We start from the raw sequence: 121,896 nt of genomic DNA, 5'->3' as shown, positions 1-121,896 counted from the left end.
TTAGTGCCTTTTAAAGAGAAAGATTCACGTCTTTGTAGCTCTCTGTGAAGACATGCTGTTATAGAAACAATGGCTAGTCTTATATGCGTAATACTACCGGTTCAGCCATTAGTGCTAGTTCTGTGCATTGAGTTGTGTGCAGTGAGTTGAGCTCTATTTCTATTCTTATTACGCAAATGCGGCAGACACTCTGGGCTTCCTGCTCCCCTGCCATTGTCCCTAGCCTTGTTTCTTGCTAGCAGAACCCTAATTTTTCTCACATATTCATGGCCGGTGTGCTTTAAGGGAAGTTGGAGTTTCACTTAGCCTTGAGGTGAAGTGAATCTCAAGTAGTCCAAACATTCTAATGCTGATTATTCCCCTTCCAGTGATTGCTTTAGGCATGGGTAAGTGCCATATTTTTGGCCAATGAGAACTGAGAGATAGTGTTTGAGGAGGAAGGTGCTTTCGCATAAAATTTATGTGTGTAAGGAAACACTTCTGTCTCTGCCTGTTGTCATCCTTATATGTTGCCTGGAATTGCAGAAGCCAGTCTTAGCACCTTGAGGAGGTGCTTGCCTCAGGGGAGAGGCCAGCATGCTTATATTTGCAGAGTAGACAGATGGAAAACACCTGGGTCCTTCATGATGTCTGTGAATTACCAGGTGACTCACCCTGAAGCTACTCTACCTCTGGGCCTCTTATTCTGTAATATAAGAAAAGACGTTATTTAAACCAATTTTATTTAGCTTTCATATTTTCAATAGAAATGCTCTAGCTGATGCAATGTAAAATCATGCAATTATAATGCTGGTCTCTTTGTATTCTTTGATTGTAGTTGCCAAAATAAGCTGAAGTCTGACAATTGCTCAGTAGGACCAGACACGGGCCTGCTCACTTGGTTTCACTTGCCAATGACCACTCTCTTGATACATGTAAGTACTTAAACTTCTCTTAACCAGGAAAATTTCTTTATACCTTAAATTAGTGTTTTAGGTACAATCATATAAATGTTAAATGATATAGTTTATTAATCTCACAGGGTTCCATTTTTGTTGCAGTTTCTTTTTCCTCCTTAAAGTTCTTTGGTTATCCTCATTCTGGGACCCAGTACACTGAAGGAGGCCAACAGGAATGGGGAACCACCTCAGTTAGCGCAAGGAATGCTGTAGACCTTTCGTTACCTTAGCATAGCCGTCTCCTTTGAGCTGACATACTGTTTTCCTAATAAAAATGCTTAATTTAGATGTCTTGAAAATTAAGTTTCCTCCTTTTTTTAAAGTCATGAGCCTATACCGAATCATGTAATAGCAGCTGAACTTTAGAAGGCCGAACATATGTGAATTGGGATTAGTGTTGTGATAAATGAAACAAAAAGTTAATTTGACATGTATTTCAGATATATTTAATTTTTCTGCTGGGTGATTACTAGACATGGATGTTAATTAATTCGTATAAATCACCAGGGTTAAAGTTTATAGTCACCTTATAAAATGAATGCATTTGGATAATGATCAAGCCTACAGGGAGGTCTTACCACCTTTAGAAAATCTTCCTCAATTAATTTCACTCTTTAATAAGTTGCTCCATTTTTGCTGCTATCCCTTGACATGCCTTTACCATGTAGTCACTGACACTATAGTATCTCCCTTTACCGTGTGAGTAACTCTTCTTTGAATGTCATGGTTTCATCAGGAGTTTCGTCAATGGATCCATCAGGGGATCAAACCATGAAAGCAGAGGATGGGGACTCAGTTAAGGGTGATACTGTGCAGTCAAGTATTCCTATCTAAGCAAAGCAAACTGTGAATGAGAGTTCAGAGAGACTCTTAGGAAAGTCGCCAGCTGGGGCCTGAGCCTTTGGCATCGTCAACAGTGATTTCTTCTTCTCTTGGTAATAACTAAACTAATAAGACTGTGATCAGTGTTCTTAATCAAAGAACAAAGTCCTATTCCCTTTTCTGGCAGACAGGCTACAGTACATCTATAGTGAGGAGGAAAATAAGAAATATCTACAGAAAACTTTAAAAATACCTGTTTAAAGCCTATTAATTTAGAAAACCTGCCTGCCTTTTCAATGGGTATGTCTATAGAGAGAGATTGGGAAGAAACTTGTTCTTTTCTGTCCCATATAAGGCAGAACAAAGAGTAACTTGATGGTACTATATGTTTCTGATTTCTGCCCATAAACAAGTAAAACCTTTCTCAGGATTCTATCTACTTACTGGGAAATCTTCCTCTAACTCATTCTTACAGAAACTCACCAGTAGGGGGTGAAACTCCTTTCCACTCACAACTCCCTAATTGAGCAGTGCTAGCTTTGGTTGATAAAAATTTTCTCCTTTAGGCAGAATTCTGGAAGTCTGTGAGTTATACTGAAATATTGGTTGGCATTGCATTTGATAGGTGGTGACAAGTGCTTAATATTCTTTTATGAGTCTTTATCTTCTGGCATCCTGAAATTTCCTACCCATCATAATATAAAGAATTGAAGTACAGTCTGTGTTGAAGCTGACAGACATCCCTAATTTTGGAGAATCCTAGGACAAGACCTACAAATTCTGTCTTGAATGGCATGCAAGAGGCCTACAGCCCCAGATTAGCGTTGAATCACTAGCTCCTTTCGTGAATAAGAATGAATATTTGTGGGGGCCAAGAGGGTCATGTAGTTATTGTGCCAGACTCTATAAGCCTGATTGCTTTTATGCATCTTATGAAAAGTGAAATAATAAAGTCTTAAAGATTTTAATATGTCTTATTTGCAGTAGGGAGTACCAAGAAAATTGTGTGTGTGTGTGTGTGTGTGTGTGTGTGTGTGTGTGTGTGTGAGAAATCACAGGGCAGAGCTACGATCACTTGCTCAGCCTGCCAGTCCCTCAGGAGCAGCTCCTTCAAGTGCCGAAAGCTTTTAAGTCCTGTTTATTTTAATAAGGGTGGTGAAATTCCCCTGTAGTAAATACACACAGCCTTATCTAATTATATAAAGATCACATTTGTTTTCACATGTCAGGTATTCCAAATATGTTTTGCAAGCATTTTTGTCCAGTTTCTACCATATATTGTAAGCCCTTTGCATGACCAGATTTTCGGAATTCCAATTCTTTTCTGTTCTTATAGGTGACACCCACTGCGAAGTACAGGGATTAAGTAAATCCTGATAACTTGCCAGTTTTATCTAATAGATAAGATAGTGCTTTAAAGGTTACAGAAAACTTAAGCAATTAACAGCAGGAGTTGTCTTAAGCTCTTTTCTTTTCTATTTTAATGAAGAAATTTTATAGGGGTATTACAGACAACATTATATTAGTTTTAGGCATTTAACATAATGATTTGATATTTGTATATATTGCAAAATGACCATCACTGTAAGACTAATTAACATCTATCACCATATGTAATTATGGTTTTTTTTGGTTTGGTTTGGTTTGGTTTTTGGTTATGGGAACTTTTAAGATTCACTCTTTTAGCAGTTTCAAATATGTAATACAGTATGAACTATAGTCACCATTTAAGCTCCTGAGGAATACATTTAGGGAAGGATGTGTAAACATTTTAGTTCCCTTAGTAGCATTCTTTCTATGATTTCTACTTCCTTTTTTTTAAATTTAAAGATTTTTATTTCATTTATTTGACATACAGAGATCACAAGTAGGCAGAGAGGCAGGCAGAGAGAGAGGAGGAAGCAGGCTCCCCACTGAGCAGAAAGCCCGATGCGGGAATCGATCCCAGGACCCTGAGATCATGACCTGAGCCGAAGGCAAAGACTTTAACTCACTGAGCCACCCAGGTTCCCTTGATTTCTACTTCTTAAAGAAAGTGACAGTAGAAAGTAACAGTAGATATAACAGTAGATATAAAGTAACAGTAGATATGATGAAATACTTTGGCTACTTTCATGTCAAATCTTTAACACGTAATTGTCCAGTATATGTTTTTTTGGGTATACATTCCCTTTAACCGTACCCTCCTTGTTGTTTCCTTTTTCAGCATCTTTTCTTTCTTAGTTTCACTGTTAATTTTCCTGTCTAATCAAGTAAGATGTTAAGTACATGGAGGAGGCGGGGACTCTGGAGTGTCAAGATTTCCCTTGACTCATGTGACCCATTAGTTGCCTTCTATCTCCACTGTAACCGGCTGACTCACAGTCAGCACTTCATGGCGACCATGGGGCCCATAGTTCCAGAGATGCACAGGGACCCAAGGCTGCCCCTGAAGCAAGAAGGAAACACACCAAAATAGATGGATCTGCCTTGGATAATGAAGATCACAGATGGAAGTACTACCCCCATCCCCTATCCCCGCCCCCCCCCCCCAACATGTGGGATTCTTTAGAACTAATGCTATTAATCAATCTGTCCTAAAACAGAAACAGTTGCAAATATGTAATATCCAGTACCCGTGGCATAGAAAACAAACCTTTAACTCAGCCTGGTTTTTTTGAAGTTGGAAAATGTTGCCAGCCTGTTTTTTTATGTAATTGAAAATGTTTAGAAGCTTTCCTGAAGAGTTGATTAATATATCAAAATCAAAAAAAGGCAATTTTGAGCCTAATTTTGTTTGTTTACCGTGTAATGCAGGATTCTTGGCTTTGAAATTCTGCCATGCAGGGTGAAAAATGACTGTCAGTGTGAAACAAAGTAGTCTATTGAAAAGAACATTGTGTCTAATACAGAACAGCTGATACCTGCCTGATGCTTGCTATCTGGAATTACAATATCTCAATCAGTCTGATTGATTCCTGTGGATAAAGGAGAGTCCAGATTTGGCCAAGGGTGGCAACAGTGAGTGCAGGGAGAGAGTCTTTCACCCCACCCACCTCTTGGTGTAAGAATCCTAAAATGGGGCGTTGATTGGAAGGCACTCTGGTGTAGGCTGGAGGAACTAGGGTAGCTGGGGCCTTGATAAACTCCACAGACTGCAGTTTCCCCATAGAGGTAGCAGTGACATTGTGAGGGAAGGGTTACATAGCTTCTCTGAGAGGGCCTGGAATTTTACTGTGCTCCCAGAAGCTTTTCCAAGGGCTTCTTGATTTTTTAAATCTGAATGAACAAAAATAAATAGTTACATTTTGGTACTGAGCTTTTGGAAGAAGACACCATGGTTCAAGAAAACTTAACCCTGGGGGGTGGGGAGCTTGCTGGCTTAGTCTGTAGAGCATGCAACTCTTGATCTTGGGGTTGTGAGTTTGAGCCCCATGCCGGATGTAGAGATTACTTAAGAAAATTAAGAATCTTTCAAAAAATAAAAACCTGTGCTAGAAAAAAAAAAAAAAAGAGTGAACTCCAACCAAGAGTTTCTGCCTATTTAGTTAAAACAGGAGTACCCAAAGAGAGGAAAATTCCTGTCCTGGAATGATTTTACGTCTTCCCTTTCTCAGGAAAGTCCCAATTTCAAATGTTTTCTCATTGTTTCAATCATTGACATCTCCTGGAAACTCAATACTTTGGTGACTAATAGCACTAAATCTGCTAGATAGATGGTCTTTCAAATCCAGAAGCAACATAGTCTTTTTATAGGACCACAGATCTTGGTTTGGGGTTCAGAAAATAAGATCACTGTATGTAGAATGAGGTTGGACTGAAAAACGATCTTCAGATCAACCTAGGTTCTCACCCCTTTGGGTAGAGCCTAAAGTATCTGGGCCAAGTTACCTTGTAGCCTCTGCTTGAGTATCTCTGCTGGTGGACTGGGAGCTCATAGCTCAGAGGGCATCTAATTATGACTAAGCTTTGCATCTGTTGTCAGACCTGTTTCCCATAGCTTTACTCATCAGGGGCAGCAGAGAAAGTCCTCTTATTTTGTTGTGATGGTACTTCAGTTATACAAGGGCTACCCTGTCCAGCCTCCTCTTCCTTCCCTCAAGTCAGTGCTCTCTCAGGCCGAGCTTCACCACACCCTCATGGAGCTGACATTCAAAAGGACAAGGCTACCACACAATATAGGGACATCATTCACATAGAATTTGTTGGCTCTGCAAGACATACATACAGCAGCAGACACACACACACACACACACACACACACACACACACACACACGTATCATAGTATATATAATATTAGATAGTGGTAAGAGCTAGAGTATATCGTATGGTATCCTAATGTCAAGGACTATGCAGAAAGATAAAACAAGACACTCAGAGTATGAGAGGGGGCAAATACTATCTTACATCAGGCAGGTTGGAGAAAACCTCTCTAAGGAAGCGACACTGGGGAGAGTCCTGATGGAGGGAGGAAATGATCTATGCATGCAGGAAAAGGTTCTAGTCCGAGGGGCATTGATTCATAAATTCAAGCATTTTTGGTATGAATGCTCAACGAGGCATTTATTTCCTTAAAAATACTGTCTTCTCTATCAGGTCCCAAGAAAATGAAGAGACTTTCTAAATATGCTTGCCCCAATTAGTATAAAGCACAGATGGATGTGAGCTTGTTTGGGACTTTGGGGAGGCATGGAATTTGTCTTTTTGTTTCTTAGTGGGTTTTTGTTTTTTCTTTACTATTAAAAAAAACCTTATATTTAATTAATTAACATATGGTGTATTGTTAGTTTCAGAGGTAGAGTTCAGTCATTTATCAGTCTTATATAACACCCAGTACTCAGGGGCACCTGGGTCACTCAGGGGTTAAGTATCTCCCTTTGATTCACGTCTGGGATCAAGCCCAGGCTCCCAGCTCAGTGAAGAGCTGCCTCTTTCTCTCCCTCTGCCCCTCTCCCTTGCCACTCCCCCCCTCTTCCTCCTCTGATCCCTCACCTCCCCCATTGCTCATGCTTGCTCTTGTTGTGCCCGAGTTTTCCTGTCTGAGAGACCACCAAAGAGCCAAGCACCAATGCAATCACACGGGGGTTTATTTGACAAGCTTAAGCTTGGGCCCAAATATAACCTACATAGGGGAGTAGGGACTTGGACCCAGGGCTTAGTTAAGGCAGGGGTGTTTATGGGTTCCTGTTACTAAAGCAAGGTGGGGCTTCCTGGAACTAAAGTAGGGTGGGGGTCTTTAGAACTAAAGTAGGGTGGGGCTTCCTGGAACTAAAGTAAGTAAGAAAAGTTCAGCCCTTGGGCATAGGGGTCTGAGATGGCTGTACTTATGCTAAGGCTAAACCTGAGGTGGGGTGGCCTTGATTTTTCTCAGCCTTCACAGCTCTCACTTTCTATATCTCAAATAGATAAATACAAACTTTAAGAGAACCCAAACACCCAATGCTCATCACATCACCCAGTTACCCCATCACCCGCACCCCCTCCAGTAACCCTCAGTTTGTTTCCTATGATTAAGTCTCTTATGCTTTGTCTCCCTGTCTGATTCTGTCTTGTTTTATTTTTCTCTACCTTCCACTATGCTCTTCTATTTTGTTTCTTAAATTCCACATATGAGTGAAATCATATAATTGTCTTTCTCTAACTGACTTATTTTGCTTAAATAATACTCTCTAGTTCCATCCACATCATCGCAAATAGGCAAGATTTCATTTTTTTGGTGGCTGAGAGGTATTCCATTGTATATATATCATATCTTTATCCATTCAACTGTCTGTGGACATTGGGGCTCTTTCTGTAGTTGGCTATTGTGGACATGGCTGCTGTAAACATTGGGGTACAGGGAGGCACAGAATTTGTATCTCTTGTCCATATGAAGGCCTTTCTCCCTCTGGTGTTTTTCTCTGAGTAAATGTGCCTTCATGGAGTGTTAAGCAAAAGGACCCCTTAGCCAGTCCAGTCCTCTGCATCCACGCCAGTGAGGCACAGGGTGCTAGGAACCCCAGCCGTCTGCTCTCACATGTCTGCCTGTGGGCATGGCACCCCACTCTCACCTGTCCTTAGACCTGTGAAAAAGAGGCACGTAGGATCTTTATGTTTCCTCCAGTGCATCTGTCCTGGTTCCTAGTGCTCACCATGTCCTTTTCTGAGGACTCGCAAATCATCTGTGTCACCACTTTAGAGTATTACTGTGTTTCAAAACCAAGCTTGTACATCCGTAGATCCATGGGATGCACGTCTCCCCAGCCCATGCTGAGAAACTGGCATACTGTTTTTCTGGCTGCATTGCCCCAGTACCTTTTCTATTCTCTCTGATTCCTTAAAGATTACTGACATGGGGCTCTTAGATTACATCTACAAAGTCTCTCCATACTCCGGATGTAATTTGTTTAGGCCTGGAGATTCCAACTCATTTAAAACAGCGAGATAGTCTCCGGCTATCACCTTACTATCTCACACTTCCATTTCTTCTAAACTACATTTATTCAGCCCTCCTGAGTCTAAAGATCATTCTCCTTGATACAGAAGATGGAAATACAATAGAAGTTGTGATATACGCCTTTCTCTTTGTTGCTTGTTAATGTTGTATCATCTGCCCCAAGCAGTGAAGTGTGTTTCTGAGGTTCATCTTTTTCACTTTGACTGTAGCTGGTAAGGCGTGGGTGTGTTTCTGAGTTTGTGGATGAAAGGGTTAAGCGTATTTCGCATAAGCATATTTCGCAATGGCACATTGAGGGATTAACCCTCCTATCATTTTCTTTCAGTTCAATATTCCTGTGCACAGTTTATCTTGTTTGAGTGTGCAGTTATGAGTGAGGGCTCTGGAACCATACAACCAGGGGCAAATCCTGGCTGTTCCACTTTCTCTAGCAGGAAGACCATGGGCAGATCAGTTTACCTGTCCACATAGGAGTTGCTTGTAGAATAGTGGTAATATTTACCTTGTAGAATTTGAGAGTGAACAAGTTAAAATTCTTCAAGCATTCCTGGCATTAACTTTGTAGTTCACTAGAGTTCTTCCTGGTTCTTCACCTTGAAAACTAGAATTTCGGGGCGCTGGGGTGACTCAGTGGGTTAAGCCTCTGCCTTTGGTTCAGGTCATGATCCCAGGGTCCTGGGATCAAGCCCCGTGTCGGGCTCTCTGCTCAGTGGGGAGCCTGCCTCCCCCCACACCTCTCTCTGCTTGCCTCTCTGCCTACTTGTGATCTCTGTCAAATAAATAAATAAAATATTTTTTAGAAAAAGTAAACTGTAATTTCTCCTCTGCTCATTTCCTTCTACTCCTGGAAGGAAGGTTCTGCCTAGCACATCCAGGGTCTTCTCTCCTGGTCAGTCTGTTTCAATCATGCTCATTAGTTTTTGTTTGTTTGTTGTTGTTGTTTGGTCTTTTAAAAGATTTTATTTGTTTGAGAGAGAGAGAGAGAGAGAGACAGTGAGAGAGAGCATGGTGGGGGTGGGGTGGGGAGGGAGAATGTGGACCTCAATCCCAGGGTCCCAGGATCATGACCTGAGCCTAAGGCAGGCGTCTAACAGACTGAGACACCTAGGCACCCCAGGCTCTTTAGTTTTTAAACCTGGTGCAGCTTTTTTCAGTTCTCAGCATCTGTATCCCATCTTTGGGATTCAGATGGAAGATTGGTTTTCGTAGGGGACAAATACCAGACTAGAATCTAAATCCAAAATTCATGAAATCCTTGTTGATCGACTGCTCCATGCCTATCATTGTACGGGGCACTGGTGAATAAATGGTAAGCCAATATGACCTACTCTTGCTCACATGGGACTTACAACCCATTGTGGGGTGGGGTGGAGAGCCAATTAAAAAAAAGGATTGCAAGTGCTATGTGTGGTACAGGGTACCATGGGAACACAGAGGCTGTACCTGACCTAGGAGCTGGGAGATAGGTTTGGGAAATCTTTATGGAGAAAGTTCCTTCTAAGTTGAGACCTGAAGGACAAGTCAGAGTTAGGCAATCAAGGAAGAACATTCCGAGCAAAATGAGTAGGACTGGACAGGGCATGGGGGATGGGCAAGAAAGAATCAGGCATTCAGAAACCTACAAATGTGTTGATAATACACCCCATGTACTTTTTCTGTAGGTAATCACTTTGTCTGAAGTTTGAGTCTGAAGAAAAAATGAAAATGGGCCTTAGCAAGGTCACGAGGTAGAGAAGGTCCCTTGGTGTCTGTCCCTTACACTTGGGGTGTAAGGGATGGAGCCATAAAAAAATGGCATTAAGGGGGGCTCCAGGTGAATGGAATGGGTATTGTGAAATGTTCTGAGTGCTGAGGCAATGGGCGGAGAGACAGTGTGCTGCCAAGTCCAGAAGAAAAGAACAATACTGCGTAGGAAAGTGGACCTGTGCATAGCCGGGAGGAAAAAAAAAAAAGACAATTTAGTTTTATATGTTACATTTTAATAATAGTCATTTGTAACTGCATAATGAAATTTGTGAACAAAAGTTCATTTCCAGAAGAATAATCTCGAACTGATATGCAATGCCTCAGTAGGATTTGGCCAGGTTTTAATTTTAGCTTGAATAAATAATGGAAGATACTAGGCTGGGCGAGATAAAAGGAAATCTCTATACTTTCATCTCTCCATGATGGAAATAATAACTACTTTATTTCAAAACAAGTTTCCAATTAGTTTCTGTGAAATATTATTATCCCCTTTTTCCAGATACCGTAGCTCATTTTGAAACTTAATTTTGATAATATATAAACATTTTGAAAACTTACTCTACAGGAATGACAGTTATATTTGGAGAGAGGAATGCCATTGGGCTATAACTGTATTATTTGGGACTGTTCTAAGTAATAGTAAAAATAATGAAAAAGAATTAGTCAAAATGTTATCTCTTTCATGGCTATTCATGACCTGGCATGGACTTATCTTTAGGTCATTTCCTTTAAAATTGTTCAGTGGACTTTTTCTTCTTCAAGACTAGCAATGCTTCACTTAAGGCTATAAGCTTTCTTACCCCCATTTAAAGAGTTGATATTATTTAAACAATCAATGAGCCCATTCAGTAAACACTTGAATACTTGATCCCCCTCTTCGTATTTATTGGGGCAGGAGGTACAGGAGCAGCACTATACGTCTTGCGCCTGGCATTGTTCAATCCAGATGTCAGTTGGGATAGGAAGAATAACCCAGAACCCTGGAACAAACTGGGTCCCAATGATCAGTATAAGTTCTACTCCGTGAATGTAGATTACAGCAAACTGAAGAAAGAAGGTCCAGACTTTTAAATGAAATGTTTCGCTATAAAGCTGCTTAAAATGAAGGTCTTCCAGAAGCCATCCGCACACTAGGCTGGGTGCTGGGGCTTGTGTAGTGAATCAGGTAGATATGACATTTGCTTTTGAGGTGCTTAGTTTAGGGGTAGCTGAGAAAGTCTGAGGACTTTTTAAGGGAGAGGTCTTATAGAAATAAAGACCCACATTTTAATTTGTATTTTGAGTCAGGACTTGGCCCTTATCTATAAATCATATCAGACGGATAAACTGAGGCACAGATTACTCAGTCTCAACCCATTTGTAATGAAGTGGTGATTTCAGTGGAAAAGTTGGTCCCCTGAGGGGTTCTTTACTCCCCAGACCCCATAAGCTCACTTTCCTATAATTGCAGTGTTCTGTTCGCTCTGTTTTTCTTCCCTCAATGCAGAAAGACTGGGGATGCTGTTTTTCAGATGAAGAAAACAAGGCAGGGGAGTTTACCCAAGGCCACTTATCACTTTTATGGAGGAGCTGGCATCACAACTCCTACCCTTTGAGTTTCCAGGCCGTTGCCTAGCTACCAGACCTCCCTGCCTCTTCCACTGCACAGAAGCCGAGCAGGCACTTAATAATCATAATTGATGGTGCTGGCTAAAAAGGAGAGCTCAGAGTGGTTCTGGGGAGTTTGTTTTCACATACCAATGAATTTTATTCTTCTTGTGGTCAATAACCTATACCCATTTGTTTAAGATAGCATCCCTGTCTTGGTCCACAATGAAGCTTTCTTATCTACATTAACGATTTCTCTTTTCTCTTTTTCTCAACTGTTCTTTCTGGGGGAATCCGGTTGCTGTTTACAGGTATCACACACTTTTAAAAAAAATCTTTCTTAAAAAAAACAATGGTTTCCCCCAGAAGAGCCTCCCTCTAACAGTTTTAAGGAATAGAATGCAGTTCAGTGAAAGTTAAATAAATTACATCGGAAAGTAACATTTCTTTTTAAAGTGTTAGCTCCATTAATTATTTAACTATGTTAAAAATATTTGAGCACCTATTTGTCCCAGATACTGGTGGGAATAAAAAGATAAATTTGTTTATCCTTTCAATTGTGATTTATTGAGTGCCTGACACATGTGAAAGACCACCCTAATGCTGCAGATTCTGTAGTTTTCCTTGGGTTATGAATATTCCAGCGGTGGGGGGGGGGCTCAGACAATTTGAAATAATCACATAAGTAGACAACTGCAACTTTCATATGTGCCTCAAAGGAGAAGCACATGATCCTGAGAATGCCGCTTATGGTAGCTTTAACACTCCGGGGAAGGGATGCTTGAGTTCAGTGCTGATGAATAATAGAGGGAACTAAACAAGTCAGAAGGAAGGAGTGTTTCAGTCAGAGGCAACAATATGTTCAAAGGCCCTGTGGTGGGTGGAAACATGTGCAGTCCAGGAGCCATAAGACTAGTATGGTTGGAATGAAATAAGATGTCAAGAGGAAGCTGGAAAGGCAGGTAGAGGCCAGACTGTGCCTGGTACCAGACACCTGTACTATATTCTCTTATGGTCTCGGTCTGATTTCAGGCAAGGCTATGGTGGACAGTGCCATCAGCATCCACCAAGTCTGTGCTGACCTCATTCCAAGTGTTCCTGGGCTTTTCTGGTCCCCGGGTCTGGGGCCCTCATAGGAGACCACTGGCAGTCACATGTGAGCAGCTCACAAGTGCCAGTGAGTTCGCATCCCCAGGCAACCCCAGTTATTGGCGGATGAAAGTCAATGGGTGAATGCTTCTCCTCTTTGTCTCTGGCAGTTTTTGAAATGCATTCCCCACAGTCCCTCAGAAGTTCCCATTGGATTGATCACAGTTGCTCCCCGAGGTCAGCTTGCTCAGCCATTTCCTCCTTCCCTGTTTCGCTCACTCTCCCTAATCCATGACTCCTGATCCCTGGAGTCACTTCCCAAATGAAACAGCACAAGCAAGCTTTTGTATTCTGCTGTTTGGGGGGAAGCCAGATGGAATTACCATGTTAAGGAGCTTGGAATTTTGTCTTGTCTTAGAAGCAATGGGAGATGATTGTTTTAAACAGGGCGGTGAATTGGGACTTTCCTACTTCAAAGAGATCATTTTGGCTGCGGTGTGGAAAATGGATCTGAGCAAGGCAAAGGTACCTGAGAGCAGAGTAGTTCATGGGTTGTAGCAGTCTAGGCAACCATAGTTGGAGCAATAAAGATGGAAAGAAATAGATCTGAAATATATTCAGGGGCTCTCATTGACAGGACTTGGTGATAGATTGGCTATGGCAAGTGAGGGGCAAGGAAATACTTGAAAAGACTCCTCGGTGTCTGACTTTCTTAGATGAATGGATGATGGTGCTGTTCACTGAGTTGGGGGGACTCTGGAAGGTCAGGTGTAGGGCAAGGAGTATCAGTTAACATTCTTCACAAACCTAACCCAAACTGGCTTAAACAAAAGTGGGATTAGTTGACTAACAGAAATGAGAGAAAAAAAAAAAGTCTCTTGGGGCGCCTGGGTGGCTCAGTGGGTTAAGCCACTGTCTTTGGCTCAGGTCATGATCTTAGGGTCCTGGGATGGAGTCCTGCATCGGGCTCTCTGCTCAGCAGGGGGCCTGCTTCCCTTTCTCTCTCTCTGCCTGGCTCTCTGCCTACTAGTGATCTCTCTCTTTCAAATAAATAAATAAAATTAAAAAAAAAAAGTCTCAACTGGCTTTAGGCATGACTTGTTCAGGGGCCAAGCAGTGTGACGAAGCTCTGCTTCTCTTGGGCACCTTTGGCTGCTTAGGGAAGCAGGACGACCACATTCTCAGACCACAGAGTACGGGAAGGGGGCTTTTCTCTGCAGGAGCCTGGCTAAGGCAGCACAGGGGCTCATTTGATCTGATCTCGTCACGTGCCCACGGGCCAGGAGACACACTGCTTAGGGAGATGGGATGTGTGGATTGGTTTAGGTTAATTACTGCTTGCTCCTGGTTGTGCGTGAAGGTGGGGTTGTTCTCTCGGAGACTAGGTTGGCCAGGAATGGGAGGGGTAAAGTTCTTGAGGGAAGTCTGAAGTTGCTGCTATAGGAAGGGGAAAATGGATGCCGAGAAGGTGACACAAAGTTCTCATTCCCAGGGAGAACGTTCCTGAGTTTTGTTCTAGGTGTTTGAGGTTCCTTTAAGACCATGGCAAATGGCAAGGCAATGGCAAATGGCAAAGACTTAATTCAGAGGAGAGTTCTGGGTGGACTCTACCTTGGGAGTAATTTGCATAAAAATAGCCATTGAAACTGAGGAAAGGGATACATTTAACTGGGAGAGGAGTATAGGCTGAATGGAGAAGAGGACCAAGGAGCAAATGTTGAAGATCTCCAACACTGAGTTGGAATTCTTCTAGTAAAGGGGAATGGATCTGAAAATAGAAGAAGGAATAAACAAAGAGGCAGGAAGAAATCTTGGAGGACGGACTCACTGAATAAACAATGAATGTGACACACAACAGCTGCCTTCTTGGGATTCACAGTCTGGTGACCAAACTCGAGTTCCAAACTGATGCAGAGAGAACTTCAATTTCCCCAAGTTAACTGTTGTAGCTGAGGCATGAATCCCAGGTGCATCTGGTGGGAACACAGAGAAGAGAATGGCTAATTATTCTTAGTGGGGAAAGGGATCATGTGAGAAGAGTGAGAAGAGTCTTTTTTTTTTTTTTTTTTTTAAAGATTTTTTCTTTATTTATCTGACAGAGATCACAAGTAGGCAGAGAGGCAGGCAGAGAGAGAGGAGGAAGCAGGCTCCCTGCAGAGCAGAGAGCCCGATGTGGGGCTCGATCCCAGGACCCTGGGATCATGACCTGAGCCGAAGGCAGAGGCTTAACCCACTGAGCCACCCAGGCGCCCCGTGAGAAGAGTCTTGAAGGATGAACAAGATTTTGCCATTTGGAGAGTAAAAAAAGCTCGGGTCCAAGTTCAGCTTGCATAAAGGAGTCCGGAAGGAATCAGAACTAAGGGATGACAACCTGAACTGGAAGAACTTTAGGAAATAAGCAAGGACCAAGTAAAAGTATGATGGCTAAGGAGGAAAAGCTGGAGGGCTCATACAGGTCCTGTTGGTGGATGGTTATTTATCCTAGGGTTTGACTGTATCACTCCATCACTTCAAAAACCAACCCGACTGGCCTTTATCTTAGATTGGCTGGGTGGTTGACACCTCATGTTGGTTTTTTGTTTGTATGGCATTAGAAGGACTCTAAATCTAAAAGGTTTTTACGGTAGATATTGACTAGTTGCTTTCTGTTACTTCCACAGTGAGGATAGGAATAAATGATTACATTTCAGCAAAGGCAATTTAAGTTAGAATTTGGAAGTGTTTTCTTATCAGTGACATTTATTTTACTTGTCTGCATCAGCCTTACAATTTATAGACTCAGACAATGATAATAACAGCCAAAGAAAGCAAGTCTGTACAATAAACAAGCAAACAAACAAAACAAATAAGTAAAATCATTAAGTTTATTGGGGATGGGAGTGTTAAGGAAATTACATCTGGAGCAATCACCATCACATTTCCAGCTAGCTAAGGACATGTTTCTGAAGGGATCATGATTTAGGGATCTGATTAGCCAGATGGCTTTATGGCACACTTTCCAAGCATTCCAAGGAAGAGGGTAGCCGTGATAGGCACATTAATGGCCTCTCAGAGATGTCCATGTCCTCATTCCTACGACCTGTGAATACATTTCATTACGCAACAAGGAAGAATTTAGGTTGCAGGTGAAATTAAGGTTGTTAATCGGCTGACTTTAAGAGACAGAGATGGATTATTCCTGGTGGGTCTCATTTTAAAGCACAAGGGCCCTTTAAAGTAGAGGAAGGCAGAAGAAGTCAGGGAAAGATGTGAAGTAGCTCTGCTGCTAGTTTTGAAGATGGAGGTAGGGGCTGTGAACCAAGGAAAGCAGGCAGCCTCTAGAACCTGGAAAAGGCAAGGAAGCAGATTCTCCCCTAGAGCCTCCAAAACAGAAGGTTCCAGCTCTGCTGACAGCTTGAGTATAGCCCACTAAAGGTCATTTTGGACATCTGACCTGCAGATCTGTAAGACAGTAAGTTTGTGGGGTTTTTGTTCTTTTTTTTTTTTTTTTGACTTCAAAACTTTTTATTTGCATGTGAAAAAAAATTGTGCATTCCAATAATTAAAATCATTTTAACCGAAAAGGGGCACTCTCATTAAACCGCATTTTACAGCCTGCAGGGCACCTTGGACCAGCTTGGTTTTTACTCAACATTTCACTGTTGGCCCATCTAGTTTCTTCCTTCACCAGCACGCAAGTTCTTTTCCTCCCCTGCCAGCCAGACAGGCAGGTGGGAGAGGCAGGCACAGCCTTCGCTGTCAGTGGTTCTTTGATGTGAAAAGGGGCAGCACAGTCATTTAAGCTTGATCCAATCTCTTTGCATCTAATAAAGTTAAACAGCTTAAGAAAAGTAAAATAAGGCAATGCTTGTGGAATGTACACTGCACAGTGGTGCTGCACTCCGTGTTAGGATTTACCTGCTTGCTTCTCCTGTTCAATCATTTCTTTTGGAGGCAGTGGATTTCTGTCCTGTGTTTCTGTCTTCTTCAATTCTGATTTATCGAATCTCTCAATCTTAGCCATATTGGGTTTGTCAGAAATGGTTGCAGAGGAAGTGGAGCGAGGCACACGAGCTAGCAAAGCCTAGAGGTCTGTGCAGTGGCTGCTGAGTCTAAATTTGTGTTGTTTTATGTCCAGTGGCTGAGATGGTCTAATGGATGAAAGACGTGGAATCCGTTTGCTTCTGGGATAGATGGAAACTCATTGGAAATAGGGGAGGCCATGGACTCAAGGTGTTATTATTGTCTCTTGTTGATTTTTAAAACCTTTTATTTTGGGATATTTTGGGACTTTTAGAAAAGTTACAAAAATAGTGCCAAAAATTCCTGTGTACCCCTTACATAAGTTACCTAAGTGATAACATTGTAACATTTTTGCTTTATCATCTTCTCTTTATACATAAATATATAAATAAAACATATATGATATAAATACAGTAAATATTCTCTAATATTTCTCTATGTGTGTGTTTATATATTATGTATGTATATATAATTTTCTTTTTGAACTGTTTGAGAGTAAATTGAAGATATGATGTCCCCCTTTTCCCCAAATACTTCATGGTGTGATTCTTGAAAAACATAATCATTGTACAGTGAACAAAATCAAGAAATTAAAAATAACACAATACCATTAGCCAGTATAAAAGCTTATTTAAATGTTGCCAGTTGCCCCATTAATGTCCTTCACAGCAAAGAGAATTTTTTTTTCAGATCCAGGCTCTGACCCAAGGTCACATGTTGCATTTGGATCCCATATCAATTTGTCTTCTTTCCTCTGGAGCAGTGATTCAGTCCATCTCTGTGTTTCATGATTTCCATGTTTTTGAAGGGTACAGGCCAGTCATTTTGTGGACTTTCCCACAGTATGGGTTTATGTAATGCTCTTGCGTGATTAAGATTCCGGTTATGGATTTTTGGCAGGAGTCCTCAATAATGGTACCGTGTCCTTCTCTGTGTAACGTATCAGGAGGTACCTGCTTAAGATAATGTTTGCCACATTACTTCACTGTAAAGTGACTATCATTCTCTTTATATTTAATAAGTATCTTGTGGGGAGATATTTGAGACAATACAAATATCTTGTTTCTCATAATACTTTCACTCACTAATTTTAGCATCCGTGATTCTTGTCTGAAACAAGCAATTCTATGGTGGCTGCATTTAGAGAGTTTCCTATTATTTAAAATTTAAACCTATGTCTCTAAGAGGTAGGGATTTTTAAAACATAACCGCAATAACTTCATCTCATCTAGAAGCAAATTAATAGTAATTCCTTAATTACAAATTTTAAGGCTTTTGTTTTGAGATAATTTTAAACTTAACAGAAGAATTTCAAAAGCAGTATAGAAGGTTAATGTATACCAGTGATTTTCTGTTGAATCTATAGATCATATTGGGAAGAACTGTCAATTTAATAATGCTATGCCTTCCATCTATGTGATAATTTTGCATCTTTCTTGTTTTTTTCTTCGTTGTTTCATAGTTTTCACCATACAGATCTTGCTTATATTCTGTTATATATATATACTATGAATGGCATATATGAAGCTAAATTTCATTTTTGGAGGGCTATTATAAATGTTATTTTTAAAAAAATTGAATTCTGATTTGTCATTGCCAATATGCAAAATTGACTTTGTATCCTGCAAAGGTGCCAAACTCATATACTAGTTCTAGGAGGTATTTTTGGTTATATTTTGTGATTTTTCTATATAGACAATCATGTCATTATATGAATGGAGACCATTTTCTTTCTTCTTCAATTTGTATGCCTTTGATTTTCTTTTGTTGTTTTACTGTGTTGCCTGGAATGTGCCCAGTGTGACGCATCCAGTTGGTGTTGAATAGGGGTGGTGAGAAAGGACATCCCTCGCTTGATCTCAGTGGAAAAGCGTTCAGTTTTTTGCCATTAAGCATGATGTTTCTTTTTCTTTTTTTCTGTTACCATTGTGAATCATGTTGATTGATTTTCAAATCAGTATTCCTGGGATAAACCCTCCTTGGTTGTGAGGTACTATTCTTTTTACATAATGTTTGATTTGATTTGCTGTTATTATATTAACTGCTCTCACGGGACTCTCTCACAGGTGTCCATCCAGTGGTATTTACCTCAGGTAAAGGAATGGCCACGTCTCTTCTCTCCTTATAGGTATCTGCCTCTTCTTGTGTTTTGGACCCGTTGGTTGCCCCGAGACCTCAGTTTCCATGATTTGAAAAAAAAAATCATGTATTTCTAGTGGTCTGGCTATTTCTATTATTTTTTCTGGATTGTTGTTGTAAGTGCGAATGTATGTTCTATGTAGCTTTCTATCCTGGAGTGGAAACTGAAGGCTCCACAAATTTTTTCTCACAGTTGTGTGAGTCAGAATCCAGATCAGCTTTGTGTATGTCCCTTAGGTCTCTTTTGGTGTATATTTTCTTCCTATTTTTCTGTCTTTTTGTTTTTACTTGCTATTTGTTGCTATTATTGTTACTGTTGTCAGAGGTACTGGGTTGCTGTCTTACAATGTTTCCCATAGTCTGAGTTTTACTGATTGTATCACTGTCGTATGACTTAATACAGTCTTCTGTTTACTGTTTTTCCTGTAGATTGGTCATTAGATCTTGAGGCTTCCTTAGAATCAGGTTTCTTTTTGCTTGAATAGTCATAATCTGGATATTTTGTATGTGTGTGTCTGATTTATCAGCTATTGATGTTCAAGGCCCACCTTTATTAATTCATTAAGTATTTTATTTTATTATTATTATTATTATTTTTTTTTTTTAAAGATTTTTATTTATTTATTTGACAGAGAGAAATCACAAGTAGGCAGAGAGGCAGGCAGAGAGAGAGAGGAGGAAGCAGGCTCCCCGCTGAGCAGAGAGCCTGATGCGGGACTCGATCCCAGGACCCTGAGATCATGACCCGAGCCGAAGGCAGCGGCTTAACCCACTGAGCCACCCAGGCGCCCCATTTTATTATTTTTTAAAGATTTTATTTATCTATTTGTCAGAGAGAGAGAGAGAGCGCGAGTGCGTGCACAAGTAGGGGGAGCTGCAGGCAGAGGGAGAAGCAGGCTCCCCTCTGAGCAAGAAGCCTGGGATCCAAGACCCTGGGATCATGACCTGAGTGGAAGGCAAACACTTAACCAACTGAGCCACCCAGGTGTCCCTATTTAATTTTTTTTTTTTTTAAGATTTTACTTATTTATTTGTTGGAGAGAGAGAGAGAGCACACACACACACACACACATACACAAGCAGGGGAGTGGCAGGTAGAGGGAGAGGGAGAGGCAGGATCCCCACTGAGCAAAGAGCCTGAGGGGGGACTCCATTTTGGGACCCTGGGATGGTGACCTGAGCCGAAGGCAGATGCTTAACCCACTGAGCTACCCAGGTGTCCCTCATTAAGGCTTTTAAAAAGCGCCCCCCCACGCCGCCAACTTCTTTTAATTGTTATGAAGATTCAGTAAAAATCTGAAATGAAAATTCTGTAATGAAGATAAAGGAAATGAGGGTCAGAGGGGTTAAGTAATTGTACTAAGTTGATACAGCTAGTTTGTAAAAGTTGTAGCCAAGCTGGAGCCTGTCTTTTAGGAAAGCAAGCCCTCTTTGCTTTCTGTAAGCATATTGCCTTTCTAGACACTGCATTATTAAGCAATAGGAAGATCAATTTTCCATCCCTAGGTACATGAGACATATTCATCTCTTTTAGGAAGATTGAATTCTGTTTTGCTTAGAGGCATAGGACCATACCAAATGATTATTCAAAAAAAATTTCCCCTCAAGTTCTGGGTTACATTCCTTTTTATGATACAATGAAAAAATTTTTTCATGCTAATTCTAGTGTCTAGAATGGTGTCTAAACTCAACTCTGAATCCTGAGCACATTTGGGCCTTCTGTTTGCTCCTCCAGTGCTACAGAATAAAAGACAACAAAACAAACAGATGTAGATTAAGTACTACAAAGCAATTTGTTTTTTATACTGCATTCAAGACCTGCTACTAAAATTTCTCTTCAGCTTGGAAAGAGAGAGAGAGGATGAGAGAGAAGGGATAATGTTGCAATTGGTTTTTATCTATCAGCTAAATTTTTTATGAGTTTGTATCTAATGTGACATAGTATCTCTCTTGGGGGGCAAGAAATTCCATGAATTTTTGGTTAGAGTTTTGTGGAGACAACTAAAGAAGAAGACATTTTTAACTCTATAAAAAATAGATTTGTCATGTTCAAATTAACCAAGGACAGACCTCTCTTGACCCAAGCATTCACTTTTCAACACAAGTGGATATACTCACGTAACCATCCTGTATCATCGGATACCTGAGTGTGATGTTCCTGAGCTTGTTTTCCCAAAGCGGACAGAGCTTCCCATTCAGCAAGTATTTCCTGAAATCTCTATAATTTATTAAATCTATAATAATAAGGATGATTATTGAAGCAACTTTCAATCTATTTCAAATCCAATTTTTAAAAAGATTTTATTTATTTATTTGAGAGAGTGAGTGAGTAAGAACGTGAGAGGGGAGAGGATTAGAGGGAGTCTGATCCTGGACTCAGTTGTGGGACTCTGGGATCATGACCTGAGCCACCCAGGCGCCCCTCAAATACAATTTTTGAATTAAGGAAGGATGAATTCAGTTTAACCTTTTAATCACAGGGTTCTGAGAATCCCCAAGCAGAGGAAAGGCTCTGCCTCCTTTGCGTTTCCCACCCAGACTCAGAAACTCTTAAGTGTGACTAGACTTTTTAGCCTATAGTGAACGTTTTGCCCTGTGTGGGGGCAAATAGAGGTACTGGGATTCTGTTGGACATAGGAGAAAGTGGAGCAGAAACCCAAAGAACCTGCCTAACTTTGGGAACTGTCAAGAGTCAAGCACAAGGACCAGAGTGAACATATGTAAAAGCAGGAATTAGAGATCCCTAGAGCTTTTAGAATATTAAGGTAATACAGAGCTGTAATGATGGTCTGGTCTAGCCCATTTTGGTGAGATGACTTACCCAAAGTCACAAAATTGTGACTGTCCAAACAGATGTTGAAATTTTGTTCTCTTGAGCTGTTCCTTGAACTTCTCTTGCCCCAGCATCTGAAATTTTGAAAACCTAGGTGTGGAGTTGGCTCTATTCTTAACTGTATCGGTGATCTTGAGCAAATCACTGGTAGTTACTGAAACTCACTTTCCCCGTCTGAAAAATGGGGATAATAATACCTTTCAGGTTGTGGCTGATTAAATGGATTTGGAAGCTCTTTGTAGAAGTAAAGTACATGGAGAGCTTATTAGAGTTGTGGAATCAAACTAAGTCTAGTTATATCTACTATTTCCTTAGGAAATTTCATGCTGGATCTAGACTTGACTTCTTTTGGAATACCTTGGTGTGACTCCAAAGTCTATTAATATTTCACACAATATGAGGTGGTAAGGCAGTCAGCCACCACCTCCGTAACATAATCCCCAAGGGCCCACTTATGGTCTGGAAGAAATCTGGATCTTGGAAGTTGCTGGAAGGATTGTGTGGAGCATCTTCTTTCTGCTGTGAAAAAAAGATATAGTTAATAGATTTCACTACTGTCTACAGGAGTGTTCACCAGGGATCTTTGGAAAGAGTAGTCTTCACATTTAGAAGTATTTTCTCATTTTGGATAATGGGATGATGAGGTGAAAAATGATCTTGGCTACTTATGATTCTAAAAAGCCCTCAGACTGAATAATGTTTGGTGAATTAGACATAATGGCAGCAAAGAAATAACTCATTTACTATAAGGTCCACTTAGTTATTTAATCACTTTTACTGTCATACAAGTATGCATTTCCATGCAAAGTGGTGAAAAGTTAGTAATGGCACAAAACGCAATTGTATAATGACAGCTCTCTTCTATAAAGGGGAAGCTTCATTCTGGACATTCTGATTGAACTAGGACACTTTGTGGTGTGTACATTATAGAGAAGCAGTGGCTGTCATCTCTCCCTTTTCCCTAGATTATTATATGTTGTCGAACAGAGAGACAAAAAATTGACAAGTTAGACCTGGATTCTGTTTGTGCTTAAATGAGATCATTAGCGTGAAAATACTTTGGGAGAAACTGGAGTTACTATTGAAATTATTATTGCCTTACATTTTTAGATAATTTAGGCCAAAGAATAGCATGGACACTATTAGCCACATATTCTGAAAATATCACCAGGAAAACCAGTCCTAGAGTTGTGACAGGCATCAAAATGCCCCATTTGGATTCTGGTGTCACCTGAAATCATTAGCAAAGAGCACCGTTGCCAAACCGTGTCAGAGATGCCAGGTCTGCAGGAACTCCGTGACGTGGGGCAGCCATTGAGGAGTGGAGCAATTAGAGGGATCTACACAAAGGCCTCGAAGAATGGGAGGAATTTAAGTAGCGGGAGCGGGAAGACAGATTCCAGGCCTGTTTGTGTTTTGAGAAAGCAGTCAAGGACAGCGGCTGGAAATGTATGGTTCTAAAAGTTGGGCTGGTCCTAGTGTTTTATCCTTGCCCTTCTTCTGGGTCCCCAAGGAGTTTTTAACAATGAATCAATTGGAGGAGCTTGCTCAAAGATGAACACCAGTGAGGTTGTGACACAGAAGATGTCCGCAGTGGATGGTGAAACTTTTCTTTCCTCTCAGTCTCATTAAACTGTAAAGCAAGTGTTCTGGCCTTTAAGGGAGCTGTAGTAATTGCTGTTGTCCTCCTGGCTCAGCTCTGCTTCTTATCACGAGCGGTGACAGAGAAGGCATCTGTTAGAACTGTGCTGTCCGATAGAAACATAATGCAAGCCACGGATGCAAGCCACATACACAACTTAAATTTTCTAGGCGCCACATTAAAAAGCAAAAACAAATCGGATGATGTTATTTTAATATATATTTTACTTGGCAACACATAGGTAATAATACAAAAATTATTAATGAGATAATTTACATTCTTTTTTTTTTTTTCAAAACTAGTCTTCAAAGTCTGATGTATATTTTACCTTTTTAGCGCATCTCAATTCGAGCTAGTCATGTTCCAAGAGCTCAGCAGCCACATGTGGCTGGTGGCTACTGTACTGGACACCACAGAATTTTCTTCTCCCTTTGAGGAGTGGCTCTGCCCAAGTTCAGTTCTGTATTTGAGGACATTTTCCAAAGTGTCTGGGTGGTGTCGGGGCATCTGTCCATACCTACTGACACATCCCAGATCAATGCCATGTTATCTAAAAAGTTAAAATATTTACCAGAAGAATTTGTATGGATAATAGTTTTCTTAATTTTGAGTAGAAATAGGAGTCACAAAAGAAAATGTTAGTGATTTACCACCATTAAAATATAAAACTTTTAGGTAGTGAAAAGGCCAAAATGATCATTAAAGAAGGGAGTCCAACAGATTGAGAGAGATATTTGATTTATTGTGACACAGGTCCTAAAGAATACCCACACCATATTAAAAAAAAACTCATTCAGGGGCACCTGGGTGGCTCAATTGGTTGAGCCTCCAACTCTTAAGTTCAGCTCAGGTCATGATCTCAGGATCATGGAATGAGGTCCAGGTCAGGCTCCCCGCTCAGCGGGGAGTGTGCTTGGGATTTTCTCTTTCTCCCTCTGACTCTCTCCATCAATCAGATGCATGCGTGCTCTCTCTGAAATCAATCAATCTTAAAAAAAGAACCTCATTCAAATATAAGGGATAAAATTAATATTTCATTTGATTTATGAGATATACAATTTATAGAAGAGCTAAAAAAGAGAGAAAGTATTCAATTTGTTTATTCTTAAAGAAAAGAAAACCAAGCTGTCATTAAAACAAGGTAATTCTTTTTTGGCTTACCAAATTTTTTTTAAAATTAAATTTATTTATTTTCAGCATAACGGTATTCATTATTTTTGCACCACACCCAGTGCTCCATGCAATCCGTGCCCTCTATAATACCCACCACCTGGTACCCCAACCTCCCACCCCCCGCCACTTCAAACCCCTCAGATTGTTTTTCAGAGTCCATAGTCTCTCATGATTCACCTCCCCTTCCAATTTCCCCCAACTCCCTTCTCCTCTCTAACTCCCCATGTCCTCCATGCTATTTGTTAAGCTCCACAAATAAGTGAAACCATATGATAACTGACTCTCTCTGCTTGACTTATTTCACTCAGCATAATCTCTTCCAGTCCCATCCATGTTGCTACAAAAGTTGGGTATTCATCCTTTCTGATGGAGGCATAATACTCCATAATGTATATGGACCACATCTTCCTTATCCATTCGTCCGTTGAAGGGCATCTTGGTTCTTTTTCATAGTTTGACAACCGTGGCCATTGCTGCTATAAACATTGGGGTACAGATGGCCTTTCTTTTCACTACATCTGTATCTTTGGGGTAAATACCCAGGAGTGCATGATTCTTTATATGGAAAACCCAAAAGACTCCGCCCCCAAACACTAGAACTCATACAGCAATTCAGCAACGTGGCAGGATACAAAGTCAATGTGCAGAAATCAGTGGCTTTCTTATACACTAACAATGAAAATACAGAAAGGCAAATTAGAGAATTGATTCCATTTACTATAGCACCAAGAACCATAAGATACCTGGGAATAAACCTAACCAAAGAGGTAAAGGATCTGTACTTGAGGAACTACAGAACACTCATGAAGGAAATTGAAGAAGACACAAAAAGATGGAAGACCATTCCATGCTCTTGGGTTGGAAGAATAAACATTGTTAAAATGTCTAAACTGCCTAGAGCAATCTATACTTTTAATGCTATTCCGATCAAAATTCCACCGGTATTCTTCAAAGAGCTGGAGCAAATAATCCTAAAATTTGTATGGAATCAGAAGAGACCCTGAATTGCTAAGGAAATGTTGAAAAACAAAAATAAAATGGGGGGCATCACGTTACCTGATTTCAAGCTTTACTACAAAGCTGTGATCACCAAGACAGCATGGTACTGACATAAAAACAGACACATAGACCAGTGGAACAGAGTAGAGAGCCCAGATACGGACCCTCAACTTTATGGGCAATTAATCTTCGACAAAACAGGAAAAAATATACAGTGGAAAAAAGACAGTCTCTTCCATAAATGGTGCTGGGAAAACTGGGCAGCTATATGTAGAAGAATGAAACTCAACCATTCTCTTACACCGTACATAAAGATAAACTCAAAATGGATAAAAGACCTCAATGTGAGACAGGAATCCATCAGAATCCTAGAGGAGAACATAGGCAGTAATCTCTTCGATATCAACCACAGCAACTTCTTTCAAGATATGTCTCCAAAGGCAAAGGAAACAAAAGTGAAAATAAACTTTTGGGACTTCATCAAAATCAAAAGCTTCTGCACAGCCAAGGAAACAATCAAGAAAACAAAGAGGCAACCCACAGAATGGGAGAAGATATTTGCAAATGACAGTACAGACAAAAGGTTGATATCAAGGATCTATAATGAACTCCTCAAACTCAACACACACAAAACAGGCAATCATATAAAAAAATGGGCAGAAGATATGAACAGAGACCTCTCCAATGAAGACATACAAATGGCTATCAGACACATGAAAAAATGTTCATCATCACTAGCCATCAGGGAGATTCAAATTAAAACCACATTGAGATATCACCTTACACCAGTTAGAATGGCCAAAATTAACAAGACAGGAAACAACATGTGTTGGAGGGGATGTGGAGAAAGGGGAACCCTCTTACACTGTTGGTGGGAATGCAGGTTGGTGCAGCCTCTTTGGAGAACAGTGTGGAGATTCCTCAAGAAATTAAAAATAGAACTTCCTATGACCCTGCAATTCTTTATGCTTATTAGTGAAGCAAAAATGATAGTGCCCAGTGCTGATAAAATTATAGTGAAGAGATCATTGGTAAAATCTTTTTGAAATGCGATATGGCAGATAGAACTAGAACCTTAAGACGATTCCTTTCTTCTCACCTGTGATTCCATTCCTGGCTGTATATCCTAAGGAAATAATCCACCAAAAGAAAAGAAAGTTTGTGTTTCAGAATGTTTATTTCTACTTGCCTATAATAGTGGAAAATTGGGGGGTAGGTAAGTAAACGATACTAGATCACCTTAACCTATAATTATGCAGCCATTAACATGGTAATTATAAAGATTACACAGAAGAATGTCTAAGGCATATTAAGTGGAGAAGAAAAATGTAAAATTTCCAGTATATTTTGAATACAACGATATGAAACTATATATGTGGACAAAGACCGGAAGGGAGTATATGAAAAAAGATATTATGAAGGGATTATGAATGAGTTGGTGTCTTTGTTTTACAAATTCCAAGAGGCTGGATCAGGGTAGCAGGTGAGGATCATATACATGTATCTCTTCTCCTATCCAAAGTCTCATGAAATATAAGAAATATGGGACAAGAGGTTAAATTTATAATCATCCCAGAAAACCTGAAGGAGCATGAAATGAACTAAGGGCATCTGTGCACGTTGGATGATTCTGAAGTTCAGTATCACGTGAGTTCATCCTTGGTCAAAGATGCAACATTCTGGTGAGTGGTGTTGATAAGGAGGACGCTAAGCATGTGTGGGGGTGGGGGTATGTGAGAAATCTGTGTACCGTCTCTCAATTTTGGTGTAAATCTAAAAATACTCTTAAAAAGTTAAGTCTTAAGAAAAAGGAAGTAGAGCTGTGCATGTAGACATGGGATGGTCTCTAGACAGTGTTGCGAAGGAAGCAGCGAACTGTGGCATAGGTGTTGTGGTCTGATCCACTGTGTGGAAAGAGCGTTCCCATCTGTAAGCCCATCCGTGCAGAGATGAGAGGAAGTGCACCCAACAAGGAGTGTGGAGGGGGTCACGCACGTTCTAAAATATGTAATTTGGGGTGTTTGAGTCTTCCACAGGATGAACATACCCCCATGTTAATTAGGTAATACAAATTGAAATGAGAAAATAAATGACAAAATTTTTACTAATTTGTTACCTTTTTACTGTTAAGAATATAAAGTAAGACTTTTCTATGTATAATGAAAAATGGGAATTTAGAAATCTTGAGAGTGCCTGGACATGTCCCTTTACAAAACGCACCTGGCTCACAGGCTCGATGCTGGCTCACATTTCCACATAGGTTGGGCTACTTTTTGGGGGCATGGTCTCCAAAAACAGTTTCTGTTACCTGTCAGGATTGCCTCACTGGCTCCCTAGCCCTGGGCTAGAGCTGAGGTGCCTTCAGGTTCCAGACGCTGCCTGGCAGTTGGCAGCGTCTGCTCAAAGGCAGGCTGATGTCCTAATCAGAGTGCTTTGCCTGTAGCACTGGCATTTCAGAAACATTGACAGCCGAGGAGAAAGCAGCAGATAAGCAGCATATCACTGGCCAGAATGGGCCTTCCTGTTTTTCAGATTAAATTGAATCATATGCCCAATTGTGAATTTTAAACAGTATTATCGGGGTGTTTGACAGCTCATCCAGGAATATAATATGGTTCTTTTGAGGAGGCAGCAGTTAAATCCAAATCTCAAAATTCCCCTTTATGCACTGGTAAACAAGGGGTTATAGGTATAGCTTCCACATACCTGGGATTGGTGTGTGTGTGTGTGTGTGTGTGTGTGCACACGCACAAGCATGTCTGTGTGTGTGCGCATGCATACATTCATGTGTGTACATGCATGTCCCGGGCTATAGCCCCAATCTGAAATATTTTATGCTGTTTTCCTTGAGAACCATGAAAATATCCCCCAAAGATAAAATTTTGGCATCCAAGCTACATTCCCAAGGTGCTGCTGGGCAAGATTGAGGGGTCTTGGTCAGAAAAAAAAAAATGCTTTTCATTTCAGAAAAATAATAGTTTTACTGGAATTATCTTTATTTACCTGAATAAAAAATTAAAACATTATAAGAAAATGTAGCATTTAGTAAAGTCTCCTATTCCCTGTTCTCAGTTTATTTTTCTCTCAAATAATATCTGAATTCAATTGTGACACTAAATTCTCAAAGTTTACTTATGTGTAATTGGTGCCTTTTTTGAGATTTTGTTACTGGTTTAAAGTAACAGAAAGTATTTGGTTTAAGTAGATTTTAACTGGCAGCTAGAATGGCCCATCACCTAAAATTCAGTAACTGAATGCCAAACCAGAACATTAGAAGACTGTCTAAACTGATTCAGACAAAGATTTCATTATATGTTAGCGTTTGTGGCTGTTCTCTCCAAAGAGGATGTTGCCCTAGTGGGCTTGTTCATTGCTCAGGGGAAAGAAAAAACAAATTGAACTGAAGATTATTAAATTGTCTGACCTTCTGCTTTTTTTTTTTTTTTTTTAGATTTTATTTTTATTTATTTGTCAGACAGAGATCACAAGTAGGCAGAGAGGCAGACAGAGACAGAGAGGGGGAAGCATGCTCCCCGCTGAGAAGAGAACCCAATGTGGGGCTCGATCCCAGGACCCTGGGATCATGACCTGAATCGAAGGCAGAGCCTTTAACCCACTGAGCCACCCAGGCGCCCCTGACCCTCTGCTTTTTATGTGAAATGAGGAGAGTAGTAGTATTACCTACTTCGTAGGTACTCATGCTGTTATGAATACGACATAAGAGATGACATACGTGAAAAATACCATGTAAATATTAGTTATTGGTCAGTGCTCAGAACAGAGGTCGTGACTCCCAGAGGTTTTGCTTTAAGCTTCATGTTTATGTTTCTAAATAATGGTTTGTTCGAAGCAGCCATGAATAGCCATTGAATTGATGAAAACTTGGCATGTTCACTGAAAAATTTCCCGAGAGAATAATAATATATTCATTCAAAAATTTAAATGTCTGTGGTCATTATCTCTGAAGAGTCCCTGGGACTGTGTGTACTGACGGAGGCTCACGCATCATTATTCATCTTCACATTCCTGTCCCAGTGCCTGGTTCCAGGTTTATGCTCAGTAAATACTAGAAGCGTGACTGGATCTGTGACTCCATCCATGGAAGAGGATGGTGGTCCAGTCCATTACTCAACAGTTAATACCTGGGGATTGAGCACCGAGAGACCAGAATACTCAAAAAGATCCTTTAAGTCACATGGAAGCCATGGTAGAAGCAGGTTTTGGAGTGGCTGCCCTTTTTGTCTTTAGCTTCTGTAAATTCCCAGACTTTCAGGGCTCTTAGATTCTTCAAACCTGGCTTTTGGGGGTACCTCACATACCCAGTCCTCGGCTGTTCTCTTCGTCCTTTCTTTGTCTTCTCCCTCCCATTCATAACCACCCCCGACTCCACCGCCATTTTCTCCTCTAACTAGGGACCGATTTCTTCTCCCTATCCTCTGCAGCAGCTTGTCAACCATGCAGTTCCATTTGGCTCCATTCTAGAATGTGCAGTGGTGGTAGTGGCAGTGGTGGCAGCTTTCCGTCCCAACAAGTAGACCGTTTCTTTCTTTCTTTTTTTTAAAGATTTTATGTATTTATTTGACAGACAGAGATCACAAGTAGGCAGAGAGGCAGGCAGAGAGAGAGAGGGAAGCAGGCTCCCCTCTGAGCAGAAAGCCTGATGCGGGACTCGATCCCAGGACCCTGAGATCATGACCTGAGCTGAAGGCAGAGACTAACCCACTGAGCCACCGAGGCGCCCCAATTAGACCATTTCTATTGTTCATCTCCTCATGACATGGCCACTCTTTGTTATGATGTTAATAGAGTTTCTGTCTCTTCTTCCACATTGAATCGTACTGCCAAGTCCCCTTCTGGTCCCCGGGCATAGTGCATGCCATGCCCGAGGAGGAGGATGAAGCTGGGATCGGGCTGGAGAGAAGGTAAAGGCCACCCCATCACAAATACATGAATATTAACATTTCAGCAAAGAGAAGATTCAATTAAGATCTAAAATTTTGTTCCCTGTACACAAACCGCCCGAGCTCATTATTTTCAATGGAAGCTGAAGTTACCAGCACCAGTGAGGTTGGAAGGAAGATCTTTTCTGGAAGCTGAAAGTAAAGAGAATGAGTCATGGTAACCGAGTGAGTTGTGAAAGCAGGCAGAGTGCCAGGCTCATTGGTCAGTAGAGAAGGGGTCAGAAAGCACTGCCCAGTAGAAGAAGGGAAAGGGAGACCATTCTGTAGTGCTGACAGCTGGCAGTTGTATTCCCTGCTAAAGTTTTTCTTCCTCAAAAGCCTTCTCGTGAGCAGCACAGATGGGGTCCTGACTCCACCACTGCGTGGCTGTGGAATCCTAGGCAAGTCTCCAGAGCTCTCCGAGTTTGAATTTCTCAACCATAGAATGAAGTGACAGTAACTGATAATACCTGCTCTCCCTTTTTCTTGGATTGTTACAAGTATAAAAAGGGAAAAAAATAAATGACCCAAAGAGTTAATCAAGGGCTTATCTTAGGTGAGCCAATAGGTCTCACATAGAAAAGGAATTAGGGGCCAAAAGCCAGAATTAACATTCATCTGTAGGTCCCTGCACCAAAAAATATGCTCTTTTCTAAATTGGAAACTTAACCAGTGTATTTAAAAATGATATTCAGGGGCACCTGGGTGGCTCAGTGGGTTAAAGCCTCTGCCTTCAGCTCAGGTCATGATCTCAGGACCCTGGGATTGAGCCCCACATGGGGCTCTCTGCTCAGCAGGGAGCCTGCTTCCTCCTCTCTTTCTGCCTGCCTCTCTGCCTGCTTGTGATCTCTGTCTGTCAAATGAAAAAATATTTTTAAAAAATGATACTCATTCTAAGCCCCTTCAATCCAGAATCGAGCCAATGTGTTTTGTAATTAATATAGATCCAGCAAAATTGGATCTTTATTCACATTGACTTTATTAATATTATATCAGATTCAGGTCTTAGACATTAGCTTGTGGTGAAGCATCCTTTTCAGACACTCACTGTTGTTTATGTCCATGTCTTTAATAGTCTCTTTCAAGTGCAGCCAGAGTAAACTCATCTCTCAGGACGCCTGCCCTCTTCAGCGCGGGCCCTGGCCGTTAGTGCTCAGGAAGCCGGGCTGTGACACAGTCACCATCTCCCTGTTCGTTGCTGTCCTTGCCTGTCAGCATTCTGACAGTGTGGCTTTGTCACTCTATGAGCTGGCTCCTTGACCTCGAAATCTAGCCACAGTGCCTTACACTAGTCTCCAAACACCTAGAATCTGGCCTAATTAGCAAGGCCACCCACACCTCTCCCAACTCCTCCCCTGGATGTTCCCACAAAGGCCAGGGAGGTTAGTGCTAGATTCATAGCTCGCAAACCTGACTCTGATTCTGGCCCCTTGTTAGGCAGGGAGAGACCTCAGCATTAAGGAGATGAAAACAGATCTGACCTTCAGGGAAGATGAGATCCAGAGTTGACGGGCCCAGAGACAGCCAGGTTTGGGCAGGGGGCCTGTCAGGGGAAACCAGAAAGAAAGGGGAGGAGGTACAGGTGGCAGCAATTATGACAAGGTTCTGGGGGCAGGAGAAGCAGATAAATGTAATTACCCATAGGCTCATAAATGTGGCTCTTCTTACTGTAGGACTATGATCCACAAATGGAGGGGCGACTGACAGACTGGACAGTGTGCTGCTTCCATTAGTAATATGTGACTTGATAAGGCTCCTTGGAGGCAAGCTCAAATGGATTTATAGTGAAATATAATCTTATTAGCAATAAAAGGAGCCTGGCCATTACTGAGATACATGCGTAATGATCAGTTAAACCTTATGATGACGTACTTAATTCTGATTTGGGAGAGGACATTTTGCCAGGGTATGAAAGAATGTGGGACTATATCAAATTGCTTATTTTCCCCTCTTTTAGTTTTGTGGGTAAGAGGATGCTGCATCCAAGTTAAGGAATACCACTGAGCTCATGTTGTTGAAAAGAAGGGGCTATTTCGTTGGTATGGATGGGGTTGGATGGAGTTTCTTTCCACAAATAGGCCAACAAATGAAGTCAATAGCATAAAAAGATACCATCAATAATGGATAGATACAGATAAAATACAGTTAACTCTCAATTGTGTGTGTGTGGCTTACGTTTTTATAAGTTAACGTATGGGTCATGAATACAGATCTCTCATGGCTGATTACAGATGTGCTCAGGACGGAACGCAAAGTTGTTGCTAAATTGGATTAAACCGCGAAATTCATAATGAAAGCAATTGGTTACTAATAGGTCCAGTCTCTATTCAACAAATATTAAACAGATCCAATCTCTATTCAACAAATATTAAAGAGCACCTACTGTGTATCATGGACTAAAGAACACAAAAAGATTCAGCAGAGTGGAGTTGACCGTGCAGGAGAGAGTGCTCAAGAAAACGAGTCTCGGCCCAGTGATTCTCAAAGGGCGACTCCAGATTAACAGCATCATTGTAACATGGAAGCTTGTCTGACATGCAGATTCTCAGCTCAGACCCACTAGAGATGGGTTAAATCAGAAGCTCTGGGGGGAGTAGCCTAGGAATTTGTGTTTTAACAAGTTCTGCGGGTGACGCTGTTTTTCAAGGTTGACAACCAAGCCACACTGCACGGAAGTAATTTTGCAAAACGTAGGTGTAAGTGCTCAGGTATTTCGTTCCGACTGGGTGGTGAGGGAAGTCCTCTCTGAAGAGTGGACGTCTAAGTCAAGACCTGAATGTCAGGAAGACCCGTCCATGGTTCCAGACAGAGGGAACAGGACCGAGACCCTGTGTTGGGAGTGAGCATGGCACGTTTGAGGAGCAGAAATGTTGGTGTGACTAGAGCGTGGTCAAGCTGGAGAGTGGTTTAAATTATGGTCTGAAGTATAGGTAGGGGGGCACCTGGGTAGCTCAGTGGGTTAAAGCCTCTGCCTTCAGCTCAGGTTATGGTCTCAGGGTCCTGGGATTTGAGCCCCGCATTGGGTTTTTCTGTCTGCCTGCCTCTTTGCCTGCTTGTGATATCTGTCTGTCAATATTTAAAATAAAATCTTAAAAAAAAAAAAAAAAGTATAGGTAGGGCTTGGGTGGTGGTGGACGGGGCTTCTCAAATTTAATATGCATATGAATTAGTCTGCGGACTCTGTTGAAGTGGAGTAGGCACCCAGATTCCCCGTTTTAGCAACTTCTCCATAATGCTGCTGCTCATCTGCGGATCACACTGTGGCAGCCACACTGTAGAGCTTCGCAACCACAAAACACAATCAATACCAAAGCTCTGTGGGTGTGTGTATGGGTGGGTTTAGGGTTATTTGTTTTAAATTCTCTGGTCCTGGGCACCAGGGTTGCTCCGTCTGTAAAGCATCTGCCTTTGGCTCAGGTCATGATCCCAGAGTCCTGGGGTTGAGTCCAGTGTGGGGCTTCCCGTTCACTAGGGCGTCTGCTTCTCCTTCTGCCTCTGCCCCTCCTGCCCCCTCCACTCTGCTCCTGCATGCACACACTCTCTTTCAAATAAATAAATAAAATCTTTAAAAAAACCCCACAAAACTCTGGCCCTAGTTAAGCATGCTTCAACTTACACTGGGGCATTGCTCAGCGAGGGGCAGGTGATTGGATCAGGTTGTAATTGGGACAGTTGGGAGGTTTTTGCAACTAATTTAAAATGAGAGGGTATAGTTTCGTGTTTAGTGGCAGAACTTGGGTAGGTGTGGCTGGTCTTGGTCTCAAGAGGGACACAGGAAGGGCTGCTTACTTCAGAACCCAGCTGTCTCACCCTCTCCCACACAGCTCCGGTGCTCTCAGAATTCCCAAGCTGACCAACGGAGCCTCTTCATCATGCTGCCTTTTGTGCAGAGTTTCTCTCCCTGCTCAACGCCTGCCTCTGTGGCCTTTGGACTGTCTGATCTTTATCTCCCAAGTCCTAGCTTCCCATTGGATCCAAACTGTGCAGATGTTTAGGTCTGCTCACCATCCATTAAATCCTTCCTGAGTCCTAAGACCTTGAGATCAGCTGAGGGACATTCCCTGCTGGGGCCAAGGCTGTGGACCTTTAGATGAAGCCCCGTTCCCCAAAACACTGTTCACACAAATTATTTTGGACACACTGTGGGAGCCTCTTGTTCCTGCCAGTTCTTGTTCCTCTGTTCCTGCCAGATTCAGTGTCCTACCTGCGGATCTCATGGCATCTGATAATGAAGTGAATTTTCGTGTCACTGGGGTTGTCCTTCTGCCTGGCTGTATGGGATTTCCCATCTGAGACCCGGGAAGCAGTCTTCTTTGGAGTCCGGGGTTTTTGCTCCCTTGCTCTCTGCTGCCCTCTGCTGGGTGCCAGGAGGCAGAGCCCCTCCCCTTGCTCTATCATGGAGTCCCTTTCAGTCTCCGAGTACTTAAGGACCCACCCAAGTCCTCCTCCTACATTAGTTCTTTGCTTTCCCCATTCAGCAATCATCAATGAGTATATTCTATATACCAGGAAGCATTACGAGGCCCTGGGATACAAAAGTAGACAAACAGTCCCTGTTTCTTAGGACCGTATTGTCCAGAGTTAAGGCAGAAAATAAGTAACAACTAGAACATGGCTTGAGATGGGCCAGATGGGGGAAAGGCGGAAGAGGAATAAAAATGGGAGAAAAGAAAGCTCAGCACTGCTTGGGGACCTAGGGAAGGCTTCCGTGCGATTTGGGATTTGAGTTGGGTTTTAAAGGGTGATGAGGAGTGCATAGGTTGCTTAGGTCTTAGATGTGTAAACGAGGAGGGATGGAAAGGATACTAGAAATTACGTTGTCGTCCTTTAATAATGAGCCATCCGGGGGCGCCTGGGTGGCTCATGGGTTAAGCCGCTGCCTTCGGCTCAGGTCATGATCTCAGGGTCCTGGGATGGAGTCCCGCGTCGGGCTCTCTGCTCGGCAGGGAGCCTGCTTCCTCCTCTCTCTCTGCCTGCCTCTCTGACTACTTGTGATCTCTGTCAAATAAATAAATAAAATCTTTAAAAAAAAAAATGAGCCATCCAGAGTGTTAGAGGACAATGTCTTAGATCATTTAAATTCACATTATCTTTGCCTTGAGGTTTAAACACTAGGGTCTTTTTATAGTCCTGCTACCTTATATTTAAGCATAAAAATACCCAAGAAAAATAAGCAACAGGGTTTTTCTGTTTAAAATCGGGCAAAAAACTGGGACACCTGGGTGGCTTAGTTGGTTAAGCAGCTGCCTTTGGCTGGGGTCGCGATCCCAGGGCCCTGGGTTCAAGTCCTATATCGGGCTCCTTGCTCACAGGGAGCCTGCTTCTCTCTCTGCCTCTGCCTGCCACTCTGCCTGCTTGTGCTCTCTCTCTCTGAGAAATAAATAAAATCTTTAGGGGAAAAAAAAAAAAAAGAATGACTTTAAAAAAAAATAAAAAAAAATAAAATCGGGCAAAAAACCAACAAAAAACAAAAGACAAAAAAGACAAACCCGAAAATAAAAACAAAAACCCCCAAACAACGACAACATCAACAAAATCTCTTAAAGAAATACGTTTCCATGAATTTCTGTGTCTGTATTTGAAACCCAAGAGATTGTATGCTCTGCCTCTCCTAAAAGCCGAGGAATATTTTCACTCTTGTATTATTTGGAATTTCTGTGCCATATACCAAATAATAACAGTAAATACATTATCCCCAGAGAGATGTTTTGTTCTTGTTGCTGGTGAAAAAAAATTAGCTCACTAATACTTCACCGCCCCCCTCCCCCATCATGCTGTTCCTCCACTGGAGCGGTGCTCGTCAAGATGACGGACAGTTTCAATTGTTATTTGTAAAAAGTTGACATCCAGGCTGGGCATCTTGCCTGCAGAACGGCAGCAGCCGAGGATGAATGGTACGTTCAGGAGGTTCAGGAGGTTCAGGAGCCTCCCTACCTTTCCTCCCCTCTCAGCCCCCTCAGCAGGAGGTACAGTAAACAGCATTCGGCTTAGTAACTTAACTGGGGAGGCATTGGAACTCCATGGAAGTTGAAGTCATTCCATCCGTACCCGGATAAAAAATGGAAACGGACTGTTCTCAGCTTCCTGGTTAAAGGAGCTCGTGCGTGTCTTCTCATAGAGCACGGCCCTTCCCCAACCTCTTTTTACATCCCTGACTCCTCTCATAGGATCTGGCCCATGGTAGGTGCTTTTAAAATGTTAGTATAATTGAGTTGAGGTTTTTTTTGGCCTCGGGACAGAAGCACCATCTTTATGTCTTCCTACTTGGTGGTGGTCCCAGGAAAGAGTCTCCTTAGCTGAATCTTCTACGGCACATGTGTAGGCTTGTCACAGCAACTATGGAAGGGCCTGTTCTTTTACACTCATCCACTGTGTTCCGGTTTTGGAATCTTCAGGCCGCCCTCAGTTCTTGGCACAATCTTCCTCGTGTGATTCAGAAAACCACTAACAGCCTTTGCTGGACCTTCCTTAGGATTCATCTCTCTCCTGAAATAATTCATTGGTAACTGAGCTGTGGCAACAAAGATGAGACAGGTAGAATAAGATGTCATGGCATACCATAGAAAAGTTTATTTTTCCTGGAGTGTGAATACCCAGTGAAAGAAGTGTGACAAAAATGGAAGAGAAGACTGTTATGGAAAAACTATACCCCAACTAGAAGGGCAAAATAAATAGTAACAGCTTACTACTCAAAGAGCTTCTTGGGTGCCTAGGTGGTTCAGTTGGTTAAACAACCACCTTTGGCTCAGGTCATGATCCTGGGATCGAGTCCTGTATCGGGCTCCCTGCTCAGTAGGGAGTCTGCTTCTCCCTCCCCCTCAACCCTTCCTTCCTGCTTGTGCTGTCTCTCTCTCAAATAAATAAATAAAATATTTTTAAAAAGAGCTTCTTATACTTCTACAGTCATAGAATATGGGACTGGAGAGTCTTTAAGAATCACGTATTGGAAATTTATGTTCATCAATGGCATATTTGTATTTTTTCCAGCCACAAGAAACAGATATTCTGATTTTCAATAGCTTAAAGAGAATAGGGTTTTATTATTATTATTTTTTTACACAAAGAAGTCTGGTAGTATTGGTTCAGTGGCTCAGATATATCAAGACCTATCGTCACTGCAATTCTCTTGGCCTTTCTCTGCCCTTTGCCTCACAGTTGGAAGAAAGCTGCCACAGCGTTAAACCTCATGGTTATATGCAGGTTAGGCAGAGAGGGTGGGAATGGGTTTGGCCACATTTTTACCTTTTATAGGAAAGCAGAATTCTTCCAGATGTTCTTCATACGCCCTCCTCTTCTATCTCTTTAGCCAGAACTGGACACATAGGGCCTCCCCTAGACATAAGAAGAGCAAATAAAGTAGAGACTGGATCCGGTGCTGCCTTGCGCAACATTGAGGGGCTGTTAGCAAGGCCGAGGTAGAGGTGCAGGCAGTAGCAGTGTCTTCCATAGATGGAGAAGCCCCAGTACTCAACACTGGTGAGCAAAATATTTTTTAAGAATACCTCCATGTCCATACGATGCGTGCAAATGAATGCTAGACTGTTACCTCAAATATTACGCCCAATGCCCTGGCAGAATGTAAAACAGATATGGTTTACTTGGTTTTGGCCAGTCTGGGCACCTACAGGTGGCCCTGGTAGTCAGGTAGGGTCATCCCAGTGACTTTTTTTTTTTTACATTATGAGAGGCAATATGCATTTTTGCTTGTTACAATTCTAATACCTAATGGTATTGAGCTATATAATAGACTCTTGGCATTTGTCCTGAGACTTTCAAGAACCATCTCAGACTCATGAAAAATACTGGTGAACAACAAATGAACATCAGAATGCAGGCACCGGCTCATTCGCCACCTAAATGACTAATTCCCCACACACTAGCTCCCAGTGGGAGTGATTCAAATTAGTTCCTTAGCAAAATTACAAATTGCTACATGTCATGTTCCTCCCGGGTCTCTCACAAATCATCAAAACTATGAAAGTTAAGTTTTCAGATAGAAAAATGCCTACTATGCATTCTTCAAAATGCTTTCATATCATCAGTGAAATATTGCAGCATGACAACAAGTTTTGGGTATTTAAGAAAATATCGAAATGGCTACAGTTTTACTATTTTATTTTATTAAGAAGTGATAAGCTGGGGTGCCTGGGTGGCTCAGTGGGTTAAGCCTCTGCCTTCAGCTCAGGTTATGATCCCAGAGTCCAGGAATCAAGCCCCGCATCAGGCTCTCTGCTCAGCGGGGAGCCTGCTTCCTCCTCTCTCTCTCTGCCTGCCTCTCTGCCTACTTGTGATCTCTGTCTGTCAAATAAATAAATAAAATCTTAAAAAAAAAAAAAAGGAGTGATAAGCCATTGTCCTTTTTCTACCTGTGCCCTCAGATATTGTTCTACCTGAGAGATGACCAGGCTGAAGGTTGAGCTTTTTTTGTCTTGTAGGCTTGAGTCTGTCCAAGTTAGGCAGTTGGGAACCAGAGTCCTGCTTAAAATAAATGACCCTGGGATATCTGGGTTTAGGCCTTAGTAGGAGGGAAGGTAGCCTTCTATCAAAGAGAAGCAGAATAAGTTGGGTTATCTAGTGCTGAAGAAAGAGAGATAGCCAACATCAAGGAAAGGGTTGTCACCCACCTTTCTCTCTGCACTGTCCCATAGTCCCTTTCAGACTTTCTTTTTGTGTGTGTGGTTTTTTTCATACCCTTCATCATGGATTGCACTCTGGAAAAAGGAATATGCTAAGGGACCTGGGTACATATACCCATACTCATACACATATTCTTACCTATACTCATACCTATACCTATCTATGTGTATCTATTGGTATTAGACCAACAGAATTGCTGATATGATCATTCTTACAAAAATGGCAAGACATATAGAAATACTGGTATTGCAATCACAGATTTTATAGTCTAAATGTAAGATGTGCAACGACTCTGTAAGTCCATGCATTAATTGAGGCATTTCCTTGGTTTTGTACACAATGTTCTCTTAGAAATTTGTGGCCAGTGAAATGTTTAAGACCTAAACAAGCTTATATGTGAGTTTTGTTATCAGAGAGCTGAAAAACATTCTCACATCTCTAATCACACCTTGCCTTTTAGTCATCGTCCTCGATAATTCATACATTTTGTATGTGTTCTCTCATTTTTCTATTTCCCTTCAGAACATAACACGGGGCTGACCAGCTTGAAGCCAATGAGCATGTGATTGAGGCTAATGACTTACCATTTTCCACAGGCCTAATGATTTCTATCTTTGTCTCTGTTGTATTAAGTTAATAAGACCTCTGCTTCTTATTGTGCTATCAGCACCTTCATTTTTCTCTTCTCCACTCATTTTTGTGACCTAATTAGGAAAAAATACAATAAAATATTCATATAATTGCACAAACATTGCTTTAAACTTAAAAAAATGGGATGCATCTGGGCAGCGGTGCTACTATGAAATAGCCAACCATGTAGAGAGGCAAAAAAGTTCTTAGTTATGGAGTTAAATCAATAAAGTATCAATGTATGGATTGCTTAGAAGTTGAACACATGGAAATGAAGCACAACCTGTCACAATTTTATAGTTGGCCCTCAGGCATAGACTGTGTGTCCAAAGCTGGAGCTAAGAACCAAATAAGCATTCTTTAATTTTTCCAGCAGATAACTTATTGAATACCTATCATATGTAGGATGCTATTCTAGGTGGTAACACTGTTTCATGTGATTCTGAACTAGAATCTTTTTTTTTTTTTTTTTGAGATTTTATTTATTCATTTAACAGACAGAGAAAGAGCATAAGCAAAGGGTTTGGTAGGTAGAGGGAGAGGGAGAAGCAGGCTTCCTGCTGAGCAGGGAGCCTGAAGCGGGGCTGGATCCCAGAACCCCAGGATTGTGACCTGAGCCAAAGGTAGTCACTTAAATGACAGCAACCCAGGCGCCCCTGAACTAGAGTTTTTAGTGACAATATTCTGATTCCAATTTGAGTTTCATCTTTATAACCCCTTTAATAAGCTCTGTCTTTTTGTCTGACATTTTATGCAGTAATGCTTTTGAAAGAAACTTTCTGCTTGTAACATGTGCCCACTTAGATTTTTCTATCATCTAGGAGTAGAAGCCAGGCCAAACCCGAGTCCAAGCATCTCTATTAATGTGGTTGCATTATCCTGCAGTGTAGACCAGAAGTCTTGGAAGACTCTCTCTTTGAGTGATAATGACAAATGTTGGCAGATCTTGCAGCCAAGCATTAAAATATAGCACTCTCAAGTGATGACCAAATGTCAAGAGAAGTTCTTTCCTGTGGTTCTACCTCTAGTCCCAAGGTTGGTTGTGAAGCTGATGGTCTGGTAGGAAAAGAAAAATTCCACCGTGTCTTATGAAGTGGCATGGAAAATGTGTTCTGTAAACAGTGACAGGTTGCATTCTTAGAGGTAGGGCACCAACATAGAATTTAATGTGCAGAATGTTTTTTAGAAATCAATTCCTATGAAAGGGAGGAGGAAGAAACAGGGTTGCATAGAGAGGAAACTTAAACCAAGATACAATCCTGGCAAAGCTTTGCCTGACTCCATCGGGGAGGTTTGAACCTGTGTTACCCATTGGAGTTGACTCTCAATGGACTGAAAGAGCTGAGTGTTTACACCACACCTCTATTAGTTACTGAATGTGGGCTGCCCTTGGGCAAGGGTGGTTCTCTAGCTGAGGCTTACCTTGATGAAGCTGATGGCTGGTGCACAGTTGTCCCTTGAAGGGGTATATGGCTATGCATCTCTGTAAGATAAAGATCTCGGGAGACTAGGAATAGAGAGGAACTTCCTCAATTTGATACAGAATATTTATGAAAGCCTTTATCATACTTAATAGTGAGAAATTGGATTCTTTCCCCCTAAGTTTGGGAGCAGGGCAAGGATGTCTTTTCTCATTGTATTAGTCAAGGTTCTCCAGAGATACAGAACAAGTAGGATATGTATATATCTAAAAGGAGATTTATAATGAGGACTTGGCTCATGCGATTATGGAGGCTGAGAAGTCCCATGATCTGCTGTCTGCAAGCTGGTGGTATAATTCAGTCAGAGTTCAAGGGCCTGAGAACAAGGGTTGCTGATAAGTAAATCTCAGTCTGAGAGCCAGAGCAGATGAGATGTTTCAACTCAATCAGTGAGGGTGGAGGGGAGATGGGGGAGAGTGGGGTAGGGTGGGTACAGATTCTTCCTTTCATTGCCTTTTGTTCTGTTTAAGATCTCAACAGATTAGATGATGATGCCCACCCACGTTGGGCAAGGCGGTCTACTTAGTCTACTGATACATATGCTGATCTCATCTGGAAACACCCCACACAAACACAACCAGAAATAATGTTTAATCTGGGCATTCTGTGCCATGCTTGGACTCGGATTTGGCCTGGCTTCTACTCCTAGATGATAGAAAAATCTAATCTACAATTAGCTATCACACTCACCAGCCCTAATAGCATTATACTAGAAGTCCTTGGTAGTGCACTATGATAAGAAAAGGAAACAAAAGGTATGTGGATTGAGAAGGAAGAAATAAAACTATCTTTGCTTTCAGACAACATGATTCTCTAGAAAATCACCAAGAATACATCAAAAAACTCCTTAACTAATAAGTGGTCTAGCAAAGTCACAAGATAGAAGGTAATATGCAAAAGCCGATTGCTTCCCTATATACCAGAAATGAACAAGTGGAATTTGGAATAAAAAAAATTATCATCAGATCTTAAAATGATATACTTAGGTATAAATCCAACAAATATGTGTAGAGACTACATGAGGAAAACTAAAAAATTCTGATTTAAGAAATCGAAGATCTAAATGAATGGATAGATATTCCGTGTTTATGGATTGAAAGACTCAGTATTGTTAAGATATGACATCTTCTCCACTTGATCTATAGATTCTAAGAAATTCCTATCAAAATCCCAGCAGGTTATTTCCTGGACATTGAGGAACTGATTCTAATGTGTACACGGAGAGGCACAAGACCCAGAATAGCCCAGAATAGCCAACACAATGTTGAGAGAGAAGAGCAATCCTGTTTTAAGACTTAACGTAGTGCTACAGTAATCAAGACAGTATGATAAGGTGAAATCATAGACTAATAATAGGTCATTGGAATGGGGTAGAGAAGTGGAGAAATAGACCCACATAAATATAGTCAACTAATCTTTGACAAAGGAGCAAAGGCAATTACATGGAGAAGGATGGTCTTTTCAACAACGGAGCTAGTGCTATGGGACATCCATATGCAAAACAAAAAACAGGAAAAAAAAACCCCAACTTGAAGGCAGATCTTGACACTGTTGTGAACACTAGACACTGTTCACAAAAATTAACTCAAAATGGATCATAGATTTAAATGGAAACCACGAAATGGTGAAGCTTCTACAAGATAGGTGACCTTTGATTTGGTGATAGTTTTTAGATAAAAAAGCCAAACACATGATTCAATAAAGAGAAACATTGATAAATCAGACATGATAAGTTTGTTTCAAAATAAAGTCTGCAAAACTCACTGTTAAGAGAATGAAAAGACAAGCCCCACACTGGGAAAAAATTTATATCTGATAAATGACTTGTATCCAAAATATACAGAACAATTTAAAAACTCAACAATAAGAAAAAAAAAAAACAATTAAAAAGTGAGCAAAACTCTAAACAGTCACCTCACTAAAGAAGATGCATGGAAGGTAAACAAGCATATGAAAAGTTGCTAAACATGGTTTGTCATTAGGGGGTCCTTAATTGAAAGGGCAGCACGACACCACTACATACCTACTAAAATGACAAAAGAAAAAAAAAAGGAAAGAAGGAAAAGAAGAAAGGAATGAAGGAAGGAAGGAAGGGAGGAAGAAAGAAAGAAAGAAAAAAGTCCTAATACTACCAATTGCAAGGATTCAGAAAAAGAAAGAGCCCTCATTTATTGCTGGTGAGAATGCAAAATGGTACAGTCACTTTGGAAGACAATTGGGCCATTTCTCACAGAGTTAAGCATAGTCTTACTGTATACTCTTGAAACACAGTCCTAGTTATATGTGTAACTGGTGTAAAAACCCGTGTCCACACAAAAGCCTGCATGTGAATTTTTATAGCAGTTTTATTCACAATTGTCCAAATCTGGAAGCAAACAAAATATCCTTCAGTAGTTGACTGTATAAACCATGGTGTATCTATCCAATGGAATATTATTCAGTGATAAAATGAAATGAGCTACCCAGTCACAAAAAGACATGGGTCAGTCCTAAATGCATATTGCTAAGTGAAAGAATCCAGTCTAAAAAGGCTACATATTGTTTGATTCCAATTATCTGACATTTTTGAAAAAGTGAAGCCGTAAAGACAATAAAAAAGTAAGTGCTTGCTAAGGGCCTGGGGAGAAGGGAGTATAGCTTAAGTAGGTGAAGCATAGGAGATTTTTTTAAGGCCATGAAACTATTCTGTATAATATTGTAATTGTGATAAATGAGATTACATATTTGTCCATACCCACTGAACAATAGCACGAAGAGTGAACCTTAGTGTATGAAAATTAAAAAAAAAGTCATTTAGGAAGTCAAGAGGAATTCCAGAATGTCATGCAGAGGGTAACAAACAATCTGTCCACTGTAGTATTGCAAATGTCTGAAGCAGCTTCCCCTGAAGCAGGGGTGGGGAGGAAAGGAGCTGACCTAAGAAACTTCAGAAATGAGTATAATCTGTAAAACTAATGGCAAAAGAAGCTGTACATGAGCATTTTATTCTAGTTGATAAAGTTGTATCTCATGGGGTTCTGGGTTAACAATTCTGATCATGCTATACATTTGTACTGGAACTGAACAATTAAGTAGATGAATAGTGGGTGGTAGGAGCCACGTCTCTTGATACTGGAATTTTGCAAATAAGCAAGAGGAGGAGGCTAGAATGACCTATAAGATAGTGGATTAGAGTTGGAGACATCAGTATGAACTCATGTTTAGCCTAATATAGATACGGATAGTCACGTATAGATATATTTATAGAGATGTGTACATATGTGTTAGTGTACAGGCATTTCCTTGCTTGTTGGGTTACCTGAAAGGGCCAAGCAGCACCCCCTTCCCAACCAGTAATAATGAGCAGACTTGGTTTCTAGATCATGGTTTTTAATACCATTCTCCAATACAAGAAATCAGATCTGAGACAGAGGGCGGGAAACATGCCAGATGGCCTGGAGCATCTTGTAATGCGAGAAAGTGAGAAAGTGCTGAACAAAAAAAAATCCCTTTCCCCTCCCGTAGTGATGGGGACATGTCAGAGGGGCATGGAAGTACCCAGGGAAAGAGCTTCCAGTGACCAAAGCTGGAATAATTCCATCAAGAAAACAGTACTGGCAGCAATGGCCACAGTCGCCAAACTGTGGAAAGAACCAAGATGCCCTTCAACGGACGAATGGATAAGGAAGATGTGGTCCATATACACTATGGAGTATTATGCCTCCATCAGAAAGGATGAATACCCAACTTTTTTTTTTTTTTAATTTTATTTTAAAAAATTTTTTTCCTGGGTGCCTGGGTGGCTCAGTGGGTTAAGCCGCTGCCTTCGGCTCAGGTCATGATCTCAGGGTCCTGGGATCGAGTCCCACATCGGGCTCTCTGCTCAGCAGGGGGCCTGCTTCCCTTCCTCTCTCTCTCTGCCTGACTCTGCCTACTTGTGATCTCTGTCAAATAAATAAATAAAATCTTTAAAAAAAAATTTTTTTTTCCTGTAAATTTTTTTAAATTTATTTTTTATTTTCAGCATAACAGTATTCATTACTTTTGCACCACACCCAGTGCTCCATGAAATCTGTGCCCTCTATAATACCCACCACCTGGTACCCCAACCTCCCACCTCCCACCCCTTCAAAACCCTCAGATTGTTTTTCAGAGTCCATAGTCTCTCATGGTTCACCTCCCCTTCCAATTTCCCTCAACTCCCTTCTCCTCTCCATCTCCCCTTGTCCTCCATGTTACTTGTTATGCTCCACAAATAAGTGAAACCATATGATAATTGACTCTCTCTGCTTGACTTATTTCACTCAGCATAATCTCTTCCAGTGCCGTCTATGTTGCTACAAAAGTTGGGTATTCGTCCTTTCTAATGGAGGCATAATACTCAATAGTGTATATGGACCACATCTTCCTTATCCATTCGTCCATTGAAGGGCATCTTGGTTCTTTCCACAGTTTGGCAACCGTGGCCATTGCTGCTATAAACATTGGGGTACAGAACACTCATGAAAGAAATTGAAGAAGACACAAAAAGATGGAAGACCATTCCATGCTCTTGGATTGGAAGAATAAACATTGTTAAAATGTCTATACTGCCTAGAGCAATCTGTACTTTTAATGCTATTCCAATCAAAATTCCACCGGTATTCTTCAAAGAGCTGGAGCAAATAATCCTAAAATTTGTATGGAATCAGAAGAGACCCCGAATTGCTAAGGAAATGTTGAAAAACAAAAATAAAATGGGGGGCATCACGTTACCTGATTTCAAGCTTTTCTACAAAGCTGTGATCACCAAGACAGCATGGTACTGGCATAAAAACAGACACATAGACCAGTGGAACAGAGTAGAGACCCCAGATATGGACCCTCAACTTTATGGGCAATTAATCTTCGACAAAACAGGAAAAAATATACAGTGGAAAAAAGACAGTCTCTTCCATAAATGGTGCTGGGAAAACTGGGCAGCTATATGTAGAAGAATGAAACTCGACCATTCTCTTACACCGTACATAAAGATAAACTCAAAATGGATAAAAGACCTCAACGTGAGACAGGAATCCATCAGAATCCTAGAGGAGAACATAGGCAGTAATCTCTTCGATATCAGCCACAGCAATTTCTTTCAAGATATGTCTCCAAAGGCAAAGGAAACAAAAGCGAAAATAAACTTTTGGGACTTCATCAAAATCAAAAGCTTCTGCACAGCCAAGGAAACAATCAAGAAAACAAAGAGGCAACCCACAGAATGGGAGAAGATATTTGCAAATGACAGTACAGACAAAAGGTTGATATCAAGGATTTATAATGAACTCCTCAAACTCAACACACACAATACCCAACTTTTGTAGCAACATGGACGGGACTGGAAGAGATTATGCTGAGTGAAATAAATCAAGCAGAGAGAGTCAATTATCATATGGTTTCACTTATCTGTGGAGCATAACAAGTAACATGGAGGACAAGGGGAGATGGAGAGGAGAAGGGAGTTGAGGGAAATTGGAAGGGGAGGTGAACCATTAGAGACTATGGACTCTGAAAAACAATCTGAGGGTTTTGAAGGGGCGGGGGGGTGGGAGGTTGGGGTACCAGGTGGTGAGTATTATAGAGGGCACGGATTGCATGGAGCACTGGGTGTGGTACATAAACAATGAATTCTGTTATGCTGAAAAGAAATAAAAAAAAGAGAAAACAGTCTTAGATTTCAAAGCAAGGTATAAAATCAGTATCTGTGTATTCATACTGATGTAAGTAAATGATTTAATAAATAAATAAGTGGGAGGGAAGAATACAGATAAACCCTATGCAAGTGAGATCCAGTAATTCCTGTGGATCATACACCCTTAAGCAAGGGGAGCCTATCTCTTGATTCTCACAGTGTAGACTACGCACTGTGATTTCTTCCCAAAATAAAGTGTGGAGGAGACGGGGTGGGGCGACAGTAATTTCATGTGAGAAATGTGACCAACATAACCGCACTCAGATGATTAAAGCCAAAACCAACACCAATAACCCCCGTTGTGTGCAAACTTGATATGAGGTGATGACAGTGGCGGGTAACGTCTGGGGTCTTCCTCCCCAAAACCCAGAGTCCTGGTCTTTTCTTGTGGAACTATTTGTGGAACACTGTACAAAACACCTGACTAGCATTCTTTAAAACCATCAGAGTTATAAAAAACAAGGACATTCTGAGAAGCTGTCCCAGCCAAGAGGAGCCTAAACAGACATGAAGACTAAATAGAATGTGGTGCCCTGAATGGGCTCCTGGAACAGTAAAGGGACATTAGGTAAGAACTGAGGTAAACTGGAGTATGGGCTTTAATAATAATGTATGAATATTGGTTCATTAATTGTGATAAATGTGCCATCTTAATGGAAGATGTGAATAGAGGAAATTGAGGTTTATGGGAACTCTATACTATTTTTAATATTTCTCTGTGAATGTATAACTTCTAAAATATAAAGTTTATTATCAATTAAAAAATGCATGGTAGACATTGTGGCAGGGACTGGGATGAGTAAGACATGACCCTGTCCTTAAAGATCTAAAGTGTGTGAACATAACAGTTTAGTGTTTAAGTCGGGAAACAGATGCAAAAGCGAGCGGAAGGCTTTGGGAGCATGGGGTCTTCTTTTTCTTATTTAATTTTTATTTTTAAAATTTTTATTAAATTTTTATAGTTTATATTTTAAATTTTTACTTAAGTAAGCTCCATGCCCGACATGGGGCTGAAACTCACAGTCCTCTGAGATCAAGAGTCGCATGCTTTATACCAACCGGGCCAGCCAGGTGCCCCTAAACCTGGGGTTTTAGAATAGTTGTCCGAAGACATCTATCCCACATCCCCTGAACAAGCCATGTTCTCCCTAAAATTTCTATGAATACCTGGTTTGGGATGCGGTTACCTTCTGATTTCTAGGGCTGATTTTCAGTTGTGGGTGAGCTCATGCACTCTCTTCTCCTGTTGATGTGATGTGGGCCAGGGGCACAGGTCAAGAAAGAATTCTTGAGACATTTTTCAGTGCAAAAAGGTGTTTCTGTTAAAACACTGGGACAGGACCTGTGAGCAGAAAAAGCTGCACTGGTATTGTCCCGAGGGGTTGATTACAAACTTTTAAACTAGGAGGGGGGTTGGGTAGGATAAGGGAAGCTTCCAAAAGGATTTTCATACGTTAAGCCCACCTCGATGACTTACAGGATACTGGAGATCTGGCTATTGTCAAGCTATGGTTGCTTTTTGCCTCCAGAAAAGCATTAGCATTAAGGCACTTGGGAGTTCCTTGAAGAATGTCATATTCTGCCTGTGCCAAGTATTTGTCAATAGGTTGCAAGTTGTAAGGAAATTTAATTTTATCTACATTCCTTTTGCCTTTGTTCTCGTCACTGCCACTATCCTCGCCTTGTGTCTGTGCTCTGGAGCTGTTTCCTTCGCCTGTTCTCCTTCTTTTTTGCCTACCCACGTGTGTTGTCGGGGTTTATTAAAGATTGAAGATATGGAAGATGTTTACATGTCTTAAAGACAAAAAAATTAAAAGTGTAGTTTTGACATTCTGTTCTTAAAACCTCCATGGCCCTTCCAGTGTAGGGAGCTTCTTAGCGATGCTCCTAATTTGCAGATGCTGCTTCTGGCCTTGTCTGTTCCTCCCTCTCTTACCTCTTTATCTACCTCTCGTACTCTGGATGGTTTCTTCTGCAGCAATGTTTGTCTCTCTTTTTATGTCTTGTTCTTATAAGGCAGGTTTGGAAAATCACTTCCTCTACCCTGAAAGCGGACTAGCAAAATATGTTTCTCAATAAAGACAGGTTTTTCTAAAAAACAAACAAATAATAAAATAAAATAAAAAAATAAATAAGGTAAAGTGAAAGAAAAAGTGAAGTAAAGCAAAATAAAATATAAAATGCAATCTTAGGGGGAGCCTGGGTGGCCCAGTCAGTTAAGATTCCAACTCTTGGTTTCCGTTCCAGTTGTGATCTCGGGGTTGTGAGATCGAGCCCCGTGTCAAGCTCTGGCCTCAGCCCAGATTCTGCTTAAAACTTTCTCTCCCTCTTCCTCTGCCTCTTCTCCCACACTCCTGTGTGATCTCTTTTTCTCTCTAAAATAAATAAATTGGAAAAAGAGAGAGAGAGAGAGACCCTCTCCTTCTGCCTCTTCCCCTTCTCTCTCTCAAATAAATAAGTAAATAAATCTTCAGAGAAAAAAAGAAATCGCAGGTGCCGACTGTTAAAATATAGTAATTTCTATACTTCTGTATCAGGTCAGAAAACAAATTGAGTATCTGAAAAAAGAAAGAAGACTTGCTAATCAGTACAGGAAAATACCATCTACCTCCCCTGCAGAACACAGACTGAGATGGTTGTAGCTGCACACTGGGAAGAGGGCATGAGTCGTCTCTCCCTGTCTTCTCTCTGCCTTTCCATAAGTGGCTGCTTCATTCTTCTCTCTTGGAGTCCTTCCACGACTCATCTGCTTTCATTGGGTCCATTGCAACAACAAAGGGGCAACAGGGTACACCTGTGTTGCCTGATACGTTGGTTCAACTCTTCCTTTCTGTTTGACCCAATTTAATCAAAGCTTTCCTGATATCTCATCAATCAGCTTTTACCAGGGAGACAGAGCGAGTTTCACCATGGCCATGGCCAGAGGCCATGTTAGTTGTTATCACTGTATTAGGGTTATTATTCGCTTAATTGATCAGGACAGTTTCCCTTGGCCAGGCCAGTCGTGGCTGTAAGCTATACTGATTATGAAAGAGTCTGTACTTTCAAACATTCTTCTTCCTTCTACAAGTGTCTATCTCAGTTGGAAGAAACGTCAGGGGGTGTTTTATTTAATTTAATTTATTTATTTATTTATTTATTTATTATTTTTTTTATTTAAAGATTTTATTCATTTATCAGAGAGAGAGAAGGGGAGAGAGCAAGCACAGGCAGACAGAATGGCAGGCAGAGGCAGAGGGAGAAGCAGGTTCCCCGCTGAGCAAGGAGCCCGATGTGGGACTCGATCCCAGGACGCTGGGATCATGACCTGAGCCGAAGGCAGCTGCTTAACCAACTGAGCCACCCAGGCGTCCCACGTCAGGGGGTGTTTTAATCATGACTTCTTGTTGCAAGCTATAAAGCCCCAAATTCAACTAGCTTGAGCAAAAGAGGGAACGGATAGTGGAATAGTTCCAAGATCAAAGGCAGGACTGAAGGGTTCAGAGAACCTTGAGGACAGATTTACGCACGTCTCTCCATTTCTCATCATTTTTTCTTTGGCTGCTAGCTGCAGGCAGGTTTTTGCCTACATCCCCAAATTCCCATCGTCCTAGGGTAGCCCCCCAACAGGAGAGAGACTGTTTTGTAATGTCTGTAAATCAGTGCCGGGGGGAGCGCTGGGCAGCCCACCTGAAGTCACATGTTCTCTTCTTGGGTCAGCCACTGTTGCCAGGGGTGTGAGGACTTAGGACTGACCTTGTCTGAGATGCTTGCATCTGTTAGGGCAGTGGCTTATGGCACCATGACTGATGGCATCAGAATGACAGAGGAGGTCGGTGTAGGGCAGATAAATCAGTTTATATGCACTATTGAAAGGATGCTTCTTTTTCATGCTGGGATAATGAGTGTGAATAGGTTTTAGAAAAGGCATTGGGAATAGAGGAGGTTGGTAGGTTTTATAGGTAGAAACCTTCCTTCCTCATGGCCACTTAGCCTTTCTCAGAAGCAGGAGAAAGCAAAACTCACCTAGGCATGATGGGTCATGAGATTTGCGGGGCATGATGTCCGAATAAACTAGCTTGGACCTACCTTCAGGATCAGTAGAGACTCTCACCGGGTATGGGGTCTCACCTGGACCTGGAACCGCAGCAGGGATGTACGGTATCTTCTTTGTGCTTCCACTTTTACCCTAAAGCCTCTGTGCAATAGGCCCCTCGTTCTGAACTGGTCTGGAGTCTCCCAGCTGGCCACGATTGGTAGTCCTCTCATCACGGGCTTTCACAAGTCTGAATAAAGAGGTTGAAAAGGTCTTTATTTTTCTCCTGCCTGAGAGGTTGGAGGCCCCACTTCCTGGGGGCTGTTCCTAGTTCTGAATAAGAAAGTGGCTAAAGTGGTAGCATATGAGAGTCTTTTTTCTTCTTATTAATGGTTGCAATGGACTATAAAATGAAACCCAGCAGGCTTGGAAGGGCTTGCATCCATTTCAAAAGCACCAGTACATTCAGAGGCCAAAGAAATCTTTTGAGAGTGCACTGTAAAGAGTGTTGTCAGTAGTTTTTGTCGCTGTAAGCCCTGGCAGGGATTCCAGAGCAAACCGATGCCATTTCATTTTCAGTTCCAATCACAGTCTAGTGGAATCAAGTCAGAGTCCAGCTGGGGTCTCTTCTTAGGCTAAGGAGAAAGCTGTGCAGGACTCATTCAGAGAACATTTATGGGGTTTTTCCTGTGCAGGTCCAGGGACAGGGCCCTCCAGGCTGCACATCCCTACCCTCAGGGAACTCACGGTCTAAACAATAGAAATTCATCAATCACACACAACTATAGCTTAAGATTGAATAGAGAAGGTGAACCCTGAGGGAGGTAAAAGCCAAAGACTTGGGTTGGAGGAGAGAGGGTTTTCTTTAACCAGGTAACTATGAAGGGCGGTTGGTAGAGTCGGGAGTAGAGAGAGAGAAAGGATCATAATTTTGTCATTGGGGACCCGACCTTGGAGTCCAAAGAGAAACATCAGAAAGAAATATTGGGTGTCCAGTTGCCAAATCTTCTAATACTTAAGTGATTTCTTGACAACTCCTGGATAGGCAATGAAACATCTCCAGATGGGCTTAAACTCGGTCTTTTGAAAGAGCTATATACGAATTAAAATACCTTTCTCCTTATTATAGTATTTCATAATACTTTCCAAATCCAGGCTTCTTTCTTCTTTCTCCGTAAGTCCCATTCACTTAAGAGACTGGAGGAGGGCTACAAGGGGGCGAATCTGCCAATAGAATCTTTCTTCCCAGTTAGGAGAGAGTAACCAGAGATCTCTTCTAGTGATCTTGCCTTCTTGTGACATTCGGATCCCACTCATCAGCACTGAAAATTTCCAGATAGGATAGGCTAGGGTTGCCAGATAAAATATAGGACACACAGTTAAATTTGCATTTCAGATAAAGAGATAGACAATGAGTAATTTTCTTATGTAAGTATGTCCTGGCTTAATCCAGGCTCGCTTGGCATCTTGGCACTAAATGAATAGCTTGGTTTCTTCTCCATATCTAGCTTTATTAGATCAAATTATTATCAAAGTCACATGCTTGTCAAAATAAGTCCAACTGTCCCAGTCCCATCCTAGCTCCTCATGGTGTGTAGCAGAAGGGGGATCCAAGGCACAGCAGGGGAAACACTGGATGAAGCATATATACAAAAAAAAGTTAATCTTGGGAGCATTACAGGTCTGATTGCTGTTCTAAACTCCATCCCAAGTTTGGACCTTCATCAGGGCTACTTACCCTGTTCTCGTCCACCACCCTTTGTATTCACAGAACCACTTTCACTCCTGACGTCTGCAAGGAGAGAGCAGAATGACTGAGCAGAGCTCACACTGGAGGCTGAGCTCCTGGGAAGTAGGAACCCGGGGAGAGTGAATGAGGTGGCTGGCAGGATGAATTGAAATGAGGTGGGCATAAAGCAACAAGTCTCCTCAGCTGGTCATGAGTGGTTGGCCCTATGAAGGGGGATGCCCCGAAAGTATAAAATTAAAGGCCCACAAGTATTGAAGGAACTGGGGCCATGTTCACAAAAGCAGTACTTCTTGAGCTTTAATGTCCATACAAATTACCCGGGGAGCTTGTTAAAGTGGAGATTCTGATTCAGCAGTTCTAGGTGGGTCCTAAGATTCTGCATTCCTAATAAGTTCCCAAGTGATGCTGATACTTCTAGAACATGGTTCACATTTTGAGTGGTGTTAAAGAGAAATTGCACTGGACATTTGTTAAAAATGCAAGGAAGACTTTATTCAGTGGGGAAGAGTTTGAATTCAAGGTTGAATCCAAGCAAGCGTGGGTGGGGATTTATAGCCTATAGGCAGAGTGATGGAGAGGATGGAAAATTACTGAGAGGAATTTGATTGGGTATCAGGGGGGATTCTTGCTCAACTGGCTTAGCAGGATTTGTGCTAAAACCACCAGGCTTTTTACCTCGCAATAGACTGTCAAATTATGAACAGTCTCCCTTCCCCTTCCATCAGGATCGTGCATTGCTGATGTTTTATAAACATCGAAACAAAATCCAATACCTCAATGTCTTTCCGATGAAGGGGGTCCAGGGCATACAGTGATTTGCAACAGGGAGCTCAGTTCAAGGTCATCTCATCTCATCTCATCTGGGGCTTAGCCACAGTATTTCCTTGAGGCCATGATGGGCATCGGCTCTTCTTTCTCTTTTAACCACTTTTATTACCCTCTGCATTATCTTTCTCTGTAACTTATACCCAGTGGACAGACAACACCTGGAAACCCTCCTCTGATTCCGCAGGGAATCCCTGCCGGCTCTCTTGGGAGGAGAGATGTCTAACTCTTGGGGGAAATATGGGCAGAGGAACAGGTTCAGGGGTTCTTTTTCTTTTCCGGTTAGGGCATGAAAAGGCTTCTGCAGAGAAAATACAATTGAGGGTCATCTCCGCAGGGCCTGGGGTCATCTCCTCCCTTGCTGCCTCACCCTCCTTCATCCCATGCCACTTTCCACAGCCCCCAAAGGCCCCTGCAACCCTCTCTTTGCTGCATTTGCCCAGCATTTGTTTCTTCCCTTTATTTAAAATGTTGTGGTTTCATGACTTTTAAAAATGGAAGCCAGTGATTTTCTTCCTTGTGAGGCAGAGGGGGATGTGGAAAGAAAAAGCCCTGGGACTCGGAGCCTGGAAACTCCTATCCTTCTTCCATCACCTCCTTCCTTGAAGATATGGGTAGGAACGATGGTAAAAGGAAGAGATCACTTCCAGGTAACCTCTCCATTGATCGTGGGTAAATCGTCAGCTGACGTCGGCTCCATCTTACAGATTTAAAAGATGAGGGTAGAAATCATTCTTCTGTGCCCACATTCAAGAAATGGGTGGGAAAGTGTGTGTGCGTTATAAATTGCAAATCACACGTTGGCTACTTTTGCTACTAGGAGCAGTATTATTTATAAGGAGAAAACACATTTTATGAAGTTTTTTTCTCTTAAAAAATGAACTATTGGGACTTCATGAAGATAAAAAGCTTCTGTACATTGAAAGAAACAATCAACAAAGCTCAAAGGCAACCTATGGAATGGGAGGAGATATTTGCAGATGACATACCTGATAAAGGGTTAGTATCCAAAATCTATAAAGAACTTGACAAACTGAACCCCCTTAAAAAAACAAATAATCCAGTTAGTAAATGGACAGAAGATTTGAATAGACATTTCTGCAAAGAAGACGTCCAGTTGGCCAACAGATGCTCCATATCACTTATCGTCAGGGAAATACAAATCAGAACCATGATGAGATGCCACCTCACACCTGTCAGAACGGCTAAAATCAACAACACAGAAACAACAGGTGTTGGTGAGGATGCGGAGAAAGGGGCAGCCTCTTGCGCTGTTGAGGGGACTGCGAACTGGTGCAGGTAGTCTGGAAAACAGCATGGAGGTTCCTCAAAAAGTTAAATAATAGAGCTATCTTACAATCCAGCAATTGTACCACTAGTTGTTTACCTGACAGATATGCAAATATAGATGCAAAGGGACACATGCACCCCGATGTTTATAGCAGTATTATCAACAATAGCCAAACTGGAAAGAGCCCAGTGTCCGTTGACTGATGAATAGGTAAAGAAGATGTGATATATGTGTGTAAACACACACAGACACACACACACACACACACACACACACAATGGAATATTACTTAGCCATCAAAAAGAATGAAATCTTGCTATTTGCAGTGATGAGGATGGAGCTAGAGAGTATTACGCTGGGTGAAACAAGTCAGTCAGAGAAAGACAAATACCATATGATCTCACTCATGTCTGTAATCTAAGCAATAAAACAAATGAACATAGGGGAAAGGGAAAAAGAGAGGGAAGCAAACTGTTAAGAGACTCGTAACTATAAAGAACAAACTGAGGGTTGCTGGAGGGGTGGTGGCTGGGGCATGGGCTAAATGGGTGATTGATATTAAGGAGGGCACTGGGTGTTGTACGTACTTGAGGAATCACTAAATTCTACTTCTGAAACCAATATTACACTATAGGTTAACTAACTAGAATTTAAATAAAAATTTGGAAGAAAAAAGTATTTTTCTTCAAATGAGTAAGACAAAGACATGGTAAAAAACCCAGAGTGTAAGGGTTATACAGTGAAAAGTATGCTTCCTTCCTGCCAAACATCCTTTCTCAGAATAGTAGCTATTTTCAATCAGCTTCATATGATTTCTTCCAAAAGTATTCTCTGTGGGGTGCCTGGGTGGTTCAGTCCGTTAGGCATCTGACCCTTGACCTCAGTTCAGGTTTTGGTCTCATGCTCATGAGTTCAAGTCCTGTGTTGAGTTCCACACTGGGTCTGGAGTCTACTTAAAAAACAAACAAACAAATAAACAATCTCTCTGCATATAGAGGCACCTGCATATATTTATGCATGCATATGTTTATATATGTCAATTTGTATGTATTTATTTTTAAACAAATGATAGCAAACTTCTCCATCTTTCTTTTTGTTATCTGTGTAGTCTAGTGATTATCTCCTATCAGCATGTTAGATCTTCCTTATTCTCTGTCACAACTACACATTATTATTATTATTTTTAAAAGATTTATTTATTTTTAGAGAGAGAGAGAGAGAGAGAGAGGATATGGTGAGGGAGGAGAAGAGGGAGAAGGAGAGAGAGGGGAGCAGACTCCTGCTGAGTGGGGAACCTGATGCCAGATTCAATCTCAAGACCCCAAGATAATGACGAGAGCCAAAACCAAGAGTTGGGTGCTTAACCAGCTGAGCCACCCAAGTACCCCATAGCTATATGTGATTTTTTAAAAAAAGATTTTATTTATTTATTTTACAGACAGAGATCACAAGTAGGCAGAGAGGCAGGCAGGGGGTGGGGGAAGCAGGTGCCCCACTGAGCAGAGAGCCCAATGTGGGGCTCGATCCCAGGACCCTGAGATCATGACCTGAGCCCAAGGCAGAGGCTTAATCCACCAAGCCACCCAGGTGGCTGCTATACGTGATTTGATTGCACATAATTACATATTAATTATAACTTATTTCATCTTATTTCTTTTTTTAAAGATTTTATTTACTGATTTGACACACACAGGGAGGTAGAGCACAAGCAGGGCAAGTGGCAGGCAGGCAGCCGGAGAGGGAGAAGCAGTCTCCCTGTTGAGCAAGGAACCTGATGTGGGGCTTGATCCCAGGACCCTTGGATCATGACCTGAGCGAAGGCAGCTGCTTAACCAACTGAGCCACCCAGGCGCCCCCGAAGGCAGCTGCTTAACCAACTGAGCCACTCAGGTGCCCCCAAATCTTATTTCTAATGGTGGGCATTTAATTTACTTCCAGTGACTGGCTATTTCAAGTTTTGCTGCAGTGACTATCCTTAGCATTTGTTTATCTGTGTAAGTAGATCTGTATCATGAGGTATCAGAAGCAGAATATTTGGGTCCAAAATTATGATTACATTATATTTTAGTAGAAATTACCAAATTTCCCTCTGGAGAAATGTCAACAATCTACATTTGCACCAGCACGTTTTTTCCGTATACCTTCACCAATACTGTGAATCCATCTGTGCTAATATGAATTTATAATGCTATCTCATTGTTAGGTAATTTTGTACTGCTGTAATTCTGAGTGAGCTTGAACAGCTTTCTCTTCATAGGCTTAAAAACCATCTATCTGTGCACAGCTTGAGTATGCTCTTTTTCCATTTGAGAAAGCACATATTACGAGGGCTGGCCCAGATTGGCCTGGCTCAGCAGAGCCGCTCTCCCCAAGGCTTATCTGGGGCTCCCTTTCAGCTCCTCTAGCTCCTGTCTCTCTGTTTTCAGTGTCTGGATGCTGGTCTGGCAGTCGGTAGAAGCCCGAGGCTGCGTATCTGTGCCAGTGCACCCATCTAGTTGCCCCTGATAAGTGAAAGCTGACTGCACAGTTCTGTATTTATTTATGGCTTTTCTTCCAGCTGCAAGAAGGGTTTTATTTCTCTTCACCCAATTCCTGAGAGTTGGTGTGAAGCAAGTGTCTTCTCAATTTCATAGTATAGCAAATGGAGATGAAGACATTTAATGGTTTGTCTGAGCACCTAGTGAGACATCTGCCCAGTCTACAAGTATAAGATGTTTGGCAGTGTCACCGGGTGGAACATGGTACCAGGAGTGTAGAGAGATGTACTTTTTGCTTTTGGTTTTCGTATGGATTTCTTGAGAGAGATTGGGCAGAACATACTCCATCTCTCAGATCAGTTTTGTCATCTGAAGGTCTTCAGATCACAGCAAAGTTCTGACACCTATGGAAAGAGGAGGAAAGAAGGATTGGGGAGGAAGAACTTTGGCTGGTAGAACCAATCTGAGAGAGTCTCAACTGTGCAGATGGCGAGATCCAGAGCGGAGATTACCCATTGGAGGATCATCACAGACAGAAGTGTTTGGACCCCCAAACCCCTGTTGTGTGCAGTCATTGACTAGGAGCTCTTCAGGCGGACATTGGTCTTGGCTTGAATACTGGGGTACCCCTTAAGACCCTGCAATTGGGGGATTTTGGCGAACTGCACTCCTCATGGCAGACCCCCCCTTTGCAGGGAACTCTGGGCAGTAGATCCCCCATGACTGCCACAGCTGGTGGTTTGGGTGGCTTCAGTCATTCCAGCATAGCCCTCCAAAAGCATTGCAAGTCTGGAGGCAAAAATTACTCCAGGATTAAGCAATATTATACTCATCTTCTTCTTACACTTTTTCATTTGTTACTTAAATTGCTTGCTGGAGGTAATTTGTTTTCTTTTACTGTGGAATATATTGTACATAGAATCTGCGTAATTTTGTATTCATTTAGACACAAGGGAGGGACCAAGTACCAAAACAATGAGAAAATCCCAGATCCTTAGGTGTTTATGGGAAGAGAGGCACAATATGTCCAGATTTCCCAAAAGGAAAGAGGTACCTGGAATTTTCAGTGGCAACCCTTCCTATCTGAGTTTGCTCAGGACCCTGAAGGTCCTGAGACTTTCCTGTCTCATGCCTGCTTCTGGTTTCAGCCACAGCTATGGGGAACTATTCTATGGAAGCTCAGAGTCACCTGGTGGTATCATACCTGAAGCACAGAGGTACAGAGCTCCTTTGTGTGTTCTGCCCTTGGGTCCTTTCTGAGCTTTCAGAGTCTAGTGGGTCCCGGAAAGCCTCCCTGGAAATGTCAGGGAGTTGATGATGTGTCTGAGTCAAACTCAACCAGGGATTAGAGTCTGTGGATGAAGGCCCAGCCCCTTGTCCTCCAGGTGGGCCATTCTGGGAGGCACTCTAGCTATCTCTGGAGCTCCCAGGAAATGGAACCCCTTTGGCCAACAGCAGGAACCTCAGTTATGCATCCTTATTTGGTCTTTTCCTCCCTGTGTATCTTACTTCCCTTGGTTCCTCATTTCCTTCAGTCATCTGAGACTACCTCCAAAATAAACTACCTATACCCACTCTGTCTCAGGCTCAGCTTTTAAAGGGAACCCCCAAACCCTGAAAAGTGGGTCCTAATGACGTAGGTAGCTATTGGAGCCTTTTTGTGAACTGTGAATGAAGAAGTAGGGGACTTCTCTCCTTTCTTCTGATGCCTTCTTTACATCTCTGCTAAGCGGTATGGTGCATTATGGTGTCTCATTGGGAATGGCCTAGAATTGCTAATCTTAGGATGGTTGGTACAAAGAAACAAAGAAGATTTGGTCAAGAGCCTATGATTTCCAGGTGACTACCACCTGTGTGGCAGCCTAGATACTCTTGACTCCCTGCTCTAAACTAATATCCTCTTCACTTGGCTTTTCTTTAGGAAGACCCAGCCTGGGATCATTTCCTCCACAATAGATTCTACATAAAACTGAGTCTGAACTATGGAGCTCCTATAGGCTTCAAGGTTGTTTTGTTCTGAATAATTGCCAGGTGCCCTCAGATGTCTTGCTTCTTGGCTCTTTGCTTACGCTTGTGATCATTCTTGATTTTGGCTTTTATTTATGTCTCCCTTGTTCTGTCTTCAACTAGTTCAAGTAGGACCCAATCACAAAGGCTTGCTTAAAAATTGAAAAAAAAAATAAAAAATTGTGGTAAAATGTGCATAACATGAAATTTACCATCTTAACCATTATTAAGCATCCAGTTCAGTGGCATGAAGTACACACACATTGCCGTGCGACCATGACCACCATCCATGCACAGAACTCTTCCATCTTGTAAAAGTGAAGGTCTGTGTTCATCGCACAACATCTATCCATCTCCCCCTTCCCCGGACCACGGCAGCCAGCATTCTAGTTTCTGTTCCTATGAATGTGACTACTCTAGGCACCTTGTGTAAGCGGATTCCAACAGTATTCACCTGTTTGAGGTCGTCTTATTTCACCTGGTGTCACATTCTCGAGGTTCACCCATGTTGTAGTGTATCTCGGGATTTCCTTCTCTTTCAAGGATGAATCCTATTTCATTGTAAGTATATACGGCATTGTGTTTATCCTTCTGTCCACCTGTGGACACTTGGGCTGCTTCAACCTTTTGGCTGTTGCACATAAAGCTCTTATGAACACGGGTGAATGAGGCTCACTTTTGATGCTCTTCCTCTGAGAAGCCTCCCCTTGTGCTTCTTCTGTCCTTGGTAGATGGTGAGCAGTGATGTGGCAGTGTCTCACTCATCCTCCTATCCCACCGACAAAAAGAGAAACTATCGAATACTGGACATTTAAATCAATGGTTGTTGAATTCCTTGATTCCCATATGCATTATTTTCCCCCAAAGCTACAGAGATCCTGAATCTCCATGGCAGCTTGCTCCAGCGGCCAGCCGGTTCTCACCATCCTCCGGTGTCGGTGGCCATCTCGAGTACCTGTTAAGTCAGCGCATGCTCCTGGACTCAGTGTCTCTTGCTGCCCTCCATGATCAGTTCCTGCCTCAACTCTGGCTCTGACCTGGAAATTCTGACTTAGAACTACAATTAGGCTCACTTGTTGAATTGTCCTCATCGATGGACAATAAGAACAGGATTGTGAGGGGATTAAATGAGATGGTGTGTGTAAAGGACCTAGCAGAGACCCGGCTCATGCAAGTGCACAGTGAAGAGTGACCCTTATTACAGAGCACAGCTTTCCCCATTATATACAATTATATACTATGTATATGTATATGTGTATATATTTCACTCTTTTTACTTATATTCTTCTTCAAAAAATCATCTAAGGCTTATAATAATTCAGAGTTACATGTATAAAAGAATTATTGAAGTAAGACCAGAAAAATCTAGAGTAATATTTTAGAGACAGGAAAATCGTAACATCAGAATCCTAGATTAAGTGTAGCTGTGGTACTTACCATCAAATTGAGCTTTGATCCTGCATCTGTACCACAGAGAGCATTCAGAGACCTGAGTTTGTTGCTTGCCTCCATCTCCACAACGGGTCCAGTCCCTGTCCCTGAGGAGGTGGTAGCCATGCTCTGTTCATGTTCATGTTCACTCTCAGTGAACCCACTTCTGACTGGCTATGAATATGAGTACAGAAGAGCTGGACCACGACAGCACTGGTTTGGACCATGACTTTGTACATGGATACAAAGGAAAGAAAAGAAGCAAGAAACACCTCCATCATCTCTTTCATATCTCAGGGACCAGAAGAAAGAAGATAGCCACCTCTGTGGGGAGTGCTTGTGGGGGAACTGAACCCTCCTTTCCATGTGTAGTGAAGAGTATGGAGCAGAGCCAGGGAGAAAGGGGTTACGAAGGGAGTGTTTTTCTTCTCTGTTTTATACTTGTTGTTGGAAAGGAGAGGTTAAGATTGAATAAGGGAAAGAACGAGTGTAACGGTTCCCTTTGCTGCGGTCCCAGGGTTCGGAAGACTTGCCTGGGCAAGAGTCAAGAGAACGGTGAGAACCACGTCTGCCCGAGCAGATGCTGCTCTACTGGGCAGGGCCTCAGAGCTGCTGCCGGCTTCTCAGTCGAACTGCCTGGATGACTCTCCCCCGTCACTACTATCAATACTGAGTTCGGGGCTTATCTTCCCAGGGTGTTCGCCTGTGAAGGGTTGCTTAGGTTTGAAGTCGTGTCTAGTATGAGCAGATGGGGCAGTTTGTGTCACTGAGGATGTCAAAATACTCATCTCCCTATTCAGTGATATCACTTAAAGCCTGCCTCAGGGCCCTTTCACTGCTACGGACTGAATTGTGCCCCCCCAGAATTTATATAGTATAAAGCCCTAACCCCCAATATGACTGTGTTTGGAGAGAGAGCCAAGAGGAGGTAATTAAGATTAAATGGGGTCATAAGGATCGGCCCTGATCTGGCAGGATTAATGTCCTCAGAGGAAGAGACAGCAGAGTGATGCTCTCTCCTCCTTCGCCCTCTCCTCTTCTCTCTCTCTCTCTCTCTCTCTCTCTGTATCATGTTAGGACACAGTGAGAAGATGGCTGTCTGCAAGCCAGGAGGAGAGCTCTCACCAGAAAACAAATCCAGCTGGCATCTGGGTCTTGGACGTCCCAGCCTCTAGAACTGTGAGACACCAATTTCTCTTGTTCGAGACACCCACTCTATGGGATTTTGTGATGGTAGCCTGAGCAGACTAATATACTGACTGCGTACCCAACCCGGGGACCAGGAGAACTACACCATCCCAGCTGCCAACCCCACAATGACCTGTGTGATCTTACATGGCTTGCACGTTCTGCTTCTGTCCTGACCATCCTCACCCAGCTTCAGCTAGCCAGAGCCACGTCTCCTCTCTCTGACGTGAGGGCCTCAACCAGGAAATGACCAGCTCACTCCCGGCACAAGGGAGCCTGTGGTGCTTTCCTGCGTGGGCCTTTCTAGGTCTCCTGAGATAGTAGAAGCAGCCCTGGTGCAGCTCACCCTCTCCTGCATGTGTTGGAGCTTCTGGGACATCAGTTTAAAATACAATCTTAGCTTCTCCTACTTCTGTATAGGAGCTCCCGAGGATGGGGAGGAAGTAAGTACCTCTGGACATTCTACAGTTGTAGCTGAAGTGTCTTCTGTAAACCTGAAATTCTTGGGGAGTCTTTTTTACCTTAAAAACATTCTTGGCATTTTGCCTTATACTTCATAATATTTTTGTGATAATTTTAATATGCCATGTTTCCCCAGTCAAGTGTGTGTGTGTGTGTGTGTTGCAGTGTATAATTTGTACTCATGGGATTCACATACCTTGGCATAGCTCAAGAGCCCCTTGGGGATATGCATGCCTCAGTCTAAAAAATACGATTTTATACAATTGTTAGAAAAGGTATTACTTTCTTGTTAGCTTGGCAGAATAAGGCGATATCAACCTTGTATATGTCATAGTTGCCATAAATGCCTATGGGGTACCAAGCATTGTGCTATTTGATTAATATTGTGGCCACCTGTAAGGGTAGAATGGACTCCTACCCCAAATTTGGTTTGATATCGTCTAATGATAGCACACACACCAAGAGGGATGAAAAGATTTATTACTTGTGTAATGTAGAATTCTGGGGTGAGCAGAGCAGGCATCCCAAGCTGATCTGAAAACAGCTTGTGAGAGCAAGGACAGGAGACTGGTTTGGGGTTTTTACTGTGGCTGGGGAGTGGGGCCTCAGTGAGGGATGCCAAAGGAGGGAGTTTCCATCAGCTTGGGTAAGCTTGGGTAGAGATGAGGCAGGAGGGGAAGGCGGAGGGTAAGCTGAAAAGTTGTCAATAGTCAAACATCAGAAACGAGCCTGACTATTGGAGTTTGATGTCTGTTATCTTACTGAATCATTATCACATACCATGAGGAGGATTCTATGGTGATTCACATTTTACAGATGAAGGGTCGTGGATCAAAAGTGTTACGCGACTTACCCACGGTCACAAAGCTGGTAGACAGTGCTGAATTCAGGCCCGGGGCACTCAGATCTAGGTCTGTGTTCTTAGCTACTGCAGATCCATCAACCATAATACCTAACAGAACTTGCTTCTCATTTCAGGCTTTTTTGGGTCTGTAGGTCTCTGTCCTCTCCCCCGCTGCCCCCCAGCAATCCAACAGTGAGCTCTAGGAGTGCAGGGACCAAGTCTGTTTCATCTTTGTGACTCTCCCAGCCAGAACTAGGACCACTGTGTTCCATAATGGTAGCTCAGTGGCACATGTTAAATTGAATCAAGTTCAAGTTATAATATCATCCCTGAGGAAAAAAGGAAACATCCCCCTGAAAGAAATCATTAGAGTATCAATGACCGCCTTTTAATGAGCACTAACCCTGTGCCAGACGCATATCAGGGGCTTCACACTGCACCTTCCAGGAGCCAGGCACAATTAGTGGATTGATCCTGACTTAGAGAGAGGTTGAAGTATAACAAGAATAAATGTGAAAAATCTGCATTTTGGCTTACACATCAGTTGTGTAAGTAAAACTCGGATGGACAAGATGAGGAGCAGTTTCCGTTAAAAAGAACTTTAAAACCTTGTCGACTTAACTGCATACTAGGTCAAGCCAGCCAGGTTCCTTAGAAGTAAATGCATTTTCAAGCTGAATTAATGGAAATTCAGTGTTCGGAGTAAGTGGGACGATAGTCCATTGAACTCTGTACTGGATCTTCAGAGGGTTATATGTGGTGATGGACTGTGTGTTCTAAGAGGGATATTGGCAATCTGAGACTCATGCCGAGAAGAGACCTTGAGGAAGGTCCTGTGGGGACATAGCCAGGAAGGGGGTCCTCACTAAGAGCTCAACCCTGCGGCACCCTGATCTTGGACCTCCAGCCTCTAAACTGTGAGAGACCAATGTCTTGTTTATGCCACCCAGTCTGCGGTGTTTTTGTTGTAGAGACCCAAACGGACTGACATCCCCCGTCTCCTCACCCACCCCCCACCCCTGTGCGTGGCATCCATGAACCTACTTTCTGACTCAATCGATTTGCCTGTCTTGGAGATTTTTCATAAATGGGATCAGTGCATGTGGACTGTGTTAGCATGACGTTAGCATGATGTTTTTAAGCGTCGTCCATGTTGTAGCAAGTGTCCATCCTTCATTCCGCCTTATTGCTGAATATTATTCCCCTTATGGATTGTTTTTTCACATGCTGTTTATCCATTCCTCAGCTGATTTGGGTTGTTTCTGCCCTTTTGCTATTGTGAGTAAAGCTCCTCTGAATACTTGTGTGCACGTACTTTTTGAACCTCTGTTTCTAGCTCCTTTTGGTAGGTACCTAGGAGTGGAATTGCTGGGTCATATTGTAACTCTGTTTAATATTTTGAGGACTTGCCACACTGTTTCCCACAGTGGTTGCCCCATTTTATATTCCCATCAGCCCTGTCCTGGTGGTTTCTTCCACTTATCCTTACCTCCACCTGCCAGCTCACTTGTCAACAGGGACCGCATGGTCTATCATTGATCCACGTTTATTTAAAAAATACAAAGTAAAGTGAAACCTAGTTTCCTTTGAAAAATTCCTGGCACATATTGAGATAATTGTATTTCATTGAGGAAACAAAACAAAATAAAGCAAAACAAAACAAAACAAAAGATTGTGGTGGTGGGGGAGGCGGCAACTGTTGGCAGTTACTATTGGGTTCACCTAGACTATAAACTCTGCCGTCAATTCCTAAGCATTTTTTACTGACCTTTCCTTCATGGGACCAAGCAAGGAATTGGGATAAATGTGAATTTATCATTCTTCCATTTGCTCATTTAATATTTCATCTAGGGTTATTGTGTATGCCTTTCTAATGGTGTGCAAAGAAAAAGAGAAAAATTATTTAAATGCTGTAGTTGGTCCACCGTTCTACTCCGTGACGGTGGGCCCATAGGCGCTCAAGCCTGAAACAGTGAATTCAGGCTTGAAACCCACGGAAATTATTTATGAATAATTTTAAGGGCTTGCCGCCCTTTGACAAAAGAAGGGAGACACTTGTGATTCAGGTAGCCAGCTAAGTGAGTGGTGATGGCTTTGCTGACGAAGCGACGGAAGAATTAGTTGAGGACCAAGAGAAACTCTGAGCAAGGGGGCATGAGAGGAGCTGATAGGCTTGGCCTCAGAAGACATTGGTGGGAGATTTAAGGATCGTAAAGAGCAAGTCTGACCTTCTGTCATTTTGCCCTGCTAATAGCCCCGTGTTCCCTTCAAAGAGATGCTGGAACCTGGCAGAAAGTCATAGAAGGTAACATTCCTACTTTCGGGGGGGCTTAGGGGCTACTATGGAAGGCAACAAAGTCATTTAGCAATTGTAAAACCACATGAAAAGGGAAAAGATAGGAGTGTGCCCAGGATTGGGGGTAAGGCAGAGTAGGGAGGTCAGTTGTATTAGCTTCTCGGCACTGCAGCAACCAATTTTCACAATCTAGGGCTTCAAGCAACAGAATTCATTCTCACAATTCTGGAGACCAGAAGTCTGAAAACAAGGTGCAAGCAGGATTATAATCCCTCTGACAGCTCTGGGGAGGATCTTTCCTTGCCCCTTCTAGCTTCTGGTGGCCCTAGGCATTTCTTGGTTTATGGTTGTATCACTCTAGTCTCCACCTCTGTCTTCAAGGGACCCTTTCCCTCCTCCTGTGTCTCTCTTCTATGAGTGTCTTTAAGGACACTTGTCATTGGATTTCTGGTTTTCTGCCCATTCAGAAAATCCAGAAAGATGTCATCTCAAGACCTTTAACTTAATTACATCTTCAAGACAGTTTTTCCAAATAAGGCCACATTCACAGTTTCGGGGAATTTAAAATGTGAATGTATCCTTTGGGGGGACCATCTTTCAACCTACTATATCCGGGAAGGCTCCCTGAATGTAGTAAAACAGTTGATCTGAATCTTGACGGAATTACACAGGTGAAAGGTCAGAGAAAATTCCAGAAAGAGGGAAAGAGGGTGCCAGCATGTGCAAAGGTCCTGTTGGAAGAGATTCTATGGTCATTCATGGGTACTGTGATACTCTTGGAGTGTAGTTGGTGTGTGTGTGGGGGAGGGGCACACTGTGGAGTGAGGAAAAGGGAGCAGTTTTGGGCAAGAGAAGCTCTCAGGCCAGGCCCAGCTCTAGGGATGACATGGTAAGGGGAGAGTGTAGACACTACTAAAGAATTCGAAACAGGAAGGCAATGAGCTGATAGGAATTTTAGAAGGACCACCCTTCTAAAGCACTATGTGAAGGGTGGGGTGTAGCAAGGCTGGTGGCAGAGAAACTTGTTAGTAAAACCTCTGCTCAGTAAACGCACGTTAAGTCTGCCCTCACCTTACTTTTATTTTCCTGCATTAGCTCATGATTTTTGCTGGGCTGTTGGATGCAATTTAACATGCTAAGCCAATCTATTTACTTGTAATGCTCATCACTAATAGGAAACAAGATGCTGGCCTCACAGGGGAAGCTGGCTCGGCTCAGTTAACAAAGCCCCTTGCATTGATGATGAAAGATTGCAAATAGATTGAGCAGGTTGATGGTGTCAGTTCCAATTTGGTGAGCCCCCGAATCATGTTGTCAACAATTAGCATCTACAAAATATGAACACACATACATCGCCCTTTCAGTAAAAGAACGAGGAACTCTGCCTAATGCTCTGCATTTGCCACAAAATTCTTCCTTATCACTGCTTTGTAGTTGCTGCTGAACTAACATGTGAATGATTTAAGTGTCTTTCCTGAGCCCTTCTAGACAGGCACTGTGCAAGATGTCTGCAGTGTAGCGGGCAGGAAGTCAGCAGCATGTGCCCTGGGAGCTCCTAGTCTAGCGAGGGACAGACAATGGGGGGGTCCGTAGATTCTGTACTAGTGGAACATGGGGGCACCATGCCTCACCTCAGCATCCCACAGCAGGGGCACCGATGGGGAGGTGTGCAGAGGCCCTCTCTGTTTCAGCTCCATACTCCAGTTCTCGGCCGACTTCCAGCTGTCACCTTCAGTGGTAACAATGCATCGGCTTTAGCGACATCTCTGGATACAGAGCTCTTGTCCTGGGGATCCTTTATGTGTCCTCTCTGTGCTCTACCTCTGCATCCTCTCCCTACAGTGGGATTAGCCCCCTCCCCTAAGCCAAGAGGTTTCTCACAGGGCAGCAGGGCGTTTCTCAAGGTCCATTTATTCGTTTGTTCATTCAGCAGCAGCGTGCTGGCGGAGGACGGCTTGTGGTGTTCAGGGTCAGGTAGTGGGGCTACTACAGATACAGATCAGATACAGGCCTGCCTTTAAGGTGCTTACATTCCTGCTACTCGAAGCAAGGGTAGTCCATGGAGGGGTAGTCATAAGGCAAGGTGACATTTCACGGGCAAGAGGCATTGCTGTCGATCAGAAGGGGCTGTGGTTGGTGTGGCAGTGCTGGGAATAGCAGGGCAGCAGGAGGAAACATTGAAGCTGTGCTTTGAAGGGTTTGAGTAGGGGGAGGTGGGTGGTGCTCACGCTGGCCTGATTCCTGGCGTGGAATCAGACCGCCTGGACTCAGGCCCTAGCGCCAGCATCTGCTAACATGAGATCTTGGGCGAAGGCCCTCCCTCACCTGCCTGGTATGTGTTGCCCTGCCTTCCCAGAGATGCTGTGGAGACTTGGTCATTTGCATGTAGTTTTCTGGGCACAGGGCCCAGCATGGAGTAAGCACTCAACTAATACCAGCTGTTATTACTATATTAACCAGTCCTCGGGAGAGAAGGGAATTTCCCGACACCACTTGCTTTGAAAGGGCACGTAGGACCGTAGATTAAAATTGGAGACTGGAATGGAGGGTTTCGTGGACTATTTCTCTAAATTGTAAACTTGCCCTGCAGCAAGAAGGGGGAAGAGGTGAGCCAGGCCCACACCCAAAGCCCTGTTATAGCTACTTTATTTTCTCTGGGCTCCTGGGCTCAGTTTTCTACCTGTTATTATGAAAACATGGCCTGGAATATCTCTAGTTGAGAGGTCCAGAGCCCCTGGGAACTGTCAAAACTGGGATTGGAACATAAATATGAAATGACAGGCAGCTTCATGTGCTGTTATTAAACTTCACAGCTAGAATTTTTAAAAGCAAATTATCATGTAAAAATATTCTTGTTATGTTAAACTGGAAATGAAAATAACTTATTTATTTGCTTAGATCAAATCGTTGGAAGCAAAGTTAGGCTGTATTTTTTTTTTTTTCCCTGCCAAATGCTTTGATGCGTTCCTTTAACCAAATGGTTTAAATAGGAATGTTAGTTAAGATGCATCAGCCACAGTGGGGCCATCAGCCTCCTAAGGATTGGATCTTTCCGAATGGTTCAGTGAATAGAGATTTAGAATAGGAGTCAGAGGCTTTAATGTTTTTGGCATTCAACCAAGAGTATAATTTCCTCACAGGTAGTATGGGTAAGCTATAGATGATTGAGAAATGGGCTTATTTATGTGAATTTAGGTACCCTCTTTATGTACCCTAGTCTGCAGCAGCATGTGTGGGTGTTACCGGGATCTGGGACTCACCTTGATGGCCACCAGGTGTCACTGTTGAGTCACAGAAGTGGAGGGGCTGAGCATCTCTCCAGGGGAGGACTTTTAGGAAAACTTACCTGGCCAAACAGCGGGCTCATTCTCCTTCCTTCCCCCCTCCCCTCTCTTCCCCTCCCCTCCTTCCTCTCTCTCATTCTTTCTTTCTTTCTTTTTGTCTCTTTCCCTCCATTCCTCCTTCCTTTCTACCCTCTTTCCCTCCCCCCTCTTTTCTTCCTGCCTTTCCTTTTTTCCCCTTTCTTTTTAAAGATCTCTCCAGATTAGGAGTCCAGGGCAAACAACTGAAATCAGAAGGATATTTTATTTTATTTTTAAAAAAGAGTTTATTTATTTACCTGACACAGAGGGAGAACAGTGAGAGAGGGAACACAAGCAGGGGGAGTGGGAGAGGGAGAAGCAGCCTTCCGGCCAAGCAGGGAGCCTGATGCTGGGGTTTGATCCCAAGACCCTGGGACCATGACCCGAGCTGAAAGCAGACGATTAATGACTGAGCCAACCATGTATCCAGGAGAGTATTTTAGAGTATGGAAGAAAATTCGAAAATTAGGGCAGTGGGAAAAGAAATGCAATATTTGCTCTTCTGTATCCTGGAGAGTCTCCGTGTCTTTCAGTCGCTTCTGCATGCCTGGTCTCCCCCCATTCCCAGCCCAGAGCTAGGCAGTAAATGCATGGAACTGGTTAGACTTGGCAAAGTCACAGAATGTCAGAGCAGGAAGGGCTCTGAAGGGTCATCTAGCAAATGCCTCATCTCAAGTGAAGGGACACCAAGACGTGAATCTATCATCCAAGGTCATAGTTAGCTCTCGAAGGAGAATCTCTCAAAAGGCAAATGAAGGCGTAGGATGTTGGTTCTCAGAGTATGGTCTCTGGACGAGCACTATTCTCGACACCTGGGAACTTATGAGAAAAGCGAATTCTAGGGTTCTATGCCAAATTGAATCAGTAATCCCAAGTTGGGGATCAGCAGTGTATTTTTTAACAAGTCCCCAGAGGATTCTGATTGGACTCAAATATAAGATCTATTGTCAATAGGAGTAGGAGGCCGCTCGTTCCTACTTCCTTGCGCTGTAAGCGTCTCTCCAGGCTCCGAGCTCTGAGTGCAGTCAGTTCTCAGCTTCTCTTTGGAACTTGACTTCATCTGCACATTCCCTGAGAGTTACATGTATTATCATGAAAGCATTAATCTGAATAACAATGATCAGTGGAGAATTTTAAAAGTTTCAATCCCTAAGAAAATTATTGCCAAAACATTGAAATCCCAGAGGCATATATATGATTTGTAAAACAAATTTGTTTTACAAATCATATATATAGTGGGTTTTTTAAAAATTTTTCAGTGTTCCAAGATTCATTGTTTATGCACCACACCCAGTGCTCCATACAATACATGCCCTCCTTAAAGCTTTTAGTATTTTCATTTGCTTCTCACTCTTCTTTTTCTATTCCAGGAGAGAGAAGTTAGTGTTATTAAGCATCTACGTGCCAGGTGCTTCCATGCATTCTTTCAGTTTTCACGAGAAGTCCTATAGGACAGCGTTCCACCAGGACCATATTTTTTATACGCAAGAAATGCCCAAGGTCACATCAGTGAGGGAACGTGTACACAGGAAAGGCCCTGCTTCAATGGCCCTGCTTCAAGTTAATGGAGCTTTATTTCCCTCCCAGATTCTCTTTGCATTTTAAATGGACTTTCAAGTCCCAGAAGGGAGCCACGCAAGAATTCAGTTATCCCTGCCTAGATCTGAGGACTGAGATTTCTAGCGGGTAGGAGACATTAAAGAAGAGAGCCCCCTTGGTTCCCTACAAGGTGCTCTCCCATAAGACATCTTCTACTGCCCATCTTCTGGGCTTGAAAAACAGATCCTGTTTGGGTCTCCCACAGAGAGGAATTTTCTGTAGCCACAGCCCCCACTTCATGGTGTCGTTTTTCAGATATGTTCATGACGGCTCACTCTTCTTTGCCGTGTGTCCTTCTAGGAGTTAACCTCAAGCTTGATTAGTCAACCATGGCCTCTGCTGGGCAAGATTACATTGGCTTCACCACAATTCCTAGCGGTCTCCTATTTTCCTTTATTTGTATATAGGGAAAAAAATAGTTGTTCATCTATTTTTGTTTCTGTAGTTCTTAGGAAAAGCCTGATCCAAGCAGTGATTTGGTGTGCACTAGGAAGCTACTACTTAACCCTTCCCTTGCCTTTTCAAGGTCTACCTTATATTTTCTTAGCAGGAGCTATGGAGGGATTGTGGTGAGGTCATGGAGATAAAGGGAGACACACACAATTGACTCCCAGCTCGGCTGTCATTAGCTTTTCCTCCCTAGCAGACACATCTTTAGAGTTCTAGAACGTTTATGTTGTTTTATGCTTCATCTCATTTTTAGGCTTTCCCCTTCTTTCCATGCTATTCCTTTGTGATGTAAGACTTAATTCTGCTTTTTCATTTTTGAGCAAGAATTTAATTTCCCTTTATGTTTAGGCATCCACTCAGCCTAACTTATCAGCATGGATTTTTTTCTGCTGGGAGAGCTGATCACTCTTGACAACGTTGTTCTCTTTGCCTTTTCCTCATTAGTTACTCTTCCAGTGTGGGCTTTGGAGGGAGGCATGCCCATCTCAGATCTTTGCTTTGCTTCTTACTGGGTTGTATGGACGTGGGTGAGTAGCTTCACCTCTCCGAGTCTCACCAGAATTGAGCCAGGCTCAGGAACACAGGTTCAGACCCTGGGCCACCAGCTCCTGGTGATGCCTCAGGGTTATGGCTGGGTGTTGTATGGCGAGGAGGTTGGCCTCCCATTTCCCCCAGCAGGCCAGCGTCTGAAGGGCCCAGGGCGTTTTCCCTGGGGTGCGTTGGAAGTGATGGTAGCCCAAGTGCAGGCATGCCCTGCCCCAGCGTGAGACTGTTCCCGGCCTCGCCCTTTCCTTGCTCTCTGGTTCTCCAGGGTGGGTCCCCTTAAGTCCCCTCTCACGCCCTCACCCATCTCCATCCATTTCTTTCCGTAGAAGTTGCTTGGACTTGGGACCCCGATGGGCAGGGAAAGTAACTGGTTAGACTCCAAACAGCTCACCTGCTGGGTCGTGCTAAGCCTTTCCTCTTTTGGTTGCCTTGAAGTGGAGTCCTGACAGAATCAACCTAAACACATGTAAAGAATATACATTTATTCCAAGACCCCTTCCGTTGGAAAGCACTGCCAGCTGAAATCACCATGTTGGCTCTTGGTGTTTTCCTTACCTGCCTGTGCATTTGAGGGGAGGAAGGCGCCGTGGTGTATCTGTCTTACGGTTTCTTGCCGGAGCACCGTGGTAGGTGCTTAGCAGATACCAGCCAAATGGCTGATGAAAGTAAGGACCCGGATTCTGGGCTTGGCTTGTGTGACCTTGAGCAAGTCACTCAATGCTCTGAGTCCATTTTTACATGATTGACAATTACCCCTGAGTTTTAGATCAGACTCTCTAGGAATAGCCTCTGGCACGTAGAATCTAGTGACTGATGAAGGACGTGCTCCTGCCTAGGAGGACGACGGTGAGCAGTGAAGGAAGGGGAGGAAGCAGAGCAGGGGTATGATCACAGGCGAAGTCTTTTTTTTTTTTTTTTTTTTTTAAAGATTTTATTTATTTATTTGACAGAGAGAAATCACAAGTAGATGGAGAGGCAGGCAGAGAGAGAGAGAGAGGGAAGCAGGCTCCCTGCTGAGCAGAGAGCCCGATGTGGGACTCGATCCCAGGACCCTGAGATCAGACCTGAGCCGAAGGCAGCGGCTTAACCCACTGAGCCACCCAGGTACCCCACACAGGCGAAGTCTTGCAGAAGAAAGCCCTGGTCTGGTTCTGCAAGGAGACTCTGGAGTATGGGTTAAGCGTCCTAGTCCTCTCTGAGGCAGGGGGGCTGGGCCTTTCATACTCTTGCTCCTCAGTGACTGGCTAAGGACCGGGATGGGAAAGGGGGGTTTGAATTCCCAGACACTTCCAGTTCTCTACCCATCTGGGCAGAGTTGTCCCCAGGGGCTTGAGGGAAGTTCTCCATAACCAGCTGCAGTCTGTGCATGAGAGTGGAAGGGTGGGTGCTGACATCATGGCTACATCCTACCTCATTTGCATTTCTAATACTTTGGTATCAGATGAGAAAATATATGGAAATGCTTGAAATGCTTGAAAACAGTAATGTTCCATTGCAAAGTAAATGGTAGTTTTTATATTCAATAAATTGTTAAAAAAAAGAAAAAAGAGGAGAGAGTCTTGGGCATCTAGAAAGACCCAGAAAAAGGATGTGCATGTTAATCGCACATTCTGGTTCATAAAACGTCGCCCTTAGATAAAATTTCACGTCCTTTGAGAACTGGTAATCCAATGCCAGTTTCCAAAGAATTGTAATTTAAATTAACACTACAACTACAGGCAAGACAATTTAATCTCTGTTTGATGCTTCAGAAGGCATTTGCCAATCTTGTAAGGCCTCAGGGTCGTGATTATCATTGCACAGTAGACAGACACCACTGCAGTTAACAGAAGGGCTAGGGGAGTGGGGAAATGACATCTCTTCTCTGTTTTGTTACGGGAGAGGTGCTGCCTGTTGCTGTATTTACAAATGGATAAACGTTGGAGTGCTGACAAATTTTGGGGCCCAAAGCTTTGATTTTCCTTTAATTATTTGGCTGGGATGGGCCAAGGCAGGAACTCTTACCTGACTTAATTAGATAATCTTGACTATAAAGACATAGACTCTGTGACATGGGTAAACAGAATTTTACTTAACAGTGTCTCATCATGTCCCTAAGGAAATCCTCAGGGGAGCCGTGCCCTGACACACATCTTGCCACCCACATCACACAGTGGTTACGTTTGAGTTGTCATTTGAGTTGTTATTTTGTATCACATGGGGAACAATGTGTTTTCCTAGGCCTAGAGGGACCAAGGTGGGGTTTTCCTTAATGGATTTGTCTTGTCTGTTTGAACTTGTCCATCGCCAAATTAGACCATAGTTGTTCAAAATACCCTTCCTTCCACTACCAGCCATTTTGAAATCACATTATGGATGCATTTTTGAGATCTCGCCACATCTCCTGTATTGCGATAGGCATATATGGGGATGCAAGAAAATGTAAGATCCCCCCAAACTTGGGGCAAAAATGAAGAGGAAAAGAGAAGAAATCGTACCTAGAACCAGTTAGGAATGAGAGGCAGAGAAGGGACAAGAAAAGAGAAAAGCCAATATTGGGCCCATTTATGTGTCATGAAGACGAGGGACACTCCTGCATAATATTCCAAGATGTCTTGAGCTTTTGTAATTGACCTGTTTGTTGTTTTCATTATTTTCTTTTTCTTTCCTTGTCATGAGCGGCTGGCAGTAAAACCAAGGTGTTCGTTGACTTATTCATGAGACGTTTGTCGTACACTTTCTGTAGGTGATAACTTAGACCTGGCGCTGTGTTCAAGGCCCTGAGGACGTCAGAGTTGAGAGGGGGGACGGATGCATTATCCTCCAAGGACAGTGAGCCTTGCTCAATGGAGGGAAAGGCCAAGGGCGATGAGAGCATTGAGGAGGTGCCCAAATGGAAGAGAGGGAAAGATGTTTCTGTTACACAACAACCCTAGTGGTTACAGACCCTAGCCCTGAAAAGCAGGGAACCCCAGAGCCAGCTGCCTCCTCAAGGCACCTGGAAATTTCATGGACAGAAACGCAGCTCTGGTGGTTGCCTGGGAGAGAACCAGTACATTTCCTTGTAGAAAGTCCTGGTGAGATCCTATGACTTGAAGAGGCAGTGCTATTCTCGTGAGAGGCAGAATATACAAATGGACAATGATAACGGCCAGACTACATACACAAATAGAACCTGATTACAACCTCTGTAGCACCTGGACCCAAATAGCTAGGACTTCATCAATGACTCCCTAATTTTGCCTCTGTGTCCAACTTAGGACCAAATACAGAAAGTCAAATCTGCTCTCCTAACCAATGGCAGGGGATGGCCCGCTTCATTAGCACACCCATAGCTTTTCCGGGCCAACAGCCTCTAATCAGAGCATAGCCAGGGTCTTCCCAGTTTTCACTACAAAGCTTTTCTGCTCCCCTGCCGACCTCTAAGTCTCTGCCAAATGCAAGTGATGCTGATGGACTCCCCAGCTAGAGCAAGCTCTGCTTGCTTATCATCTGAGTAGTCTTTGTTAATTTCTAGGTTTTTTTTTTTTTTAATTTTTAAAGATTTTGTTTATTTGACAGACAGAGATCACAAGTAGGCAGAGAGGCAGGCAGAGAGAGAAGGGGAAACAGGCTCCCACCAAGCAGAGAGCCTGACACAGGGCTCGATCCCAGGACCCTGAGATCATGACCTGAGCTGAAGACAGAGGCTTTCACCCATTAAGCCACCCAGGCACCCCGTATTTCTAGGTTTTGATAAAGGGCATATCAAAGCATGAATATAAGTGCTGACATCCACTAACCGCGCAATGAATGTTTTCTCCTGATAGGGCACCCCCACCTTCCCAGCGACATGCCTGGAAAGCTACCTCTTTTCTTCCAAATTGGTTGGAAGTAGAATGGAACTTTCTAAAGTCTGTTACAGTCATGATAGGGAAGGACATCTGCAGCCCTGAGGGGACCGTGAGTTTGACGAGAGAGCAGGTGAACTGCATGGGCAGGACCAGACCGGGCTCCAGTCCCACGCACAACAGCTCAAAGACACTTTCAAGAGTTGCACAGAGAAGACCAAGGAGGGGAAAAGGATACCTTTCAAAGGCAGAAGTCTAGTTCTAAGTCAACAGTGTTTCTACCTCCTCCATGGGTGTTTTGTGATAATAAAGTTTCTGGTAAGCTTTGTACAAATCACACTTCTATAAATCGGGTCCTACCTCCCCCCTGATTTACACTTTCATCTAAGTGCTGATCTATCATCATTTCTTCCCCTGGCAGCCATCCTTATGACTTGCCTCTTAATTCTAGACTCCTTCGCAGATAATTAATGAGCTCTTAATACAGCTTATGGGCACCAGAGGGAACGCAGTATTTAAAGATGCCTTTTTTCTTTTTTGTAAAGTGAAGAATCCCTTTGTCAAACAAAAAAATAAAAATAAAAAATAAAAAACAAAAACAAAACCACATACATCACATGAATTTGGCAAATATTGCCTTTTGAACCTGTGGACTGTTCAAAGGCAGTTTAAGAAGTTTGCTTGAATTGGGACATGATACTCTAGAGGTTGAGCTACACAGCCATCCCTAAAATATTCAGGGTGGGGAAGAGGGTCTTTTTAAAACTTTTAATGAACTAATTGATACTATTTTCTTCACTTGTTAAAAATAGTTATTGAATGCTTACTATGTGCTAGTCCGCATGCTAGGCACTGGAGATACAATGGTGAGCAAGACACCTGTGGTTTTTGTGCTTGTGATGCTGCTCAGGGCCTGTTGAGGGAGACAGACAGTGAGCAAATAATTGTTTCACTATGCTTTTTTGTTGTTGTTGCAACATTTTTATTTTTTATTATTTTTTAATTTATTTTCAGTGTACCAGAATTCGTTGTTTATGCACCACACCCAGTCTCCATGCAATACGTGCCCTCCATAATACCCACCACCTGGCTCCCCCAACCTCCCACCCCCTGCCCCTTCAAAACTCTCAGATTGTTTTTCAGAGTCCATAGTCTCTCATGGTTCATCTCCCCCTCCAATTTCCCTCATCTCCCTTCTCCTCTCCATCTCCCCACGTCCTCCGTGTTATTCTTTATGCTCCACAAATAAGTGAAACCATATGATAATTGACTCTCTGCTTGACTTATTTCACTCAGCATAATCTCTTCCAGTCCCGTCCATGTTGCTATAAAAGTTGGTGGATGGAGAAAAAGTCTCTGATGGAGGCACAATACTCTATAGTGTATATGGACCACATCCTCCTTATCCATTCATCTGTTGAAGGGCATCTTGGTTCTTTCCACAGTTTGGTGACCGTGGCCATTGCTGCTATGAACATTGAGGTACAGATGGCCCTTCTTTTCACTACTTCTGTATCTTTGGGGTAAATACCCAGTAGTGCAATTTCAGGGTCATAGGGAAACTCTATTTTTAATTTCTTAAAGAATCTCCACACTGTTCTCCAAAGTGGCTGCACCAACTTGCATTCCCACCAACAGTGTAAGAGGGTTCCCCTTTATCCACATCCTCTCCGTCTTGCTAATTTTGGCCATTCTAACTGGTGTCAGGTGGTGTCTCAATGTGGTTTTGATTTGAATCTTCCTGATGGCTAGTGATGATGAACATTTTTTCATGTGTCTGATAGCCATTTTTATGTCTTCTTTGAAGCAGTGTCTGTTCATGTCTTCTGCCCATTTCTTATATGATTATCTGTTTTGTGTGTGTTGAGTTTGAGAAGTTCTTTATAGATCCTGGATATCAGCCTTTTGTCTGTACTGTCATTTGCAAATATCTTCTCCCATTCCGTGAGTTGCCTCTTTGTTTTCTTGACTATTTCTCAGAAGCTTTTGATCTTGGTGGAGTCCCAAAAGTTCATTTTTGCTTTTGTTTCCTTTGTTTTTGGAGACACATCTTGAAAAAAGTTGCTGTGGCTGATATTGAAGAGGTTACAGCCTATGTTCTCCTCTATGATTCTGATGGATTCCTGTCTCACGTTGACGTCTTTTACCCATTTTGAGTTTATTTTTGTGTATGGTGTAAGAGAATGGTTGAGTTTCATTCTTCTACACATAGCTGTCCAATTTTCCCAGCACCATTTATTGAAGAGACTGTCTTTTTTCCACTGTATATTTTTTCCTGCTTTGTCGAAGATTATTTCACCATAAACTTGAGGGTCCATATCTGGGATCTCTACTCTGTTCCACTGGTCTATGTGTTTTTATGCCAGTACCTGCTGTCTTGGTGATCACAGCTTTGTAGTAAAGCTTGAAATCAGGCAACACGATGCCTCCAGTTTTGTTTTTCTTTTTCAACATTTCCTTAGTGATTCGGGGTCTCTTCTGACTCCATACACATTTTAGGATTGTTTGCTCCAGCTCTTAGAAAAATATTGGTGGAATTTAGATTGGAATGGCATTAAAAGTATAGATTGCTCTAGGCAGTATAGACATTTTAACAATGTTTATTCTTCTGGTCCAAGAGCATGGAATGGTCTTTCATCTTTTTGTGTCTTCTTCGATTTCTTTCATGAGTGTTCTGTAGTTCCTCGAGTACAGATCCTTTACCTCTTTGGTTAGGTTTATTTCCAGATATATGATGGTTCTTGGTGCTATAGTAAATGGAATCGATTCTCTAATACTTTTGATAAATGCTACCAAGGGACCAAAGTGGGAGGCTGATGAGGCCTGAACTAGTCTGAAGAAGGAGAGTGGCCAGGGGACTGATAGTTAAACTGAGCTTCTAAGATGAGTTAGAATTTACCCAGGGATAGGGCACTGCAGACAAAACAACATGTGCAAAGGTCCTGAGGAGAGAAAGAGCCCACCCCTTTTGAGAGACTAGGAGGAGGACTCTGGGTGGAGCAGAGTGATGGAGGCAGAGAGTGTGAGAGGACAAACCTGTCGAATAAATGTGGGCCCCATGGTGACAGTTCTTAGGGACTAAGTGTTTTGAATTGTATCCTTAGAACAATGAAGAAATTATTAACATATCCAGCCAGGGAGGTGACATGCTCAAATATACCTTTTAGAGAGAGAATTTTGTGTCCACTGTGGGGAATGGATTAGAGGAGATAAGGAAGGGATCAAGAGAACCCGTCAGGAGCCCATGACCTTTGTCTAGGATAAAAGAGGTGGTGTTCAGTGGTTATTCCATCAAGCACAACCCACAGGAGAACTGGGTAGTGAGTGTTAGGCTTTGACTCAGCCCATTTCACAAAAGAGAAGAGAGATTCAGTAGTTCTAGAGCAGTCCGCAGCCTGCCTCCTCCCGGCCACAGGGGCCCATGGCTGTGTGCAGCATCTTCATTCCAGCCCTTGGCCTGACCCCAGGTCAGTCCTAGCTTCCTCAAGGCAGGCACAGACGCAGGCATCACCAACAGCTGGTCTGATATCCACCTAGCAGGCTTTAGACCAAGGGCTTTCCTCAAGAGCTCTGACTTAGGAACTGGGATCAGGATGATGGTCTCTGTACCTGGGCTTGATAAGAAGACTCTTCCTGATGCAGTCCCCAATCTTCAGGGAAGTGTTTAAATGTCCAGGGCCCCCAAAACTTATCTTCATGGCCCCTCCATCATTCACCAGCCAGAAAGGAGTTCTTAAATGACAGCAGGTAAAAGAGCTTTGGGTGGGGGATGGGGGAAGCTTCCCTAAAATGTAGGTTCTTGAATTCTAGGAATTCTAGGAATTCTGCTTCTGGTTTGTGGCTTGGAGCTATGCACTTCTTGATAGGTTATATACATCCCCTTCCCATCATTTCTAATTCAGGTGGTTTTTAAATCACTTTAAAGCTCTGGAACCTTTCTCCAGCAGCTTACGCCTCCAGGATGCTGGCTTGCATGAGCTCAGCAAAGCATTGCCTCTCATTCCAGGCAGTCATTCATGCTTCGAGGGTTCGAGACTGGGTGGGATTCATGAAAAGGGGAATGGCTTGAGAGCCAAGACTGAACCTTCTTGCTCCCCCAGATTGCCTAATTCTGAGAACTGTCAGATGGTTAATAAGCCTGCCCATTGTTCTCCAGAGATACTGATTCAGTGTGGCCAGATTTCCTGGAAGCTTGTGACTTTAGCAGGTGCCTTAGGTGATCCTTATGATTGACAGGTTGGAGACCTTAGTTCTGGAGGCTCATGGATAGCTCTGGCCCTCAGGGCTGACAGCGAGCTCTGGGTATTCTTTGGGGACTTCCAGGATCCCAGGCGTCCTCAGGGTCTTTGGTTCTGAGAATTTTGCTGGACCCTGAGTGGTCTGATACATCATCTGTCTTTGCAGCCAAGCCCAGGGGAGTACCAGTGGAGGTAGCCATTTCAGGCTCAGGACATCTAGTGGACATGCACCATCTACTGCAGAAGGCCATCCGAGCAACAGCTTCTGCAAACCCGAGAAGTGAGTAGTTTCACATATATGCACAGTGGAGGCTGGCAAATCTGAAATCTATAGGCAGGCTATCAGACTGTATTCTCTTGGGCAGCAGCTGATGCTGTAGTCCATCGGTGAGGATTTCTTTCTCCTCTGAGAAACTTCAGGTTTGCTCTTAAGGCCTTTCAACTGACTGGATGATGTCTACACTGATCATTGAGGATAATCCCTTTTATTTAAAGTCAAACTGTTTGCAGATGCTAAGCATATGTACAGAATATCTTTGCAATATCTAGACTGGTGTTTAATCGAATAACTATAGCCTGTCCAAGGTTGACACACCATAAGGGAGCCTGAAATGAGGCCCATATTCTGGGAGATATTTAGGAGAGCATGGGCCAGGTTAGAAGGAAAGTAGAACGTGTGAGTAGAATGCCTCGGGCACAGACTTGGCAGACCTGAGTGGCCCAGAAGGAAGTGGAACTTCCTGTTAGTGGCTTACAGCCCAGGGAGTAGATTAGGGGATGAGTGGACGGCCACTGACTGTAGGGAAGCAGACAGGCATTGATAGCTATAATCCTAGGATTCTCCCTCATTATTCATAATTCAATTGGTTGTGTTAATGGCTATGCTATGGTAGATTAATGTTGGTATGGCTTTCTATTGTCCAGGGAGGGAAAGTCCAGTCTGGAGCAATGTCCTGCCTTAGGGATTGGTATGGAATATTCTAACAAAGATTAAAAAGAGAATGTTGACAGGTAACCTTTTATTGGTGTGTGGAGCTCTCTGAAAAATTTAGATATAAAAAAACATATAAACAGCAGAAAAGTGACAAACAAACAAACAAAAAACCCCTCATTCCCCAAATCAAAAGAGTAGACCTGAGCTTAAAAGTTCAGGTTGGCCGCTGGGTGTTGAGTACTTGCTCTGCACCAGGAACTCGGCTAAGCAGTTTGGTTACATTTTCTTACTCAGTATTCACAACAATCCTAGAAACGACGATTTTTTTCCCTTTAGAGAAAGGGAACTTGAAGTCCTGAGAGGTTAGGGGACTTCCCCAAGGTCATGTGGTTACTACTTGGCAGATCTGGGACACAAACCCAAGTTGGTTTGACTGAAGAGCCTCTGCTCCTGTCTCACTTCCTCTAAAGCCTAGAAGAGCCGAAACTTCTGAAACATACTAAAGACAACTAGCAAAAGCTTTTTACTACCATTTGGGGGGAAAATGGATGAATAAGGGAAGGACTTCTTGGGGGACATTTTAACAGATGAAAGAGAAAGCAGAGTTCCTTGATTGTTGTTGGAATTCCGACTTGTCTACCAGGGAGAATGATCTCGCTATGGAAAAACAGTAGAATAGAGGAGAGGGAGTGGAGGCTCAGTGTGGGTGTGAAGGCTGGAAGCTGTGCACGGCCCATGGACTTGAGCTCAGGTCTGAAGAATTTGTGAAATTCTACTTGCAGGTCTGTTGGAACTTGGAAATCTTAAAATTTATGTGCTGCTTGCTACATGGACTACAGAGAGGTTACTTTTAAAATTTTCCCTTCCCTTTTGTCTGGTATCTGCTCCTTCTCAAGCTATGACACTTGGATGGGCATATTTTTTTTTCTTTCTCCACATCTGTTCCTTGAGAGCCCTTTGGCATAGGAAGCATGTGTCAAACACAAAGGGTTCATACACATACATATATGGCCGACTTCTTAATGAGCTAAGTGTAAAAACGTCCTCCCTCTGTCTGTCCTTCTTATATGAGCACTACCCCTAAAAGAATCGGGTATAGCAGAAATAACTCAGTAACAAGAACAAAAAACAAGCTTTTATTGCCCATGTGTCTTGAGGCAGTCAGGGTAGGCTGGATGGCTCTGCTGATCTTGGCTCGGCTCACTCCCATGTCTGGGGGTCCAGCGGAGGGGGTTGGCTGGTGTATTCTGACTTAGGCAGAGTCAACAGTGTGATACGGGTCTTCTTCATTGGTTTCTCCCTCTTGCACACAAGTCTAGGCATGTTTTCATGGACGTGCTGGAAGCACTTAAGCATAAGCAGAAATAGTAAGACCCAAGTCCTTGGAACTAGCACACGCAACTCTGCTGTATTCTGTTGGCCAAAGCAAGCCATAAGTTAGCCTAGAATCAAGAGGTAGGAAGACAGAGTACACCTCTTTAATAAGAGGAACCAGAAGGTTATATAGAAAGGAGGCATGTGCCAAGCATTGCTTTAGGAGCATAAGGGTAAGCTGTTCTGTCCTATGCTTGAGTTTTCAAGTCTGGTGAAGCCAGTACTGTCGATACTGAATCCTTCCTTGGGCTGCAGGTCAAGTTTTGGCTAATGAGTGAATTTCTAGTGTATTCTTGATCCGTGCTGGGCATACCTTTTTTTTTTTTTTTTAAAACCATCCACCACTCATGTAGTATACTCATGTGTATGCCTTTGGCTAACTATAGCAAATAGTTCTCTCCAAAGTGGAGAGCAAAACCCTTCTGAGACTTGTCCCAATAAACATTCCTATTCAGCACTTGCTGGCCATTGTCTCATTATTTTTCTTCAAACTGTCAGAGAAGAGGGAGGAATTCCTTGGTGGATAGGAATGGGGCAGGGAGGTGAGGGCAAGGCCAGGGGGGTACAGGAAGATGCGGTGAAAGTCAGTAACTCAGATCTCTTCTTCGCCACAAAGACAAGCCTGGTGAACTGCACCAGTGATTCTCCCGTGTGATGCTTCTTTGACTGAAACACAGTTGTTAGGACTCTTCATTCTAATTCCATAAGAACAGCAACCGGGTTTGCTTACTTTTTTCTAGATACCAAAGGCCTTACATAGTGACATGGTTGGTGTTCTTTAAATGTTTGTTTGTGGAGTAGAAAAATGAGGTGTGATTGAAGACGGGCTACAGATAGATTTTGAGGTTTTCAAAGGAGGAGGTAAGCTGTAGATGCCACCCGCCGGTGGCTTTGACACTAGTAGATGGCGCCATGTCAGACGGAATTACTCAACGGAGAGCTCATGAGGCGGTCGAAAAGGAAGCTGGGATTGTTGGGAGACAGAATGGGTTCACCAAGAACTGGTCATGTTGAACCAACTCTAATTTCTTTTATGATCAGATTATTGTACTTATAATATCCTAGGGGCATGAATTGTGTGATGCCCAGTAAGGCAGCTGGCATAATATTTTATAAAAGTCCTGTAGTCAACAGGGTGAAACGGGGGTTGGATGAGTTAACAGGTTGATTTACAATTGAATGTTTAACCGTATATGAAGATTCTCTACTAATGCCAATTTTGTTTTTTCAGAGGGCAAAAGGGAAGTTTCTCCGCCCGTACATTGCAGGGCTCTCCTTTCCTTATCTTGTTAGAATTTATCAATGGCTGAGAATCAGTCATAGTGGGCAAACCTGTTAAATTTCCAAATGATTCAAAGCTGGAGGGAAAGGGCTTACACGTTGGATGATGGAGTAAGAATCCCACATCGTGTTGACAGACCAAGACGATGGGCTGCGACTAGAAGATGAATTTGAATAGGAATAAATTTACAGCCGGGAATGGACCTTGAAGAGTAATTTGCAGAGGTATGAGATAGCAGAGCCCCAGCTTAACAACAGCCCACAGTCAATTAGAGCTGATTCTGTGACATGGCGAAGAAAAGACTCTGTGCCTAAGCTGAGTTAATAGAAGCTGAGAGTTAAGATCAAGGGAGATTATAGTCGCCCTGTCTCCTGAATTTATCAGACCACAGCCATTCAATAAGACATTTAAGTACCTCCCTGTATCAGGGTCTTAGCAGGGCACTTTACTTGTTCAATAAATTGGTGTGAGTTACAAGGAATTCCTACCTCCTGACACAAAAGGTTTCGGAAAGCCCCTAGCTTAGACGGGGCACTCAGCAGGCACCGCACGAATGTCAGATTCACAATACGGCCCAAGCCCTTGTTTTTAGCCTATGGGGTCAATTTGCCTTTTACTCTTTCACTATTTCTAATCCCAAGTCCCATCTTACAAGTAAATGGACTTATTTGATTTGAATTTTCCTATTTTATTAGTCAGCATTCCTTCAATGGCCCATTTGATAACATGAGGGCTCAGTGTCCATTCCTGTTTATCCCCTATCTCTCCCCTGTTTGGACGTTCGTGTCATTCTCCTAAGGCAGAGAGCTTATTTCATATTTTTGTGGGAAATAATCAGGAAGAGTTCAAGATTACATTCTTCTTTTTCTTTTTTTTTTTTTTTAAGATTTTATTTATTTATTTGACAGATGGAGATTACATGTAGGCAGAGAGGCAGGCAGAGAGAGAGGGGGAAGCAGTCTCCTCGCTGAGCAGAGAGCCCGATGTGGGGCTCGATCCCAGGACGCTGAGATCACGACCTGAGCCGAAGGCAGAGGCTTAACCCACTGAGCCACCCAGGCGCCCCAAGATTACATTATTCTTATGGCTCATAGTTTTAGAACAAGAGAGAGACCTCCTGGTGTTTATATATCAGAGAAAACTGATTGGCCTGACTTAGCCTGTATGGTCACTCCAGAACCGGTCACTTCTGAGTGTTCACCCCTATAATGGCAGTAAGGTGTGTATATGTGTGTTGGCATGGGGGGTGGGGAGTCCTCCGAATAGTCATTTTAGCTCCATGTAAACCGCATGGAATTTTGCCCAGCAAAGAGCAGGGGTACATACTCAAAGAAATGGGGAGCCTGGGCTAGGAGGACAGTGTATCTATAACTCTTTTCCTGAAGAAATGACTAAGGTATGAATGGAGGAAGGGAGGAGGGAGGTAAGGTTTGTAGGAGGAGGAGGAAGAGACAGGACTGAGGGAACCCTTCATCTTTAAGTGTGCTCATCAGCTCCTGAATGAAAGGAGGAAGAGTAGCTGTGGTTCCTTTGGATCAAGCACTATTTTAAGACCATCACAGAGGACGCTTTAGCTTCAGGCTGAGGTTTGCTGCTGCCTCTCCCCGGCTTGAGTTCGGGGTTTGTACTCTCCGCCTCTCCTTTCCTGCTGTTTGGCCGTGTGAAGGAACGTCCTGGGGGACGCCCGACGTCCTCGGGGGGCAAAGAGTGGTAATTTGCAAGGAAGTCCTGGGTCTGTTCTGCAGATGTCCAGACAGAAGCAGGAGAAGACACACTCATGTTAAGCTCAGTTCCGTTTCTGTCTCTGCTTGCCACGACTGATCATTCTGAAGGCTCCCACAGAGCAGAGAGTTGGGGACTTTTCCCCAACCAGTGGAGGAGCTAGAGGACCTGCTGTGGGGTTATGTACTCCCTGCGAGTGGATGGGAGCGTGGATTTGTGGCTCTAGAGGGTCTGATGCTCAGACTAATTCGCACACCAGGGTCCCTGAAGCCCTTCCAAACCATCACACCCTCCGCCTCTTGATTACCTGGGCTGACGGGAATGCTGCGTGGGCACCCAACGAAGTCGTTAATCTTGATGTCACCTGTTTTGGCTGCGGACTTCGCTCTAGGGCTCGAGAGTCATTTTGCAGAAAGTATTCAATCCTAATGATGTTTATCGTGACTGATATTAGAATGGGTGAGTTCTGTAAGTGCCATCAAGCCAGCTGGCCTGTTGTTGGAAATTATTTGGTATCAGAAAATTGGCCTTCAGCGAAAAGGTCACTGCAGATTATACACAAAATAAGTGAGCTGGGGGAGATTTGGGGTGATTATTTGTACTCAAGCTTAGGTCTACAAATGCCATCTTTTTATTTATTTTTTCCTGCCTCCTTGAAAAGCTGTACATCATTTGCCTTTCCATTTACCTGTGAGATGTTAGGAGTGAAAACCCACTGCAATTTAGCTACTATAAATTCTAAGAACCCATCATACCTCATTGTCCCTAAGCTGAGAAGAAAGGTATACAGTCAGGTATTTTCATATTTTTTACCTTAATGTAGATTTTACATGTAGGTTTGTAATATTCATAGATTCACATAAGTGCATGAAATATGTTCAGGGATATATTAATATATATGCATTTAAAAATATTCTTCATCCATGCAATATATATTTGAAATATATGGCATGTGTGTGTGTGTGTGTGTGTGTGTGTGTGTGTGTATACTTTTTAAAAAAGATTTTATTTATTTATTTGACAGGGAGAGAGGCAGCGGGACAGAGAACACAAGCAGGAAGAATGGGAGAGGGAGAAGCAGGCTTCCCACAGCACAGGGAGCCTGATGTGGGGCTCCATCCCAGGACCCTGGGATCATGACCTGAGCCCAAGCAGTTGCTTAACAACTGAGCCACCCAGGTGCCCCGGCCTATATTTTATTTTCTTACAGCCTTGTAAGACAGATGCCATTATCCTCGTTTTTATAAATGAAGAGACAGAAGAAATTAGGTAACTTTCCCAAGATCATGGGATCAGTAGGGGTCCTCAGATGCAAATAATAGAAACCAATCATGATGAATTCAGCAGAAGATAAAATATCAAAATGGTGCTGGGCAGCAGCGTCTCCAGGATGGCTGGGGATAGAGGTCTAGAGACCACACAGCCAGGAATAACACTGCCCTGAGCCCCACTCCTGCTACCTGAGGTCCAAACCCTGAGATGTGTTGCTCACAGAACACCAGAGAGCCAGCGAGCCTTGGCCACTGCAGCCTCCGGAAGATGGGTGAAGCTGAGGCTGGTTGGTGCCTGTTAGAAAGGCTGCCTCAGGCTTTGCTTCTTTGACAAACTTGCTTCCATTTCCTTTTTTTTCCATTTTCCATTTCTTTTTCCTGAAAAGAAAATACATTTATAAATGGGGAAAAGCAGGTCTCATACACAAATTCCAAAAGGGAAGTTCACGGTTATTATGTAGCAAATTGTTAGAGAGGCACTGTACTATAATCACCAATAAAAAAGGACAAATAATGTTCATTGCGGGGAGGGATGTCTGGGTTGCTCAGTTGGTTGGGTGTCTGCCTTCTGCTCAAGTTGTGATCCCAGAGTCCTGGAATCAAGTCCTGCATCGGGTTCCTTGCTTGGCGGGGAGTCTACTTCTCCCTCTTCCTGCTGCTTCCCCTGCTTGTGCATGTTTCCTCTCTCTCTCTGACAGATAAATAAAATCTTTTAAAAAAATAATGGTTTGGGGGAACCATGTGAGTTTTGGGCTTGTGACAGAGTAAGTAATCACTTCAGTGTTTTTTTCAACCACACAGGTAGTTGATGAACATTTAAAAAAATTAAACATTACAAACATGTGTCAAATGGTCTTGACCATTGTCAGCAGCCCCCAGGGAATTCTTCCATATGAGAACCCATCACTATTCTTAGTACAGATCCTTCTAAACCTTTTCGTATGTGTCTTCACCCAAAGCTTCACAGACCATGGGTAGCATTGTTAGGTGTGTGTGTTTCCTTCAGCGCCATGTCTTAGAGACCCCTCCATATTGGGATGTCCAGATTTACCTCGTAGTTTATGTACTGGGTGGCATTTCAAGATATGACCACATACAGCAGCTCACTCTGACGGTCCCCTGCTGATGCACATCTAGGACATCGGAGTTTTTTGCTATTGCCAACAGTGTTCCAGTGAACAACATCCTTGAACATGTCTCTCTGTGGACCCTGTGTTTCTCCAGGGTGGCTGTGAAAAGCGAAACGGCTGAGTCACTGGAGATGCACATTTAAATGTTAATAGATCCTGGCAAGTTGCCCTGGAAAGTTCCTGTACGAAATTATACTCCCACTGGCGTTTTGAGACAACCATTTCCCCACATCAATGACATTAGCAAACTTCTTAATTTTTGCCCATGCGAAGTGATTTTAATTTGCAAGTCCCTGAACACTGGTAATGATGAACATCTTTTGCCTATTTGTTCACTATTTGTGTTTCCTCTTTTGTGTGTGCTCTATCCCTGTTCTTCCGTATCTCATTTGTAGACTTCTGAGGATAGGATGGTGTGTCTTGTCCCTTTGTTGTACCTCCCAAGCCCATCACAGCGTATTACGAAGTAATTGCCCAAATACATGATGAAATGATCCAAGTGAGTCATCATAACCTCTAACCTAAGCATGATTTTGCACTTTTTTTTCAGAGACACAGTCTGAAATCTCTTTCTCTGGACTGAGGATTAAAGCAGAGTATTAGGCCTTTTATGGAAAAATCAGACCCCTTTCTATCAGTCACTGTTGCTGATAGAAAGTTGTCCTGGAACACAAAGTCAGAGACCTCCAGACACTTTAAAATTCATTCAAACTTGTGTGGGGGCCAAGATGGCCCTGCACAGTGGTTTTCCTGACCGTCACTTTTGCCTGACCAAGACTGCCCATACATTCAACAAAATGTGTCCCCTAACTATGTGCTTTTTTGAGAGGTGGTTACTAGCATTGGAAGACTAAAATCCTCTAAGTACATGTCCAGAATCCTGGCTTTCCTGGAAAAACAGTAAACCTGGGGACACTGGGCCTTTCAGAAGACAGAGTCCTCCCCAGTTTACCATAATCCCTGGGTCTTTAGCTTCTGGAGGCATTTGAATCTTCCCCTTCTGGTGTTCAATACAGTTGGAAGATAAAAGTGAACCCATTTAAAAATGAAGAACAGAAAGGGCGCCTGGGTGGCTCAGCTGGTTAAGCATCTGCCTACGGCACAGGTCACGATCTCAGGGTCCTAGTGATGGAGTTTTGGAATACAGATGAGGTACAGTGGGGTGAGGTCCAGAGCCGAGGGCCCAGAAAGAATTCTTGAGACGTCTTTGGTGCAAAATGGTGGTTTTATTAAAGCACGGGGAGAGGACCTGTGGGCAGAAAGAGCTGCTGCCCCGGGTTTGTGCGGCTGATTACATACGTGGGAGTTTGGGGAGGTAAAGACAAGTGAAGTTTCAAAGGGATTTTTGTATATTAAAGTAGAGTTGCAGGATACTGGAGGTCTTGCCATTGTCAGGTTAAGGTTGTTTTCCTTCTAGTAAGGCGTTAACAGTAAGATCACTGGGAGCTTCCTGGAGGAACATGACACTCTGCCCGCTTCCAGTGTCTGTCAGTGGGCTGCGGGTTATAAGGACATTTAATTGTGTCTACATTTCCTCCTAGAAGCTAGGTTATTGATAGAAATGCTTTGTTCTTGTAGATTGCTATGGCATTTTGTAAACGGAGGGAGATTCAGTCTTATAGGATTGTGATTTCTATAAGTTAACTATTTGTTTTTTCCTTTTCTTAGCTTTAGGGCAGCCAGGAGTGCATGACAAATGTCATATATATCCCATGGGGAGGGTTGTGGGGTGTCCACTTCTGCTTTGTCCTCAGCTTGCCTTCTGTTCTTTCATCACTAGGATGGAGCCCCCTGTGGGGCTCCCTGCTCAGCCGGGAGTCTGCTTCTCCCCCCCACCCTCGGTCCCTCCCCCCACTCCCTCTCTCTGTCTCTATCTCTGTCTGTGTCTCAAATAAATGAATAAATAAAATCTTTAACTTGATTAACAGTTGTCTTATGTAGTTGGGTGCTACCATACTGGGGGTAAATATTTACAATTGTTAGACCTTCTTGGTGGATAGACCCTTTAAGAATGATGTAGTGTCCTCCTGTATCTCTGACTCCAGTCTTTAGTTTCAAATCTAATTTATCTGATATGAGAATCGCTACCCCAGCTTTCTTTTGAGGCTCATCACATTGAAAGATGCTTCTCCATCCCTTCACTTTTCAGTCTGGATGTATCTTTAGGTTCCCAAATGGGTCTCTTGTAGAAAGCATATGAAAATAAAGAATAGAAAAAATGACAAGGCAGCGTGAGGTGAGTATCTTCCGGGTGATAGCATATGGACGTGCAGAGGGATTCTGGAGGAAGAAGAGGCCTTGCAGGCTGGAGGGGTCACAAGAGATATATTGAGAATTAGCTGGGCCTTGAGGGTAGACAGACCTGTGGGTGGGGACGGGGTGAGAGAGAAGGAAGGCCAGAGGTAGTAGTGTTAGTGGACGTTCAGGTAATACTGTTGTGGAGAATGTGTGCATTTCCATGACCTGAAATTCACAAAGACCAGGAGCATTGCTGTTGTTCACGATGGACTTGAAAGCTGCAAAGTAGAGTGGGAAATTTTGTTTGCATTTTCTCCCAAATGACTTGTACCAGGAGATACAGGGAGATAGTGTTAGAGATGTGATTTGGGGAAGGCCATAGAGGTGCTTGGCTTCCCAGGGAAGAGTCTTGATCCTGTAGGTGATGGAGAATCTTCGAATTTAACTTAGAAGGTGATTTCAGTTATATCCATGGTGTCATAACCGCGACCATTTATTACTACTTTTTATGTTCCTCACACTATGCTGAGCTTTTTAAAAAAATTGAGGTGAAATTCACATAACTTAAAATTAGTCATTTTGAAATGTAAAATTCTGTGGCATTTAGTATATTCACAAAGTACTAGCCAGCACCTCGCTCTAGTTCCAAGATGTTTTCATCATTCTAAAAGGAAAACCCATAACCATTCAGCAGTCACTCCCTTTCCTTTCCTCCTCTCTCGACCCCACTAGCCTGCTTTCTGTTTCTATTCATCCTGGATTTTTCTCTGTCCGATTTATCGATCCTAAATATCTCATCTAAATGGAATCATACGATATACAGCCTCTGGTGCCTGGCTTTTTGTACTCAGTATAATGGTATTAAGGGTGACCATATACACATCAGTACATCGTTCCTTTTGATGGCTGAATGATATTCCATTGAATGGATGCACCGCATTTTGTTTATTCATTCACCATATGATCCACTGGTGGCTTTCTGGGCTGTGTCCACCCGTCAGTTATTGTGAATGGTGCCACTATCAACATTCATGTGTGAGTATCTGAGCATTTGTTTTTAATTCTTTTGTGTAGAAGTAGAATGTCTGACTCAAATGGTAATTTTATGTTCGACATTTTCGAGGCTTTGCTGATCTGTGTCTTTTTTTTTTTTTTTTTGGGTTTTTGTTGTTTCAATGTCTTTTTTTAAATTTTTTTATATTTTATAAACATATATTTTTATCCCCAGGGGTACAGGTCTGTGAATCACCAGGTTTACACACTTCACAGCACTCACCAAAGCACATACCCTCCCCAATGTCCATAACCCCACCCCCCTTCTCACAACCCCCCTCCCCCCAGCAACCCTCAGTTTGTTTTGTGAGATTAAGAGTCACTTATGGTTTGTCTCCCTCCCAATCCCATCTTGTTTCATTGATTCTTCTCCTACCCACTTAAGCCCCCATGTTGCATCACCACTTCCTCATATCAGGGAGATCATATGATAGTTGTCTTTCTCTGCTTGACTTATTTCGCTAAGCATGATACGCTCTAGTTCCATCCAAGTTGTCGCAAATGGCAAGATTTCATTTCTTTTGATGGCTGCATAGTATTCCATTGTGTATATATACCACATCTTCTTTATCCATTCATCTGTTGATGGACATCTAGGTTCTTTCCATAGTTTGGCTATTGTGGACACTGCTGCTATAAACATTCAGGTGCTCGTGCCCCTTTGGATCACTACGTTTGTATCTTTAGGGTAAATACCCAGTAGTGCAATTGCTGGGTCATAGGGCAGTTCTATTTTCAACATTTTGAGGACCCTCCATGCTGTTTTCCAGAGTGGTTATACCAGCTTGCATTCCCACCAACAGTGTAGGAGGGTTCCCCTTTCTCCGCATCCTCGCCAGCATCTGTCATTTCCTGACTTGTTGATTTTAGCCATTCTGACTGGTGTGAGGTGATATTTCATTGTGGTTTTGATTTGTATTTCCCTGATGCCGAGTGATATGGAGCACTTTTTCATGTGTCTGTTGGCCATCTGGATGTCTTCTTTGCAGAAATGTCTGTTCATGTCCTCTGCCCATTTCTTGATTGGATTATTTGTTCTTTGGGTGTTGAGTTTGCTAAGTTCTTTATAGATTTTGGACACTAGTCCTTTATCTGATATGTCGTTTGCAAATATCTTCTCCCATTCTGTCAGTTGTCTTTTGATTTTGTTAACTGTTTCCTTTGCTGTGCAAAAGCTTTTGATCTTGATGAGATCCCAATAGTTCATTTTTGCCCTTGTTTCCCTTGCCTTTGGCGATGTTCCTAGGAAGATGTTGCTGCGGCTGAGGTCGAAGAGGTTGCTGCCTGAGTTCTTCTCAAGGATTTTGATGGATTCCTTTCGCACATTGAGGTCCTTCATCCATTTTGAGTCTATTTTCGTGTGTGGTGTAAGGAAATGATCCAATTTTATTTTTCTGCATGTGGCTGTCCAATTTTCCCAACACCATTTATTGAAGAGGCTTTTTTCCATTGGACATTCTTTCCTGCTTTGTCGAAGATTAGTTGACCATAGAGTTGAGGGTCTATTTCTGGACTCTCTATTCTGTTCCATTGATCTATGCGTCTGTTTTTGTGCCAGTACCATGCTGTCTTGATGATGACAGCTTTGTAATAGAGCTTGAAGTGATCTGTGTCTTTTTTTTTTAATCTTCTCACCAATCAGTGGGGAAGAGCCATAGTTACCTCTTACAGGTAAGAAATTAGAGGCAAGAAAACTGAGGTCCAGAGAAGTTACATGGTTCTCCTAAGATTGCACAGCTGGAAGGAAAGTGGTAGAGTTGGGATTTAAGCCCAGGACTGGTTCTGAGTTTAGAACTGGAGCCCTTAACCATTAGGCCGCCTTGCCTCCCTTAGAGCACCTGAGGAGGATGGCATTATGCATCAAGAAACGAGCTCATTTCCTCACTCAGGGAACCATTAATTGAAAGAAAATTTTTCTTCTGGCTGCAGGAATTTACCTAATGACAAAGCTACGAAGCCACCTATTGTCTGTTGAACTGAACAAGAGTTTTACCAACAAAAGGAAAGTGAAAACAATCTCTGTAGGCACTTTTCTGCTCCCTTGTGCAGGCAAACATCATTGCCACCTGGAAAGAGCAGGGACACATTCTCCCAGCCTTTCCCCCTTTCAGTGTGCTTGTGGCCATCCCGTTAGTCTATAGCCACCTCTAATCCCTTTGGTGGGGGACTGGTGATTTCAGGTACAGTGGAACTCTCAGGTAGCGTATCTGAGTGGGAAGTTACCCAAACATCTGACTCTTCATTTCATGTAGGGCTTTCCTACTGCTTGCCAGGGAGAAGCCAGAATAAGTGGTGTTCCAGGGTGCCTGGGTGGCTCAGTGGGTGAAAGCCTCTGCCTTTGGCTCAGGTCATGATCCCTGGGTCCTAGGATCAAGCCCTGCATCGGGCTCTCTGCTCAGTGGGGAGCCTGCTTCCTTCTCTCTCTCTCTGCCTACCTCTCTGCCTACTTGTAATCTCTGTCTGTCAAATAAATAAATTTTTTTTTTAAGATTTTATTTATTTATTTGACAGAGAGAGATCACAAGTAGGCAGAGAGACAGGCAGAGAGAGAGAGGGGGAAGCAGGCTTCCTGCTGAGCAGAGAGCCCGATGCGGGACTCGATCCCAGGACCCTGAGATCATGACCTGAGCCGAAGGCAGCGGCTTAACCCACTGAGCCACCCAGGCGCCCCATCAAATAAATAAATTTTTAAAAATCTTAAAAAAAAGAATAAATGGTGTTCATTAGGATTAATGTCCTTTGAATGGAAATGTGAAATTGATCACAGATAGCTCTTTTTGAAACGTGGCCCCAGGGTGACTGAGAAGTAAGACAGGAACAAATAAAGTCTCAGCTGGGTTCATCACAACTGAGACCTGGTAACTGCTGAAAAGTGGAATCGATCTATGACACACAGGGTTACTAGAAGGTGCCAGCATCACTGGGGTAGGGAGCACACAGCCCTCAAAATCTCTTTTGTATCTGCTACCCTAGAGAGGTACTGAAGAGCCTAGCTACATCCTGAAATGCTCCCATTTTGTTCTAAACCAATGTCTTTTCTCAGGCTACGAGGGGGGCAGGGTCACTTCAAACACCTGAGTGTGTTGATAGCTGGCTGTTTGTGTGATACTGAAAGACAAAGTTGCATTTCTCAGTAACTTCTTAACCCCCTTTGGCATATTGAACTCTGTTGTCCATCTCATATAAATAAAAGCCTCTGGAATGTACCGTGGTTTCTATTTCTGTGTTTGCCTCTTGGTTTGTACTTAGCCATTATGTTGCGCCTCTTGCATTTGCTCTTTCACACCCATCAGTGAGTTCCCTTGCTCTCTGGTTTCTCGTTGGCTTTGGCCAGTTGAAGGCACTAGCAGGAGATCAGAGGGAAGGAAGGAAAAAGGGAGTTGAGCACATCTGAATTCCTAATTCACACCCTGAGGGGACACACGTCAGTAGTTGTTGTGCTTCTCTGTGGTGGCCCATAGCTCCTGTCGAGTGACCCTTTCCCAAAGCTAGAGATTTTGTTGAGTTCTGGTCACCCTACTCCCATTTGTTGTCCTTTTAATCCTAGGGGTAGTATCAGCTTCCCACATTTTTTTTTTTTTTTTTAAATCTCTGGGGTCTTTGTTCCTTGTGGGTTTTCTTCAGCTGGCCCACAACTTTATAAAGAGTCATCCCTCATCCTCTTCAGGATGCCATCTGTTTCCTGCCATGACCTTTCCCAGGACCCAATACCTGATATCCCCTGTCCCTGTGGCAGATTATCTGACAGATGATAGGATGAAGTAAGAACCCCCGGGCTGGAACAGAATACAGGCTGAAGAATATCAGACTGTGGCACCGTCATCTTGTGCCTAATGACACTGGACCAGAGAACAGGAGTTTTGAGAACCGGAGAACAGAATGCTGAGGAATTTGTTCAAGAAATAGAAGCAGCAGAGGAAACTAGAAGAGAAGTTGCCTAGAAGGAGGCATACAGAATAGAAGAATTAAAAATAACTTTCTGACCAAAGTTATCAACCTGTAGCAGCCTGAGGGCCATTTGGTGAGATGATCTGTGAGTTTCAGCTAAGCATGTGCAGCTCACTTTCGTAGGGACCCTTATTGCTAGAGTGACTTTTCCCTTTTCCCTTTTGCATATAAGTAGGCCATCTCCTATCTTCTCATTCAAGGATTTGAGCTCCTTGCAGGTTCCTGGAATGAGCCAAGTCATTTCTTACTGTCCTTTCTCACTCAAATAGTTCTCTTTGACAGCTTTTCCACCATTGATAATTCTTAGTCTTTCTTTAAGATTTGGTCAATTATGATAATTGTTTGTCTTTCTTTAAGATTGCCTGAGAGGCTCAGGAAGCTGCACCTACTCCCTGGTGTGATGGAGATGCCCTTCTGTACGCCCATAGCACTGTTCCTAGTCTTCTCCACTCCCCTACTGCTGCGATATGGAATCTGTACAGTCGGGTTTGGTCCCACTTACGGTGCAAGAAGTAGTTTAATAATTGTGATTAGGGGAAAGAACATTAAAAATTCAGATATTTGGGGGCACCTCGGTGGCTTATTTGGTTAAGTGACTGCCTTTGGCTCAGGTCATGGTCCTGGAGTCCTAGGATCGAGTCCCACATCGGGCTCCCTATTTAGCGGGGAGTCTGCTTCTCCGTCTGATCCTGTCTCCTCTCTCCTCTCATGCTTTCTCTCACTAACTCTCTCTGTCTTTCTCAAATAATTAAATCAAATCTTTTAAAAAAATTCAAATATTTTGGAGATCCTTGGGGACAGTGGGATAAAAAACACTATTAATACTTTGAGAGTGGAAAAGGAGGCTGTAGAAGTTCTGAAAAATTTTATTTCATAAGGTGAAGGCATATACTTCTAACTATGAAACCAAGCTCTTCATACATTAAATAAGATAGAATATATCAACATTTTGTTCAAAGGGAAGCAAAATCTCCCCCAAAAGAGGGGAAGGAACGAGTCTTAGGTTAAGAGGACATTTTCATCAGGATCCACTAAACTTCTTGCCCTCAGGAGGGCCCAGATAAATACCAGTGAAGAAAACTACATGTATCTGTTTGTCATGGTATGTGTTGGAAGTCCTCAAGACCACTCCCAGGCTTGGTGATTTGCTAGGAGGATTCATGAACTCAGCATATAGTCATACGGATGGTTATAATATATTACAAAGCAAAGTCTGCTTAGGGGAAGGTTCATGGGGTGAAGACCAGAGGAAACCAGGCACAAGCTTTCCAGAGCCCTCCCCAGTGGAGTCACACAGCATATCCTTAAACCCCTCAGCAATGGGCTGGGACATGTAAACTCTTCTCTACCAGGGAAGTTCGTCAGAGACTCAGTGTGTTTACTCAGGGTGTTTACTGGGGGTCGTCCCAAAGGCAACCCTCTGCCTGGCACATGCCCGAGTTCCAGACTTGCTGAAGGAAAATGGGTGTTCATCATAACCTGTATCATTTTCACAGTTTAGGCACAGTGAGCCCTCTTCTCAATTCTGGGAATGGTGGGAACCTTCTCCAAATCCAAGTGTGATGATGCCAGCAAAGGGCCAACTTTGAAAGCAGGGCTCTCTAAGGAGAGCAGTTCTCAATCCTGCTATATTTGCCTTTTTTCCCCCTCACGTGGATTAGCACGGATTACCCATGGTTAAAGGTGGCATCTGTGTAGTTCCAGCAAGTAGATGCTCCTTCTCCTTCGATCCCATGAAGAATGGAGGCTTCCTGGAATAGGAGTTTAGATTTCTTTTTCCAGACACCTTAGCAGTGATTTGCAAACCTCAAAGGAACTGCCAACAGTTGGCCCTAACTAAACGGCTACCCATTGCCCCTTCTTTGCATCCCATCCCGAGGGGCGTAAGTCCACGTTCCCGGCAGCCATCCCTGCTGCAGATAATAAGACTCATCTTTCAGGGCAAAGCTAGGAGTTAAAGCCCATGTTACTGGAGGGCTCTCCATTAAATAAACTTTTTTTTTAAAAAAAAGTCACTGGTTTTACTTTTTATTTTATTTTTTAAAAGAGATTTTATTTACTTATTTGTCAGGTAGAGAGAGACAGAGAGACAGAGAGTGAGCGCACACAAACAGGGGGAGCGGCAGGTAGAGGGAGAAGCAGGCTCCCTACTGAGCAAGGAGCCCAATGTGGGACTCAGTCCCAGGACCCTGAGATCATGACCTGAGCCAAAGGCAGATGCTTAACCGACTGAACCCCCCCAGACGTCCTAGATAAACTTTTTTATCTGTAGTGCTTCATGTACTGCCCCTCTTCACCAAGCATCCTAGTCATACTACCCTGGTTTTTGCCTACCCACGCTACCTAAGGTCCTGTGGTTCCTATAAAATACTATTCCATTTTCTCTAGCCGGCCCAGACCTTGCTCATCAGGTTAGGCTGAGGGTCGACTCGTGGTGCTGGTCTGGTAGCCAGCAGAAGAGGTGGGAGCATTGTTTTATTAGGCACCTACCCCATTTGAGGTTTTGTTTCTTCTTCAGACAAGGGAAGGGGACTGTCTTCCTACAAGAGGGAGGACGACATGTCAGGAAGCCCAGAAAGCTCAGTGGGATCATAGGGTCAAAGGTAATCAAGTGCATCTTCCCAGGTATCCCCACCCCAAGTACGGGCATCCTACTCCTTCCCATCAGGCTCCTGATTTTGGTGTAGGAATCCAACCTTCTCTGAGTTCTTCACCGTTACATGCTGTGTACTTTCTTCAGCTTTCTTTTCATGCTGAAGAAGATCGGGGTTTCATTACATACTGCCAAGGAGGCTCTCTGACACAATTTGCTCTAAATTGTTGAATGACTGCCCCGAAGCTGTCATTTTTTCTCTCTCCAGTGCATTTGTGGTATTTAGCAACAGCCACCCAAATTCACAATCCTAATAATTACTGTATCTCTGATTCTTCCTCTCCAGCACTAGTAATGTTACACAAGCCAGTGCATCCTTTCCACCTATAGCCTGTCCTAGGTGAAAGTCTTAGCATTTGTGCCCATGTGCCATGGACAGCTGATGCTTCATCTCACCAGAGACAGGCTTCTTATTGCTAGGCAACCAATCAGTGACCTGACTCCAGAATTCTTCCTTTGAGTTTGGTTCTTAAGACTGCTCCTTATACCAACTCTTTTAGGTCAATGTAGGAGGCAGAATAATGGCTCCAAAGATGTCCCTGTCCTAATCCCCAGAATCAGCAAGTATGTTACCTGACATGGGAAAGAGGACTTTGCAGATATAATTAAATGAAGGGTCTTGACATGAGGAGATTATACTGGATTATCCATCTGGGACCAATGTATTTATAGGAGTCATTATAAGAGGGATGCAGTAGGGGTCACAGTCAGAGAAGGTGATGTGACAATGGAAAGAAAGTTTGCAGTGATGCAGGGCCATGAGCTGAGAAATGTAGGCGACTAACAGACATTGGAAAAGGCAAGGAATGGGTTGTCTTTGAGAGTCTGCAGAAGAAACACAGCCCTACCAATATCTTGATTGAGCTCAGTGAAATCTGGGTCAGATTTCTGCCCTCCAGAATTATAAGATAATAAATTTGCATTGCTTCAGCTGCTAACTGTGTTAATTTATTAGAGCAGTGATAGGAAATGAATATATTTGGGTTCCCTAGAAGCAGAGCCTGAGTCAGGGGTTTGGGTATACATGATCTGTTGAGAGAATTCTCTCAGGAGATGCCTGTAGGAGACTGAGGAGGACAAGATGAAAAAGATTGACAGGCAAGGGTGTGGCCCCATGGTGTTGGCCTTGCACAGAAGTTACACAGCAGAGTTATTCTCTCTTGAGGCAAGGATGCTGCCCTTTGATTCTGGTTCCAGGCAGTCATTGGCAGCCCCTGGGTTGGTGAGGATGTTGAGGTGGGGCAGGGCAGGAGTCCCCTTCTAGATGACATGACTCCTGTCAGCAAAGCTTTTCTCTGAGAAGGGAGGCACCTGTGACCTGTTATCAGCCAACACAGCAGCTGGGCATGGGTGCACGATCCTGGTAGTAGAGACCCTTATACTGAACAGAACTCGTATACTCCATTGAGACCACGTGATATGCCAGACCCGAGAAATTAAAACAAATGTAATCAATGGTGGCTTTCCTAGCCTGATTGCTTTGGCCTCCAAATGCAGGCTCATTCTGACTTTCATAGAAGCAGCGAAGCGAATTCAGCTGCCTAGTAACCGTGACTTGGTGGCTTTGCAGATTTCAGCTGTTTTACTGAATTTTTCCAGCTTCTGTTTTAGTTTATCCAAACAACCTTGGCTTGCCCTAGTTGACTGTTGGTCTCGCAGTTTGCATCAGGCCACTGGCACTATCGCATCTGAGTGAGAAGCCCCTTGAACTAATTGACTCACCGGAGAATTTTTGGCTCGTCCGGGACCTCCGAGGGGGCAGTGCTGGTCCTTGAATACTAATTGCTGGTCTGTCACCTGACTTGATCAACACAGGATGTGGGACACCAGTAGCTAGTCTCCAGTGGAGATAGGATTTCAGCCTTAATTATTTTACCCCTTGACGGCACAACGAAAGCATCCAAACTGATGGAAAATGGGATTCTTCACTGAGCCGCATCATGCCCCAGATCTGTAATTTGATACAAAAGCTTCACACAAATTGAAATTAAAATGAATTTTAGATGCTTCCTCCCATCAAAGCAGTTTGCACCAGCAGGCTTCTCTCTTTCATGAGTTTGCTATAGAAAAGGAGGAACCGGACGGCTCTGCTGTTAGTGACTGTGGAAGTAACACAATCTCCCTGCTTGTCAACTGCAGGCAAGAAAATGAAATAAAATGAAAACCAATTGGAGGTCTAATTATCCTTTTCAAAATGACTTCATCCTGTGGCGTGGCCCACTGAATACATAAAAAACACCTTTCTTTTTCTTTCTTCTTTACCCTTTAGGTATTTGGGGCCACACTAACAGAGGGTCACACTGGGATTCAGGCGATGAGGCACTCAGGGTTTGAGCCTTATTTACCTGCTTTATAACACTACAGAGGGAGTGGCTTTCTGCCAAGCATTGTTGAAGCACTCCTCAGATAGCGACACATTTATTTCTCATGATGACTCGATGAGGTAGGTACTGATATTGTTGCTATTCTAGAGAAAACTAAGGAACAGAGAGGTGAAGTGATTTGCTCAGAGTCACACAGCTTGTAAGCAGCACCAGAGCTGGAATTTGAACCTGGGTAGCCTGGCTCCAAGTTCGAGATCTTAATACACTATCTTCTTCTTTGTAATGAGTCTGGCTGGAGTTTGGTTTTCACAAGGAAAACAAAAAGTTCTCATCTGTCCTCACTGGTAGGGCAGGCCTTTGGTCACAGCAGGGGCAGGAGAGCAGATCCAGGTGTGTTCACGGCGCATCCCGAGGGTCATCTTTGAATGGGACACCCCCCATATTCTCATTCACAAAAGGGTCATATTATGCATACCATTCTGCTCTAGTTTCTTTCTTTCTATTTATTTATTTTTAAATTAACATAAAATCTATTATTAGCCCAGGGGTACAGGTCTGTGAATCATCAGGCTTACATACACCATAGCCCATACCCTCCCTAGGGTCCACAGGGGATGATAGCCTTTACTTCCTTGCCCTCCAGTTGGCTCCCATTCGTATTGTCCCCCAAAGTGGATGGAGAACACCTGTTTCTTCACAACTTGCCAGTACTGTGTATCAGGAAACAAACATTGCCTGTGTGATAAGTGAAAAATGCTATCTTGGGGCTCCTGGGTGGCTCAGTGGGTTAAGCCTCTGCCTTCGGCTCAGGTCATGATCCCAGGGTCCTGGGATCGAGCCCTGCATTGGGCTCTCTGCTCAGCATGGAGCCTGCTCCCCCCCCTCCACCCCGCCTGCCTCTCTGTCTAATTGTGATCTCCCTCTTTCTGTGTCAACTAAATAAAATCTTAAAAAAAATGCTATCTTGTTCTTGTTTTGATTAATTATGAACTCAGCTAAGCATCTCTTCATTGCTTACTGGCTAGCTGAATTTATTTTTCTGTAAACTGCTTCCTTGAATGCTTTGTTCATTTTTTTTTTTCCACTCGAGTTTCTTTATCTTTTTCCTACTGATTTGTAGACACCTCCTTCATTTTTTAAAGCCTTGGAGGGCTCTGGCTCTTTACTTTATAGCTGGCTTTGTACTCTAGCCTGAAAAGACTTTGGTTGAACCAACTTTCCCCCTTCTTTTCCTTTGCTTTTCTCGCCTTTAATCTTTATTTCCGAGTACAGTGCTATGCACCCTGTGGACACAATAAACATGTGCTGATTGACTGTTTTATTTATCTGATTTTTATGGCTTCTTTCCTCTGAAGAGCTCCACAGACTTTATAGTCATTAACTCGATAACCCTCAAAGCACTCTAGTGTGGCAGCTGTAATTACTGTCGGGGTTTTTGAGATGGTGAAACAGAAGAGCCAAGATTCTCCAGAATTATTCTTTGAGGGCCTCAGAAAGGGACTTGGGGGTAGTTCAGCCCCTTCACAAGCTCTGGACCAAAAGAGTATAAAAAAGGGTCCCAGTTAGAATGATTGCGAATTGGTGGTGGGCCATCACTGGGTCTACAGAGATTTCTCCAAGCCCCCTTCGGAACGAAGACTGAATAGTGGGTATGTGTGCCTGGTTCAAGTACTAGTTTGTTTTCTCAACAACTGTGTGATGATGGGCAATGACAGTAACTGGCATTTACTGGGCTCTTCCTCTATGCTAGACCACATGCCGAACATTTTTTGCGCACTGCCTCACTTGGGCTTCAGAGCAATTTTGTGATGTGCTGAAAGGTTAAGTGACTGGCCAGCAATGCTTGGAACTAACTATTGCTGTTTGTAGTGGGCTGAATGGTGGCCCCTGAAAGATATGTCTACATCCTCAGCCCCAGAACTTGTAAATGTGACCTTGTTTGGATAAAGAATCTTTGCAGATGTAATCAAATTAAGGATCTTGAGATGAGATTATCCTGGAATATTTAGGTAGGTCCTAAATCCAACCACAGGAATCCTTAAAAGAAACATACAAAAGAGAGACAGATACAGGTGAAAAGAAGGCCATGTGAGAAGTCAGTCTCCTGGTCTTTTATTATGTGGTTAACTATGAATTAGCTGCTTTCATTTCTTTCTGTGCATCTCCCCTTGTCTTATTTTTAATATTAACAATACTTACTGTAAACTTATCTTTTTGTACTTATTATTAATTTGGAGTAAACCATACTTATAAACTCCCCAAAGCACTCCTAAGTTTGGGGATTCACATGGAGGACTCAGAGGACTCAGGATATAGTTGGACTCATGGCTGAGACTTAGTATCATGGAAGGATACACAGGCAAAACCAGCAAAGGGAAAAGTGCATGAGGAGAAGTCTGGAGGAAAACAGACACAGGCTTCCAAGAGTCCTCTCCAGTGGCGTGACACGTGATGTGCTTGATTCCCCCAACAACACGTTTTGACAACATGTGTGTAGTGCTGTCTACCATGGAAAACTGCTAGAGACCCAGTGCCCATGGGTTTCACTGGAGGCCGGTCACCTAGGGACCTTCTGCCTAGTATGTACCAAAATTCCAGACTCCCAGAAGTAAAGTATATGTTCAGAATGAACTCTTTTGTTTGTACAAACAGGTTAGGTATGGTGGGCACCTTTATCAGTTTTGGAAAGGGGAGAACCCTCCTGAGGTCTAAGTTCTCTGACACCGGTGAAGGGCCAACTTCGCAAGCAGAGCTTGGTAAGCTTAGCAATCTCAAGCCTGCTGTGTTTACTTTCTGCATGGCATAGGATAAAGGTTAATTCTCTCCAGACATTATTTTATTTAATATCTTACAGGATGGAGGGTATTATAATTCATAATTCAGAGATGAAGAAATTGAGGTTATAGGGGTTTAAGGATCTCACCCCAACTGTCGTTGGTAGATCAGAGCACAGGCAGGTTAGAATATCATTACTGGGGATGCCTGGGTGGCTCAGTTGGTTAAGCAGCTGCCTTCCGCTCAGGTCATGATCCCAGCGTCCTGGGATCGAGTCCCGTATCGGGCTCCTTGCTCGGCAGGGAGCCTGCTTCTCCCTCTGCCTCTGTCTGCCTGTGCTCACTCTCTCTCTCTGATAAATAAACAAAATCTTAAAAAAAAAAAAAAAAGAATATCATCACTGTTCACTAAGTCATTCCCATTACAGGGAAGAGCTTTAGGGAAGGGAGCGGTTGTTCCAAGGGGCTCCTAACAGAGAGCACGTAGGCTGGGTTATGCTAGAGGAATCCCTATATCTCCATGATAGAATAATCCATTTTACTTTCCACTCAAGCCTCCTCTCTATGGTTGGTCAGACTGGGTTGCTTTGGGTATTGTCCTCACTCTGGGGCCCAGCGATTAGAAGAGCCACTGCGGCCAGTCACCGGGGTAGGAGGGAAGCGTAGGCGCAGACTGTGCTCTTAAGCTTCCAGGCAGAAGTGAGATGTGCATCACGTTCATTGGCGAACACACGCCACGTGACCGCCCGTAGCTTCTCGAGGGGGTGGGGAAGTGCGATCCTAGTAGGAATAGTCCTTGAACAGCACCAAGTACCCCACGGCAGCCAGACCACGTCGGCTTCAGGTTATTGCACCTCTCCTCTGAACCCTCTGCTGAGCTGTGCCTTTTCTTGATATGGGTATGATCGGAAATCCGGTCCCGATGGCCTAGAGGGTATCCCTGGAGTCTAGCGGCAATGTCCTGTGTCTGTCATGCGTCATTTGTCCATGGACAGCAGACCCCATGCTAGAATTAGTGTCTTCGGGGCTCCTTCTTCACTAAGACTCTGTCTCACCCCTTTCTTTTGCCACAGAGCTGAAACCATCCCAAAAGGAGCTGGAGAGAAACCTCCTGGCTCGATCCAGCTTTTTTGAATCCCTGCCAAATGTTGCCTAGACATCTAAAACCCCGGGTTCCTTAAAAAAGAATTCCAGGGGTATATTTATTAGCAAGCATGAATTTCGACAGATTTTCATGTTCCTCTCTCTTGGCAGGGAATGCAGGGATCTCCTGCCAGTTTCTGACAGCCTTGTCGCTAGGTGTTAAGTGAAAAACATCATCAGCCCGGTCTATTGATAGGTTCAAGTGACAGTGTATGTTGCCAATCTCCGCCAAGAATCACTTCTGACAATTTTCCCCTCCATTGCGGTGCTTGGGCAGGAACATCCCTCCACCCCCCCCCCTTCCTCAGGAGTTTAAGACACTGTAACCATATTAAGGTTGCATATGTCTGCATGGCTGCAAGCAGTAGGTTTGTGGAGGAATTAAGCAGGGCATACGGCTTCCGGCAGGCTGCCTGGATCGCTGAAGCATCGCCCAGCCCTGTGCCAAGCAGTGCTGTTGAAGCTGCTGTGCCCGATGCTCCCCAAAAGAGGGGTTCCAGCCAAACTTGTTGATTATGCCCACCGAGGCTGCCAACATGCTCTGCCTGTTTGGTGAGGCTGGCCCCTCTCGCGGACAGACCTTACCTTGCCCTCTCCCACCACCTGGCGATGGCAGTCACTGCTTGTCTCCAGTTCTCAGCCTTGGGTCAGGCTGACACCCCCCTTCCCCTTCCAACTCTATGGTCTCCTGTTTCCTCTAATCCATTCTCCATCAGGAACTCAGAAAGATGTTTTCAGAATACAGAGCTGATCATGGCCATAATTATAATAGTAATGGTAGCAGTAGCATTAGTAGGAGTAGTAATCATAGTAATAATAAAACTTCACTAGTTTCTCAGTGATGCTAAGTGAAAAAACAGAATTCTCAGGATCCCTCCATGGTCCTGCCTGGCCCCTGCTCTCCTTTCCTGCCTCATCCACAAGAGGCCCCTGTTTTCTCTCCATGCTCAAGCCACACCAGGCTTCTTTAGGTTCCAGTAAGGACCACGTCTGTCTCTCTCAGTATAAATAAATAAATTGTAAAAAAAAAAAAAAAAAAAAAAAGGAGTCTGAATTTATACTTCATTGTGGGATAATTGGATTAATATCTTTCTCTCGGTGGACTTCAATCATCATGTGGGCTGTGGATGGGTATTATTTTGCTCACTGTTGTAAATCCAGTGCTGTCACAGTGACTAATGCCTGAGAGGAAGTCAATAAATGAATGATTTTGGAGGCAGTTCCAAAATCTTCAGGGTGGCCTGTGTAATCCTGTTCAAATTTAAGGACTATCAAGTAGATTTTTAATGTTGCTCTGGTGAGGGGCTTCTTCTTTGGTTAGTTGTGAGAATCCCAACCAGTCTTTCTAGCGACCAAGAGCAGTGACAGGGTTCGGATGGATCAGTAAGCACGAAGTGGTATGGAGTAGAAGTAGGTGGGCTGGTCTGAGTGGTGGTCAGATCCTACAGGGTAGAGGTAGAGGTGAAGCAGTTACATATGGAGGGAACATTCTGGATATAAAGACATGCCTTTCTATGAATAGCCCACAAATTAGGTGTCCAGTAAATTCAATATTCTGACCCAGAACAACATGCTTCCAGTATTTCTGGAAAGAAAACAGGCATTCCAACTGGATGGGTAAGAACACACGTGGTTTAGGAAGAATCAGCACTTGAAGACAGGGGAGGATATCTGAAGAGAATGTGGTGAATTCAGAGGTCACAGGTCGCCACAAGTTACATGCCAGAGGAGACTATTTTCAGCTGAAATTGTGAAACTGCAGCCTCCAGTCTTTGAGATATAACAAGGGGTAAGAGAGCTGCTAGAAACATGTAGAAGGAAAATGTTCTGATTGTCCAGAAAGAGGAAAATGGCAGAATCTTGAAATTGCAAATCAGACCTTGTGGAAGACACCAGGGAAAATTACAGAAGGATTTAAGTAGAGGTTGTGTTCATTAGAAAAGGAAGCAAGAATCACCAGACTTGTATGGGTTTGCTGAGAAGCAGTCTCATTGAACTGACAGGATCTCATCTTATGCAAGGCTATTAGGTGGAAAGATCATGATGAAAATACGTATGCGGCCTATTTTGATTTCAGTGAGGCATAGGTAATGGTTCCTCTGATACCTTTTTTCAGATAAGGTAGAAATTAGTTGAGTTTGTAATCGACTAAACTGCCATACCTGAAAGATCCCTCACTTTAGAGGGAGGCATCCTGGCGTCGCATGGACTTCTAAATTTGTGGCTGTCTCTTCTTCTCTCCCTCCGTTCTCTGCAGATTTCCCTTGCACGTTCTCTCCCCAGGACCTTCTCTCGGTGTGTCACTGTTTCTCCAGTCTGTACTTCCTTACTTCATTTTTTCTCCAAAACCAGAGAACCACGTTTCAGGCTGGAAATCCTGTTTATTTCAAACTAGTCAGCCCAAATGGAACCCCTTATCTTTCTTAATCCTTACCCCAAATCTCAGTCTTCACTTTTTTTAGGCAACAGGAAATGAAGGATTTGCTCTGCAACCAGCATCAGGACCTTTCTTATACTCGGGCTGTAGCTTCTTTTAGTCTTTATTTTTGTTTCCAAGTAGACTGAGGAGAGGTTACACACCGTCATGATCATCACCACCCCTGTCGCCGTCCCCACGTGTGCCACTACTGCCACCACTACCCCCCGCCACCTCCATCTCCAACACCACCACCTCCTCCACACCACCATCACCACCACTACCATCGCTGTATTCAACACTGTCACCACTGGCAACATTGAAACAGTTTTTTCTTTTTTCTTTTCTTTCTTTCTTTTTTTTTTTTTTTTTTTTTTTTTTGCAGCACCAGAGTGGGAAAACACATAGAGAACACAGAGAGTAAAACTGAGAGATTACACATTGCCAATGTATTCTGTCATTGGATGCCCACACCCCAATAAAGTAGGTACTACCCTTATTATCACTTCCCAACTGAGAAAGTCTAGTCACAAAGACGTTAAGTCTCCAGCTCAAGATGATACAGCTCACAAATGCAAAGCGCAGATTCATAGCACCTTCAGACAGTTCACCTGCAGAGCCCATACCCTTAGCCAATGCTTCCTGCAGAGACAGCTCCCAGGGACAGCTTTCCTAATTCCTCAAAGAATTTTTAAATTTTGTGCCACTAAATGCATCATATCCTCATTGGTCGTGTAATTAATTGCTTTTGTGGTTAGACTGAGCTTTTTAGGGGCAGGGATTTTCCTTTTATTTATCTTAATACCCTCAGGGCCTACATTTGTGCTTAGCGTACAAGTGAATGCTGGCAGGGTGGTTCCTGTGTCCCTTAAGTGGTTTGGATTTTATCAGGGTTCCTTTGCAGGGTTCATTTGCAACAGAATTGCCTGGGAAATTTAGAACCTGTCTTAAGACTTTACACAGACCACCTGAATCAATCTTTGGGAGTGGGATTAGGTAATCCATGTATTTTAAACACATTCTCCAGCACTTTTTATATTCTCTTGTTTGAAACCCACTGTGGCCTCTTCCAGGGCTGAGATTCTGTCATGATGATTTTCATTTTGTTCACATAGGACAGTAAAAGATGCCATGGGGAAAAAAAAAAAAAAAAAAAAAAAACGGTTCTGGGAATATATTTCTAACAGCATTTGATTTCCGGGATTCTATATTCAGCTGTATTGTTTTTGTTGTAAGTTTCCTCAAATCTTTTGTGGAAAGAGCCAAGCTATATAAATCAATATGAATTAATAAAATTAAGCTATACTGTTTCCCTAAGTCATCAGACGATGGAAGCCTCAATAACACCGCTGCCCTCATGGCCACTAAAACTCTGACCCACCACTGGCCAGAAGGCATTTCTAGCAGAGGCAAGAAGGGCACTGCAGGGCCAGGAGTTTTCTGAAGTACCAGGGGGTCAAGCCATGCAAAGCAAATTACTTCCCCACTTTGTGTTCTCTTCCTGGAATCCTCAGATGCGAGATTGGCCTCATACAAAAATCCCTCACTCTGAAGTCGGCAGACCTGAGCTTATTATGTTCTGTCACCACTCTTTGGTCCAGGGGGTTACCTTTTCCGAGTTCATCTCCGTATCAGAGAAATGGCTGAAAAAGCCTCATTGGGATTTTCTAGGACTGGGAGCCGTGAATACTAAAGACCCACGTGGATGGGATGCGTACAACGGATACTGCTCTTCCTCTTTTTACTGTTAGTTAAAAGTTATCACCATCATAATTCTAATTATTTTTACTCCTTTCCTCCAAGTAAGAAGAGTAAAATAATTGAATATTTACTGCTGCTGCTCTTGGAGCCTGATAGGCAGTACCATGATAAAAAGTTAAGACTTGTGTTACCTTCCAGAGCTAGTAGTTCATCTCCTTGAAATGTCCCTCAAGGAAGCTCCAACCATGCGTTGGCTATCTGACATGTTATCCGTATTTTTAGCCATAGCTTTTGAAATAAACCCGTGTGTTAGATGGCAAAAAATGGCCACAGGGTACTCCTTATGATTTGACTTTGTGATTCTTTCCATCAAGAACTGATATCAGGAATTTCCCATCCATGGAAGTTCTGGGAATCAGGGCTGGCCTGTGGCTTGCTTTGGGAGGGATAGTGTGGCACCTCCAAGCCTAGGCCTTTGCCCTCTTGGGAATTTGCCATGGTCGTGCGGCAAGAAGGATGGGCAGGATGGTCAGGTGCATGACAGACCTATGGCCTGGTGACCTCTGAAACCCTCTCAGTGGTTAGCCAACAACCAGATGTGTGAGTGAGGTCATCCTAGGCCAGCTGGTCACCAGAGAAGCTGCCAGGTGCCCACAGACTTAGTTCCCTTCTTTGACTTCATTTTTTTTTTTTTAAAGATTTTATTTATTTATTTGAGAGAGAGAGAGATCACAAGTAGGCAGAGAAGCACGCAGGGAGAGAGGGGGAAGTAGGAACCCTGCTGAGCAGAGAGCCCGATGAGGGGCTTGATCCCAGGACCCTGGGATCATGACTTGAGACTAAGGCAGAGGCTTAACCCACGGAGCCACCCAGGCGTCCCCTTCTTTGACTTCTTGATGCTCTGTGTGAATTGGAGTCACGGATGAGTTCATATTAATCCCATCATCTTACCATTTTTCAATTATTTACCCATAATGTAGATATACAGATGCTGGGAGCATAAGCGGTTAAGAGGCTCCTACGTTCTGCTTTTTAGTCTCGGAAGTTGGGAGTTAACAGCATTCATCCATTACTTATTCATTGTATAAGTTGGTATTATGTATCAACCAAAGTATTGAGTGCCATGTTACCTCTAAACCTACGTTTCCTCTCTGAGTTGTTAAATTGGACCTTGTTGACTTGCTTTTGCGTCATGAGTGTCTTACCTGACAAAGTGTTAGGGTAAAGTATTGCTAAGTCCACTTAGGTTTCTTAACTTGCCTGAATATTGTGACACGAACTATGGGAAAAGTCATCCTAAAAAAATATAAGAGAGGGAGGACCAGCTCATGTTCTCATCATATCCCACTCACAGTGGCTTCTGTAAGTGTTTGGCTTAGCCTATTAGACAGGAAAACTTTCAGGCAGATTAAATCCTGCCTGCTTAACTTCCGAATCTCAAGCCCAGGACGAAACATTTCTTCAGTCCTTCAGCTCTGAGCCAGTTCCAGGGACACACGGGATGGGTGAGTTATCTCAGGAGTGACTGCGCATTGAAGCTACACCCTATTACGGCTTCTCCCATGGTAGGTGGGATCACAGCCCAGCATGGAGTATCTGAGATCTTTAGCATATTATCTGGAAGAAGCTTTTGTGGAACCTATCTTTTCTGCCATTTGTAGTTTGCAATAGCCAGGCCAAAGCAACCTGGACTGACTACCAGGTGAATAACGCTGTGGGCACTTCTGGGAGCTTAGGTGCGATTTTCTGTTTTACTGCATTGTAAATCAGGAGGCAGAGGAAGACAACAGTGACTTATGTTATATTCCTTCACCTTACTGGACGATTTAGTACATCTTGGAGCAGCAGGCTTTGGCAAGCCTCGAGCCCATCTGCCTGCTGATAGGCAAGGCAAGGACATGAGGATTGTTCAATATAGCACGGGTGGGTCCGATCAGCACAGCTTTGTTTAAGACCTTTTTTCATGGGAATATCTGTGTGTAGAACTTCTCCTTTTAAGATTCATTCAACAAAGACCCACTCATGCTCTCACAACCTCTGGACTGAGTGGTTGCAAAAGCATTACAGGTCTCCAGTTCTATCCCCACCCTGCACTACCTTCAATCTCTTCTCCACACAGCTGCAGAGAGACTTAGATCAGAAAAAATGTCCCCCTTCTCCAAACCTTCCAGTGTCTCTGAATAAATATAAACTCTTTTTGCCATTTCTTGTAAGACCTTACATGGCCTGGTTCTTACTTTTTCTTTTGGCCTCATCTTCTCAGGTTCCCATCAAACCCTGTGCTGGAACCACATGCTTGTTGGTCTTCCAACCTGTCCAGCTTCACGGCCTTCGCACTTGCTGTTCCCTCTGTCTGGGGTACTCTTTTCCTCAGCCTTTAGCATGGCATGTCTCCATACTTCATTCAAGTCTTAGGTCTTCTCTTCAGAGACCTCTTCCATGACTGTTCTACCCCAAATATCTCCTGCTTTCCCACTATTGTCCTCATATCAATCTGTTCCCCCACCATAGTACTCTTCACTACTTGGAATCCTATTACATTATTCTCTATTTCCTTGTGTATCCCCTATCTCCCCCGCTCAAACATAAACTCCAGGAAAGCAGGGGCTTCACTTGTCTGCTACTGCAGCTCTAGCACCTTGGACAGGGCCAGGCTCATCATAGGCCCTTCAATATTGAATGGATGAGTGAAAACAAGCTCCAGCAGTCTATTGTGACACACAGAGATGTGTTTAATTCATTCACAGGGTGTCATGAAAATTTGCTGGGTAAAGGTCAAACCTATGTTGAATCTAAAAGGAAAATTCATCCATCCATCCATCATCCATCTGTCCATCCAACCATCCATCCTTCCATCCATCCATCCATCCATCCATCCATCCATATCCATCCATCCATCCACTGACTTAACAACTATGTAGTGAGGCCCCTTTATGTGCTTGGCACTGAGGATACGGAGTCATGAGTCATTTTGCAGATTATATCTTACTATACTGTTAATTGAACAAAAACAATGTGCCGTGAGCTCTCCTAAGTGCTTTCAGTATCACAACATAATGTATGTGATGGGGGTGGGTGGGGTGGGGAAGGCAGCCCAGGCAGATGGAAAGGCATGAGTGTATTAGTTTTCTAGGGCTTCCAGAACAAACTACCACAAATTTAATGACTTAGATCCATAGAAACGTATCCTCTCATGGTTCTGGAGTTTAGAAGTCCAAAGATAAGGTGTTGGCAGGGCCATTCTTCCTCCTGAGACTCTAGGGGAGAATTCTCCTGTTAGCTTCCTCCTTCTGGTGGATCTTGATGTTCTAGGCTGTTGGTAACATCACTCCCATCACCGTATTTCACCTTTTCCCTGGGTCTTTCCTCTGTGTCTATGTCTCAAATATCTCTCTTTTCTGTAATAGAGACACTAGTCATAGAATTTAGGGCCCACCTTAAATCCAGCATGATCTCATCTAGAGATTCTTAACTAATCTGCAGAGCTCCTGCTTCCAAACAAGATCCTATTCACAGGTACTTTGGGTTGGCACTTGGCCGTATCTTTTGGAAGGACACTATTCACCTCACCATAGTAAATAAATACCCTGAGTGTAGAAAGAACACCCTGGAGAACACAGGACACTGAATCCAGTCATCTGGGAGGACAGAGTGCTGGGTTGACCAGGGCTCCCTGGAGAAGTTCATTAACTCACAGGCAAGCAGTCATGTAGTGTGCTGCGGTCAGAGGGACTCCGGCCTTGTGTTAATGCTCTCTGCTCCCATTGGCTTGAAGCCCCAGGAGGCCACGCTCTCCATTTCAGAACTTGCTTTGAAAACAGAAGGAGTACAGTGGTTTAAGAAACATGAGTAACCAAGGAAACCCATCTTTCTTACTCATGTTCCTTTCCTGTATTAGGTAAACACTTACACTGAAAACGATGATACAGAAAGGAAAGGGAAAGTTCGTGCGACCTGTCGTTCTTCCCCCATCCCCTCCTTCCGTATTCACCAGTAAGCCAGAGGTAGAGCACTGGTAGCAAGTATGGTTATTGTGAACTGACATAAAAGCAGTTGAGCTGGCTTGGTGCCGTGTTTCCACAGTTAGGGCAAGAACGGAATTCATATGCATGCACAAGCTATGGAATGCGAATTGTGTAATTTTTGCGATTTTGCATAGAAGTTTAAACGCTCCCATATTAAACTGGCATTTTAAACTGGCACTGCACCATACAAAGAAGAATGGTAAAATTCATGCTAATAATTTAAAATTTGGGTTTTTCTTTACTTAGAGTGATGTTAAATAGCATATGAAAAGCACCACCACAAATTGCAAGGCCATGGAAGGAAGAAAGAGCTTTATATTTTAGTGCCCTTAACAACAATGGTGTAAGGTTTTTCCGGCGAGATAAACACAACACCAGGCAAAGTGAGTGTAAGGCAAGGTTTATTAAAGGTTCTCTCCGGTGAAGTTTCAGGGCCCAGGTGAAGGGGAGCCGAGAAAGTTGCACTGGGAGGAGGTGGGCACCCTCGGGCGAGGTTCCGCAACTCTGGAAAGCAGAGTGGGGGAAGTCGCGCCCAAGGCAGGGAGGAGGGGGCTTTTAAGGGGTTTTGGGGAAAGCTCGGGGGTCTTTTGGCAAGTTTCCCTTATTTGGATATCCCTCCTGCTCATCGGGATCCCATTGGTCCACAGGAGCCCAGGGCGGGGGTCTCAGGTTCCTGCTTGGGCCTTTGTTCTCCTGTCCGAGCTCAGGTGGTGTGGCGGGAACTTTCGCCATCTTGGTCCTTTGTTCTCCTGTCCGAGCTCAGGTCGTGTGGCGGGAATTTTCGCCATCTTTGGTAGCCCTTCCTGCCAGCCCAACAAATAGTTTTCTTCTTTTTGAGCAAGAGGCCCCACATTTCAATTGCGTTGGGTCCTGCAAATTGTGTGGCTGGCCCTGCAAAGACCATGGCGGAGCAGAACCTGCAAGTCTCGGAAGTATGTTGCCTCTGGAGCCCTCGCTCTGGTAGACTGTTCTGCCTCCAGCTTCACTGCTGTGCTGAGCGGCGCTTGCTTCCTGTTTTCTCTCCCACGCAGGTCACTGTTGTTCTGATGATTTTAAAGAACATTCTGCTCTTCCCCCTCTCCTGTCCCCTCCCCTACCATCACTGTTTTTCCAACATTTCTGGCATGTCAGGGACACAAACAATGCCATCAGGAAACTACCGGCACTGACTGGCGTCTGGCATCCTGCGGTGAGAGCTGCCCCTGGAGAGCCACAGGCAAGGGCTGCCACTCTCAGCAGGAAACCTTTTCCCCAGATTTGAAGGGAATTGGTCAAAATAGCTCTCAGCCTCAGGAACCTCTTCTTTATAGACAGCAGTAGGCAATCTCTCCCTTGCTTTCTGAAAAGAGGCTTGTTGCTTCAGCCAAGCCAAGTTCTGATGAGAACGCCACGCACAGCCCACCGGAGAGCTGGCAGAGACCCCGATTCTGTAACTATCATTCTTCATTCTGCCAGACAGCCTCTCCCTCCCAGCTCTTCCAGTGCTGAAAGTACCGGGCAGAAATTTCAGCACGATTGGGAAATTGTGAAGATGAGGCTGTTCTTTTCTTTCTTTTGTAAAGAATACTTTATTTGAGAGCATGAGCGGGCACGAGCAGAAATGAGCAGGCACAAGCAGGGGGAGGAGTAAAGGGAAAGGAAGGGGCAGAGGGAGAGGCAGACACCTCACTGAGCAGGGAGCCTGGCGCTGGACTCGATCCCAGGACCCTGAGATCATGACCTGAGCTGAAGGCAGAGGCTTAACCTGCTGAGCCCCCCAGATGACCTTAGGCTGTTCTTTTCTGACTGCAGATGACAGGAAGGGAGTCAGGTGTAGAAAAAGATGAGTGGAAAGGAGCGTTCTCAGACCAGGACAAATTTCCGTTCCACAGGATGAGGGACAACCATCGCTACACTTGACTGCCTCCCAGGCCTCCCTCCTGATAGAGATGTGTGATGACTCAAAACCCTGCTCAGGACCTGGCGAAACTGTGGCATTTTCTGGGCTTTTGTTCTCATTCCCGTTGACTGCCAGTCTGGGTCCTTGCCAAACCCGGGCTGGGAATGAAGCCTTCAGTGCTGCTGTATTGGCAAACATGGCTTCCCCTAACTAAATAGTGTGTGGAAGGGAAGGCTAATCTTTGTGCAATACGACTTCCTCCCAAGTGCAGGGCTTTCCTAGGTGCTGTGCAGGTGGTGGACTGACACAGGATCGGCCAGACCTGGGCCACCTGCAGGTACTGTGCCAGGACCTGTGTAGCTTGCTTATTTATTTAGGAAGAGAGAGAGAGGGAGAGCACATGCGCAAGCAGGGGTGGGGCCGGGGAGGAGGAGAGAATCTCAAGCAGACGCCACGCTGAGCATAGAGCCTGCACTGGGGCTTGATCCCATGACTCTGGGATCATGATCTGGGCTGAAATCAAGAGTCAGACACTCATGGACTGAGCTAACAAGGCACCTGCCTTCCTTCTTATTCTCATCAAGCAGCCTTGCAACATGGGGTTTATGAGCCCTGTTCTATAGTAGGAAACTGAGGCTTAATGAGGGAAGGCAATGAATTCGAAATCATGCAATAAGAGAAAGCAGAGCGGAAGTGTCCTTCCAGGCCTTTTCCCTTCTGTGTCATGAGCTCTTGCTACCTTGTTACATTGTCAACCCCGGAAAGGCAGATTCCCCACCCCCGTCTTTTCTTTCTCTTTCTTTATTTCCATTCTTCCTCCTCCTCTCTTCCTTCCAGCCCTCTCAATTCGGCCACGTATCTGCCCTTCCTTCGTTCATCACGCGCTTTTCTGAAAACGAAGCTGAAGTACTGATTTGTCATTCTAGAATTTAGGGACCTTCTGAATCTAGTCCTGGCAAGAATTATTCTTCGCTTCAAAATCTCTGTGATCAGACTGATTTCCTCACTGTTTCCTGAACATAATATATGCAGACTTCCTCCCCGCTCCTTCCCCTCATCACATCCTTTCTTGGCCATTCCCACACTCATCTTCCACTGTTGCAGGCCACAGGGACCTATCAGTCCTGTCCGAAGTGGAAGCTAACATGTATCGAACACTTGCTTTGTACCAGTTACTGTTGTAGGCATGTCACTCATATTTACTTACGGTCTCCTTAGTCCAGTGAGGTGGGTGCAGTTGTCGTGTGTGTTATTGAAGGAGGAAAGAGAGCTCTGGGATGTTGGTGGCAGGTGGGGTGAGTTACCTGCCCAGGCTACGTGCGTGGTGAGGGAGTTGTATTCCTTTTCATTGATCATGTCATTTGTTGCTGCATTTCTTGAGAGAGGGCTTTGAGATAGCCAACTGTTTCACATGGATATGTCTTATTTTCCCAGGAAGATGATCTGTGATTTGAGAATAGGCATTACATGTTGTAATTCTTTATGTGTTTCCTACAGTTAAAGATTTACTTGCTGAGCACACCACAACCCCTAACATGATATAAAACACACAGAAGTCCACCTGCCTCATTAAACTTCTAGAAAATGCCATTCAAATACTTAGGTAACAAATGAAAAAAAACCCTGAAGTGTAGGAATGTGGAACTAGAGAGATTAAAAAAACGAACAAACAAACAAACAAAACCAGGTGTATTGGCTGAGGTAAATCTAGCTTTCATAACACACAACACAGCTTTCAATCCTACAGTGCCAAATGTACAGTTAGGTTTTACTTTTTGCTCTTCTCAGTGAGCCTTCCAGACTAGAAGATGGCTTTCCTGCAAAAAGTGACTTAGGGCTCTAGGCTAGGGCTCTAGGCTTTGTTTATCTCGTGGTTTCACCACCTTCCCCGTGAGTTCTTGAAGATCATGCTGTGTATCTGCATCAGTCCACAGGGAGGAGAGAGGAGCATGGAAGCGTCCATGTGAGAGTTATGGATGTGGTGCCCATCACAGGCCAACCTTGGATGTGGGGCCCAACACACCCATACACATTCCATTGCCTGGGACTCTCACATGGCACAGCTTACTCAGAGGGTAGGGGGGGCACCTGGGTGGCTCAGTCAGTTGAGCTTCCAACTCTTGAGTTTGGCTTGGGTCATGAGGATGGCTCATGCATCCTCAGGATCCCTGGCTTGAGATCGTGGGCTCTCACGCCCTCTCTGCCCTACCCTCTGTGCACATGTGTGCTCTTTCTCTCTCTCAAATAAACAAATAAAATCTCCCAAAGGAGAAAGAGGATGGGAAATGTAGAATATGTTTCATGAAACAGAGAGACTAGGTTTAGTGATCTCGCAACCATATCTGCGCCAGGGATGGTCAACATGTTCATCCTGCTAGCTCCTGTGGGTTGGGACTGGCTATTTGGAGGGCGGTGTGGAGAGGGATTTTGAGGATGAGTCCATGCTTAGAAAGAACGGGTATGAAGGTTCATTTGTTTTGTGTGCCAGGGTTGGGGAAGGAGGAACGACAATGTACACATCACTTGATGTCCCTGATTCTGGTCTAAGTTCTTCCTTTTAACTTTATTAACTTATTTATCCTGCATATATGGGACAACTGACAGGTGACAGAGATCCCAAGAAGGCTAAGTCATAGAATTCAACTGTGTGGAGGCCAGATGGGTCAGGAAAGAGAGCTTATTTATTTTTTAAAAGATTTTATTTATTTATTTGAGAGAGAAAGAGAGTGTGAGAAGGGAGAAGGTCAGAGGGAGAAGCAAGACTCCCCGCAGAGCCAGGAGCCCAGTGTGGGACTCGATCCCAGGACTCCAAGATCATGACCCAAGCCAAAGGCAGACGCCCAACCAACTGAGCCACCCAGTTGCCCTGGAAAGAGAGTTTATGATGGAGCATGGTCTCTGTGGCAAAGGGACAAGTGCAGAGTCCTGTGAGAGCACAGAGAAAGGGGCAATGGAGGAGAAGAGAGTCCCGGTGTCAGAGACCTCTCAAGGTTGCACTGTGACTATGCAGCAGGTGTGGGTCAGGAGCTCTAGGAGTCCTTCTCTATAATGTGGGAGACTGCCAGCGCCTCCCGGGATGGTGGGGTAATGCCCGCAAAGCTCACTGCAGTGTGTATCACAGAGTCAGGACTAAACCCACGCCTCCTTCCGTCCCTCCGCTCATTCGGGAAGTTCAGTCCGTCTACACCCAATGAGTGCGAACTGTTCAAGGGCCTGCTATGTGCTCTATTCATTTAGTCAACAGACGTTTGTGGAGCAGAGCTACCATGTGCCAGGCACTGTTCTGGGAACTGGGAGTAAATCAGTGCACAAAACAGACACAAATCCCACCTTTGCTGAACTTACACTCTGGTGTGGGGAAACCGACCATAAATAAAATACACAAGTGAGTCAAGGAGTCTATGAGCAGGCGGTGAGACCTATGAAAATGGCACCTGGTAAGAAGAACTGGGCATGCCTACCATGGAGCGTGGCGGCAACTCCATTTAAAAAGGGGGTGGTCAGAGAAGGTGTCACTGCAAAGGGGACACTGAAGTTAATTTCCATAGAGGTGCAAGACTTGATTTTGTCTTAAACTCCCAAGGTAGATAGAATCACTCCCATTCTGCAGATGAGGACAGTGAGGTTGGTAGAGGTAAAGCAGCCTGGCCAAGCCCACCTGAGGCCTGGAATTCAAAGCCGGCATCTGTTTAGGCAGAGAAGGAGCAGGTGGAAGGGGGTGTGAGTCCGTGTCTGGTGGCCCGGTCTGGAGCATCGGGCTGGATCATGCAGTGGATTCCAGTGGTATTCTTCTCCTACCCTGTCCTTAAGCGTATGGTGTTTCTGTGCAGTTTCTTTACTTCTGCACACCGCCTCTCTCGATGTAATGAATAATATTTGGAGCTGCAAACCAGAGAGCATTTAGTGGTCATGAAGGCTTGATAAAATGTGTACATGGTTTTAAATATTCCATTGTAATGCATGGTAAGGCTCGGTTAAAAATGAGAGCATGTAAAAGCTTGCTGGATTTGATTGATGACACGCCATCAATATTGATGGCCACGAGCACACTGGGAAGTTGGGATGCTGTATTTCTGCTGTGTCCTGCTAGCATCCAAGTCTGTAGGGATGATATATCGTGTAAAAGCCTGGGTATCACACTGCTGTTACACTGACATTAAGTAATGATAATGGGGCTCAGCCTTAGTTTGAAGTGAAATCAGTTTTGAGTGAAACTTGAGTTCACAGAACCCGTGCTGGTGAGGAGGGGCGCTTCCCAGGGCGTTTGCTTGGGGGCCATACATGGTGCTGATAGCATTAGCGACCCTTGCATGTGGGGCTGGTCAGAGGCAGGAGGTCAGGGGTAGTGCTTGCCCTATGCATGAGACATCACTCCATGAGATGATGAAGGCAGAGACTGGAGGGGTTTGTCCGCAAGCCAAGCAATACCATGGCCTGCTGGCGACACCAGAAGATCAAAGAGGCAAGGAAGGATCCCCCTCTACAGCCCTCAGAGGGAGCGCAACAATGCCAGCACCTTGATTTTGGACTTCTGGCCTCCACAAATGTGAAAGAAAAATTTCTGTTGTTTTAAATCAGCCAATTTGCAGCAATCTGTTACATAGCCCTAGGAAACTAATACAGACACTTTCTAGGGATGTGACTTTGGGCAAATTACCGAAACTTTTTACGCCTGCTTCTTCATCTGCAAAATGGGATCGCAATATTTCCTACTTCAAAGGGCAGGTGTGAAGACCAAATGAGGAAATCCACATGGAGAACACAGAACTGTGCCTGCCACGTATTAACTCTTCAATAAATCTTTTAAATTGTTCCTAGCCATTCTCTTCCCTTTGTTATGTAGTGGTTCCAACTCTGTGTTAGGCTTGTTGCACATGACAGAATCATTTCTTTTTCTAAAGTTCCATCAGAGAGAGCAAGGGGGTCTAACACTATCCTCATTCTACAGATGCAGGATGACTCGAAGAGGGACACACAGCTGACGTGTGGGAAAGATGAACTTAGAACTCAGAATGCTCTGGCTTCCAACTTGAAGTTCCTTCCACTAAACATCCCTGTGCCAAGAGCTGTGCTATACATTCTTTCTAAATTTCTACAGTAATCCTATAAAGTAGGTTCATCATTATTCTGGTTGACAGATAAAAGAACAGAGACTAAGAGAAAGTCTTAGTAAGGTTCCCTAAATCACATGGCTAATAAGTGGTTGAGTCAGTATTGTTACCTGTGATAGGCTAAATAATGGGCCCAAAGGTAGCCAGGTCTTAATCCCTGGAAGCTGAGAATGTTAATTTATAGGGCAAAAGGGACTTTGCAGATGTCATTAAGAATCTTGAGCTGGGAAGGTTACCCTGGCTACCTAGAAGGGCCTTACATGGAATCACTGGTGTCTTTATAAGCGGGAAGTTCAACTGCAGCAGAGAGAAATGATGTGGTGACAACAGAGGTGAAGTGAGATTTGAAACTGCTGCGCTCCTGGCTCTGACAATGGAGCAAGAGACCAGGAGCCACGGGATGCAAGAACTCAGCTCTGGAAGCTGAACACTGCAAGGACATGAAGTTTCTTCTAGACCAGAAGGACTGTGGCCCTGATAACACCTTGGTTTTGGTCCAGTGAAACTTATTTTGGATGCCTGGCCTCCAGAACTATTCTTTTAAGCCACTAGGTTTATTGTAATTTGTTAGTGCAGCCCCAGGAAATGAATACATTCTTTACCTTTGTGACTCGAGGTCTGTGTGTTAACTTCTCTAATCTCTACTCAGCAGGGGTCCTCAATAAACTCCTGGCCTTGGTATGTCTGCACTAGTGGCAGCCACTGCACATTGACGCTGGGCTCCTCCTTCAGGGTCACTGTAAGCAGCAGTCTAATGGTTCAGTGTTTTCTGCTGCCGGTGGCAGCGCACCCAACGGGGTCTGTGCTGTATGCACCATTAATGGGTCTGGCCCCTGGTCCCCAATTTTTCTTCTTCTTCCCCAGGAAGCCTTGCCCTCAGCAGCAGCCCCTGTCTTGAGTCGGGCTACTCTGGTAACCAGACAGGATACTAAAGAAGCTCAAATTTAGAGCTTAGGACCTGGTGACCCTCAATGCTGGTTTCTAGCTCCTACCTCGTTTCTTGGGAAGGCAGCATGATGCAGTAGAAGGAACTTGAACTTCAGAGTCAGACCTGAGCTCAAATCCCAGACCCGCTGCTGACTGCGTGCTGACCTGGGGGCAGGCATTTGATCTGTCCAGGCCTCAGCTTACTGTGTGATGTTGTAAGAAATACCAAATAAGAGGTGTGCTTGGCACGTGATTGACTGGCGGAAGGCAGACCCTTTCTCTTCTCTTTATTTATTTTGTCTCCAGCTATGGAACCTGGGGACTTATCTTTGATCTTCTGGGCTACAGTCCTGACCCTGTTCCTTACCTGGGTTTTTCCTAGATAGTGTCCTGCCTTGCTTGGTCTGGAACTCAGACTCAGGCCATTGGCAGATCCCTGGCTTGCTGACATCCATAATTCGTGGTGATGCTTTCTCTAAATTTTGTGGCTGTTGGTCTGTTTTCTCGAATTCTTTTCTGCCCATCTACTGAGAGCCTCTCCGGTACATTAGTCGGGAACTTCTGGTGGCAAGAAACAAAATCCCTCACTCAGCTAGTTTGAACAGTAGAGAGGATTCTTTATCTTCCACAGTTAGAAGTCCTGGAGGGGATGAAAAGCCCAGGTTTTCTTTCCTATCATTTTACTCTGATAATCTTTGCATAATGACTTATGTTTCAGCCTTGCCTTTCCCTTGGTAGCAAAATGGTTCAAGGTCTACATCCAAACAGCTGGCAGAAGAGAGGCCTGCTCTCCCCTTCTTCCCCCTCCTTCCCACTACCTCTCCTTTGCTCTATTCTTACCTTCCTTCCTCCCTCCCTCTCTTCCACCTGTTCCCTCCTCCCCTCTCTTCTGTCCTTCCCGGCTAAAAGGAAACCTTTCTCAGATGCTTCCCGAAGCCCTCTGGTTAAGTCTCACTGGTCAGCATGTGTCCCAGCCAGACCAATCAGCGGCCCATGACACAGAGCACCGTGATTGGCTTGGAGCATGCATAATTTACTTCCTGGGAAGAGAACAGGGGTCCACCTCTCTTGAGGCCCGTAGCTTTGCGAAGAGCTAGGAAACAAACCGAGGGTTATGAAGGGGAGGGAGATGGGGAGACGGGTGAGCCTGGTCGTGGGTATTAAGAAGGGCACATATTGCATGGAGCACTAGGTGTGGTGCATAAACAATCAATTTAGGAACATGAAAAAAATAAAATAAAATTAAGATGTTAAGAGAGAGAGAGAGAGAGAGAATACTTAAGCACAACTGGAGGTTTTTCAGGGAAGGGGGATGACTGTTGGGTAGCTGGCCAACAGTGTTTTCTTCATGTAATGCTTGGCATGCGCTTGGATTTCCCCCCATGCATCAGAAGTTCTGTCTAATCTCAGATTCAGAGATGGAGATCACAGTACTCATCGTAAGCGCTAACTTGAACTGACTGGTAGTAAATACCAAGAATAAGACGTCGAGGATTCTGCTCACATCTGGACTGAGAGGGGGTAACAGCCATGATTGATTAACAATGTCTGCCAGGTGTGTGTGTGTGTGTGTATGTGTGTGTGTGTGTGTGTGTGTGTGTGTGTGTGGTACTTAGCAGGAAAATTTTCTTCCTTTAAAAAAATTTTTTTTTTTTTTTAAGCTCTAGGCTTTGTCTTTCTGGACTATTGCACTTCCCAAGGACTGCTTGTGAATCTAGTTTTTAGAAGCTGTGTTTGCTTATCTCATGGGCAAATAGGTTGCAGAAAACTGATGGCCATTTATGAACAGGATCCTCATCTCTCTGACTCCTAAAATCCCTCTCTCAAAGCCCCTGAGAAAGGGCCACAAGTCCCTGCCTTCCTCCCCCCCCCCCCACCGCGTTCAGGCCGTATTGAGTAATTGAGTAGCGAGCTGAAAACCCAGGGAGGCGGGCCTCCGCTGTTCATGCCATCAACACCCGGCTGCTGGGCAGAGAGGGACCCTGTGACTGCTACAGCTCAGAGTGTTTGTTCATCTTCAAAAGGGGCACCTGAAGCCCATCTTCCTTTGCCCAGAGACGTCTTTCCCGCCGAAGGAGAATTTGTATGCACTCGTCACTCTGCAATCTGGGTCAGCCAGATGAGCAGTATTTTTATTTGAATTTTAAAATCTTAGCCAATTATCAAGAGGGTGGCTCTCTTCCGGGTATCAGCAGCCCCATCTCTGTAACGGCCTCTGCTTCTCTCCTCCCTGCTTATCTTCGGAGACTAGCCGAGCCCAGCTGCTGGGTCGACGCCATCTCCCCAGGCATACTAATAATGGGGATTTTTTTTTTTCCAGAACAAGTTTTCATTATTTTTGGTTTTTGTCTGTTTGTCACATGTCCAACTAATTTCTCTTTGTTTTTGAGACAAAGGGTATCTCTAGGAAAATGGAATTGCAGTGATACATTTATGTTGTTTTTGAATTCCTCCTTCCTTCTCCTTTTCTCTCTGTATAGTAAATGAAAAGTAGTTTTTTTTTTTTTCCAGGTTATGTTCAACAAATCTCTGGACACAGTCAGATAATTTTGCATTTCTAGACTCAGTGAACCACATGACAAAAGTTAATTAAACTGGCTGGGATAGGAGAATCTGTGGGTAGATCAGGAAAGC

General features: G+C 43.5%; 1 protein-coding gene and 1 long non-coding RNA gene across 2 annotated transcripts; one reads left to right on the top strand and one right to left on the bottom strand.

Annotated features, from left to right (window-relative positions):
- Window positions 1-491: 491 nt before the first annotated feature.
- Window positions 492-79,635, top strand: LOC131818825 (uncharacterized). The gene is made up of 3 exons (XR_009348946.1): window positions 492-644; window positions 818-914; window positions 79,524-79,635. It is a non-coding gene; the product is annotated as an uncharacterized LOC131818825 (long non-coding RNA).
- On the bottom strand, window positions 16,486-16,628 carry LOC131818823 (thymosin beta-4-like). The gene has a single exon (XM_059153525.1). It carries the CDS (start codon window positions 16,600-16,602, stop codon window positions 16,486-16,488), a length of 117 nt encoding a protein of 38 aa, XP_059009508.1. The 5' UTR covers window positions 16,603-16,628.
- Window positions 79,636-121,896: the final 42,261 nt, after the last annotated feature.

Source organism: Mustela lutreola, chromosome 16 (genome assembly GCF_030435805.1).
Source record: "Mustela lutreola isolate mMusLut2 chromosome 16, mMusLut2.pri, whole genome shotgun sequence".
Lineage (NCBI taxonomy): Eukaryota > Metazoa > Chordata > Mammalia > Carnivora > Mustelidae > Mustela > Mustela lutreola.
Note: the sequence above shows the minus strand (reverse complement) of the source record. Positions and strands in the feature narration are given on the sequence as shown.

Excerpts from the sequence above, each read along its gene's own strand:
- LOC131818823 (XM_059153525.1), bottom strand. The coding sequence starts at position 16,602 with ATGGCTAAGATTGAGAGATTCGATAAATCAGAATTGAAGAAGACAGAA.